The following is a 144,179-nucleotide window of genomic DNA, read 5'->3' as shown; positions in this document are numbered from 1 at the left end:
ATCAGTTTCACTACAAAAAAAACTTCCATGATGATACGTGTTTGTCGCACTAGGTCACGTTTTCTGTCATGCATGTACATCCATGACGATTTTATGACAGAATCAAGATAGTCATACATGTGTTGTTGTAGAAGTGTTTCATGACATTACCAAAATTATCATCACGAAAGTGTCCACTTCCATGACGATAAATCGCGCGTCATAGAAGTGCTTTCGTCAAGGTTGACCGACACGTGGCATCCACCGTAACGGGTCATCGTTAAGCTACCGGGTTCTGGTTTGGATCTGATAACCCGTTAATAGCTGGGATCAATGAGGATTTTCCACGTGTAAAATTATCATTAGCTATAGCAACCACGTGTCAGCGCCAGAAAAGGACAGATGTCAACCGCCCAATGGACAGGAGGCACCTATGATACATTGACACGTGGCAAGGCCCAATAGCAGCCCATTTAGGTTAAAAAGGCTGGCCCAGTGAAAATAGTGGGCTAGCCCATTAATGGCCTGCTTGCAGACGACCCCATTCGCAGTTAAGGCCCGTACGGCTATTGTCAAATTGGCCCATCAATGGCCCATTCTAAACTTGTCATCATCGCTACCCATGGTCACTTCTGGCCACTAAGTATTTGGGCCGAATTATGGCCCGGTGTGTTTCCGGCCTGTTAAAGGTCCTGCTTCATTTGGGCCCATTTATTGGCCATTGAAACTTTCATCCCATAAACGACCGTGAAGGATTTGGGTCATATTTGCCCATGTCTGACATTCGGCCTGTTAGAGGCCCACTATAGATTTGGGCCACTTCCAGCCTGTTGTGATTTTGAGCCTGTTAACTTTGGACGAAATCCATGGGCCATATGTGGCCCAACGTCACAAGCCCATTAACGGCCCACATAAAACTGATACTAATCAAGCCTGACCGAACTTCCGGCTTGTTAAAGGCTCGTGTAGTAGGTCGGCGCATTTACAGCCCATCTGAATTTCGGCCTGTGAACAATCCGCATTGTAAATTGGCCACCACGAGGTGAGATACATTTCGGCCTACTAATGACCAGTGGGTTATTTGGCACAATTAGGGCCCAATCTCACTTTCGGCCTATTAAAGGCCCATGTTATTTATGGGCTCGAGATATTTACACATGTTAACAACCTATTGTTACCGATGGCCCAAATTATGTTTAGGCCTGTTAAAGGCCCACTAGGGGCATAGGCCTACCAAAAAAATGAAAGCTTATGTTGATTTAGGCCTAGATGTTTTTAGTGGGCCACATGCAAATTACGGCCCATAATCATATTTAGCCCAATTGGAATGGGCCTAACGAATGTTGGCTCGTTGGGCTCCTACGAAGCTTTGGGCCGAATACATTACTAAGATAAACCTACACTATACAAAAATAGTGTCGTAATTTCTACAGCCTTTGGCAGCACGATACATGTTGTAATAGGTAGGTATGGTGGCTATTTTGAGGAAGATATAATAAGCCTTATGTGTGATAGAGTGTATCATATCACAGGGTTTGGATGCACCGGCGAAGTTTGCACCACGTCTCGAGGTGAGAAAGGGCAACGCACGGTACCGTAGAGGCTAGCAAATTGCGCAAAGGTAAGAGTGCGTATAATCCATGAACCCACATTAGTCATAAAGAACTCATATACTTATTGCAAAAGTTTATTAGCCCTCGAAGCAAAGTACTACTACGCATGCCCCTAGGGGGGAGGTTGGTAGGAGTTAACCATCGTGCACCCCGACCTCTACGCAAAGGAAGACAATCAATAATAAATCATGCTCCAACTTCATAGCATAACGGGAGACTATACATGCATGCTTCGGGAATCACAAGCCTTAACACAAATATTCCTACTAAACACAACCATTTACTAGTACCTCCCACATATTCCATCTCTATATTGCAAAACTATCGCAAGGAATCAAACATGTCATATTCGGTGAGCCATAAGTTTTATGAAGGATTTTATGACTAACCATGCAATTAACCAATTCCCGCCGACTCCCTAAATAGATATAAGTGAAGCGTGAGAGTTTAATTCTTTCTACAAAAGATAGTGCTCTAATAAATATAAGTGAAGCAAAAGAGCATTCAACAAATAACGGTTTTCTTTGTGAAGAGAAACATGCAATCCAAACTTCAAATGATATAAGTGAAGCACATGAAGCATTGTATAAAGACATACTCAAAAGATATAAGTGAAGTGCAATGAGCATTCTATAAATCAACCATGGACTATCTCATACCAGCATGGTGCATAAAAGAAAAATGAAAACTAAACACAAAAGATGCTCCAAGATTTACACATATCACATGAACGAAACAAAGATGAAAACATACCGATACTTGTTGAAGAAAGATGGGATGCCTTCCGGGGCATCCCCAAGCTTAGACGCTTGAGTCTCCTTGAATATTTACTTGGGGTGCCTTGGTCATCCCCAAGCTTGAACTCTTGCCTCTCCGCCTTCTCCTCATATCGAGACCTCCTTGATCCTTGATCACTTCATCCACACAAAACTTAACAGAAAACTCGGCAAGATCCGTTAGTATAATAATGCAAATCACTACTATAAGTATTTTTGCAAACCCATTCATATTTTTTGCATTGTAGCTAATGTATTATAACTTCTCCATGGCTTATACCACCGATAGAATCGATAGTTTCATCAAAACAAGCAAAGCAATGCATCAAAAACAGAATCTATCTTAAATAAGACAGTCTGTAGTAATCTGAACATTCAACATACTTCTGTAACTCCAAAAATTCTGAAAAATTAGGACAAGATAAATAATTTGTATAGAAATACTGTGTAAAATTTCAGAAACTTTTTACGTTCTAGTAAAAATGAAAAATCACGCACAATAGCCAAAGCTTCTATTTTTACACCGCACATACCAACAAGCAATCTAATCATCCTAAAGGCAAACCTTGGCACATTATTTTTATAATACAATGGATTTGTACAAGGGGATAATTATTTTTTTGAAATTTTTTTGTAATTCAAGATTCACAAAGTTTCCATGGGCATGAACAAAGTTCAAGGCTAGCTCCCACTTTAAAAATACTCGTCTTTCTCACTTTCACTTTTCTTTTTGTGAAGTTTTAGGTTCCTCTCATGTGTAACCCTATGGACAGCTCTTTTGTGTCTCAATTTTGGCGTCTACTTAATGTTCGTGATGATTTCTGAGCCTTGGTTAAATTTTTAGTTGGCACTTGTGCGCCAGTTAGATTCTGCCTGGACTGGTGCGTTGGGGATGGTCTCCTCGTGGTTTCCTTTCCTATTCTTTTTTCTTTTGTTTCGTCCCCCTCTGCTTCCATCGCGGATCTCGCGGCCAGAGTTTGGACCTTGGCTTTTGCCATGTCCTCTCACTTGTAGATTTGGAGGACTGGCATCGTCTTGCTGCTCTCCTCTCGGAGTTCTCAGAGGCTTAGGATGTGGTCTCTTGGCCCCATCCGCCTCTGTCCGTTTTTTCTATTAAGTCTTGTTATCGTGTTTTGTCTGGTGGTCCGGTTGTCTCTAAGTTCAAGCCCATTTGGGAGGCTAGGGTGCCACCAAAAATAAGATTTCCATGTGTCATGCTATCTACTGCAGATCAGATTAAGAAGAGGCACGACCTTGGATCGGAGTTCTGTGCCTTTCTGTGGTTGCCTTGATGATACTAATCACATTTGTTCTGGTGCCCCCTATCGGTGTCAAAACCGGCGGATCTCGGGTAGGGGGTCCTGAACTATGCGTCTAAGGTCTATTGTAATAGGAGACAAGGGACACGATGTTTACCCAGGTTCGGGCCCTCTCTATGGAGGTAATACCCTACTTCCTGCTCGATTGATCTTGATGAATATGAGTATTACAAGAGTTGATCTACCACGACATCGTAATGGCTAAACCCTAGAGGTCTAGCTTGTATGGTTATGGTAATGATTATCCCTCCGGACTAAGTCCTCCGGTTTATATAGACACCGGGAGGATCTAGGGTTACACAGGGCCGGTTACAAAGAAAGGAATCTACATATTTGGTCGCCAAGCTTGCCTTCCACGCCAAGGAGAGTCCCATCCGGACACGGGTGCAGTCTTTGGTCTTCGTGTTCTTCACAGCCCATCAGTCCAGCCCATGGCTAATAGGTCGGATGCCCGAGGACCCCTTAGTCCAGGACTCCCTCAGTAGCCCCTGAACCTGGCTTCAATGACAAGGTATCCGGCGCGTAGATCTGTCTTCGGCATTGCAAGGCGAGTTCCTCCTTCCGAACTCCAAGATAGTCTTCAGACGTATTGAACGTGTCCGGACCTGTAACACACACACACACACCACACACAACCACAGAGAGAATATAATATTCCACGAGTCCAATCCGCTGACAACTTTTTACAACATGACATCACTTCTGCCCGGTCATAATTACGAACCGTTTTTCGTCTGCCGCTCCATGTTTCAAGTCGTGTTTGCCATTGGCACGTCTTGTCGAAGCAAAGATCGTGTCCCCTTATTGCGGGATTCTCATCAATACGGGTATGGGTAACCCAACCGTGCCATTCACACAGCCCTTGGGAATAGGCGAGTTTTAAGGTGAGTGGGGAGGCGTTCAATATTCACTGCCTTTATAAGGAGATAAGAATCCCCTTTCTTCACCCACGCCTTCTCTTCCTCTCTATCCTTCCATTCTCGAGCTCTAGCGCCCAAGTTCTCATCTTTTTCCCACTCGAGCAAGCACTCAACCATGTCCGGATCTGGAGGTCAAGGCAGGTGGATGGCCTCCTCTGTCAAGGAGAAGGACATTACTGAGCTTCGGTCGGCCGGGTACCTGGCGAAGGAAATCGCCCACCGTCTTCCAGCCCAGGGGCAAGTCGTCCCCACACCGAAGCCCAATGAGAGGGTGGTATTCATCCCCCATTTCCTTCGTGGGCTAGGGTTTCCACTCCACCCTTTCATTCACGGGTTGATGTTCTATTATGGGCTAGACTTCCATGATCTATCCCCGAACTCTTTCCTCAACATCTCGGCGTTCATCATCGTGTGTGAGGCCTTCCTCTGCATCCATCCCACTTCAGGCTGTGGCTCAAGGTCTTCAACGTGAAGCCGAAGGTGGTGGATGGTCAGCACGCGGAGTGCGGGGGCTCCATGGTGAGCAAGCTGACCAATGTCTCCTGGCCAAAAGGTACTTTCATAGAGACTGTCAAGGAATGGCAAAAACAGTGGTTCTACATCACAGAACCCCACGGCGCCACCTGGGCCGCGGCTACCGAATTCAACTCCGGCGTTCCCATACGACTCACCTCCTGGGTTGAGAAGAGCCCGAACTGGTGTTCGCCAGATGAGCTAATAGCGCTACAGACGTGTGTTCAAAGCATGGTGGACAAAGATATCAAGCTTGTCAATGTAATCCAGGTGATGCTAGTTCACCGGATTCTCCCGTGCCAAAGCCGAAGCCGCCCTTTATGGGAGTTCAATCCGCAGAAGCACCATACCCTGAAGAGGCTCTTCGAAACCACTCATGAAGACGCCTGGAAGTTGCTCTTCAAGAGCAACGAGACACCGTCGGCCACAGATTCGGACCGCGGGCACGACATCAACCACCTCGCCAGCGAGGTATGTTATTTTCAATGCATCCCCTACTTGCTTGTTTCAAGGATGATATCTGAGTTTTTATTATCATTGCTTCTTCAGGAGTGGATGGAGAGGGCGAAGCAGATCCAGTGTCCGGCTCCGCTGCCTGAAGAACCAGTCATCCCGCGTTTAGCAAAGATGCTGGTGCCAGCGCCCTATAAGGCACCGGAGAAGAAGGCCACAGGGAAGGCCAAGGGGGTCCGGAGTGGCCCCCGCCACAAGGGCGCTTCGGACACGACGTCCGAAGACAAGACCGGCTCCTCCGTCGCCGAAGACGACGACGATGAGGAGGAGGAGGAGAGCGATTCTCCCCCTGATGGGGAAGGAAGAGGAGGGCGGCCTCCACAATTCTGGAGGTGGAGGCGCCCAAGAAGGGGAAAGGCCCTCTCGTGGGCAGCTCTGCATGGGACGTTGGCAGCAGTCCGGAGCGACGCCCCCGCACTAAGCCTCGGGTTGCATCGTAACCGCTAAGACTCATACATGCCCATAAATCTAGCCTCACCTCTTTGTTGTATTGACATGATTAGTTATGCTATTGCAGTCCGGCCCATGACAGCTACCAGCGATCCTCGTCACGAGGATCGTTGGATTCGAAAGCAATGGCCAGCGATTCACGGCCGACCGCTTACTCTCCCAAGGCCAAGGGAGACGACGAGGTGCTATCCCAAAGGACCTTCCCGGGCTAGGGAAAGGTTCAGGAGACCGTCATGGTGGCGCCGGAGGGCGACACCTCGGCCGCCGGACTCATGGGGGACACACCCCCATGGAGGCCATGCTCAGTTCGGCCCTCATCCGAACATGGATCCGGAGACCCATACGGCTCCAGAATCCGACATGCAGCCTCCTTCCAGAGAGGGGGGCGTGCCTGTCCCATCGGTGACCTCTGTCCATCCAAAGGCACCGGATAATCTACTGGAAGCGCTACAAGGCACTTCCATTGTGGAAGAACATCGTATCCTTATGGGTGCGGTGATTGAGAAGGTTCGGTTCGTTAAGAGCGGATTGACCGAAGCCTGCAGCAGCCTGCTGACAGGTTTTGAGGTAAGCGACGCAAAGGGAAAATCCCGATATATAGGGAGACAGTAGCCCCTGAGACACTATCCGGTGTTCAGAAAGAAAAGCCGGACAAAGGATCAATTAAATTTCACAAGGAACTAACTAAATGCGTCTTATGTGAATAAGCATGCGTCGTTGCTGGCCGCGACCTCACACACTGCCAAAGTCTCCAGACTAAAGCAGAGACTGGAGCGGGCCGAAGAGGAGCTTGGCCAAGCGAGGAAGCAGCTGGAAGACCAGCAAGGTATGTAGTGACTCGCTATATATTCGGAAAGAATAAATGACGTATACTGACCGTAATGTCATGATATGTGTAGGATCGATGACCGAGGTCGAGGCCCTTAAAAAGGCCCTGGCCGAAGCCGAGGGGAAAGCTGTCAAGGAGCAGGCCACTCGTAAGAAGCTTAAGGCCAGGCTGAACGAGGTCCAACAAGAGCTCCTGGACGCGGTGAAGAAGTGTGAGGCCTTGGAAGGCGATGTTTTGGCTCGAGAGGCCGAACTCGCCATCGCTCGCCAAAGTGCGGAAGCGGCATGGGTTGAAGCCCATGGTGCCCTCCAGGAGATCCAGGAGGCCAAGAAGATCGCGGCGGGTAAGGCATTTAGTATGCAAAGCAAGTATGTGAAGAAGTATTTCCTACTAACGCAGATTCAGAGTTCTCCAGGGGCATTTGCAGATCTTCCGCGCAGTGTGTCCGACACTGCAGAGTTCTTCCGAGCCAAAGAAGGGAGGTCAACGGAGAAACTGTTCTGGTCGCAATACCTTGCGCCAGAACATCCAGTGCCCTTCACCGATCAGCTAAAACAGCTAGTCGAGCTGCATATGGTGGCCGAATTGGCCATGAAGGATTTGATAATCCGGCTGTGGCCTACCAAAGTTATACCCAGTAGCTACTTCGGACTCGTGAAGCAGCTGGTTGGTGCCTGCCCTCGGCTGGACATTGTCAAGAGGTCGGCCTGCATCGAGGGCGCGTGCATGGCCTTCGCCTGCGTCAAGGTGTGGTGGGCGAAGATGGATGCCGTCAAGCTTGTGACCAAGGGGCCACCTGAAGGCAAGGAGCACCGTACACCCGAGCGGTATTCTCGTATTGTAGCGACGCAGTGTTCGCAGGACATTATCTTTGACTGGATGTATTCAAGTTCCTTCTACCTTGTATGATAAAACAAAGTGGGTTTGTAATATAATGCTTGTTATGTTTTAAATTTTACCACTTGTGCGTCCGTGTTGTATGAAATCTGAGGGTTGGCCAGTCGTCGGCTTCTGCCCCCACGTAGGTAGTATGGAGGTGTTCGGGATGGAATCTAAACAATCTTGATCCAATTATATGGTCCTTGAAGGAGTTGTTTAGCACAACGAACCAAGCAATCAGACTATGCGGCTTTAACGCCCTCACTTAGCCATAGGAGTTCGACAATAAAAACATGGGCGCAACCCCTAGTATCCGAACCAGAGTGCTATAAGCGTCTGATCAGGAAGTACCGATCCTTCGCGTAACGTGGAAGAAATCTCCAATGATTTCAACCTCCGGAGAGCTGACCAGCTCTCGCCGCATCATGACAGTCAGTTTTCGGGTTTCTCTACTGAGGTTCTCCTTTGGATAAACCAAGGCACAATCGTAGTAGTTCTCCCTTTACTACCTTAGCCGATGTAGCAGAACGTAAGGTAGCAAGAACAAGAGCTGGGCAACCCAACTATTAACCAAAGACATGATTCGGAGCCAATGCATATAGTGCTAAATTCAGGGTGCCGAACTATACTATAAAAAGTGTTCAGACTTTTGTTGCCATAGTGTGGGGTGCTATGAAGCCCCTGGCAAAAATCAAACGTACCAAAGTGTATGGGTGCTACCTGATAGGGTTACCCACAGGGGAGAAGAAGAGAAAAAGATAAAAAAAATAAAGAAAATAGAAAGAGTGCAAAGGTGATAAGCTAGGGCCCTAAAGCTCCAGCCTCGAACTATCTTCATTGTAATTTGATTAATACGTCGAGGTGCATTGATACAAGTAGTGCGATAAGCAACATGCTATTTAACATGCCAAAAACCAAGGGAGAGCTGCATGTGGGTCCTGAAAAACAGGTAGAGTGATTGCTAACAAAACCACCTTGAAGATCCCCTGTATGTTTGCGTTTCTCGCCGTCTTGGTGTGTTTATCCTTCAAGAGGACTGGTTATTAGGCCATCAGATGGGGCCTGCGGGATTGAAACCTGAAAAGGAAACGAATAAAAGTGCAAGTATGTGTGTATCCGGTGTCGGTTGAGCCATACTGTGGATCACAAACTAGTTATGCCTCCGTCGATGCCCATGGAATTTTGAGTGCGTAGTTATGTACGCGTGGTGCGAATGCCGCTACTTGACCAGGACTGAGACGGAGGCCGAATTGCTAGTCTAGCTCCTGATGAGCCAAGCTGTCCTACTGCAGGGTAGTTCGGACCCTCTTGACGGTGTCCGCGGGCTCGGCAGCCGAATTAAGGTTCTGCTTGAGAAGGCTGCTCTGTACTTCTCCTGCTAAAGCAGCTGTGTGCTCTTCTGTATGGCGGGAGCATTCCGTATTTCCATTGACTGTTATGATGCCACGTGGACCGGGCATCTTGAGCTTGAGATAAGCATAGTGTGGCACTGCGTTGAATCGGGCGAATGCGGTCCGTCCAAGCAGTGCGTGATAGCCGCTACAAAAGGGGACTCTGTCGAAGATTAACTCCTCGCTTCAGAAATTGTCCGGAGATCCGAAGACAATCTCGAGCGTGATTGAGCCCATACAGCGGGCCTCTACACCTGGTATGACTCCTTTGAAGGTAGTCCTTGTGGGTTTGATCTGTGATGGATGAATGCCCATTTTGCACACTCTATCCTGATAGAGCAAGTTGAGGCTGCTACCACCGTCCATCAGGACTCGCGTCAGGTGGAACCCATGAATTATTGGGTCCAGGACCAATGTGGCTGAACCACCATGACAGATGCTGGTCGGATGATCCTGGCGATCAAAAGTGATCGGGCATGATGACCATGAATTAAATTTTGGGGCGACTGGCTCTATCGCTTAGACGTCCCTGAATGCGCGCTTGCGCTCCCTCTTGGGGATGTGGGTAGCATGTTCATCGTTTTTACCTGAGGGGGAAACTTCTTCTGTCCCCCTGTGTTCGACGGCTGGGGCTCCTCGCCGTCGCCTTCGCTTTGTGATTCCTTATCCTTGTTTTCGGCATTTAACTTGCCGGCCTGTTTAAAAACCCAGCTATCTCTATTGGTATGATTGGGTGGTTTGTCTGGGGTGCCATGAATCTGGCACGGACGATCCAGTATGCGGTCCAAGTTAGATGGGCCCGAATTGTTCTTTTGGAACGGCTTCTTCCGCTGACCAGACTTAGAGCCATTGAATTCGGCATTGACCGTCATATCCTCGGTGTTGTCATTGTTATTTCGACGCTTGTACCTATTGCGTCGAGACTTGTCATTGCTATTTTTAGCTTCAGGGGTGCCGGTGTCGCTTGCATTGTTTTTGTTACGGGCCAGCCAACTATCCTCGCCCGCGCAAAAGCGGGTCATGAGTGCCGTGAGGGCCGCCATGGACTTTGGCTTCTCTTGGCCGAGGTGGCGGGCAAGCCATTCGTCGCGGATGCTGTGTTTAAAGGCCGCTAGGGCTTCGGCATCCAGACGGTCGACTATCTGGTTCTTTTTAGTTAGGAACCTGGTCCAGAATTTCCTGGCAGACTCTCCCGACTGTTGAACTATATGGCTTAATTCATCAGTGTCCGGAGGTCGAACGTATGTACCTTGGAAGTTATCAAGGACGGCTTCTTCCAAGTCCTCCCAGCTGCCGATGGAGTTTTCGGGCAGGCTGTTCAACCAGTGCCGTGCTGGTCCTTTGAGTTTTAGCGGGAGGTATTTAATAGCATGAAGGTCATCGCCGCGGGCCATATGAATGTGGAGAATGAAGTCTTCGATCCATACCGCGGGGTCTGTGGTGCCATCATATGATTCTATATTCACGGGTTTAAACCCTTCTGGGAATTCATGTTCCTTGACTTCGTCGGTGAAGCAATGAGGGTGTGCGGCGCCTCTATATCGGGCCGTGTCGCGATGTAGCTCCGATGGAGTCCGTCTGTGGCTTTCGGCCCATGCATGACTAGGTTTGTCACGTCTGAATAGATGGCTGTCGTCGTGTGTCGGGGTACGTCCTCGCGATCCGTAGATCGATCTGGTATGTCCTGCTTTATTGTTCAGGTCATGTCGAAGGTCATATGTATGACCGTGAGCTGATTTACCTCTGCCTTTGCGATGAGGCGGGGCGGGCTGGTGTTCGGCTTGAGTTGCTGCTTTGTCCCGGCCATGTGGTGGTCGGTCAGCCGCATTGCGCAATGGTGGTATGTGTTCCGGCGCCCCGTCGTCGAACTAAGGTAGTAACTTGCGCTTCGGGTAGCTTTTGGCCGGGTGCTTGAGGCCGTATTCTTCGGCTGCTAGGACGTCAGTCCATTTATCGTTGAGCAGATCTTGGTCATCTTGAAGCTGCTACTACTTCTTTTTCAGGCTCCTTGCAGTGGCTATTAGCTGGCGTTTGAAGCGCTCCTGCTCAAGAGGTTCCTGAGGCACAATGAAATCTTCGGTGCCGAGGCTCGCCACATCCTCGGAGAGCGGAAGATAATTACTGTCCTCTGATTCCTCATGCATGTCCTGTTTACCAGGGCTAACCTACCCATCTTCCCGTTCATCCTGTTCGGTAGCTGCGTCAGCGGGGTCTTCGTTGTCTTCGGCACCTTCCGGAGTGTTATCTTCTCCTGTGCCGGTGTTGCTATCTTTACTGCGGTGTGACTTAGAGCGGCGCCGCTGGCGCCGACATTTCGATTGTATCTCAGGAGGTTTATCCTCAACTAGATCTTCTTTGTCATCGTCGCTGTTCTCCTTTGGTGCATCCACCATGTATACATCGTACGAGGAAGTGGCCGTCCAGCGTCCGGTGAACAGCAGGTCCTGGGCCTCTTCTTCTCCGGCATCGTCGTCCATACCGTCGATGTCGTTGGAGCCGTAATCGTGCATGTCAGTTAAGTCTTCGACAGTGGCTATGAAGTGGGTGGCGGGCGGGAAGCAAAATTCCCTGTCCTCAGCTTCTAGTTCGAACCGGATGTAGTTTGGTTGTGAATCCCCAGCTAAGGATAGATTTTTAATGAGTTCAGCACATCGCCCAAAGGTGAGTGTCGGAAGATGTCCATGGCGCTGAATTCAGCGATCGTTGACCGATCATGCTCGACATGCGCGGACACACATAGTTCGGAACTTATAACCGGAAACAAGTCCGAGGTTCTGGTGACATATGCATTACCGGAAGTTAGGTCTGTGTGCGGCTCCAACGCCGTGGAGTCTTGTAACATCCCAATTTTCAATTCGGAATGTTATACATAGGTCATCCATGCATATCATATTTTATTGCATTTCGTGTTGCGATCCTCGAAATCCTAAGCAACTCAAGGACCCACGGAGAGAGTTGGGGATTTCACGTTTTTTCATATTTGAATTTTTTTCAAATATCGAAACAAGGATCAATTGGTTTTAATTATTTTTCCTCTCTGACAATATTTCATATTAAAATATATGAGAGGAGATAATACTTCTCCAAAATGAATGAAATATTGGAAGAAAAATACTAAAATCAAATAAATAATTTTATTTGAATTAGAAAAAATATGCATTTTTCAAATTGCATTTTAGGGCCAAGAAAATGTTTAGTTTGTTCTAAATATTCTAGTTAGACGGTGAAAATTTGTTTTGGTATTTTTAGTTATTTTATTTTATTTTCTAGGATTTTTCTGGCGAAATCAGTTTAAAAAAAGGTTTGCTTTAGACCGACTGGCCCGAAAGCCTAGCCGGCCCACTCTGCCGCCGCCGTCGCCTTTGTCCCCGAGCCGGACTCCTCGAGGGAATCCGAGCCGCCACCGACGCTACCCCGTCGCCCCACCCCCAAGCCGCCACCTTCCCCCCCCTTTAAAAGCCGACCCGGGGCCCCCTGGAGCCCTAAGCCGGAGCCGCCGTCGCCTGCCTCGCCTCGCCGCCACCTCCCGAGCGCCGCCGCCGCTGCCCGCGCCTCCCCGCGCCACTCCGCCGCCGCCCGCGCACGGCACGCCGCCCTACCTCGCCTCGCCGGAGCCGCCGTCGTTCCCGATCCACTCTGAGCCACCGGTTTTTTTGGTTTTAGGTAAAAAACCTCGGTTTTAAAAAAAAACTAGATGTGTTTTTTTATTTTATCGGTTCAGTTTTTCTTGGTTTAGTTGTTTAGCGGACGTTCGTTCGTATGTTCATTCGTTAGCCTGTTTGTCTCGTTTTGTTTTCCATGGTTTTCCGCGATTATTTTTTATCATGATTTCTACCCCGATCTTCGTTTTAGTTTATCTTTTCGCTCGTTTATCCAAATCAGGTGAAACAAGCGCCTAGATCTTCGTCTGGAAGCCCTCTTTCTGTTTAACCAACTTGAACAAGATTTTGTACTGTAAATTTTGACTTCAGTCCAGATTAGTAGACGGATCTTGTTTCTTTCGTGGTTTGAGTTTTGTTGCTCCGTTTCATTTGATTCTTTTTGCAAACCGGAGTTCTTCAGTTGAACTTTCTGTTTAGATCTTCTTATTTGAGTTTTTACCCGTGCATCTTTGCTTGATTGCTTATGTATGATATTGTTTGTTTGCGATAGAATTCCCGGAGTGCGAAGCATGCTACTATGAGTCTTTAGGATTTGCAGATCGCCAGCAAGGCAAGTAACACATTGACCATACTCTTTTCATACCCAGCTTTTATGCATTAGTCACAATCTTCAAACACTGCATGATTAGGATGTGATTAACTTGTGGGTACTGGGAAGTAGATGATGAGGTAGAACCTATTACCTGTTTTATTATGAAACCCTTGGGAGTTACTTCTACGTTATGCTTATATTGCCATGCTATGCTCATAGACGTGGTTTGGGTTTGAGTGTATCCATGACAGATGTGAGTTGTTAATTAATGGTTCAACTTAAGGTGGAAACTTTAATACACATTTGGGTGGATTGCTTGTGGGCACCTGGAGAATCCATTGTTGTCCTAGGATATCCCGGAGTACCCGTGTGATCATCCTACTGTCCGCCACCCAGGCTCAAAGGGATCATAAGATTATTCATGCTAGAAACTTCCGTGTGCAGCCACAAGACAATATGGGCTCTGGCATAGTTGAGTATGTTGTGTGACCTCTTTCAGTGGTAGGCTAGTAGATGTAGAGGGAAACTAGGTGTAACTGTCTACCCAGAGTAAAGAGTTAATGCTTCTGAAAGACTGTGTCTCGGTCATCCGTTTCTCAAACACCGTGTAGTGCAAGAAATCCAATGGAGGAGATCGAGTCTTGTGGGGAAAAGTGCGCAAACCTCTGCAGTGTACAAACTAATCATGGTTAGCCATGTCCCCGGTTATGGACATCTTGAGTATATGGTACTTGAATTATTTGGTTTGATCTCATCACTCTAAATTAATTTGTTGGGATGCTAATGACTACTTTAATTGGGATTGAGTTGGAGGAACCTTCTCAATGATGTTTCAACCACCATGATAGTTAAATAAAATTTATTCCTTTGTTGTAGGGAAAAACTGGCTTTTTGCAAAACATTATAACCATAGAGCCTCCACCAGCCATATATGCATGTAGTGATAGCATTTATCTGTTCATTGCTCTACTGTGTTATATTGCTAGCATATTCCATGTGCTGGCCCATTATGGGCTGCAACATATCATGTTGCGGACTTTTCAGACGAGGAGTAAGGTGCGCTAGGTCGTTGTCATGCACTCAGCTATGCCATTGGAGTTGATGGACTCACTCTATCTTCCAAGCCTTCCGTTGTTATATTATTTTAGATGGCCTTAAGCCATATTTAGTATATTAAGTTCTCTCTTGAGACATTCGATGTAATAAGTGTGTGATTGCTACTCTGTTATAAATCCATTCAAGTACTGTGTGTGTCAGCATACCGATCCAGGGATGACACTGAAGCACAGAGACTTGACCGGCTGAGGTCAGGTCGCTACAAGATGGTATCAGAGCCCACGCTAAATGTAGGACATGACCACTAAGATGAGCCATAGGTCACTCCTCTATACTCATTTCTGACTCCTCTCCATTTTCTACTCTTTAGGATGGCGGACTCAAGGAACAAGTTTACACAACCGGATGAAGGCACACCCTTTGGACGACACTTGAAAGAAATCACTAAGTACCTGAACATCAGAATACCAAGCTTCACCGGGACCTACACCGCCACATTACCAGAAGAGGAGCGTTGGATGATTCGAGTTCATGTTCCAGGAAGGACATTCACGCCAGTCACTGAGCCCATAGAGTTTTCCTTTGATGCACCCACTTGGAGTCTAGGCAAGAGAATGGCAGCCCACATTGCTATGGGACGAATTGGAGAAGTCTACAAATAGGAGCTGAAGGACACTATCTACCAGATATATGGGCGGTGAGATGAGCAATGGGAGATGATCAGCACCAAGAAGGACAGGTCCATTGCAGCTTTCATCCAAGAGTTAAACCAACACATCCGTCGACAGGAGAACCAGATGTGCGCAAGTATGATAGAAGAAGGCGACGACCAGGAACATGGAGCTAGAAGAGGAACTCAAGTCTACGTGCGATGGATATGAGGAGGAAATCGCAATACTAGTGGAGATGAATGACGACCTGACAAGGAAGCTTAGAGTATTCATGGGAGACCCCGCGCCAGGAGGAGAAGACGACGAACCCAAGGAAATTTGTTCTGAAGACTACATCATCATCGACGACACTGACTCCGACCCTGATGGTAGTGATGATGATTATGAAGACGAAGCTAGAGCGGATATCATGGAGTCTTCCACCGATCAAAATTTCTAGATGACCACCATATGATTAGTAGTATTTCCCCATGTATATAGTAGTAGCCGAGCACTTTTGTCACGATAGTTCTAGACCGATTGTATGCCCTTGCTTGAATTGATTTGGTGTGATATGATTGTGTTTGTCTCATGTGCATATGGGTAGTGCTTTCTCACTAGACCTCATTCTATTCTAATCTCTCCCCTCTAAACCCATCAGATGCCTCCGAGACGTGATACCGTATTTGTCTTCCCACCGGAGATCACTCAGTTGATCCAGCAGTAGAATGCCTTGATGCAGATATTAGTCTAGAACCAAGGCAACAACAACAACAACCCTCCACCACCACCTCCAGTTGACAACTTAGCCCGTTTATGAGGTTGCAGCCGCCGATGTTTTCTAGTAGCACCGAGCCAATAGTTGCGGATGACTGGACACAGGATTGGAAGGGAGTTGACCACCGCAGGTTGCATAGATGCTGAGAAGGTGCATTTTGCCGCACATCAATTGGATGGACCCGTAGCCACATGGAGGGAGAATTACATGACCACTTTCCCTATAGCCAATGTCACTTGGGATCAGTTTCAGCAAGCTTTTCGCACAACCCATGTCTCAAGTGGAGCTATGAGCATGAAGAAGCGTGAGTTTCGCAACTTGCGCCAGGGAAATCGTACTGTGGCTTAGTACGTAGATGAGTTTAGTAAGCTATCTCGCTATGCCCCAGATGATGTGGCCACAGATGCCGCGAAGCAGGAGAAGTTTATGGAAGGGCTTAATGATGAGATGAGCATGCAGTTGATGGTGGCAACATTTAACAACTACCAAGATCTGGTAGACAATGCTCTTATGATTGAAGGGAAGCAGCAGCTGATAGAGAGCCGCAAAAGGAAGTATAGATAAGGGAAGTACAATTCTGGAGCTCAGTAGAAGCCCCGCTTCACCCCAAACTCGGGAGGATTTACCCATAACCATGGAGGCCATACCCACAATGGAGGAAGTTCGCATAACCACAGTGGCCCCAAGAATGGGAACGGGAATGGAGCAGGCAGCAATCAGAACTGCTCTAATCCAGCCACACCGGCCAAGAAGGACCTAAGTCACATTACTTGTTTCAAGTGCAGGAAGATTGGACACTATGCCACTGAGTGCCCTGAAGTGAAGAATGGGAATGGCAATGGAAGCTCTGGGAAGAAGCCCAACCCTTTCAACATGAGACAAATGAACCACATGAACGTGGAGGAGGTTGAAGAGTAGCCTGATGAAGTTGTCGGTAAGTTTTTGGTTAAGTCATTTACCGCTCTTGTTCTATTTGATACTGGTGCATCACATTCATACATTTCAAGGGGATTCATGGATAAATATAAGTTTCCCACTAAAATACTTAGGACACCTATGTTAGTAAGCTCACCAGGAGCGGAGTATATGGCAAGTCAAGGATGTTTTCAGATGCCATTGACCATTGTAAGCCATGTTTTCCCCTCAGACCTGATAATTTTGGAGTCACAAGGATTGGATGTGATACTAGGAATGGATTGGCTATCGATGTATGGGGGAAACATCGATTGCGCCAGTAAGTTTATTTTTCTCACCACCCCGGAGGGAAAAAGGATCAGGTACGTATCCAGGCATGCGCCCAGGAGGACCCAAGTAAATTCTCTCTTGGCAGTTGTTCAAGAAGAAATGCTTGTAGTGAAGGATTACCCAGATGTATTTCTAGAGGAGCTACCAGGCATGCCGCCAGATCGAGACATCGAGTTTCTAATAGAACTGTTGCCAGGCACGGGACCGATATCGAAGAGACCGTACTGGATGCCTGCAAATGATCTGGAAGAGATCAAGAAGCAGATTAAGGAGTTATTGGAGAAAGGTTACATTCGACGAAGTTCATCCCCATGGGGAGCCCCAGTGCTCTTGGTTGATAAGAAGGATGGATCCTTAAGAATGGTTGTTGATTATCGAGCCCTGAATGAGGTGACCATCAAGAACAAGTACCCACTGCCGATGATCAATGATTTGTTTGACCAGCTACAAGGAGCTAAAGTGTTTTCGAAGATCGACCTGGGATCAGGATACCACCAGCTGAAGATCCGGGAAAAGGATATACCTAAGACAGCTTTCACCACACGGTACGGGCTATATGAGTATACGGTTATGTCATTTGGACTGACTAACGCCCCTGCTTATTTCATGAGTATGATGAATAAGGTGTTCATGGAATTCTTGGATAAGTTTGTCGTGGTGTTCGTTGATAATATATTGGTGTACTCGAAGAATGAAGAAGAACACAAGGAGCATTTATGTTTGGTTCTTGAGAAACTCAGGGAACATCAGCTATATACCAAGTTCAGCAAATGTGAGTTTTGGCTGAAGGAAGTTGGATTTCTTGGACATGTTATATCAGGAGAAGGTATAGCAGTGGATCCTACCAAGGTTCAGTCAGTCACTGAGTGGTTGGCACCCACCTCAGTTGGAGAGATCCGCAGTTTTCTTGGACTCGCGGGATACTATCGGAGATTCATTGAGAATTTTTCCAAGATTGTGAAGCTTATGACGGCATTGTAGAAGAAGGATACCAAGTTCCATTGGACTGAAGAATGTGAAGCAAGTTTCCAGGAGTTGAAGAAACGCTTGGTTACATCCCCAATGCTAATTTTGCCGGATATATGCAAGGATTTCCAAGTGTATTGCGACGCATCTCGTTTAGGACTTGGAGGAGTACTTATGCAAGACGGAAGAGTTGTTTCATATGCCTCAAGTCAGCTTTGATCACATGAGTTGAATTACCAATGCATGATTTGGAGTTAGCAGCCGTAGTGCATGCGCTCAAGACCTGGAGACATTTTCTCATTGGAAACCGTTGTGATGTGTACACGGATCATAAGAGTTTGAAGTACATTTTCACACAGAAGGAGCTGAATCTCAGGCAGAGGAGACGGTTGGAACTCATAAAGGATTATGATATGAAGTTGCACTATCATCCAGGAAAGGCCAATGTCATAGTAGACGCTTTGAGCCGGAAGAGTTATGCCAATACGCTCGTGAGCGGATGTAGGATCGAAAGTATGTCTAGAGGGGGGGTGATTAGACTACTTGACCAAATAAAAACTTAACCTTTTCCCAATTTTAGTTCTTGGCAGATTTTAGCTAATGTAGGACAAGTCAAGCAATCATCACACGATTCAAGCAAGCATGCAAAGAGTATATTGGCAGCGGAAAGTAAAGCATGCAACTTGCAAGAATATGTAAAGGGAAGGGTTTGGAGAATTCAAACGCAATTGGAGACACAGATGTTTTTCCCGTGGTTCGGATAGGTGGTGCTATCCTACATCCACGTTGATGGATACTTCAACCCACAAAGGGTAACGGTTGCGAGAGTCCACACAGGGCTCCACCCACGAAGGGTAACGGTTGCGCGAGTCCACACAGGGCTCCACCCACGAAGGGTCCACGAAGAAGAAACCGCCCACAAAGGGTCCACGAAGAAGCAACCTTGTCTAACCCACCATGGCCATCGCCCACACAGGACTTGCCTCACTAGCGGTAGATCTTCACAAAGTAGGCGATCTCCTTGCCCTTACAAACTTCTTGGTTCAACTCCACAATCTTGTCGGAGGCTCCCAAGTGACACCTAGCCAATCTAGGAGACACCACTCTCCAAGAAGTAACAAATGGTGTGTAGGTAATGAACTCCTTGCTCTTGTGCTTCAAATGATAGTCTCCCCAACACTCAACTCTCTCTCATAGGATTTGGATTTTGTGGAAAGAAGATTTGAGTGGAAAGCAACTTGGAGAGGCAAGAGATCAAGATTCATATGGTAGGAATGGAATATCTTGGTCTCAACACATGAGTAGGTGGTTCTCTCTCAGAACATATGAGTTGGAATGGTGTGTGTGTTCTGATGGCTCTCTCCACGAATGAAGAGGAGGTGGAGGGGTATATATAGCCTCCACACAAAATCCAACCGTTACACTCAGTTTTCCAATCTCGGTGGGACCGAATCAACAAACTCGGTCGGACCGAAATTGTAAACCTAGTGACCGTTAGAGATTTTCGGTGGGACTGACATGCAACTCGGTAGGACCGATATGGTTAGGGTTTGGGCATAACGTAATCTCGGTGAGACCGATTACACAAACTCGGTGAGACCGAATTTGGTAATTAGCTAACCAGAGAGTTGGTCAGGCAAACTCGGTGGGACCGATTTGCTCTTTCGGTGAGACCGAAAAGTTACAAAGGGGAAACACTGAATTTACATTGCAATCTCGGTGGGACCGATTCGCTCTTTCGGTGAGACCGAAAAGTTACGAAAGGGAAACAGAGAGTTTGCAATCCCATCTCAGTGAGACCGAGATCCCTATCGGTAGAACCGAATTGCTAGGGTTTGGCAGTGGCTAATGACAAGTGAAACTCGGTGGCGCCGGATAGGAAGAATCGGTAGGACCGAGTTTGGCTTAGGGTTTAGGTCAAATGTGGATATGGGAAAGTAGTTGAGGGTTTTTGGAGCATATCACTAAGCACATGAAGCAAGAGGCTCATTAAGCAACACCTCATCCCTCCTTGATAGTATTGGCTTTTCCTAAAGACTCAATGTGATCTTGGATCACTAAAATATAAAATGAAGAGTCTTGAGTTTTTGAGCTTGAGCCAATCCTTTTCCTTAGCATTTTGAGGGTTCCACTTTCACATCCATGCCATGCCAATCATTGAGCTTTCCTGAAATAATCATCTTGGAATAGCATTAGCTCAATGAGCTATATGTTGTTATGAATTACCAAAACCACCTAGGGATAGTTGCACTTTCAATCTCCCCCTTTTTGGTAATTGATGACAACATATAGATCAAAGCTTCGACAAATGATAATAAGCATGAAATATATCGTCGCTTTGAGAAGTATGTGATAAGTAAGAGCTCCCCCTAAATTTGTGCATATTTAAAATTTGCTTTGGACTGCAAATGCACAAGGAGTTAGAGTCATGGGTTACTCTTCCATGTCACATACATCTTGGTGGAGCGCTTAAAATGATAAGAATGAAATACATGCACTCATCACCAAGAATAGTGAGAGATCACATAAGATAGATAAGATAATAGCATTAAGCAAGCATTAAGTGTAGCTTATGATCAAACACATGATCATCAATGTCTCACAAATAATGACGTAGTATCTCAAGCACTCAAAAGTAAACAAGTTTGAAAAACCACCAAATAAAGCAAGAGAGAAAAGCAACACTCTCTCTCTCGAAGCCTATGATCTATACATTTTTCTCCCCCTTTGGCAACAAGTTACCAAAAAGTTCCTAGAAAATGCATAGTACTAGATCGACGCTCAGGCTTGATCTTCTGGTGGTGGTGGAGTCCGGATCACTCCAAGGATGAAGGCTTCTGTAGACGCTGAAGTAGACGCTAGAGTTGGAGCTGAAGTAGATGCTGGAGCTGGTGGAACTGAGGCTGTAGCTGGTGCTGAGGTGGTGGCTCTTGTGTCAGCAACTGGCACGGCAGACGACCTCGGACCTCGTGGCACTCTGGCAAAGGCATGAGTGGTAGTCCTGCCTCTCCTCTCCTGCATATCATCTTGGAGCTGCTCCACTGCAGTCTGAATCTCTGTCACCTTGACATCCAAGTCATAGAACTTTTGTTCCATGATTCTCTCTAGGCTTGCCTGGTTTTGAGTTAGGGTGGCTAGTCCTTTCTCAATCCGCAGGGTGGATGCAATCAGGTAACCAAGCTGCTCTTGTTTAGTCTTCAAGAAATACTCAGATGTCCTCTTGAGTTGGCATCTTGGCAGCTTTCTCCTTCCTTGCCTTCTCCTTCTTTGCGTATGCTTGGGCAGATGATGGCTCGTTCTCAGTCATGACAACTTGATTGTCCTCAAAGTCTGGACGGATGGGCAGGTGTTCCTTGTCCAATAAATATATGCCCATGCCCATCTTGGAGTTAATGAGCTCCTGGATCTGAGGGGCATATCCGCAACTCCTCTTCTGATCTGCTGCAGTCCTTTTGATAGTTTCCACTATGAGGCTCATCACCTTGAACTTCTGAGGCACATCAAATACATGAAGCAAATTTATTGCGTGGCCTCTGATCATCTTGTGATCTCCAGACTTGGGCAGTAGGGTGTGCCTTAGTATCCAATTGATCGTAGGCAGACCTGACAGAAGATAATGCACTGAGCCAAACTTGAAAGTATCAAGTGCTTCATTTGGGATCTCCTTGTACATATTGGACATAGAGTTATGGTCCATCTTCTTCTTGGCATAAATGTCCAAATCATCATCATGCTCCTCTGGGGCATTAATGATATGTGCCCACTCAGCAACTGTGGATTGGTACCTTGTACCCTCAGACATCCATGTGATCCTCCCATCTGAATAAAAGTGAGCTGTGGAGTAGAACTGCATGATGAGTTCCTCGTTCCACTTTGTGAGCTTCTGCCCAACAAAGTCCTCTACTCCACACGCCTTGAAGCTGTCCTGAACTCCTGGGTAGTACTCTTCGTTGTCCTTATTGTATTGCCAATCAACCCATCGCATATCACAGACAATGGGCTTCTTATCTAGCAGCACTGTCTCGTAAAAATCCTGCTGCTCCTTGGTGTGAAACCTGTAGTCAACTGCTGTCCTTCTCCTTGAAGCATACGGGTCTGCTTCTCTCCACTTCCTCAGCCCTGAATCTCTCCTGAGCTTCATATCCTCAGCCACAGGATGAGCATCGTTGTGGTCTGGGATCTTGGGCTTGAGCTTTCTAAGAACTTGCTCTTCATCCTCTTCTTCAGCAACAGTCTCAGGCACTGGGGCCTTGTTCTTCTCAGCTGCAGGAATGCTCCTTGTATTCCTCTTTGGCTTTGGCTTTGGAGCTGGCTTGGCCTTGGAAGCAGCTCCCCCTGATTTTATGGCATCTCCCATTAGCTTGGGTGCCTTGGGTGCTGGTGCAGCTACCTCTTCTTCTTCCTCCTCATCTTCCATGATGGAAGCTTTGCCAAGCACTCTAGCCACAGTCTTCTTCACCCTTTCCTTTCTTTTCTTGCCCTCAGCTGCAACTGGCTCTATGGGCTTCTCGGTTGACATTCTGGCCTTTGACATTGGCTGCCTGCCTACTGGCCTTTTGATCTTCAGCCCTGGCTTTGTCCCCTGAGCTGGCTCAACTCTCTTGGAGGTTGCTTCCTCTTCTGCCACATAATCCTCATCTTCTGAATCTGAGGTTCTCTTCTTTCTCTGTCTTGTGGCAGCTTTAGGCAGATTGCTAGGAGTGCTTCTGCTGCCATCATCTGAGGAACTTGAGGGACTAGTGCCCTCACTCATGTGCACCTGCTGCTCTGACATGTTCTGGCTGTCACTTTGATCAGACATGCTGCAAACTCTGACTGCTGACCCTGTGAATAGTTTATAGATGAGGTAGAATAGATGAGCATCACAAAATGCAGAGATTTTTGCAAAAAGAATGATTCAAAAACTTAGTTTTAGTTTCCCACTGAAATCATCTCGGATCTACCGATTTTCAAACTCGGTGATACCGAAGCAGTTTTGGAACCTAAACTAGTGAACTCGGTAGGACCGAGTCACAGTTCGGTGGCACCGAGACTGCTAGGGTTTCACAGAGTTCCAAAATCGGTCACACCGATAAGTAATTCTCGGTCATACCAAGTCTCACTTGTGCAATGGCATAAGCCAAATCGGTGGGACCGAGTTTTTCAACTCGGTGGGTCCGAGATGGTTTCGGCGGAAACCTAACCCTAAAATTTTCGAATCAAAGCTAATCTACGGGCGTATTGACTGGATAGGAGTGTTTCAATCGTGGCAAGAATCATGAAGAACACAATGTGCTAGGAATCGGATGGGGAATAGCACTGTGATCGAGTCCATACCCTAGTTCGGCGAAGACTCGCTACGGCGGCAACGGCGGGGCAGAATTCCCGTTGACGGCGACGGAGACCAGCGACTGGAGGCAGCTGGCGGCGAGAAGACGATCCGGAGACCACGTTGGCAGAGCAGGCTATCGCGCGGGCGAAGGGGTTCGAAGAAATTTCCAAATTTTGCCCGTGACTATATATAGCCTGACCCTGTCGGTGTGACCGAGTGGAACAACTCGGTGGCACCGAGATTCATAACTGCGGGCAGTTACTGAAACTCGGTGGGACTGAAATGTTCAAATCGGTTGCACCGAGATCGAAAACCTAGATCAACTTAATGATCTCGGTAGGACCGAAAGTGGGGTATCGGTCAGACCGAGAATCATAAAGAGGTTTTGGAAGTTTAAGTCTATGACGAATCGGGGACTCCGAGCGCTCCTCACACAGAGTGGTTCGAATCTGACTTGATCAAATCTTGTGATGCAGCATGAATAGAGTTTGAGACGAGAAAAGCATAGATAGCTAGAGGAGGTACTTAGGCATTCTTGTCCATCCACTTGGCAAAAGAAAATAAAACCAAACAATCAAAACAACAAGTGGATGTCCTCGAATGAGTAAAATATGCAACCAGCATGCTCACACAATAAGATGGCAAATGAAATATGTGGCAAGGCATGCACAACCAATTCTAGCATCTATCAAGCAATTTGCGATGACAAGGTCATCTATATATGAGTATATTGACTTAGGAGTCAAGTGAGAGCACTTGATCATAGGTCATACTCATCGTTTAAGCTCAAGTGGGGTTACCACTTTTACATAAAGCATTGTTGTGTTCACATCTTTAGAGTTGCTTTAGCTCAAGTCTTAGAGTAAAGCTCCCCCTAGATGTGATATCCCCCCCTAAGAGGTATGAACTAACCTTGGGTTTTGTCGATGATGACTTCATGTAGATGTTGAAGATGTGGACGCTCAATGTTGATGTAGATCACTTGGAGCTATCCATTTGAGTGAATTGCACTTTCAATACCTACATGGGTTAGTCCCACAAGGAAGAAACAAGGATATCCATAGACATAGAGTGATGCACACACAAGATGATGTCCATGAAAACTTTTAGGTTACCTTGTCCCTTGTCTTACCAACAAGAGGGTTTGTGACTCCTTGAACTAGTGCAAGATGTGGAAGTTGATTGCACTTGTTCTTGCCAAAATAATAAGAGTGAAGTATGTTGGCGGAGTCACCCTCAAGAACTCTCTAGTTCTTCTTCTTTTGGATCCACACCATCTTGATGGGAATCCTTGGAGTTGTAGTCGTACTTGATGAAGTGGAACTTGAAGTAGTCTTGGGAATCCACTTGACTAAGGTCTTAGGAGCTTCTTCAAATGCATCAATTTCCTCTTGAAGCTTGTCCTTGCCTTTTTGCTTGTAGTCTTGTGGTGGAAGATCATCTTGAGCTTGTGTCCCCTTGAAAGAAGTATCATACTTCTCTTGTTGAGGAACAAACTTTGTCTTGGGGTATTGATCTTCTTCCCACTCAACTCCATTGGCATTGAACTTTCGTTCAAAACCAACACCTTGATTCTTCCGGTGCATTCCTTGCTTGCGCACAATTTCCTCGAATTGCTTACTCCCGGCAAGGCTTTTGTACACTCCTTTCTCTATAATTCCCTTTAATAAATTGTTTTCTTGCTCAAGTGTAACTTGGCTAAGAGAATCATTAGTGAAATCAAGAGAACTACTAGAAGGAACAATATTGGATTTAGCATGATCATTGTTACTACTAGAGGAAGAATCTTTCTTGTTCTTGTTACTAGACTTGACTTGAGGCATGTAAGTAGATAAGAGTAAACGCTTGGCAATGTAAGAAGAACTTTTCTTATGGAGATCATCATTGATTGCTTTTAAGAACTCATGCTCTTGCTCAAGATTGAGCTTCTCAAAGCGTAATTTCTCATGAGCTCTTAAAAGTTCTCGATGATCTTCGAAGATGGTTTCATGAGCTAACTTAAGAGTATTTAGTTCTTTAGTTAGGGCCTCAATCTTCTCCTTATCATTGTCATTCGTTTTATCTTGATTAGCATGTTTAATTGACATTTCATCATAGTATTCATCACTAGAGTTGTCAATAAGCAAATCATCACCTAACAAGTCATCTTCATCACTATTGAAATCAACATACTCGGGGTGTGTTACCTTAGGACCTTTGGCCATGAAGCATCTTCCAATTCCTTCATTTGGTGAGTCAAATATGTCATAGGAGTTGGTTGACACAAGTGCTAGACCGGCAACACCTTCATCTTGAGTATCTTCGGAGTCGGAGTGATAACTTCTCTCGGAGTGGCTGTCGGAGTCGGAGCCGGATACCCATTCACCAACATGAGCTTGATGTCTTCGTCTTGTGTAGCTCCTTGATGATTTTTCCTTCCTTTCCGAATCCTTGCTTCTCCGTGAGTATCTTCGTTCATAACGATCATCTCTACTCCTCCTCTCTCTTGGTGGTGATTCTTTGTTTCTTCTTTTTGGAGAATCTTCTCTTCTCTTGTAGGGAGCCGTACACTCATTGGAATAGTGTCCGGGTCTTCCACAACTGTAGCAGTTTCGCTCTCGACTAGAAGATCTTTTGTCATTGTAGGACCTTGACTTGAAGCTTCTATCTTTGCTTCTACTCTTGTAGAACTTGTTGAAGTTCTTCACCATTAAGCTCAATTCTTCATTGAAGTCTTGTTTCTCACTTGATGATGTGGGGGCTTCACATGAGGCTTTATAGGCACCACTTGATTTGTTGTGAAGTTCCTCTTTATCCTTAAGTGACATCTCATGAGCAACAATTCTTCCAATCACCTCCGTTGGCTTGAGATCTTTGTAATGGGGCATCATTTGGATCAATGTGCATACGGTATCATATTTTCCATCCAAGGCTCTTAGAATCTTCTTGATGATGAATCTTTTGGTCATCTCTTCACTTCCTAAGCCGGCAATCTCATTTGTGATGAGAGCAAGCCTAGAGTACATTTCAGCGACACCTTCACCATCCTTCATCTTGAACTTGTCAAGTTGACTTTGAAGCACATCCAACTTGGATTCCTTGACGGAGTCGGTACCTTCGTGCATATCAATCAAAGTGTCCCAAATTTCCTTCGCATTCTCAAGACGGCTGATTTTGTTGAATTCTTCGGGGCACAATCCGTTGAAGAGAATATCACAAGCTTGAGCATTGTATTGCAACATCTTCAACTCATCCGCGGTAGCTTCACGGTTTGGTTCTCTCCCATCGAAGAAGTCACCTTGCAAACCAACACACACAATAGCCCAAACGGCCGGGTTATGTCCAAGAATATGCATTTTCATTTTATGCTTCCAACTAGCAAAATTAGTACCATCAAAGTAGGGACCTCTACGGTGGTAATTTCCCTCGCTAGACGCCATACTCTCCTAGGTTGTGAAACCAAGGCTATGACCACCAAAGCTATGGAGATCAAAGCAAATGGAGACCAAAGCTCTGATACCACTTGTAGGATCGAAAGTATGTCTAGAGGGGGGTGATTAGACTACTTGACCAAATAAAAACTTAACCTTTTCCCAATTTTAGTTCTTGGCAGATTTTAGCTAATGTAGGACAAGTCAAGCAATCATCACACGATTCAAGCAAGCATGCAAAGAGTATATTGGCAGCGGAAAGTAAAGCATGCAACTTGCAAGAATATGTAAAGGGAAGGGTTTGGAGAATTCAAACGCAATTGGAGACACAGATGTTTTTCCCGTGGTTTGGATAGGTGGTGCTATCCTACATCCACGTTGATGGAGACTTCAACCCACAAAGGGTAACGGTTGCGAGAGTCCACACAGGGCTCCACCCACGAAGGTTAACGGTTGCACGAGTCCACACAGGGCTCCACCCACGAAGGGTCCATGAAGAAGCAACCACCCACAAAGGGTCCACGAAGAAGCAACCTTGTCTAACCCACCATGGCCATCTCCCACACAGGACTTGCCTCACTAGTGGTAGATCTTCACGAAGTAGGCGATCTCCTTGCCCTTATAAACTTCTTGGTTCAACTCCACAATCTTGTCGGAGGCTCCCAAGTGACACCTAGCCAATCTAGGAGACACCACTCTCCAAGAAGTAACAAATGGTGTGTAGGTAATGAACTCCTTGCTCTTGTGCTTCAAATGATAGTCTCCCCAACACTCAACTCTCTCTCATAGGAATTGGATTTAGTGGAAAGAAGATTTGAGTGGAAAGCAACTTGGGAAGGCTTAGAGATCAAGATTCATATGGTAGGAATGGAATATCTTGGTCTCAACACATGAGTAGGTGGTTCTCTCTCAGAACATATGAGTTGGAATGGTGTGTGTGTTCTGATGGCTCTCTCCACGAATGAAGAGGAGGTGGAGGGGTATATATAGCCTCCACACAAAATCCAACCGTTACACAGTTTTCCAATCTCGGTGGGACCGGATCAATAAACTCGGTCGGACCGAAAATGTAAACCTAGTGACCGTTAGAGATTTTTGGTGGGACTGACATGCAACTCGGTAGGACCGATATGGTTAGGGTTTGGGCATAACGTAATCTCGGTGAGACCGATTACACAAACTCGGTGAGACCAAATTTGGTAATTAGCTAACCAGAGAGTTGGTCAGGCAAACTCGGTGGGACCGATTTGCTCTTTCGGTGAGACCGAAAAGTTACAAAGGGGAAACACTGAATTTACGTTGCAATCTCGGTGGGACCGATTCGCTCTTTCGGTGAGGCTGAAAAGTTACGAAAGGGAAACAGAGAGTTTGCAATCCCATCTCGGTGAGACCGAGATCCCTATCGGTAGAACCGAATTGCTAGGGTTTGGCAGTGGCTAATGACAAGTGAAACTCGGTGGCGCCGGATAGGAAGAATCGGTAGGACCGAGTTTGGCTTAGGGTTTAGGTCAAATGTGGATATGGGAAAGTAGTTGAGGGTTTTTGGAGCATATCACTAAGCACATGAAGCAAGAGGCTCATTAAGCAACACCTCATCCCTCCTTGATAGTATTGGCTTTTCCTAAAGACTCAATGTGATCTTGGATCACTAAAATATAAAATGAAGAGTCTTGAGTTTTTGAGCTTGAGCCAATCCTTTTCCTTAGCATTTTGAGGGTTCCACTTTCACATCCATGCCATGCCAATCATTGAGCTTTCCTGAAATAATCATCTTGGAATAGCATTAGCTCAATGAGCTATATGTTGTTATGAATTACCAAAACCACCTAGGGATAGTTGCACTTTCAGCGGAGGATTACCAAAGGAGTTGGCCGAAGATCTCGGGGAGCTTCATTTGGAGATAGTTCCTAGTGGTTTTGTTGCAGCATTAGAGGTTCAGTGAACATTATTGGGAAATATTCGAGAAGCTCAGAAGGATGACAAAGAAATTGCCGAGATAAAGGATAAGATGAGTGAAGGAAAAGCCAAAGGTTTTCGTGAGGATGAGCACAACACCTTGTGGTTTGAGGACCATGTATATGTGCCCAATAATGCCAAGATCAGGAAGTTGATACTATAGGAAGCTCATGACTCGCCATACTCGATACACCCTGGAAACACCAAGATGTATTTAGATTTGAAGGAGCGTTTCTGGTGGACTGGAATGGAGAAGGATATTACCGAGTACGTAGCCGTATGTGATGTATATCAGAGAGTGAAGGCAGAACATCAGAAGCCAGCAGGATTACTGCAGCCTATGCCGATACCCGAATGGAAGTGGGACAAGCTTGGCATGGATTTTATCACCGGATTACCCAGGACCCGATCGGGATATGATTCTATCTGGGTAGTAGTGGATCGCTTGACCAAAGTAGCTCACTTTATCCCAGTGAAAACCACTTATACAAGCGCAAAGTTGGCCAAGATATATATGACCAGGATCGTATGTCTGCACGGAGTTCTTATGACCATCGTATGTGATAGAGGAACACAATTTACTTCAAAGTTTTGGCACCAGCTCCACCAGACTTTGGGTACCAGGCTGGAGTTCAGTACAACATTTCATCCGCAGACAGATAGACAGACTGAGAGAATCAATCAGATTCTGGAGGACATGTTGAGAGCTTGTGCGCTTGATTATGGATCTAGTTGGGATGACAATTTGCCCTACGTGGAGTTCTCATACAACAATAGCTACCAAGCTAGTTTGAAGATGGCACTTTTCAAAGCTTTGTATGGAAGGAGGTGCAGAACACCGTTGATGTGGGATGAAGTCGGAGACCGTCAGTTGTTTGGACCGGATTTGATTAAAGAGTCAGAAGAGAAGGTTAAGCTGATTTGAGACAGACTAAAGGTAGCTCAGTCTAGACAGAAGAGCTATGCAGACTCAAAATGCAAGGAGGTAGTCTATGAAATCGGAGATAGAGCATATCTACGAGTGTCACCTCTGCGAGGAGTTAAACGTTTTGGAGTTAAGGGAAAGTTAGCCCCGAGATTTGTAGGTCCATACCGTGTTTTGGAACACATGGGAGAAGTAGCCTACAAGTTGGAGTTACCCGAAGGGCTGTCAGGAGTTCATGATGTGTTTCACATTTTCCAGTTGAAAAAGTGCCATGCAAAGATGGCCGATATTCCTCTGAGAGATACAGTGCCCCTGGAAGCAATTCAGTTGGATAGTGATTTGACCTATGAGGAGAAACTTGTCAAAATTCTCGAGTTTGCCAGTCGAGTTACTCGCAGCAAAGTTACCAAGTTTTGCAAAGTTCAGTGGAGCCACCATACCGAGGATGAAGCCACCTGGGAGCGAGAGGATGATCTACGCAAAGACCACCCACACTTATTTTCTAGCCAACCCGAATCTCGAGGACGAGATTCAACTTAAGGGGGGTAGGTTTGTAACATCCCAAATTTTCAATTTGGAATGTTATACATAGGTCATCCATGCATATCATATTTTATTGCATTTCGTGTTGTGATCCTCGAAATCCTAAGCAATTCAAGGACCCACGAGAGAGTTGGGGATTTCACGTTTTTCATATTTGATTTTTTTTCAAATATCAAAACAAGGATCAATTGGTTTTAATTATTTTTCCTCTCCGAAAATATTTCATATTAAAATATATGGGAGGAGATAATATGACTTCTCCAAAATAAATGAAATATTGGAAGAAAAATACTAAAATCAAATAAATAATTTTATTTGAAATTTATTGCCATTTTATTTGAATTAGAAAAAATATGCATTTTTCCAATTGCATTTTAGGGCCAAGAAAATGTTCACTTTGTTCTAAATATTCTATTTAGATAGTGGAAATTTGTTTTGGTATTTTTTTTATTTTATTTTCTAGGATTTTTCTAGTGAAATCAGTTTAAAAAAAGGTTTTGCTTCGGACCGACTGGGCCGAAAGCCCAGCCGGCCCACTCCGCCGCCGTCGTCGCCTTCGTCCCCAAGCCGAAATCCTTGAGGGAGTCCGAGCCGCCACCGCCACCCCCGTCGCCCTTCCCCCAAGCCGCCACCTTCCCCCCCTTTAAAATCCGCCCCGGGCCCCCGGAGCCCCAAGCCGCCTCCCGAGCGCCACCGCCGCTGCAGCTCGCTGCTGCCCGCGCTGCCCTGCGCCGCTCCACTGCCGCCTGCGCGCCGCCATGCCCCACCCTGCCTCGCCTCGTCGGAGCCGCCGCCATTCCCCATCCACACCGAGCCGCCGTTTTTTCGGTTTTAGGTAAAAAAACCCTAGTTTTTTTAAAACCCTAGATGCGTTTTTTTATTTTATCGGTTCGGTTTTTCTCAGTTTAGTTGTTTAGCAGACGTTCGTCTATACGTTCATTTTAACGAACGCTGTTCGTCAGCTAGCCACAGACAGTGAACGTTCATTCATTAGCCTGTTCATCTCGTTTTATTTTCTAGGGTTTTTCCACGATTATTTTCGATCGCGATTTCTGCCTTGATCTTCGTTTTAGTTTATCTTTTCGCTCGTTTATCCAAATCAGGTGAAACAAGCACCTAGATCTTCGTCTTGAAGCCCTCTTTATGTTTAACCAACTTGAACAAGATTTTGGTACTGTAAAATTTGACTTTAGTCCAGATTAGTAAACGGATCTTGTTTCTTTCGTGGTTTGAGTTTCGTTGCTCCGTTTCATTTGATTCTTTTTGAAAACCGGATTTCTTCAATTGAACGTTCTGGTTAGATCTTCTTATTTGACTTTTTACCCGTGCATCTTTGCTTGATTGCTTATGTATGCTATTGTTTGTTTGCGATAGAATTCTCGGAGTGTGAAGCATGCTACTACGAGTCTTTAGGATTTGTAGATTGTCAGCAAGGCAAGTAACACATTGATCATACTCTTTTCATACCCAATTTTTATGCATTAGTTACAATCCTCAAACACTGCATGATTAGGATGTGATTAACTTGTGGGTACTGGGAAGTAGATGATGAGGTAGAACCTATTACCTGTTTTATTACCAAACCCTTGGGAGTTACTTCTACGTTATGCTTATATTGCCATGCTATGCTCATAGACGTGGTTTGGGTTTGAGTGTATCCATGACAGATGTGAGTTGTTAATTAATGGTTCAACTTAAGGTGGCAACTTTAATACACATCTGGGTGGATTGCTTGTGGGCACCTAGAGAATCCAGTGTTGTCCTAGGATATCCCGGAGTACCTGTGTGATCATCCTATGGTCCGCCACCCAGGCTCAAAGGGATCATAAGATTATTCATGCTAGAAACTTCCGTGTGCAGCCACAAGCCATTATGGGCTCTGGCATAGTTGAGTATGTTGTGTGACCTCTTTCAGTGGTAGGCTAGCAGATGTAGAGGGAAACTAGGTGTAACTGTCTACCTAGAGTAAAGAGTTAATGCTTCTGAAAGACTATGTCTCGGTCGTCCGTTTCTCAAACACCGTGTAGTGCGAGAAATCCAACGGAGGAGATCGAGTCTTGTGGGGAAAAGTGCGCAAACCTCTAAAGTGTACAAACTAATCATGGTTAGCCGTGTCCCCGGTTATGGACATCTTGAGTATCTGGTACTTGAATTATTTGGTTTGATCTCATCACATTAAATTAATTTGTTCGGATGTTAATGACTACTTTAATTGGGATTGAGTTGGAGGAACCTTCTCAATGATGTTTCAACCACCATGATAGTTAAATAAAATTTATTCCTTTGTTGTAGGGAAAAACTGGCTTTTCGCAAAACATTATAACCATAGAGCCTCCACCAGCCATATATGCATGTAGTGATAGCATTTATCTGTTCATTGCTCTATGGTGTTATATTGCTAGCATATTCCATGTGCTGAACCATTACGGGCTACAACATATCATGTTGCAGACTTTTCAGGCGAGCAGTAAGGTGCGCTAGGTCGTTGTCATGCACTCATCTATGCCGTTGGAGTTGATGGACTCACTTTATCTTCCAAGCCTTCTGCTATTATCTTATTTTAGATGGCCTTAAGCCGTATTTATTGTATTAAGTTCTCTCTTGAGACATTCAATGTAATAAGTGTGTGATTGCTACTATGTTATAAATCCATTCAAGTACTGTGTGTGTCAGCATTACCAATGCAGGGATGACACTGAAGCACATAGACTTGACCGTCTGAGGTCGGGTCTCTACAAGTCTGCGACTTCCGTGGTGGGGTTGAGCTTCCTGTCCTCGGATGGCGTGACCTGCTCTGGATCTAAGGCCAGAGCGGCTACAGGTGCAATTTCCTGGGTATGGCCCGATGATAGATCTAAGTCATGTTCATCGAGGCGTCGGGGAGCGATTATCGTGGTATCGAATCCGTCGAAGATGAAGTCTCCGCGGATGTCCGCGACGTAGTTCAAGCTCCCGAATCTAACCTAACGGCCAGGGGTGTAGCTGTCGATCTGCTCCAGATGGCCAAGCGAGTTGGCCTGCAGTGCGAAGCCGCCGAACACGAAGATCTGTTCGGGGAGGAAGACCTCCCCTTGGACAGCGTCGTTGTGGATGATTGAAGGAGCCACCAAACCTTTTGAGGACGGCACAGTGGAACTCTCAATGAAAGCACCAATGTCGGTGTCAAAACCGGCGGATCTCGGGTAGGGGGTCCCGAACTGTGCGTCTAAGGTCGATGGTAACAGGAGACAGGGGACACGATGTTTATCCAGGTTCGGGCCCTCTCTATGGAGGTAATACCCAACTTCCTGCTTGATTGATCTTGATGAATATGAGTATTACAAGAGTTGATCTACCACGAGATCGTAATGGCTGAACCCTAGAGGTCTAGCTTGTATTGCTATGGTAATGATTATCCCTCCGTACTAAGTTCTCCGGTTTTTATAGACACCGGGAGGATCTAGAATTACACAAGGCCGGTTACAAAGAAAGGAATCTACATATTTGGTCGCCAAGCTTGCCTTCCACGCTAAGGAGAGTCCCATCCGGACACAGGTGCAGTCTTCGCTCTTCGTGTTCTTCACAGCCCATCAGTCCGGCCCATGGCTAATAGGCCGGACGCCCGAGGACCCCTTAGTCCAGGACTCCCTCACCCCCTGGCCCAGTTGTTTTGGAGCTGTCTTAGGGATTGGTTGGATGTGTCATGGGCTCCTTCTAACTTTGTTGGTCTAAGGGCGCTAGTGTCCCCCCTGTCTGGGCAGTTCAGGAGGTTGTTTTGGTTTGGCTTCTCTGCCATGTGTTGGACCCTGTGGACGATCAAAAATAAGTTTACAATCGAACAAGTGTTCCCTAATAAGGCGGATGTGTGTTTTCAAACTTTCAATCTTTTTGCAGTAGTGGAAATATCTGATTAAAGAGGGCAATAAGGCGGCCGTGGAGCTCCTCATCTCCCGTGTGCGTACTTCGACGATAACCATCTTGGGTGGAGATCGAGCTAGGTTGCAGTAGTTGGTGCTCCTCGTCGAATTCTAGTTGTGCCTCTTTTGGGGTTCTTGTGTGCTAGCCAGCGTGCCATGTTGCCAGTTGTGGCCGATTAAAACTTCTTTGTTGATGTCATGTCTGATGTGCTACCGATCTGTCTGTGCTACTTGGCTGCCTGGTGTCTTTATTAATTTAAAGTCGGGTTGCGGCCTTTTCTCTAAAACGTAGGTCGGCGGGGGCACTGATGAGAGGCGGTCTAGAGCGAGCAAGCCACCAGCGTGGGGAGTTGGCAGTGTGGTGTGGTCTCACGGGAGAATCCGTATGGCGCGGTCCATAGGAAGACACGGGGAGACACCACGATGTCGTCTGAGCAATCTCTCCCGCGCCGCCCCTCATAGCCATTGCAGGAGGTAGAGATGTGAGGGTGGGCGGCGGGCTAACCCTAGGGCGCGGCGGGGTCGGGACTCAGGGTAGTGCATGTGTTGCTTGAGGTAGAGAGAGGGGTGGGTGGGCTGCTCCTTAGGTTTGTGAAAAAAATTTGTCATAGGTGAAAATAAATCGATGAGGGAAGCGAGAAAAATCGATGGGGGAGAGGAGGGGGAGTCAATCAGTGGCCAGAGAGCTAGATGTACCATCTCCAACTCCCCTTTAATAGTAGAGATTTCAGGATTTGTTTCCTTAAAAAATTGAATGTTCATTATGCTCTATAATTTTGATACTATTCCATAACAAATTAAGTGGGTACATAATGATTTACATGTTGTTTTTCTTAAAATTTGTTATTTGTTTCCTAAAAATATGCAATTTGTTTCCTAAAGTAAATTGCATTAATGGGAGAGATCAGTTGATTTGGGTAAGTTAGGAAACTTAGATCCATGATCTTTTGCAAGTTAAGAAAGTGTCGGTTCGTGATACGTATCCAACGTATCTATAATTTTTTATTGTTCCATGCTATTATATTATCTGTTTTGGATGTTTAATGGGCTTTAATATACCTTTTGATATTTTTTTGGGACTAACCTACTAACCAAAGGCCCAATGCAAATTGTTGTTTTTTTGCCTATTTCAGTGTTTCGCAGAAAAGGAATATCAAACGGAATGAAACCTTCGGGGGAGTTATTTTTGGAACAAAACATGATCCAGGAGACTTGGAGTGGACGTCAAGAAAGAAGCGAGGAGTCCACGAGGCAGGAGGGCGCGCCCAGGGGGCCATGCGCGCCCCCACCCTCGTGGCCCCCTCGCAGCTCCACCGACGTACTTCTTCCTCCTATATATACCCATATACCCCGAAAACATCCAGGAGCACCACGAAAACCTATTTCCACCATTGCAACCTTCTGTACCCATGAGATCCCATCTTGGGGCCTTTTCCGGCGCTCCGCCGGAGGCGGAATCGATCACGGAGGGTTTCTACATCAACACCGTAGCCTCTCTGATGATGTGTGAGTAGTTTACCACAGACCTTCGGGTCCATAGTTATTAGCTAGATGGTTCTTCTCTCTCTTTGGATCTCAATACAATGTTCTCCTCGATTCTCTTGGAGATCTATTCGATGTAATTCTTTTTGCGGTGTGTTTGTCGAGATCCGATGAATTGTGGGTTTATGATCAAGATTATCTATGAACAATATTTGATTCTTCACTGAATTGTTTTATGCATGATTTAATATCTTTGTAAGTCTCTTTGAATTACCAGTTTGGTTTGGCCTACTAGATTGATCTTTCTTGCAATGGGAGAAGTTCTTAGCTTTGGGTTCAATCTTGCGGTGTCCTTTCCCAGTGACAGCAGGGGCAGCAAGGCACGTATTGTATTCCATCGAGGATAAAAATATGGGGTTTATATCATATTGCTTGAGTTTATCCCTCTACATCTTGTCATCTTGCCTAATGTGTTACTCTGTTCTTATGAATTTAGTACCCTAGATGCATGCTAGATAGCGGTCGATGTGTGGAGTAATAGTAGTAGGTGTAGAATCGTTTCGGTCTACTTGTCACGGACGTGATGCCTATATACATGATCATGCCTAGATATTCTCATAACTATGCACTTTTCTATCAATTGCTCTACAGTAATTTGTTCACCCACCATAGAATTTGCTATCTTGAGAGAAGCCACTAGTGAAACCTATGGCCCCCGGGTCTATCGTCCATCATATTATTTTTCCTATCAACTTGCTATTTCTATTTTGCAATCTTTATTTTCCAATCTGTACAACAAAAATACCAAAAATATTTATCTTATTATCTCTATCAGATCTCACTTTCCTAAGTGACCATGAAGGGTTTGACAACCCCTTTATCGCATTGGTTGTGAGGTTCTTGTTGGTTTGTGCAGGTACGAGGGACTTGCGTGTAGTCTCCTACTGGATTGATACCTTGGTTCTCAAAAACTGAGGGAAATACTTACGCTACTTTGCTGCATCACCCTTTCCTCTTCAAAGGAAAACCAACACATTCTCAAGAGGTAGCAAGAAGTATTTCTGGTGCCGTTGCCGGGGAGGTTGCACCAAGTCAAGTCAAGATTTGATCTCCTAGCAACTAGCCATTTCTGGCGCCGTTGCCATTGAGATCTACATACAAGTCAAGACATACCAAGTACCCATCACAAACTCTTATCCCTCGCATTACATTATTTGCCATTTGCCTCTCGTTTTCCTCTCCACCACTTCACCCTTTCCGTTTTATTTGCCCTGATCTCGTCCCGAGATCTAGGATGGCACCGGAGGGAAAACGAAAGAGGAAGAGAAGAGGTAAAACTAAATTGCTTCTTTGACAAATGAGTGAAACCAAAGAACCTTGCGAGGTTGAACAAATAGAAAGGAAAAAAGAATACAACAAAGATGAACAAAGTTGACAGCACTCCGTTAGAAAAGAGAAACAAGGAAGAACAAATTCGGACAGCACTCCGGTTGAAAAGAGATACAAGATTCGATAAGGCGAAAAGTACTTGAGTAGAGGATACAACACTCCGGATAAAAGGATAAGCACGAAAAGAACACGATCCTCACAACTTGAGATGATGAGAGAAGAGAGAAACATCCCAATGCCTCCGAAAGAAAGAATAGAAGATAGCCCATTGGAATAAAAGAATGTAGAAGAAAATGCTAACTTCTTCCACCAATGAGCTTGGAGAGCACCCTTCCAAGAAGGTTATAACGGAATTGTTGGAAAACCAACAATGAAACGAATAAGATTGTAGTGGGCTTATGGAGAACATCCCAAAACTATGAGGTGAAATTCCGTCATTAACGGAAACAATGGATTTGGATTGATATGAACAAGGAGACGAGAAACTTATTTCACCGGGAGGATAAATGAAGAACTTGGGTCATTTATGAGCACCATAAATAGAAACAATCCTTAGGGAAAGCTTTAGGTGAAATATAACCCAAGATAATTCCAATGAAGAGATTGATGGGTTGCAAAGGATCTCATGAACGAATTGAAAATGATGGGTGAGGGAGTCCGGGATTAGGGGGTCTCCGGACAGCCGGACTCTATCCTTTGGCCGGACTATTGGACTATGAAGATACAAGATTGAAGACTTCGTCTAGTGTCCGGATGGGACTCTACTTGGCGTGGAAGGCAAGCTAGGCAATACGGATATGGATATCTCCTCCTTTGTAACCGACCTTGTGTAACCCTAACCCTCTCCGGTGTCTATATAAACCGGAGGGTTTTAGTCTGTAGGACAACATACAATCATACCATAGGCTAGCTTCTAGGGTTTAGCCTCTCCGATCTCGTGGTAGATCAACTCTTGTAATACTCATATCATCAAGAATAAATCAAGCAGGACGTAGGGTTTTACCTCAATCAAGAGGGCCCGAACCTGGTAAAACATCATGTCCCCTGCCTCCTGTTACCATCCGCCTTAGACGCACAGTTCGGGACCCCCTACCCAAGATCCGCCGGTTTTGACACCGACATTGGTTCTTTCATTGGGAGTTCCTCTGTGTCGTCGCCGTTAGGCTTGATGGCTCCTACGATCATCGATAGCGATGCAGTCCAGGGTGAGACTTTTCTCCCCGGACAGATCTTTGTGTTCGGGGGCTTCGCACTGCGGGCCAACTCACTTGGCCATCTGGAGCAGATCGAAATTTACACCCCTGGCTACCAGGTCAGGTTTGGAAGCTTAAACTACACAGCCGATATCCGCGGAGACTTGATCTTCGACGGATTCGAACCTATGCCTTGTGCGTCACACGGTCATGATGAGTACGATTTAGCTCTACCATCGGACAGTGTTCAGGAGATCGCACCGGCAGCCGCTCCGACCCTCAATTCGTAGCCAGTTGCGCCGTCCATGGACGGGTGGATGGACCCCGCCACGGAGGCCTTATCCTCAGCGGCGATCGAGCCGAACATCGACGTTATCATGCACGAGAGCCGTGTTGTCAAACTGTCGGATCCTTCTCCGGCCACGGACTCCGAACCGCCTGCGCCCGTTCCTAGCGAATCCGATTGGGCGCCGATCATTGAGTTTACCTCCGCGGATATTTTTCAGCACTCGCCCTTTGGCGACATACTAAACTCATTAAGGTCTCTCTCCTTGTCAGAAGGATCCTGGCCGAACTATGTCCAGCGGGATTGGGATGCGGATGACGAAGAAATTCGCTGCCCAAGCACCACCCACTTAGTAGCCACTGTCGACGATTTAACTGACATGCTCGACTTCGACTCCGGAAACATCGACGGTATGAACGACGATGCAGGAGACGAACAGGAACCACTGCCCACAAGGCACCAGACGCCCACTTCATCACATGACGTATACATGGTGGACACACCAAAAGAAAATGACAACGAGGAATGGAAGGACGCAATGAAGGGTTGTCCCCTCTAGAAGCAGTCAAAGCGGCGGCGTAAGCGCCGCCCCAAATCCCGCCTCGGCAGAAACAACGATCATATAGACCCAGCGTTAGAGCAGGGTGAACAATCGCCGGACCATGGAACACGGAGAATCAAACGAAACAACCCGACTCTGTCAAAGATAATAATCCGGACGACATCACATCGGACAGACACCCAGGGCAACAGAATGCCCATCAAAGGCTTGTCGCCACCGCGAGGAGTCTAAAAAAGCAGATGCAAAGGCTCAAGGCTGTGCAAGACACACTCAGAATCAGATGGAGTAAAGTACTCAACACAGCGGCGAAGTACGGCGGTAACCGCCACACCAAGAGCTACCCGAAGCGGAAGTTGCTACCTGAATTTGATGAGGAGGCCTTAGATCCCCCGCAACCAAAAATTAAAATGGCCATCTGGCCGGATAGACAACCTCAGGGCCAACATAGAGCGGCGAACAACGTCGCACATGAGCCGATACGCGATCCACGCGAGGGCTCGCATCAAAAGGACGGCGCAACCAGATCCATTTATGGACCACGCAAGCGCGCTCCGGCATATGATGCAACACAAAAACATCTGAACACCACGATACACCCAGATACAGGGGTGCCGCACACCCCCTATGTTTCACCGATGAGGTGCTGGACCATGAATTTCCAGAGGGATTCAAACCCGTAAACATAGAGGCATACGACGGAACAACAGACCCTGGGGTCTGGATTGAGGACTATATCCTCCATATCCATATGGCTCGAGGAGATGATCTCCACGCCATCAAGTACTTACCCCTCAAGCTCAAAGGGCCAGCTCGGCACTGGCTTAAAAGCCTCCCCGAAAGCTCCATTGGAAGCCGGGAAGAGCTCGAAGACGCTTTTCGGGCAAATTTTCAAGGGACTTATGTCCGACCTCCGGATGCGGACGATTTGAGTATATAACTCAACAGCCCGGAGAGTCAGCCCGAAAGCTTTGGAATAGGTTTCTTACTAAAAAGAACCAAATAGTTGACTGTCCGGACGCCGAAGCCTTGGCAGCCTTTAAGCACAGCGTCCGAGACGAATGGCTTGCCAGACACCTCGGCCAAGAAAAGCCGAGAACAATGGCATCATTAACAAGCCTCATGACCCGCTTTTGCGCGGGTGAGGACAGCTGGCTAGCCCGATGCAGCACCAGCGACCCAAGTACATCCGAAGTTAGAGATGGAAACGGGAAATCACGACGCAGCAAAAATAATAAGCGCCATAATAAAGAAGACAACCGAAGAGCACGGTAGTAAACGCCGGATTCAGCAGCTCCCGGCCATGTCAGCAAAAGCCGCCCTCTAAAGGCGCCAGAGATGAACTGTCTAGCTTAAACAAAATTCTGGACCAAATATGTCAGATCCATAGCACCCCCGATAAACCTGCAAATCATACCCACAGAGAATGTTGGGTCTTCAAGCAGTCTGGCAAGTTCAACGCCGAACATAAGGGGCAGGATACACCAAGCTAAGACGAGGATAAGCCTCGCCAGCAAAACACTGGGGAACAGAAGAAATTTCCACCAAAAGTCAAAACAGTAAACGTATTACACGTGATAAAGGGGAGAAGCAAAGTGGCACTCCCAGATAAACATGCCCAAGGGCCTATCACCGCAGAGCTCTGCCACTGGCCGTCTCAACCAATCACCTTCGACCATCAGGATTACTCAGCAAGTATCCGGAGCGCAGGATGGGCTGCCTTGGTATTAGATCCAATAATTGACGGATACCACTTCACACGAGTCTTGATGGATGGCGGCAGCAGCTTAAACCTGATATATCAGGACACAATCCGCAAAATGGGGATAGACCCAACGAAAATTTTCCACAACAATACTACCTTTAGAGGAGTAACGCCAGGCCCAGGGGCTCATTGCACGGGCTCCCTGCTACTAGAGGTTATATTCGGCTTCCCTGACAACTTCCGTAGCGAAAATTTAACCTTCCACATTGTTCCGTTCCAAAGTGGCTATCAAGCACTACTTGGACGCAAAGCTTTCGCTCGCTTTAACGCAATACCGCATTACGCTTCCCTCACGCTTAAGATGCCCGGTCCACGTGGCATCATTACAGTACATGGAAATATTGAGCGATCCCTGCGCGCCGAAGAGAGCAGCCGCACACTAAAACGGCCTCACCAACTAAAGCATTCGATAGGTCGTCAAGACCACGGACACGGCTAGATGAGTCCGGCGCAGCTATATGTAATTCATACAGGTTTGATGACCACACCCTATTACAAAGACAAGGGGCTCAATGCGCGCAGACAAGTGGCAATTTTTACTCATCTTGAACTGTACATGGTTTCTTTAAAACCTACCTTTTTGCACGACAACTTTTCACCTAAGTTCCTCTCTTTTACAGATGACCATCGTGCTACACCCGTCCAGGATACGGCACAACGGAGACATAGGCGCAGACGTGCAGCAGGGACCCGTTCAAAGGATTCTTTTTATATTAAGACCCTGCGTCAACCTTTTTTATTGTCTCTTGTTGATACACATCCCTCGGATTCTCAGTACAATTGAGAAGGATGCTGACGTCTTGGCATGTGGCCACGCCAGAACAATGCACGTGCCTGGACACCAGGGGCTTCTTACAAAGGGCACTGTTTAGGCCCGGTTTACACCATAACGACCGAATACCTTAGGGAGTGTTCGGTGTCTCGAGTTTGTCCTTATATGCATCAGCTCCGAATCATGTCTTTGGTCAAATGTTGGGTTTGCCCGGCTCTTGTGTTTTACTGCCTTACGTTCCGCTCTATCGGCTAAGGCGGCACCAGGAGAACTACTGCGATTGTGCCCTGGTTCATCCGGACGAGCACCTCAGTAGAGAAAGCTGAAAACTGATTGTCATGATATAGCGCGAGACTGGTCAACCACTCGGTGACCTATCAGAATCTTAGAATTCCTCCGCCTTAACGAAGGGTCGTTTCCCGGCCGGGCATGTATGCACCTCGAATTCGGGCAAGTGCGGAGCCACCAGTGGCTATATAGTAGCCCCACTGTCAAACTCCTATGGCTAAGTGAAAGTGTTAAAGCATTATAGTCCGGTTGCCTAGTTCACTGTGCTATCACCTCCTTATTAGGACCAAGACATTGGATTAAGTGTGAATACGCGTCTTCTGCGAACACCCCCGCATTGTATGTGTGGGGGCTGAAGCCGATGACTGCAATCTTTCAGGTTATATGCATGTATACATAAACGGCCGCACAGGAGGCATCACAATACTTTCAGGCACAAGTATAAATACATCCTTGCTAAATTCAATAAAACATGGTTTTACAATGGGAATACATGTCACTCAAACATAATATTATTCGAGCACTGAGCCTCTATCAAACGAGCACCCTCAAGAACCTCTTCAAAATAGTGCTCGGCAGCCACTCGGCCTATGGCCGAACCCTACGCCGCAATAGTGGTAGCATCCATCTCCGCCCAGTATGCATTGACACGGGCAAGGGCCATCCGCGAGCCTTCTATGCATGCCGACCTCTTCATCGCATTGATGCACGGCACCACACCAAGAAACTGCTGCACTAAGCTGAAATAGCTGTTCGGCTTCGGCTTTTCCGGCCACAGATGATCTACGACGGACCTCATGGCGAGTCCGGACAATCTATTGAGTTCGGCCCATTCGGCAAGCTGATCAGTTAGTGGAAGTGGACGCTCTGGAACGTTAAACTGCGACCAGAATAACTTGTCCACTTCACGAATTGTTTGATCTCAGAAGTATTCGACCGCAACGACAGCACTCACCGTCAAATCCAGATATGCATCTGCCGAACTCCATAGCCAATCTAGAGGGGCATACCGCGGATCTCCGAACTTCCTCCACAGCAAAAAGGGCTTCCCAACCACAATATCACCGGCTTCACGCAACTCTTCCGTCTTCACCCTCATGGCAGAGCGGGTGTCTTTGGCCGCCATCGTGGCCTTTTCGAGGTCAGTCGCCTTCGCTCGGTTTTGTTCTTCAATTGGCAACGGTCGGCAGTGTCTTTTAACTTTACGGCCATCTTGGCCATCTTCTCTTTGCTCTCGCAATGCGCGGCCTTCTCGGCTCTTAACTCTTCGGCCGCCTTCACAGCAGCCGCATTACTACTCCTTGCTTGTTCTTTGGCTCGGGCAAGTTCCGCCGGAAGGGTCTCCACGGTGGCGGCTCCATCTGCAGTAAACACATATTAAAGATACTGGCATCACGCCGCTCTTACTATGTGACATTCACCAGAAAATATCACTTACCATGTGCCTCGTCAAGCCTCTTGTTAACAAGCTCAATGTCGGCATCCGCCGCATCCAGTTGCCGCTTTAGTTTGGCAAACTCATGAGTCCGGCTAGCCACCAGAGCTTCCACTATCTGCACATCAAAGAGGAATGGTTATTACCTAGGACTACGATCCTCTACTTGCCGCCATTCTCGGTGACAACCAGAGTCTCAGAGGCTACTATCTACACAGGGCACACCTAAAAATGTGCGGTACTATTACAAAGGTTTGTCATTTTACGTACCTCAAAGCCTGTTAGTAGACTCATAAAGGCGTCATGCAACCCACTTTCAGCGTACGAAATCCTTTCCATCACCGTACTCATCAACGTACGGTGTTCTTCTGAGATGGTCGCTCGCTTCAGCAGATCCCTCAGTGCGTCCGACCGCATACCAGACGGCGCCGGACTCCTTTGTGTGCCCTCTTCAAGAGCCGGATGCTGGGGACTTTGGGCGACTATAGGATTATTTTTTGGCCTCACCAGATCCGGAGAGTCCCTCCGCGATGACACTTCAAGGTCACCCGCTTCTTGAGCGGGGGAGTCCGGGGGAGGCGTTTCGCTCTCCATCATCTCCGGAAGAAGGTCCCCTAAAGACGAGCTCAGCTGAGAAGGGCTAAGATCCGAACTGCAAGATAAACGCTTTGGTTATTTTTCCTCGGAAATAAGGTAGAATATCTTTACTATTAAGTATTTTTTGATCACTTACGGCTCGTTAGAGGGCTGATCCCCGCGCGGACTTTGTGCGGCAAGAGCACCCCCCAAGGCAGGACCCTCTGTTGGAGACTTCTTCTCCCGTTTGGAAGCCTTGGTTTCCGGATCCTCAGAGGCAGTCCTCTTCCTTCCGCGGAGCGAGAGATGGTCAAAATCTTCCCCTTGGTTATCCTCCTTCATGGAGGCGCTCATTCCCTCGGTTGGAATTGGTAGCGATGGGGGCCCGCTTTCGCCCTCATTATTCCCCCCTTTATCTTCCTTTGAGGGCTCTAGGCAAGGTGCTAGTTCGAGCATCTTTTCTAGTACCGGATTGTCCAAACCCTCAAGAAGGGGGGCCGAACATTGAATCATCTTCGCCTTTGTTAGCCAGTCCTGGTCAAAGATCGATTTCTCAGAATGACGTCATGGTAAATGAAAGATGGTGTGTTCGGCTAGAGGATTACTTACTTGGTCGGCGGTGCGGTTGCTGCTCAGGCCCACATCCTCAGTAGTATCCGGACACTCTATTTGAGGTCCCAAGAATGATTTATACATCTCCTCGTGCGTCAGTCCGAGGAAATTCTGAATAGCGCGCGGTCCATCTGGGTTGAATTCCCACAAGCGGAGGGGCCGGCGTTTGCATGGCTGGACTCGACGAACCAGCATGACTTGCACTACCATAACCAAACTAAAATCTCCCTCGAAGAGATCTCGGATGCGGCTCTGCAATATGGGCACATCCTTGGCTGGACCCCAGCTCAGCCTCCTGTTGATCCATGACATCAGTTGTGGTGGAGGGCCGGAGCGAAAGGCGGGGGAAGCCACCCACTTGGCACTTCTGGGAGCGGTGATGTAGAACCACTCCCGTTGCCATAATCCGGACACCTCTGGAAAGGACCCTTTTAGCCACGGAGCTCCTGCAATCAGGCTTATCAATGCGCCTCCGCACACATACTGCCCTTCGACCGTCTTCGGCTTCACATCAAAGGTCTTGAGCCACGGGCCGAAGTGAGGGGTAATGCGGAGGAAGGCCTCACATACGACAATAAATACTGATATATGGAGAAAGGAATACGGGGCTAGATCGTGGAAATCAAGCCCGTAATAGAATATCAAACCCCTTACGAAGGGATCCAGAGTGAGGCCTAGTCCTCGGAGGAAGTGGGAGATGAACACGGCGTCTTCGTTGGGTTCAGGAGTAGGGACGACCTGCCCTCGGGCGGGCAGCCGATGTGAGATTTCGGCGGTCAGGTATCTTGCCTCCCTCAATTTCTTGATATCCTCTTCCGTGACGGAGGAGGGCATCCACTGGCCCTGGAGGCTGGATCCGGACATGATTGAAGATCCGAAGCACCTGACCTAGGCTTTGGGTGTTAGAACTCGAGGCGGGGGAAGGATTCGATTGAGCATGGGAGGAAAAAAGTAAAAGCCTTGTCCCTTTATAAAGAGGGTGAATATCAAGCGTCCTCCCCGTAGCCGTTTGGGACTTGCCTAAAATCTAGGAGTCCTAGGCACGGTTGGGTTACCCACGCCCGTATTGATGAGAATCCCGTAATATGGGGAACACGATCTCTGCTTTGACAAGACGTGTCAAGAAACTGCCTCACGTTATGTGCGGGGCTAGAAAAACGGTTCGAATAATCGCCGAGCCATGGCATGATGTCATGTTGCCTAAACGTGTCAGTAGATTAGATTCGTGGAAATGTTATTCTCTCTACGGTGGTATGTGGAACTTATTTTGCAGGGTCAGACACTATCCTTTATTTGAACTCTTCTATGGTATATCCGAAGAAGGAACCCGCCTTGCAATGCCGAAGACAACACTGCGCGCCGGACTCGTCGTCATTGAAGCCTGGTTCAGGGGCTACTGAGGGAGTCAGGGATTAGGGGGTCTCCGGACAGCCGGACTCTATCCTTTGGCTGGACTATTGGACTATGAAGATACAAGATTGAAGACTTCGTCTAGTGTCCGGATGGGACTCTACTTGGCGTGGAAGGCAAGCTAGGCAATACGGATAAGGATATCTCCTCCTTTGTAACCGACCTTGTGTAACCCTAACCCTCTCCGGTGTCTATATAAACCAGAGGGTTTTAGTCCGTAGGACAACATACAATCATAGCGTAGGCTAGCTTCTAGGGTTTAGCCTCTCCGATCTCGTGGTAGATCAACTCTTGTAATACTCATATCATCAAGAATAAATCAAGCAGGACGTAGGGTTTTACCTCCATCAAGAGGGCCCGAACCTGGGTAAAACATCGTGTCCCCTACCTCCTGTTACCATCCGCCTTAGACGCACAGTTCGGGACCCCCTACCCGAGATCCGCCGGTTTTGACACCGACAATGGGTTTACAATATGTCATCCCGGACAACTTGTGAATCATGAAACACCAAGCAATTGTCAAAAATGACGTAACACCACCTCAAAGATAAGGTAGAACGAATTGCACTTCGGAATGCAAGATGAAGAATACATGAGCTCCTCTGAAAAGAATCTCGATGAACGCTTCGAGAAGGAATTAAATCCTTGATGAGCCACCATGAAGAAACTCTCGAAGAACTCCGGTAATAAAAGAATGGTCAAACAAAAGGAAAGCTGAAAGAACTCCGGTAATAAAAGGATGATGAAAAGAAAGAGAAGTTGAAAACACAAGGTGAAGCCTTGCGAAGATTTAGATGGAGCTTCGCGATGAGATAATGCGGGAAAAAAATTTGGAACTCCGGAAAAGAAAGATGAACAAATGAGATCAAGAATTTTGATGAACCTCCGGACTAAGGAATTAATCACTTGGATGAAACAAGAATAAGAATTACCTTATGCTCATCCTTCACCAATTAAATTGATGACAAACAATGGATTTGGCATACTACTCATTCTCGTAGAAAGGATTAAGATACATATAGCACAAACTTGATAAGGTCTTCAATGAACCACCGGTAGGATTGGAAGGAACGAATGAATTGATACAATAACAAAGGAAGAGAAATCTTGAACGAACCACCATAAGAATTAAAAAAGAACGTAGCTCAGGCACAATACACCGGGAAGAATTGGAAAAACGAATGAAGATACTTGAAGGAATTTAGATACATGAGAACGAAGAGATCACGAGCTGGTTAGATAATACTTTAATGAAGCACCGATAAGATTTGTAGAACGAGAGCTGAAGGCTGGAATGAATAAATCTTCTGAAATCATAGCCTTCGGAGAATCAAACTGACAAAGGTTCCTGAAATGCTCCGGATGGTTGAATAGAATTCTCACAATGGAAAACAATTATGAGAGGATGGCATCAAGGTTAAACCATGAATCTTGAAGAGAATGGGGCAAGATTTAAGAGAAACTCTTCTTCGGTCTTCAAATCAGAGAGTGACGACAAAAACACCATCAAGAATTGTTGATGCACTCTGGGATGAAGAATGGAAAGGTTGAACCAACGATGAAAACAATGTGAAAGATCTTGGAGAAGGCATTTGACTGATGATAATTCATTCTTATGTCAAACTTTGAAAGATTTGAGAATAGCTCCGGTAAAATTAGAAGAGTCAGGTAGGATCCTGGGAAAAGGCCTATGGGTTATGGGCCCACTCAAAAGATACACCATTGAACAATTTAAAAGAGAGATTGTGCCGGTTGAATTAAATGGCTTGAATGAGATAACAACCTCGAAATAGGTTGAACGGATCTTGAATGAGAATACGAGCCTTCTGAGATATATTCGGCACTCCGAAACAATGAATAGCGAGAAGTGAATGATAAGGGGTGCACTGGTATGAGAAAACATTTGAAACGAGGACATGATATGATCGACAAAGCTTGAATTGAAATCCACCAGAGAAGAAAAAGAATGATGAATGATGATCTTGAAACTCCGTTAGCATCTTCCTGAGAATCACCGGATAAGAACATTGTCGGAAAAGAATGGAGAGACTTCTCATCAATAAGATGATACTTGATTAAGAAATCTGAGTCCTTGAAGGAAAAGGGTGGGAGGGCGGGAAAACAAAGACAACTTGGGACGGATGAAACCAACACCGTTGAGAAGAACTGATAAATGATCTTGCGGATGTTGAAATGATCGGATCCGCTTGAAGAGAAACACGCTGGTTGAAAAGGATTGACACAACAATCTCGATTATCAAGAAGGATTAGTGTTCACATAGAAATGTGAGAACACCGCTTAGGAAAGGTATGGAATCAACACTTGAGATTGAAGCAACTCGAATACCACAATCAAAACAAAACAAAGGATTGGCTTGCAGAATAAGGCGGAAACAAACATATGATAGACCCCATATCGTATCATGTGTCTGTTGGAAGGATATCCTACGATATACTTGAATTCCCACTTATAAACTCCTGAAACTTTCTGGTTATGCAATCAGGTGTTGGGGATACAGGGGAAGCATAATATCTCACCCAAAACTAACAAATCCTACATCGAGATGTATCCATCCTTCAACACATAACCAAGAAACCTTCGGAAATCATTTACCTCAACCTTCGAAAAGCATCCGTTATACGAGTTATGGAAATACTCCCAAACTCCCGCCCCAGTACTGGGTGGCGTCGAGGTTATCTCACCAACAACTGCATAAAAGAGATTTTCGATGTCGGCGAACTCAGGTATTTTAGAACTGCAAAGATAAAATTGTGACGACAACACCTCGAAGCTCAACTCCCCGGGACACTACCACAACTCCTAAATGTCAGGAGGCACCAAGAACAATGTTCTCGTCACAAAACCATCGGAACGATTCCAAGATACCCGCATGATCCTAAAAAAAATTCGTGAAATTTGAGAAGAGAAGAGTCAACACTCTACGTCAGGAGGCCTCACCAGAGCGACGAAGGGACTGAGGAGTAAAAAGAATCCTACTCTCCTATATATATATATAATCCTAATACTCAAAACATTCTGTTCTAGACTCAACAACATCAGCGATTCGATCAAGCAGGGGGCTCCTAAGTCGGGTACGGCTCTGATTACCAACTTGTAACACCCATGATGCGGCTATATCTCCCACGTGTCGGAGCACGACTTAGAGGCATAACCACATAGTAGGCATGTCGCAAGAGGGGTAATCTTTACACATCCCATGTACTGAATAAGAAAGGGATAAAGAGTTGGCTTACAATCGCCACTTCACACAATACATAAATATAGCATTACATCATCCAGAATACAATCAAGGTCTGACTATGGAACCAAAATAAAGAAAGACCACCCCTATTGCTAGATCCCTGATCGCCCCAACTGGGCTCCACTACTGATCAAAAGGAAACGAAACATAACAACGATCAAGATCTTCATCGAGCTCCCACCTGAGCTCGGTTGCGCCACCTGCACTGGTATCATCGGCACCTGCAACTGTTTGGAAGTATCTGTGAGCCAGGAGGACTCAGCAATCTCACACCCGTGAGATCAAGATATTTAAGCTTATGGGTAGGAAAGGGGTAATGAGGTGGAGCTGCAGCAAGCACGAAGCATATATGGTGGCTAAACTTACGCAAATAAGAGCAAGAAGAGAAGCAAAGCAACGGTCGTGGACTAGAAGTGATCAAGAAGTGATCCTGACTCTACTTATGTTCAAGCATAACCCAAGAACCATGTTCACTTCCCGGACTCTGCCGGAAAGAGACCATCATGGCTACACACGCGGTTGACGCATTTTAATTAAGTTAAGTGTCAAGTTCTCTACAACCGGACATTAACAAATTCTCATCTGCCCATAACCGTGGGCACGACTTTCGAAAGTTCAAAACCCTGCAGGGGTGTCGCAACTTAGCCCATCAAAAGCTCTCACGGTTAATGAAGGATATTCCTTCTCCCAGGAAGACCCGATCAGACTCGGAATCCCGGTTACAAGACATTTCGACAATGGTAAAACAAGACAAGCAAAGCCACCCGCATGTGCCGACAAATCCCGATAGGAGCTGCACATATCTCGTTCTCAGGGCACACAGGATGAGCAAGACGTCGGGTTGGCATAGACCCTGGTTGCCCAGGGGGCGCCAGACATCGCTCAGGTTGGACCAACACTTAGAGAAGCACTGGCCCGAGGGGGGCTTAAAAATAAAGATGACCCTCGGGAGCGCGACTCCCAAGGGAAATGTAGGTGGTGGTGAGGCAAATGGTAAAACCAAGGTTGGGCCTTGCTGGAGGAGTTTTATTCAAAGCGAACTCTCAAGGGGTCCCCATAACAGCCAACCGTGTTAGGAACGCAAAATCAAGGAACATAACACCGGTATGACGGAAACTAGGGCGGCAAGAGTGGAACAAAACACCAGGCATAAGGCCGAGCCTTCCACCCTTTACCAAGTATATAGATGCATTAATTAAACAATATATATATATAGTGATATCCCAACAATATCCATGTTCCAAACACATGGAACAAACTTCATCTTCACCTGCAACTAACAATGCTATAAGAGGGGCTGAGCAAAAGCGGTAACATAGCCAAACAACGGTTTGCTAGGAAAGGTGGGTTAGAGGCTTGACATGGCAATATGGGAGGCATGATATAGTAAGTGGTAGGTATCGCGGCATAGCAATAGAGCGAGCAACTAGCAAGCAGAGATAGAAGTGATTTCGAGGGTATGGTCATCTTGCCTGAGATCCTGCAAGGAAGAAGAACGAGTCCATGAAGAAGACAAATAGGTGGAGTCGAATGGATCCTCACAAACACGACGTTATCAGAACTAACCCGAAGTAGCAACACCGGAAAGAAGCAAACAACATGGTAAACAACCATCACATAAGCATGACATGATGCACAACCAAGTATGATGCATGTCCGGTTTAATGATACATGGCATGGCAAAGTGCACAAACAACTACAAATTAAGTGGAGCTCAATATGCAACGAGATGCATATTGACAAAACACCACATCCTTTTATTTAGTTCGCTCTTGGTTATGTACTCATCAATAGTAAATGTTGTTACACATTGCAAGGGGTGAAGCATATGAAAACTACACGGTTAGGCAAGTTTAAATGAGGCCGGAACAACAAACAACAAGTTCGGAAACTCCTCACGTGCATATTTTTTAGGTTTGGTACTGTTCTGCCCCAAACCATATTTTAGAGTTTTTAAACATGCAAAGCAATGCCACCATGTTAAACTAGGCAAAATTCTACCCCATTTACATATAAAGTTTATTACAAACCGAGTTACGGTTAGTTAGTTATGAGTTAAAGCATTTTAGCATGGCAATAGGCAAATTATATACAATCAGCAATTTAAGCATTTTAAACATGGATGAAAGTTGCAAATTATTAACCTACACAAAATTCTAAGGAAGTTTCTTATATACAGTTTTTACAAGTGATGCTTAGTTGGTGAGTTAGGATATGCATGAAACTTAGGGGGTTTTCTATAAAACAGGCGTCTCCGGATAATTACTAAAATCGCTGGAGAGGGGAAAAAACATAACGGGTTGAAAACTTGGATTGACTGGCCTGCTTACCCCGGGCTGAGGCCCAGTTCGCTGGAGAGGCCAAGGCAGGCCGGCGGATCTGGCGCTGGGCCTTGACGAGGCAAGAGGACGGTCAACGCGAGCGCTCGGGCAGCGCAGCTCGATGCAGAAGAGTCGTCGCTCGTCTCCCTCACTCGAACAGAAGGAGGCGGCGCTGGGGACACGCGGCAGGGCCAGCAGGCGCGGGACTTGGAGCTCGGGGAGGATCCGGGCGGCGGTGGCTTGCAGCCAGGGCGGAAGGTGAGGCGGAGGAGCGGAAACAGCGAAGAGGAGGCCAGTTCGGGGTGAAGCAGTCAATGGCGCGGGGCGGTTGCAGTGGTTGTAACTGCCGCTCGTTGCAGAGGAGAAGCTGCGCGATGGGGGACTTGCAGCGGCGGAGGCCATGACGGTGAGGTCGCCGGGGCCCTGGGCTGTGGAGGTCGTTCCCGGCGGCGGGCTTGACGGATCGAGGCAAGAGAAGGCCCTGGGCGGCCATGGCGGAGCTCCTGTTGACAAGCAGAGAAAACAAGTTGAGAGAACGAGGAAGGGAGAGGTAGAAGGAAGGGAAGGGCGGCGTTGTACTCCTCTGCTGGCTATGGTGAGTTGCGGCTTGCTCGGGGACAAAAGGACGGGCGCCACGCTCGGAGTTGCTGGCGCTGCTAAACGTCGGGAGGACGGAGAGGATAGCGCAAGGCAGCGATGGAGCATCTGGGCACGGGGAAGTGGCCTGGTGGTGCGGTGGTTGGTGGCTGGCCTCGGGAGGAGCTCGTGTTGAACCGGCGGGTGGCGCTACGGCAGGGTGGAGTTGGATTGGTGGGTGGCTGTGAGATGCGGTTGGATGAAGGCGAGGAGGTGGTTGGCCCAATGGGGAAAACGAGGAAGGAGGTTGGTCGGGTGGCTTGATCGAGTGGATCGGGCAAGATCCCGAGGAACAAGGAAGAGTGGGTGGCGGCGGCGGGGAGGATTTGATGGATGGATGGGACAGGGCTAGGGTTACACCATATATATAGCTAGGGATTAGGGTAGGGCTATCTCGTCCCTACGATTATGATCGGACGACCAAGAAAATATATGTTAGGAAGTCCAATTAACAAAACGGAGATGTTTTGTAGATGTTTGGGGATGATCCGGACCCAACGGTGACGACTCCCCGGGTCGGGTTCGGGACAACTTCCGGACGCGCGCGAGGGGTTTGATGCACTGTGCGAAGAGGGTTTTCGGACCGTGCGATCGCATCGGACGGCTCCAGACGCGAAGACGGGTAGGTGGATGGACTAGGTGGGCTGTGGCGAGGCTGAGAGGAGAGAAGAGAGAGAGAGAGATGGCCCGGCAAGACTTTCGAAGACCGAAAACGTCCGACGTTTGACCGGCTATATTGCCACTATAGTTTAACGGTTGGGCTATCAAACGGACTCTGAATGCGATGAAACTTGGCAGGCGGTCTACTGACAACATAACAACACCGCACACCAACTTTCAACCTATTCCGAGAATATTTTTTGGCCACTTATAAAATATATTTCGGACGTGCCGCGGGCGCGTGCAAGTGTGCTGGTCTCAGAACGGACAACGGAAGGAACTGAGAGACCAGGACAGATGCAAGTTTTGAAAACATGATGATGCAATGCACATGATGACATGGCAAGATGCAACACACAAGAGAATGACAAGGAAACAACAGCCAATAACTGGAAGACACCTGGCGCGTTGGTCTCGGGGCGTCACAGATTCATAATCAAGTGATTCCAAAAGCCCATTAGCATGGATTTTCTTAATGCGCTTTACACCAATATGACCTAAACGGCAGTGCCACAAATAAGTTGCATTATCATTATTAACTTTGCATCTTTTGGCTTTAATATTATGAATATGTGTATCACTACGATTGAGATTCAATAAACCATTCACCTTGGTTGTATGACCATTGAAAGGTTTATTCATGTAAACAGAACAAAAATTATTCACTCACTTTAAATGAATAACTGTATTGCAATAAACATGATCAAATCATATTCATGCTTAACGCAAACACCAAATAACATTTATTTAGGTTCAACACTAATCTCAAAAGTATAGGGACTGTGCGATGATGATCATATCAATCTTGGAACCACTTCCAACACACATCGTCACTTCACCCTTAACTAGTCTCTGTTCATTCTGCAACTCCCGTTTCGAGTTACTAATCTTAGCAACTGAACTAGTATCAAATGCTGAGGGGTTGCTATAAACACCAGTAAAGTACACATCAATAACATGTATATCAAATATACCTTTATTCACTTTGCCATCCTTCTTATCCGCCAAATACTTGGGGCAGTTTTGCTTCCAGTGACCAGTCCCTTTGCAGTATAAGCACTTAGTCTCAGGCTTAGGTCTAGACTTGGGCTTCTTCACTTGAGCAGTAACTTGCTTGCCGTTTTGTTGAATTTTCCCTTCTTCCCTTTGCCCTTTTCTTGAAACTAGTGGTCTTGTCAACCATCAACACTTGATGTTTTTCTTGATTTCTACCTTCGTCGATTTCAGCATCACGAAGAGCTTGGGAATCGTTTTCGTTATCCCTTGCATATTATAGCTCATCACGAAGTTCTAGTAAATTGGTGATAGTGACTAGAGAACTCTATCAATCACTATCTTATCTGGAAGATTAACTCCCACTTGATTCAAGTGATTGTAGTACTCAGACATTCTGAGCACATGCTCACTAGCTGAGCTATTCTCCTCCATCTTGTAGGCAAAGTACTGTCAGAGGTCTCATACCTGTCGACACGGGCATGAGTATGAAATACCAATTTCAACTCTTAGAACATCTTATATGTTCCATGGCGTTCAAAACGTTTTTGAAGTCCCGGTTCTAAGCCGTAAAGCATGGTGCACTAAATTATTAAGTAGTCATCATACCGAGCGTTTTCAAACGTTCATAACGTGTGCATCTGTTCCTGCAATAGGCCTGTCACCTAGCGGGGCATCAAGGACATAATTCTTCTGTGCAGCAATGAGGATAATCCTCAGATCCCGGATCCAATCCGCATCATTGCTACTAACATCTTTCAACTTTATTTTCTCTAGGAACATATCAAAAATAAATGGGGAGCTACATCGCAAGCTATTGATCTACAACATAGATATGCAAATACTATCAAGACTAAGTTCATGATAAATTGAAGTTCAATTAATCATATTACTTAAGAACTCCCACTTAGATAGACATCCCTCTAGTCATCTAAATGATCACGTGATCCAAATCAACTAAACCATGTCCGATCATCACGTGAGATGGAGTAGTTTTCAATGGTGAACATCACTGTTGATCATATCTACTATATGATTCACGCTCGACCTTTCAGTTCTCAGTGTTCCGAGGCCATATCTGCATATGCTAGGCTCGCCTAGTTTAACCTGAGTATTCTGCGTGTGCAAAACTGGCTTGCACCCGTTGTATGTGAACGTAGAGCTTATCACACCCGATCATCACGTGGTGTCTCGGCACGACGAACTATAGTAATGGTGCATACTTAGGGAGAACACTTATACCTTGAAATTTAGTGAGAGATCATCTTATAATGCTACCGTTGAACTAAGCAAAATAAGATGCATAAGGATAAACATCAGATGCAATCAATATAAGTGATATGATATGGCCATCATCATCTTGTGCCTGTGATCTCCATCTCCAAAACACCGTCATGATCACCATCATCACCGGCTTGACACCTTGATCTCCACCAAAGCATCGTTGTCGTCACGCCAACTATTGCCTCCACGACTATCGCAACCGCTTAGTGATAAAGTAAAACAATTACATGGCGATTGCATTTCATACAATAAAGCGACAACCATATGGCTCCTGCCAGTTGCCGATAACTGTGTTACAAAACATGATCACCTCATACAATAAAATTTAGCATCATGTCTTGACCATATCACATCACAACATGCCCTGCAAAAACAAGTTAGACGTCCTCTACTTTGTTGTTGCAAGTTTTATGTGGTTGCTACGGGCTGAGCAAGAACCGTTCTTACCTACGCATCAAAATACCACAACGCGGTATAGTGATTGCTTTTTGATCTTCAGAAAGAACCCTGTTCATTGAATCCAATTCAACTAAAGCTAGAGAAATAGACACCCACTAGCCACCTGTGTGCAAAGCACGTCGGTAGAACCAGTCTCGCGTAAGCGTACGCGTAATGTTGGTCTGGGCTGCTTCATCCAACAATGCCGCTGAATAAGAATCAACTAGTGACGGCAAGCAATATGTATATACCCACGCCCACAACTCCTTTGTGTTCTACATGTGCATATGACATCTACGCATAAACCTAGCTCGGAGGCCACTATTGGGGAACACAGTAATTTCAAAATTTTCCTACGCACACGCAAGATCATGGTGATGCATAGCAACGAGAGGGGAGAGTATCGCCCATGTACCCTCGTAGACCGTAAGCGGAAGCGTTCTGACAATGCGGTTGATGTAGTCGTACGTCTTCACGATCGACCGATCCTAGTACCGAACTTACGGCACCTCCGTGATCTGCACACGTTCAGCTCGGTGACGTCCCATGAACTCACGATCTAGTAGAGCTTCGAGGGAGAGTTCCGTCAGCACGAGGTGTGATGACGGTGTTGATGAAGCTACCGATGCAGGGCTTCGCCTAAGCACCGCTATGATATGACCGGGGTGGATTATGGTGGAGGGGGGTACTGCACACGGCTAAAAGATCAATGATCAACTTGTGTGTCTATGGGGTGTCCCCTGGCCACGTATATAAAGGAGTTGAGGAGGGGGAGAGGCCGGCCCTCCTAGGCGCCCCCCAAGGGGAGTCCTACTCCCACCGGGAGTAGGATTCCCCCCTTCCATGTAGTAGGAGTAGGAGAGAAGGAAAGGGAAAATATAAGAGAAGGAAGGAGGGGGCGCCGCCCCTCCCCCTAGTCCAATTCGGACTAAGCCTTGGGGGGCGTGCAGCCTCCCCTCTCTCTTTCCCCTAAAGCCCAATAAGGCCCATATACTCCCCGGCGAATTTCCGTAACTCACCGGTACTCCAAAAAAATACCCGAATCACTCGGAACCTTTCCGATGACCAAATATAGTCATCCAATATATCGATCTTTACATCTTGACCATTTTGAGACTCCTCCTCATGTCCCCGATCGCATCCGAGACTCCAAACTACCTCCGGTACATCAAAAAACATAAACTCATATTACCGATCGTCACCGAACGTTAAGCGTGTGGACCCTACGGGTTCGAGAACTATGTAGACATGACCGAGACTCGTCTCCGGTCAATAACCAATAGCGGAACCTGGATGCTCATATTGGATCCTACATATTCTACGAAGATCTTTATCGGTCAAACAGCATAATAACATACGTTGTTCCCTTTGTCATTGGTATGTTACTTGCCCGAGATTTGTTCGTCGGTATCTCAATACCTAGTTCAATCTCATTACCGGCAAGTCTCTTTACTCGTTCTGTAATACATCATCCCGCAACTGACTCATTAGTTGCATTGCTTGCAAGGCTTAAAGTGATGTGCATTACCGAGAAGGCCCAGAGATACCCCTCCAACAATCGGAGTGACAAATCCTAATCTTGATCTATGCCAACTCAACAAGTACCATCGGAGACACCTGTAGAGCACCTTTATAATCACCCAGTTACATTGTGACATTTGGTAGCACACAAAGTGTTCCTCCGGTATTCGGGAGTGGCATAATCTCATAGTCATAGGAACATGTATAAGTCATGAAGAAAGCAATAGCAATATACTAAACGATCGAATGCTAAGCTAACGGAATGGGTCAAGTCAATCACATCATTCTCTAATGATGTGATCCCGTTAATCAAATGACAACTCATATCTAGGCTAGGAAACTTAACCATCTTTGATTCAACGAGCTAGTCAAGTAGAGGCATACTAGTGACACTCTGTTTGTCTATATATTCACACATGTACTAAGTTTCCGGTTAATACAATTCTAGCATGAATAATAAACATTTATCATGATATAAGGAAATATAAATAACAACTTTATTATTGCCTCTAGGGTATATTTCCTTCAGAAGCTATTGGAGGAAAGAAGAGGAAGGAGAGAGTGAGGAAGACTATTTCAAGATTCATTGGCAAACCATCTATGATGAGAGACTCTAATGAAGAGGAGGAGGAGGCAGAGCCAGTTGCACCACCTCCAAAGACTCAAAAGCTCATGGGGGATGCCATAAAGTCTGGGGCTGCTCCATCTAAGCCCAAGTCAGCCCCTAAGCCTCCAACTCCAGCTGAAGCTCCAAAACCTTCTGCACCCAAGAGACCCACAAGAAACATCCCTGCTGCTGAGAAGAACAAGGCCCCAGTGCCTGAAGCTCAAGAGGATGAGGAGCAGCAAGTGCTTAGAAAGTTGAAGCCAAAGATTCCTGATCATAGTGATGATCATCATGTTGCTAAAAACATGAAGGAGAGAAAGGATGCTGGTCTGAGACTCTGGAGACAGACAGATCCTTATGCCACCAGGAGAAGGACTGTTGTAGATTATCGTTTCCACACCAAGAAACAGCAGCACTTCTATGAGACAGTCTTACTAGACAAGAAGCCTATTGTCAGTGACATGAGATGGGTTCACTGGACATATATCGATGATAATGAGGACTACTTTCCAGGTGTGCATGAGAGCTTCAGGATGAATGAAGTTGACAAGTTTGTTGGTCAGAAGTTGACCAAGTTCAATGATAAAATGATTATCCAATTCTACACCACTGCTCATTTCTATCCAGATGGCAAGATTGTCTGGATGATTAAAGGAACCAGATATCAATCTACTATTTCTGAATGGGCCAAGTTGATCAATGCATGCCCCCAAGGAAGATGAAAATGACACAGATGTATATGCCAAGCCAAGGAAGGATCACAACTCTATGGTAAATATGTACAAGACCATTACAGATGATGCCTTGGAGACTCACAAGCTTGGGTCCATATACTATCTGCTATCAGGTTTGACCACCATAAACACCATTCTGAGGCACACTCTGTTGCCCAAGTCAGGAGATCATAGGATGATCCGTGGTCACTCCATCAACTTGCTCCATATGTTTGATGTGCCATAGAAGTTCAAAGTGATGACTTTGATTGTTGAGATAGTGAAGAGAACTGCAGCTGATCAGAAGAGATCATGTGGATATGCCCCTCATATACAGATGTTGATCAACTCCAAGATGGGAATAGGGACATATCTTCTTGATAAAGAGCATCTTCCCCTGAGTCCATGATTTGAGGACAATGAGATTGTCATGGATGCTTCTCATCCAACATGTGCTGAAGCCCGGGAGAGAGAGAGAGGGGAGAGAGAGAGAGAGAAGGCTGCAAAAGCAACAAAGGCAGCTAGTGCACCAGACGCTTCACAAGTGATGCTCAAGACCAAGCAAGATCAACTCAGTTATCTGCTTGAGGCTACTGTGAGGATTGAGAAGGGCTTGGCCACCCTGACTCAGAATCAAGAGAGTCTTGAGAGGATCATTGAGAATAAATTCCATGATCTAGATGTGAAGGTTACAGAGATCGAGACTACTGTGGAGAAGCTCCAGGAAGAACTTGAGAACAGGAGTGACAGACCTACCACAAACACTTTTTAGAGAGTGCCAAGTGCACAAAGGCCTGCAGTTGTGCCAGTTGTTAATGACACCAGGACTACACTTTCAGCACATGTAGCAACTGGCACTATTGTTCCTCCAGTTTCACTCCTCCATCTCTTCAGACATCCTCAGAAACATTTGCAGATGTTGTCCTTTCCACACCATCTACGCACACCGAAGCAACCAGCCAGAAGACCCCTTCAGGAGCTCCCGGAGATCGTGCCTAGAGTGCCGCACAGCACTATGAATTTTCAAGCTTTTTGGTAACTTGTTGCCAAAGGGGGAGAAAGTGTATAGATCATTAGGCTTCGAGCGAGAGAGAGAGAGAGAGAGATAACATGTTTTGCCTTTTGTTGCCTCTCTTGCTACTTTGATCATTTGCTTTGTTCGTTTGCTCGTTTGATTCCTATCCTACAATATTTGTGCTTGTTTGTGAGATACTCTTGTGATCATGTGTTTGATCATACTATACTTTAATGTGTGCTTGCATGATGCTATGTATAATACTTGTGTATGATCAATCATGTTTATCCTTGGTGATGAGTTCATGTTCTTTATATCTTATCATTTTGAGCGCTCCACCAAGATGTATGTGACATGGAAGAGTGCTCATGATCCTAATCGATTGTGCATTTCCATTCAAAAGAAATTTTTAAATAATGCACAAATTTAGGGGGAGCTCTTGCTTATCACATACTTCTCAAAGCGATGATGTATTTCATTCATATTATCATTTGTCGAGGCTTTGATCTATATGTTGTCATCAATTACCAAAAGGTGGGAGATTGAAAGCTCAACTAATCCCCGGGTGGTTTTGGTAGTTCATAACAACATATAGCTCATTGAACTAATATTCATCCAAGTTAAATATTTCAGAAAGTTCAATGATTGGCATGGCATGGACTAGAGATGTGGACACCTCAAAATGCTAAGGACAAAGATTGGCAAAAGCTCAAGACTCTTCTTTTTCATTTTAGTGGTCCAAGATCACATTGAGTCCATAGGAAAGCCAATACTATTAAAAGGGGATGAGGTGTTGCTTAATGGTCTACTTGCTCAAAGTGATTAGTGATATTGCTCCAAAAACCCTCAGCCACTTTCTCATTTCCACATATGTCCAAAACTCAAAGTCAAACTCGGCCCCACCGATTTGATCTATCCAGCGCCACCGAGTTCATTTGACCTAGCCACTACCACAAACCCTAGACAATTTGGTCTTACCGATACGGATCTCGGTCTCACCGAGATGGCCTTGCAAACTCTCTATTACCTGTTGTAATTATTTCGGTCTCACTGAAATGTGCAATCGGTCCCACCGAGTTTGCTTGACCAACTCTCTGTTTGCTCATTACTAAAATCGATCTCACTCAGTTCATGCACTCGGTCTCACCGAGATGAGGTTTTGCCCTAACCCTAGCACATCGGTCCCACCGAGTTGATCATGTCAGTCCCATCGAGTTGATCATGTCAGTCCCATCGAGATTCCTAACGTTCACATTTTAAACTAAATTGGTCTCGCCGAGTTCTTCTATTCGGTCTGACCGAGTTGGGTTAATTGTGTGTAACGGTTGGATTTTGTGTGGAGGCTATAAATACCCCTCCACCCCTTCTCCATCAGAGAGAGAGAGAGAGCCATTAGAACGTTCCTAAACTTCCACTACTCATTTTCCGAGAGAGAACCACCTACTCATATGTTGAGACCAAGACATTCCAATCCAACCACAAGAATCTTGATCTCTAGCCTTCCCCAAGTTGCTTTCCACTCAAATCATCTTTCCACCATAGCCAAATATGTGTGAGAGAGTTGAGTGTGGGGGAGACCATCATTTGAAGCACAAGAGCAAGGACTTCATCATCATCACACCATCTATTACCTTTTGGAGAGTGGTGTCTCCTAGATTGGTTAGGTGTCACTTGGGAGCCTCCGACAAGATTGTGGAGTTGAACCAAGGAGTTTGCAAGGGCAAGGAGATCGCCTACTTCGTGAAGATCTACTCGAGTGAGGCAAGTCCTTCGTGGGCGATGGCCATGGTGGGATAGACAAGGTTGCTTCTTTGTGGACCCTTCGTGGGTGGAGCCCTCCGTGGACTCGCGCAACCGTTACCCTTCGTGGGTTGAAGTCTCCATCAACGTGGACGTACGATATCATCACCTATCGGAACCATGCTAGAAATCTCCGTGTCTACATTGTGTTTGCCTTCTCCAAACCCTTGCCTTTACCTTCATATGCAATGTTTTACATTCCGCTACTACACTCTTGGAATTGCATGTGTAGGTTGATTTCTTGACTTGTGCTAAGTTGCTAAAATCTGCCAAGACTTAAAATTGGGAAAAATCTAGATTTTTATTTGGTCAAGTAGTCTAATCACCCACCCTCTAGACCTACTTTTGATCCTACACCCTTTCAAACCGAAGCTTCTCGCAACCCTCGTGGTTCCGGTAGGGAAACATGCCCCTCTTGTGGATGAAACAATAATCGATGCCTCTTCTTGCCTTGAACTTTGTTTTCTATATGAAACATATAATAACATGAGTGTCGTGTTGAAATTTGAAACCGTTCAGGGTTCGTTTGGCCATTTTATATATTTATTGAGTTTTCTAGTCATTTAATGTTGTCCATAATTCAAATTTGAACTACAATCACATGCTCCAGTGAAGCAAAATGGGTGGAAAACCGTACATGTGTCATTGGGTGCATGTTTAGGTCTCATTGAAGGAATGGGAATGAATTACAAACTTCTTGTCATCCTGAAACATAGAGAATCTTGGTTTTTAAATCCCAGTAAATCAAAAACTTGCCCAAAAAACATGAAACTTAGCATGGTTTCATGACATGGCACATATATGCCGTGGTAAAATAAATCGTCCAGTTTGAGACAAGGTGCACACATTAATAGCCAACAAAGTTCTTTTGAAACAAATATCTAACACGTTAATATAGCAAACGGTTGTATTATATGAACCGTATGTTCCCGTAACCATTTAAGTGCGGTCACGCGTCCCTCTTTTCTTATGGGATAGTACTACCTCCGTCCTCGTTCATTGGTCATCTTTGTATTTCATGCCAAAATTTAACCATACTCGGTGGCGTGCGTGTAGCTGTTTGCTTAGATAGGACGAGCGTGAGAAGTCTGTCGTGCAGGCTCAACGGGATGCGTGCGAGTAGTCTGCCGCGCAGGCTCGACGGGGCACGTGCATCTTGTCCACCTCACAGGATCGACGGGACACGTGCGAGTAGCAAGGCCGCCCATGCTCACTGCGAAGCTTGACCTCCATCCACCAGCCGGCTACCTCGCTCACAACTTCTCCATTAATGGCGGCCGAGCCGCTGTTTAACATGTGGTTAATTAAAGCTCCTAGACGGAGGGTTTTGTTTCTAATCCCATGGCCCCGCTCAGCGTTAGCATTTGCTTTGTTCATGTTTTCAACTCGTATTCCGGCCTAATTTAAAATTCCACATAGGGCAACGGATAATACAACGACAAATAAAATGGCAACGGATAATACGACGACAATTTACAATGGCGTGGATAATAATTGTCTTACATATTCCGAATAATTCAAAATGCCACATGCGGCAAAGCCCGGAATACACGGGGTCAAGAGAAGAAGGAAATCACAGACAACGATTTGGGTCACTACTGTCCCTACTTCTCCATGGATCGCCGGGCGACGACATCCTCCAGCTCCTTCAATTCCTCACGACTTTGCTTGAAAGCAGCCACAGATTCCTCCACCTCCTGCTCGCGCTCGATCCGGAGCTTCCTCAAGTCACCCATCAGTTGTTCGACGACCGTTGTCAGCGTCATCCCTGAGGCACTGGTCTACTCATGCAGCATCTTCCAGCCGGTGGCCTCCTCCTCCTTCTCGGCGAGCACCTTGAGGAGCTTTGCATTGTCACCCATGAGTTGCTCGACGAGGCAGGTTGCCTTATCAACTGAGGCATCGCTGATCTCGAGTAGCTTCATCAAGTCGTCGACCAGCTCCTGTTGCTTAATGAGGCCAGCGAAAATGTCGTCGTTGCTGGCCCGGGACTTCAGCAATGCCAGCTCGTCGTGATCGCCGACACGGCGAGCACGCTTGTGAGAGCCCTTGCGTGCTAGTGAGAGCTCGATCGAGGGCTCCGCAGCGCGCCGGGACATCTCTGCTGCGGCTGCCGCATGGCGGCGGGACCTCTCTAGTGCTTCTGCGGCCTTGGTCTTTTTTCCCTGGTCATATGTCCACCCGAAACTCCTCCTACCGGTCATGGCGGAACGACTTGACATGAAAGACCGGGTTGTGGGTGATGAGGAGAGGAACTATGAAGTAATTTTCGAGTGGGTAGTTTTTATAGCCCGGTGCTAAGTGTGAACACATATTTGTTTGATCGGTGTGAACAGATTTGCAATTACTTATTGCATTGTAATCTGCAATGTGACGAGAAACAAGGTCAAAATTTATTGATGGTTTTGGGCCTACAAATCCCGTTTCTGTTGTTCTCTCTCATCGGAAACAGTTCTTATGGATCAACCATATGCCACACATCGGAAGGCCGAAACGCTCCCGGATGGCGTACGTGCCCCCGCATTCTCAAATGTATGTGTATGTGTTGGCCCACTATCACGCACGGTCAATATATCACCATCATGTCTGGTGGATGCGTCGTCGCGCCTCCCACTGGGTGTCAGAAGGTTGACCACATGGTTGCTCGCCATTGAGGCGGCCGCGGCACGCTCTGCTCGCGTCTGTCCATGCGTTTTGCTCGCCATTGAGGCGGCTGCGGCCCGCTCCGCTCTGGTGTCCCTACGCGTGCTCTGCTTGCCGTTGAGGCAAATTTCCAATGTCAACGGTTAATAATTGTCTTACATATTCAAGATAATTTAAAATGCCACATGCGACAATGCCCAAAACACTCACGACCTACATATGCATGCAATTATAATAAAATATAGGCTAAAAGGCTAAGCCGGCGGCCTTCCGACGACGGTCTTCTCGGACTCCATGATCAACATAACACCCTTCCGGCCGTTCATTCCAAGTGTCTCGACCCGCCTCCGCCTACGGAGCTACTAGCATTGGGAGGCTCTTGGGGCTACTGGGCCTCTTCCAGAAGAGCTTGCCAGCATGCAATCGCGCGCATGACATCTCTGTGCAACCGCTCCATTTCCATGTCTCTGGCCTGGTAGAAAATTTTGTGGATCACCTGCATCCTCAAGATACCACATTGGTGATGTTCTACTTCATCGGGAACGTCAAATCCGCCAAGAATGCGCTCGAGCCTGGCCACCACATCATCGAGATCAAGGTCGACACGGCCGTCACCGGCAATGATGAAGCCACAGGTTGGCTGTGTCTTGACTGAATCGCAGAGGTCCTCTGCCCATTCCTTGTGGGGCATCAGGCTCTCGATGAGCACAGGTGACGGCGGCTCTTCGGGTGGGTCGTCGATCATGCACCGAGTAGCTCTAGATCTTTTGCACGGTGGATGGCAAACAACTCATCACACTTCCTCTGCAATATGCCGATTGTGCGCCCAAGGACTGTCACGCCGATATCGCTGCCGATGGGCCATGGTGCCTGCACCGGCCGATGAAGCTCTTGCTCCCGACCTGCTCTGGCTCATTCTCCACACCGAAGATGTAACATGGGTAGGAGTCAACGTCGAAGCTTTGGTCATTACCTGGCATGCTTGGAATAGCTAATGGTAGATGGGTGAGGACTAGATCTGCGTAGAGTGTTGCGACGGTGCATTGCCGCCTAGGTTATATGTAGCAAGCCATTAGCTGGTGGCGGGAAACCAATGAGGAAAGAGGCGTGGATTTTACAATTCACCCATATGGAGCACAGGAAGCATTCGCTGGAGCGCGGGAAGACTAAGTGGATCACACACACAACCCGAATACCGTATGCGGTGCCACGTGTTATTTATCACACACGTGTTAACATAAGGAAACGTATGTGTAACTTACTAATCGTCGCACACGAGTACTCACAGGCGCATCGTGTGCGATACTCCTAGCCACCGCAAGCAACTAGTTTACATTTTTCAAAGTTTTTTGTACAAACAGAATCACACACGAACTAACTGTAGTAACTATCTGTGTTATAATTTCTCATCGCAAATAGTTCATCCAAATGGGCTGTCTGTCGCGTATCACACACATCTTGTTTACACAAATCGTTTGTGTTCTTTTGGCTCATCGCAAACAGTTCATCTATGTGAACTGTATGCCGCATATCACACACATCTTGTCAAGTTGAACCATTTCTGTTATGTTCCCTAATCGAAAATAGTCCATCCGAGTAAACCGTATGTCATATGTCACACACACCTTGATCTGGATGATTATTTCTATTGCATTCCCTAATAGCAAACAGTTCATCGGAGCGAACTGTATGCCGTATATCGCACACATATTGATACGGCTGCCCGTTTCTGTTGTTTTGTCTAATCGCAAATAGTTCGTATGGATCAACCGTATGCACCACATCGCACACGTAACTAAAATCTGAACCGTGTTTGATATCTTCGCCATCTCAAACGTTTTGCATAATATTTGACGATTTTTTTACATCTCCATTTGCGATTAATGCATCGCACACAATTTCGTCAAAGGGTCTATGATCGTAGTATCACGTTAGCAGCATCCTGCAGTAGTGTAATGTACTTTGCTGGGACTTTGTGTTTCTTCAGGGCCCACCACTTGACATTCCGTGATATCTTATCGTAGGCCTTGTCTAAGTCAATGAACACCATATGCAGGTCCTTCTTTTGCTCCCTACTAGAAGAATGCCCGTGTGTTGCAACAAGATATAAATATTCTATTACGTTAGCTTGTGATTTACCTGTCAATAATAATGCGATTGTGTAAATAAATGTTCACCAAATTCTGACTGTGAATTACCTTATATTTTGATTAGAAGTTTGGTAAGTAAATTAAAGTGGAATTAAGGTTCAAAAGGTAAGTAAATTAAGGTGATTGATGAAGGAAATATGCCCTAGTGGCAATATTAAAGTTGTTATTTATATTTCCTTATATCATGATAAATGTTTATTATTCATGATAGAATTGTATTAACTGGAAACTTGATACATGTGTGAATACATAGACAAAACATAGTGTCCCTAGTATGCCTCTACTTGACTAGCTCGTTAATCAAAGATGGTTAAGTTTCCTGAACATAGACATGTGTTGTCATTTGATGAACGGGATTACATCATTAGAGAATGATGTGATGGACAAGACCCATCCGTCAGGTTAGCATAATGATCGTTAAGTTTTATTGCTATTGCTTTCTTCATGACTTATACACATTCCTTTGACTATGAGATTATGAAACTCCCAAATACCGGAGGAACACCCTGTGTGCTATCAAACGTCACAACGTAACTGGGTGATTATAAAGATGCTCTACAGGTGTCTCCGAAGGTGTTTGTTGAGTTGGCATAGATCAAGATTAGGATCTGTCACTCCGAGTATCGGAGAGGTATCTCTGGGCCCTCTCGGTAATGCACATCACGATAGGCCTTGGAAGTAATGCAACTAATGAGTTAGTTGTGAAATGATGCATTATAGAACGAGTAAAGAGACTTGCCGGTAATGAGACTAAACTAGGTATGAAGATACCGGCGATCGAATCTCGGGCAAGTAACATACCGATGACAAAGGGAACAACATATACCGTTATGTGGTTTGATCGATAAAGATCTTCGTAGAATATGTAGGAACGAATATGACCATCCAGGTTCCGCTGTTGGTTATTGACCGGAGATGTGTCTCAGTCATGTCTACATAGTTCTTGAACCCGTAGGGTCCGCACGCTTAACGTTCGATGACGATTTGCATTATGAGTTATGTGTTTTGGTGACTGAAGATTGTTCGTATTCCCGGATGAGATCACGAACATGATGAGGAGTCTCCAAGTGGTCGAGAGGTAAAGATTTTTGTATTGGACGATGGTATACGTGTTGGGGAACGTAGTAATTTCAAAAAAAATCCTACGCACACGCAAGATCATGGTGATGCATAGCAACGAGAGGGAAGAGTGTTCTCCACGTACCCTCGTAGACCGTTAAGCGGAAGGGTTATGACAACGCGGTTGATGTAGTCGTACGTCTTCACGATCGACCGATCCTCAGTACCGAACGTATGGCACCTCCGCATTCAGCACACGTTCAGCTCGGTGACGTCCCACGAACTCACAATCCAGTGGACCTGGAGGGAGAGTTTCGTTAGCACGATGGCATGGTGATGATGTTGATGAAGCTACCATCGCAGGGCTTTTGCCTAAGCACCACTACAGTATGACCGAGGTGGATTATGGTGAAGGGGGGGCACCGCACATGGATGGGAGAGATCAATGATCAACTTGTGTGTCTTTGGGGTGCCCCTGCCCCCGTATATAAAGGAGCTAGGCGGGAGGCAGCCGGCCAGGAGGGGGCGCGCCAAGGGAGGAGTCCTACTCCCACCGAGAGTAGGACTCCTCCCATCCTAGTAGGAGTAGGAGAAGGGGAAAGGGAAGGAGAGAGGAGGAAGGAAAGGGGGGCGCCGCCCCCCCTCCTTGTCCAATTCGGACTAGATGGGGAGGGGGGCACGGCCTGCCCTGGCCGCCCCTCCTCTTCTCCACTAAGGCCCAATAGGCCCATTACATCCCCCCGGGGGTTCCGGTAATCCCCCGGTACTCCGGTATATGTCTTAAACCTCCCGAAACACTTCCGGTGTCGAACATAGTCATCCAATATATCGATCTTTACGTCTCGATCATTTCGGGACTCCTCGTCATGTCCGTGATCATATTCGAGACACCAAACTACCTTCAGTACATCAAAACACAAAAACTCATAATACCGACCGTCACAGAACATTAAGCGTGTGGACCCTACGGGTTCGAGAACTATGTAGACATGACCGAGACACGTTTCTGGTCAATAACCAATAGCGGAACCTGGATGCTCATATTGGTTCCTACATATTCTATGAAGATCTTTATCGGTCAAAAACGCATAACAACATACGTTGTTCCCTTTGTCATCGTTATGTTACTTGCTCGAGATTCGATCGTCGGTATCTCAATACCTAGCTCAATCTCGTTACCAGCAAGTCTCATTACTCGTTCCGTAGTGCATCATCCCATAACTAAATCATTAGTCACATTGCTTGCAAGGCTTATAGTGATGTGCATTACCGAGAGGGCCCAGAGATACCTCTCCGACAATCGGAGTAACAAATCCTATTCTTGATCTATGCCAACTCAACAAGTACCATCAGAGACACCTGTAGAGCACCTTTATAATCACCCGGTTACGTTGTGATGTTTGGTAGCACACAAAGTGTTCCTCCGGTAATCGGGAGTTGCATAATCTCATAGTCATAGGAACATGTACAAGTCATGAAGAAAGCAATAGCAGTAAACTAAAACGATCAAGTGCTAAACTAACAAAATGAGTCAAGTCAATCACATCACTCTACTAATGATGTGATCCCATTAATCAAATGACAACTCATGTCTATGGCTAGGAAACTCAACCATCTTTGATCAACGAGCTAGTCAAGTAGAGGCATACTAGTGGGAAGCGACTTTATGGTGGACGACGGCCTCGGACGACTTTATCCTGTCCGTTCCACAAGACCTCGTGATTCTCACCTGTCAGTTTGTTGTCCCCTCGATTTGTTTTCTAGGAATAGGTTCTAGGGTCCGTAGGCGTATATGGCCGGAACAACTGCTAGGTTGTTTCAACCAACTGTGCGTAGGGACACACATGGTGCGTGAGAGAAGGAGCAGCAGGGCAGGCGTTCGAAAAATTGACTTGATCTGACGATGACGATGCACTCCGTAGGTTGATGGGTGGTGGGCCAGATTACAACAGCTTTTGGCACGCCCAAACGTGACTAAGGTCCTGTTTGGTTCCAAATAAGTCACCAACTTATAAGTTGAAAAGTGAAAAAAGTGACTTATTTTGCCAAACAGACCCGACTTATAAGTCACCCCAACTTATAAGCCATAAGTTGCTCCACCCCAACTTAAAACTTATAAGTCACCTCCTTTTGCATGGGTCCCACCACCTTTACATAAAAAACAAGGTGAGAAGATGTGATCAGGTGACTTATAAGTCAGGTGACAACCAAACAGACGTGACTTATAAGTCACTGGTTTTAAGTCACCTGACTTATAAGTCAGATGACTTATTGGAACCAAACAGACCCTAAAGACACACTGCCTCTATAGCCTGCACAGTGTGCATCTGCAGGTGACACTGTGTTAATCTTGCAGAGGTAATACATGTTTAGCAGATTAGTTTGGGGATCCCTAATCAAATCTGTTGAGTTAGTTCATTTGGCCGGATAAAACAGATGTGTAAAATGTAAAAATAACTAGAATACTCTAAAATACCAGGAAACTATTAATTATAGTTTATGGGCTTCATAATGTAAGAGATTTTTTTAACTTTAATTCTTCATATCTCCCTCGAGCCAAGAGATTTGCATGAAGTACATAATGTAGTGCATATAAGTTCTTCAAAAAAGCCAACTTTACAAAATTTGATCAAGTTTGTATAGAAAACTATTTATCTACAATATCAAATATATAAAATATGAAATTATATCTTATGATGAATCTAATAATATATGTTTGGTATTTTATATCAAAGTAGTGAGATTTGACTTTTCAAAAAACCTATATGCACTATATTATGAAACGAAGAGAGTATATGACAAAATGTACTCCTAAGTAATCATGAACAAATATTGTTGTTGATAGCCAAAAACTGCAATATTTGGCAATCAAATTTGCAGTCTTTAATTTTTGGGAGGATAAGCTCTGACAAAAAAATGGAACATATGGCGCCGAACTAACAGAGAAAATTTGAGTTTCATTACGATGGGTAGGAACGTGTGGATAAAAATAAAGAATACCCATAAGAGTTTTTTATTGAGGCTAGCATGATTTGTTGACGTAAAATCTATGGATTATATTGCTAGTATATAAAATAATCCAATTGTTGGCCAAATTAATAAATTGGTCTAAGCAACCTTAGCCTTTTAAACATGTTTAATAAATTGCTCTAACCAAGCATGCGGTTGATAACATAATCTCTGTACAACACACTGGCTCCTTTTCTAAAAAAATGCAGCACACTGGCTCCATGGCCTTAAATGCCTGTTTATATTAATATTCTATGCGCTAACCTGTGAGGGGTGGTCATCGGCCCACATGCATGTCTGACTACTCCGCGTGCAGATTGCTGCTAGAATGTACCTGGAACAGCGCCAAGAGTCGTTCTGGCACCTAGATTCTGTCCAACAGGCTAGCGCTGGCTGCCGGCATACAAGAGGTTCCAAGCGTGTACCAGGGGACAGCCCGCGTAAATACCGGGACATATCTGGCCAGTGTGGAAAACGAACGGCGAGGATACAGTTCCACCGTTAGGCATTTTCGCATACTAATGAAACTATATTTGTCTATGTATTCACATATGTATTATGTTTCCGGTTAATACAATTCTAATATGAATAATAAACATTTATCGTGATATGAGAAAATAAATAATAACTTTATTATTGCCTCTAGGGCATATTTCCTTCAATACGGACACCGGAATAGTTCCGAAATGTTTTGGGTATTTTTCGAAGTACCAACAAATTATCGGAACCCCTCGGGGAAGTAATGGGCCTACATGGGCCATATGGGGAGAGAGAGGGGAGCCCCCCATGGGATTCCGAATTGACAAGGGGAGGGGGTGCGCCCCCCTTTTCTTCTCCCTCTCCCTCTCCTTCCCTTTTCCCCTCCGAAAGAAAGGAAAGGGGGCCGACTAGGATTGCGAGTCCTAGTCCGTCCCCCCCCCCTCGCTCCATGGCGCGCCCCCTGTTGCCGGCCTCCTCTCTCTCCTCCTTCATATACGGGGGCAGGGGGCACCCCAAAGCACAACGGTTGTTTCTTAGCCGTGTGTGGTGCCCCCCTCCACAGTTTACTCCTCCGGTCATATTGTAGTAGTGCTTAGGCGAAGCCCTGTGCGGATCACATCACCATCACCGCCACCATGCTGTCGTGCTGACGAAACTCTCCCTCGACACTTTGCTGGATCAAGAGTTCGAGAGACGTCATCAAGCTGAACGTGTGTTGAACTCGAAGGTGTTGTACGTTCGGTACTAGATCGGTTGGATCGCGAAGACGTTCGACTACATCAACCGCGTTAACCTAACGCTTCTGCTTTTGGTCCACAAGGGTACATGGACACACTCTCCCCCTCTCGTTGCTATGCATCTCCTAGATAGATCTTGCGTGATCGTCGGAATTTTTTTGAAATTGCATGGTACGTTCTCAACAACTGATTATCATATACATGGAAGGTTGAATGAAGGGGTTGTGGAAAGAAAGGTGAAATGGTAACCTTACGTTCTTTTTAAGTTTTTTTAGGGGAACGTTTTTTTAGTAGAGATATCTATCCATGAGTTGTCGTACCAAAAAAATGGCGCCCACGCAGCCGCTCCCATGGGCTGGCCCAACAACGTGCTGGTAGCTCCCGCAATCACGCAGTCGCTCGCTCGCTCAGTCGCCTAACAAACGAATTTGCTCGCTAGGTCAACGGTTGGCCGATCAACCATATTTTTGAAAAAAAGAAGGAAAAATCATGAATTCAAAAATGTTCATTGAATTTGAGAAAAAGTTTATTGATTTTGGAAAAAAATCATTAATTTTGAAAAAAAGTTCATCAATTTTTTTTAAAAAGTACACAAAATTTAATAAAGTTCATTGAATTTGGAAAAAATTCATCTAATTTGAAAAAAATCTCAAATGTTAAAAAAACTAATCAATTTTGGGAAAAGGTCATCGATATTGAAAAAATTTGTGCATTTTGAAAAAGAAAAGAAAAGGAAAATAAAAAATATTTTTGTTCAAAAAAGAAATATAAATATAAAATAAAATCGGTCCAGAAAAAACAAAATCAAACAAATAAAAAGAAATATAAAAATAGAAACAAAAAGGAAAAAGGATGAAAGAAAATAAACTGAAAAGGAGAAAATAAACAAAATGAAATCCGGTCCAGAAAAAAATCCACAATGAACAAAAAGAAAAAACTAGCTGGAGAAAATATAAAAGGAAAATACATTATCAAAACGTGTGGTCTATCTAGTTGGTTAGTGCGAGTTGCAATTATGGTGGAGGTCGCGAGTCTAAATCTCTCCCGCGCAACATTTTTATATATTAAACCAGAAAAAAGTGGAAGTGAATCGGGCCGACCAGGGGAGGGGTGTGCGCTAATTTGCCAAATGGCCTATGAACGGCGGCTGAAGCGCTAAATAGGAAATCTCCCTCTCATCGTCGCGCTGCCCGAGCACCGGGAGCAACTAATGAAAGAGTACTCCTTCGGTAGCTCCTGCAAGAGTCATCTCGGGTGGGCTAAGAGCGCGCTACTCTCAGCTGCCGTCACGTGTCGCACTCTGCGTGCTCTCTTCAAATTTCGTTTATTTTTATTTTTTCACACACATTTTTGGCCTTTTGGTTTTCCTTAGGTTTTAGAAAAAAATGATTTTTTTCATGAATAAACTCGTTTTTTTCCTTTCACAAGAGGTATAGATTTACTTCTCATTGTGGCACACCTGTGCCTCTTGGATTTGCTTCCGTAAGAGACACAACTAAACGCGTTTTTCCTTACGCGAGAGGCACATTCGTGCTTCTTGAAAAAAACATGGTTTTCCTTTTGTGAGAGGCACGGGTTTGCTTCCGCGGAAACAAAAAACGGTATTTTTTTCCTCGAAAACGAAAAAAATGTGTTTTCCTTTTTTTCCTGCGAGAGACATAGATTTACGCTTCCGTGAGAGGCACATTCGTTCCTCTTTCTGAAAGGGAAAAAAATATATGCTCCCGGCTCAACTTATTTGTCTGTTTTTTTCGTGAAAACCTATCAACATGGAATCTACTTTTGAAGATCTCGGCACGAGGAATTCAACGGTGAAAACGGTTCGAGATTTGAAGGCACGGTTTAAGAGATAAAGCGTTTTCAATAAAGGAATCTACGAAAAAGGAAAAACTCCTAGATTGTAACAAGTAGCGCACATGCACTAGGCCATTTATCGCAACCTTGAAAGGTGGGAGTGACCTTTGTAGAGCATCTCTAGCAGACCCCATATTACGCCGACCCGCAAAAGGCGTTTACAGTTCGCTGAAAAATGTCTTTGCTGGCCGATGCGGCGGCCGTAGAGTCAGACCCCGCAAACGAGCCCGTATAAAAGGATATTCGCCGAAGATGCTCTTTTACGGGTCGGCTAGCCGGGATCTGCTTGGGCACCACTGCGTCGATCCGCAAACCGAAAACCCTCAATAAGCGATGACAGCAATTCTGACAAATTAGTTCAAATTCAAACGATAAAACATAGTTCGCGCGCTCATAAAATCATAGTTTTCTTGGACAAACGCGAAAAGACTTGCAAAAGTGACGACCACGTCTTGATCATCTTGTCGCTCTTCGCTCCGCACCACCTCCATCGAGGTCATCGCCACCCTCGAATCCATCGCCAGCACTTGTTCCGACTCCGGCGCAGAAATCACTGGCGGACGCACTGAACGGGTCAGCGATATTGGTTCCAAATCCCGATGAGAAAACATCGCCCGCACTGTAACACGCACCGGCCGACGCAAGCATCCTCCTCTTCAAGATGTCCCTCCTTGCCATGTCATGCCACTCGTTGGTGATGCCGTCCATGTCATTGCGGTTCTTTGTCATGATCCTATTCTCTTCGGCAAGAAGCTTGGACATGGCTTTGTTCTCAACGGCATGTTCCCTTCTCTCCTCAACGGCCGCCTTGCGCAACCCCTCGTCCTTGAGCAATTTCCACTTCTCTTGCTTCTCCCGTGCCCTTCTCTCGGCCAACTCTTCCTTTGTCTCCAAAGTCTTCGCTAACATCAACTCATTTGATTGGACCATGGCATTGGTGTTCAACAAGTTCACGAACTCAGCTCTCACTGCTGCAGGATGCTGCTAACGCGACACTACGATCAGAGATCCTTCGAGAAATTGTGTGTGATGCAATAATCACAAAAGGTGCTGTATGAAAACCGTCAGAAATGTCTAAAATGTTTGCAATGACGGATGCATCAAATACGGTTCAGGTTTTAGTTGTGTGTGAGATGAAGGGCATACAGTTAAGTTCAATTAACTGTTTGCGATGAGGAGGAATAAAAGAAACGGGCAGCCAGATGAAGGCGTGTACGATACACAGCATACGGTTCACTCGGATGAACTGTTTGTGATTAGGCAACACAAAAGAAACGGTTAGCCAGATCAAGGTGTGTGCGATATACAGCATGCGGTTCACTCGGATGAACTGTTTGCGTTGAGACATGAGAACAGAAACGGTTCAACTTAACAAGATGTGTGTGATACGCGACAAACAGGTCTGTAATCAGAAATGTGCGTGAAGACCGATAATAACACGGACGGTTGCTGCTAATAAGACGTGTGTTGTGTGATGGGATTGCATACAGAACAACAACATATATATATATATAGACACACACACTTACACACACACTTATAAGGACATGCTTGCATAACCAAATTAAACATCCACTTACATAGGTGGCTACTACAACCATGGCATTTGCACACTCCAAAGTAAACTATTACATGCATAATTACATAGGTGGCTACTACACACATGACATTTCCACACACACCAATAAAGTAAAGTATATATTACATGCATGATTAACTAGCATAAACGATCATCTGATCATCATCTACTTCTTGTGACGCTTGCTCCGCTTGTGGCTCGATTCGAGCTCGTCAATTTGGGTAACAAGGCACTTCCTCATGTCAATGATCCTCCTGTGCATCTCGTAGCATGTGTATACGCTCTTGGCCGCGAACCTGAGGTGAGGTTCATCCAGTTGCCGCATCCAGGCCTTGTGCCAGGATACATGACTTGTTCTCTGGGCATCCTGCTTCATCTTTTCGTAGTAGGGGTCGATGATGGCCGAGGCGAGTTCGACCAGGGAGTCCTGCTTCGTGCTGCCCCAGACCCTGTAGTGGTCACGGATTTCGACATGGTTCTTGCAGGACAAGCCTGTAACACTTAGAGCTTTTACATCGTCTTTGGTATCCACCGTGGCGAACTTGTAGTCGGTGCTATTGACAAACCCGTTGAAACAGTCACAAGGCTCCATGGCCATGCAGTACTGGTAGATGAGGACATGATGGCGCAAGCACAACTGGGCGACGGCAACCTTCTGATCTATGCCGGGACGATCAGCGGTGTACTGGAGGTCGATGCCGACCACCTTGTACTTGTCTCCAGCAAGCAACTGCTCAACGCTATTGATGTAGTCATCCACCACGGCCGGGTCGATGGTGTACACCACCGAGAGATCCCTCGCGTGGGTCTCCACTGTATGCTCTCCGAACTCCATTGGAGTGCCGCCGGACATCCCCTCTCTATGTGTCATCGTGGGTGTGCTTGTTGTGTTGTGGGGCGCGATCGAAAGGTTGAAGAGACTAAGGTTATAATGGCCGCGGGAATTTAAGGGGAAGCCGGACGGCCAGGAATATCGGCAGGCCCTGATGGCCGTTCTAATTTGCAGCGCGTAACTCCATCGTGCCGCACGTAACTGCATCGTGTGGCAACGCGCGCGGCACAGCCGCATGCATATGGGGCCCCCGATGTGATCGTGCGCACGCCCAACCGATGGCAGAGCGCGCGCGGAGGGACGCGAGCAGAGCGCTCCGCGGTCTCCTCAAGGAAAGGTTGTCCATAAGACGAGCGCGCTGACGGATGCGAGCAGAGCGCGCCAACGGACGCGACAGAGCGTGCCGCGGCGCCTAATGGTGAGGACAGCGCGCTGCGGTGCCTAACGGCGAGGAAAGCTTGCCGAGGGACTCAAACAAAGGATGGCACAGTGATACGTGACAAATAAGACAAACTGTGCGAGTGATGTCGGAGACATCAAGCACGAATCAGATTAGAGTTGCGTGTGCGATAAGGTGGCAGACAGTTGATCCATCAGAGCTGTTTGTGATGGAATAAACCGTGTGTGTTGCGGGCAAACGCTTGCTGGTGTATAACCTTAAATTTAACCAAAAAGTATTAATGCATGTTACAAAAAATGTATAGCCGGAAACTATGTTCAAATACGACTCCAACGATATAATCTATGGCGACATGCATTCGTATCTTACTAGTTAAATCCTACTTATAAACCAGGACAGGGGTATAGTAGGTAATTAAATGGCAAACGTTTTTTTATTAATTGTATGTGTATGTGTCCTCTTGTCCTCCTCTTGCACGTCTTGTCACCCCGTTGCCGCAGATGGCTTACAACGCAAGCTTGTGCATCGCACGGGGGCGTTCTTTCGGCCAAATGGTGGCGCCAATGAATCGTCGGTGAGCCCATTCCCACGCAACCTCACAGGTTCTCGCACAAGCTTCCCGCCCGACTCGGTGAAATCCCCCCAAATCCCAATGCTTGCCGGCCTGCTATAAAAACCCTCATGGCCGGCGAGTCATGCGTCACATTTTCCCCTCCCTCCCTGTAGCTTATCTTGTCTGCTTCTCCCACAATCACCAATGGCACCGGTCTGTCATCGTCGCTCAGCCACTCCGCCGTCATCAGAGGACAGCTCCAGTTGGGAGGCTACACCGCGGCGGCGGCGCAGTCCCCGGTGTAGTGTAGTGCGCGTGGCGTCCCTCCTGGGTGTGCGCGGAACACCCACCACATGCTCCGCCGCCGCTGCCCGTCGGCAGCTGTTGGCGGCCGCCGTTACCGCCACACCACCGTCAAAAGCCAGGGACATCTCCCGCTCCGCCGCCACGGCCCGAAGGCGGGAGGTGGCCGTCGTGGCCCCCACCCCACTGTCGGCCACCATGGCCATCACCCGCTTCGCCACCGCGGCCCGAAGGCGGGAGGTGGTGGTCATGGCCGCCACCCCATCGTCGGCCACCATGGTCGCTAGCCCACCGTCGACCGCCGGGATCATCACTCGCTCCGTCACTGCCGCCTGAAGGAGGGAGGCGGAGGTGGAGGCCCGCACGTGCGTCAGTGATCTTGCGCACTACATCGAGTTCCTGCAGGAGGAGGAGGAGCGCCTCATCGAGCACGCAAAGAGCCTTACCGCAGCCGTGGCCGCAGCACATGCCGACGCAGAGGCGATGAATCAGGAGATCTACGAGCAGTCCGGCCGCTTCGAGAGGGATTGTCTGGAGCGGCAGTGGGTGTTTGAGCTGGCGAGCGTCGCTGAACATGGAGCAGCGGCAGGCGCCGTATTGCATTTGTCCAGCTCGTCGGTAGGCTCCTCCTCCTCTGCCTCTTACTGAGCGCGCTCGGCAGACAAGAGGCTGCCGGAAGTAGCACAAAGCCCCTCCGTGGTAGTAGTAGTATTTAGGGGCTATTTTGTTCAGTTCATCTGACTATAGATGTGTGGTCAAACTGTACAACATACTTAAAATTAGCTAGTATATATAGTTGAACTAGCTATTTCAGTATGTGGTTGTGACGCCCCCGATTCAATCGTACACTAATCATACACGCAAAACGTGTACGGTCAAGAACATGGACTCACGGGAAGATATCACAACACAACTCTACAAATAAAATAAGTCATACCGGCATCATATTACAAGCCAGGGGCCTCGAGGGCTCGAATACAAGAGCTCGATCGTAGACGAGTCAGCGGAAGCAACAATATCTGAGTACAGACATAAGTTAAACAAGTTGCCATAAGATGGCTAGCACAAACTGGGATACAGATCGGAAGAGGCGCGGGCCTCCTGCCTGGGATCCTCCTAAACTACTCCTGGTCGTCAGCAATAGCCTGCATGTTGTAGTAGGCACCTTCGGTGTAGTAGGAGTCATCGTCGGTGGCGTCTGGGTCCTGGACTCCAACATCTGGTCGCAACAACCAGGTATAGAAAGGGGGAAAAGGGGGGAGCAAAGCAACCGTGAGTACTCATCCAAAGTACTCGCAAGAAAGGAGCTACACTACACATGCATTGGTATCAATGAAAAGGGTAGTATATGTGGACTAAACTACAGAATGCCAGAATAAGAGGGGGATAGCTAGTCCTACCGAAGACTATGCTTCTGGCAGCCTCCATCTTGAAGCAGTAGAAGAGAGTAGATGGTAAGTTAACCAAGTATCATCGCATAGCATAATCCTACCCGGCGATCCTCCCCTTGCCGCCCTGTGAGAGAGCGATCACCATGTTGTATCTGGTATTTGAAAGGGTGTGTTTTATTAAGTGTCCGGTTCTAGTTGTCATAAGGTCAATGTACAACTTCGGGTCGTCCTTTTACCGAGGGACACGGCTATTCGAATAGATCAACTTCCCTGCAGGGGTGCACCACATTTCCCAACACGCAAGATCCCCTTTGGCCGGACACACTTTCCTGAGTCATGCCCGGCCTCGGAAGATCAACATGTCGCAGCCCTACCTAGGCACAATAGAGAGGTCCGCACACCGGTCTAAATCCTAAGCGCGCAGGGGTCTGGGCCCATCGCCCGTTGCACACATGCACGTTGCATACGCGGCCGGTGAGTAGACCTAGCAACCTCCATTACAAAGGAAGTTGCGTTACGCGGTCCAACCTGGCGCGCGCTACTCAGTCGCTGATGTCAAGAAGGCTTCGGCTGATACCACGACGTCGAGTGCCCATAAGTGTTCCTGCGTAGTTGGTTAGTGCGTATAGGCTAGTGGCCAGACTCAGATCAAATACCAAGATCTCGTTAAGCATGTTATTTTGAAGTAACCGCGGACGGTGACCAAGGCCAGGCCCACCTCTCTCCTAGATGGTCTCAACTGCCATGTCGCTCCGCCACAAAGTAACAGTTGGGGGCCATCGGGAACCCAGGCCCACCACTACCTGGATGGGACCACCTGTCCTTTCAGCCCCCACACACTACAAAAAAATACACTTCCATGATGATACGTGTTTGTCACAGTAGGTCGCTTTTTTGTCATGCATGTACATCCATGACAAATTTTTGACAGAATCAAGATAGTCATACCTGTTGTCGGTGTCAAAACCGCCGGATCTCGGGTAGGGGGTCCCGAACTGTGCGTCTAGGCCGTATGGTAACAGGAGACAGGGGACACTTTGTTTTACCCAGGTTCGGGCCCTCTCGATGGAGGTAATACCCTACTCCTGCTTGATTAATATTGATGATATGGGTAGTACAAGAGTAGATCTACCACAAGATCAAGGAGGCTAAACCCTAGAAGCTAGCCTATGGTATGATTGTTGTGTATGGAGTTGATTGCCTATGGACTACAACCCTCCGGTTTATATAGACACCGGATAGGGTTAGGGTTACACAGAGTCGGTTACAATGGTAGGAGATCTTGAATATCCGCATCGCCAAGCTTACCTTCCACGCCAAGGAAAGTCCCATCCGGACACGGGACGAAGTCTTCAATCTTGTATCTTCATAGTCCAGGAGTCCGGCCGAAGGCATAGTCCGGCTACCCGAACGCCCCCTAATCCAGGACTCCCTCACCTGTGCTGTCGTAGAAGTGTTCCATGATATTACCAAAATTATCATCACGGAAATGTCCACTTCCATGACGATAAATCGCGCGTCACAGAAGTGCTTTCGTCAAGGGTGACCGACACGTGGCATCCACCGTAACGGAACGCTGTTAAGCTATCGGGTCGGGTTTTGGATCCGATAACGCGTTAACAGCCCCGACCAATGGGGATTTTCCACGTGTAAAATCATCATTGGCTAGAGGAAACACGTGTCGCCTCATCATCGGGACAGACGTCATCCACTCAGTGGACAGAAGGCGCCTATGATACGTCGACACGTGGCACGGCCCAACAAGTTTAAATGGGCCGGCCCAACTAAAGGCGCATAAGATTTTGCAGACCATAATGGGCCGGCCCAGCTAAAGGCCCACGAGATTTTGCGGACCATAATGGGCTGGCCCAGCTAAAGGCCCATAAGATTTCACGGTCCATAATGGGTCGGCCCAGGTAAAGGCCCACAAGATTTTCGTGTGCCATAATAGGCCACCCAGGTAAAGGCCCACAAAATTCTTGCGGATCATAATGGGCCGGCCCAGCTAAAGGCCCACGAGATTTCACCGACATTAATGGGCCGACCCAGCTGTAGGCCCATAAGATTTTGAGGACCCTAGTAGGCTGGCCTGTTAACTGGCTGCCATGTTTTGGGCCAAATGCCGGCCCATATTTGATCCGGTCTATTAATGGCCTACCACGCTCCGGGCCTAATAGTGGCCCATATGAGATCCGGCCCATTAAAAGCCTACCACGTTCTAGGCCAAATCACGGCCTAGATCAGGTCCGGCCCTTTAAGAGGTTTTGGGCCTAATTATGGCCCATATCCAATTTGGCTCGTCAACTGGACACTATGCTTTTGGGCCCACTTGCTAAAGGCCCACTTAGTAATTCGGCCTGATATTAGTTTTGGCCTGTTAAGGGTCCGTTTAACATTTCGGTCCTATATTAATTTCAGCCTGTTAAAAGCCCGTCATATAGTTGGGCCTAACTACGGCCCGGTTTGCATCCGGCCTGCTCGCAGCCGATATCTGATTGGGCCAAACAAGGACCGAGAAAATTTTTCGGCCTGTTAAAAGCCCGTGATTTGATTCGCACAATCATGGGCCGGGGTTCATTTTGGGCTGCTGCCGGCCCGTGAGCTGATCGGCACGTTTCAGGCCCAACCTACATCATGATTGCATGACGGCCCGATTATGTACCGTAATTTTACGGTTTGGTCAGTTTACTGCGAAGACAGGATATATATACAGTAAAATAACTGCAGCATCGTGAATGATAAAAAACCTATACTATACAATAAAGAAATTACGGCATATTACATCCACTGGGCATCAAAGTTCGCCACTATGATAATAAAGCACAAGCAGACAGCAGATTACATACACTGGGCATCAAAGATCGCCACTAGTGCAAATAAACATGCCGACAAAATAATATACAAAACCGATAGCACTTCAATAGAGTTCAAGAAAGGTTAGCCCTACTGGGGAGCTGTAGCGCAAGCAGCTGAGCAAGATGATGAGACTGCGCTTGTTCAACACTTATATCTTCCTCACTCTAAAAGATAAACAAGTAGACAGATGACAGGTTTTGCACATAAAAGTATCAGTGCTGACAATTCATCACATTTCTTACTGACGAATAAAGTGACACAGTTTAAATTTGCACTAACACAATATGGTATTGTTCAGGTCAAGACATGGCAGGAAATGACATTGTGAAGGAGTTGGCAGCTTCACGACACCACTGGATTATAGATCAAGAACTCGTAAGTATCAATGGTTAGTGTACTGTCAATTTATACCATTTCAGATTGGCAAATAAAGAGACAGTTTAAATAATAGTAGAATGATATGACATTGTTCATAGTTAAGACATTGCAGAATATGACATTGTGCTGTAGTGGGTAGGTTCACCACACCACTGGATTACAGATGAAGAACAGAAGCATACATGCAGTGCAAAAGATGATCACTTGCTCTGTATAGTTTAATTTACATGGTATGAAGAAGGAACTTGGTTGTACAACTGAAAACTTAAATTGAGAAATGACGAACTTTTGTTTATGAACTACATATAATAAACTTTAAACAAGCAATTTGATGCAAACACCAAAAATAAACAGTTGTTGCAGTCATGCCTAACCAAATATATACAACAAAGTTTGAAGGCTTGAGATGGACAAACTTACATTATTGGTGAAGACAGGCTCTATAAAGGCCTTGTCCATGCTGATGGGGGGGGGCAATTCAAGAAGTTTACCACAAAATCTTCTTCAAAAGCATTGCCTTTATTCTACATTTTGTTAAGAGTAAATATAGATGTGATAATATATGAAAAAATGGAGAATATTTAAGATAAGATGAAGAGTGATGCTACATAACCAAGTAGCTATAAATGTAAGTGCAGCGATACAGGAAAAAGGTACAGCCAAGAGCAATGCACAGCTAAACATCTTCAGTACCAACCTTATGGTAAGAGTAAATATAGATCTGATGTGTAGAAAATGGAGGGCAAAGGAAAATAAGCTGCAGAGTGATGGTACATGAACAAGTACCTGTCATTATAAGTACACTGATAAAGGATAGCATGTACTTACAAGAACAATGCAGTGCTAAAAATAAACATTGGCATTGGATATATTCTACACTAATGTAACCATTCATAGAGATCAGATAATTTGGAGCGCACACTTGATAAGCAGGCTATCATGCATACTGTTGTCACATAATGAACCAGGTATGTATGCAAGTACAGTGATACATGACAATAGGTACTAACAAGAGCAAAGCAGCGGGCAGCATATTTGCGATATCCTGTCGTTCTTGTCAAATCAGAATTCTTCTTTGAGTAGATTTCCTGCAAAAAAGATCCGTAAGGCACATGCGGAAAAGTAGAAGTTCAAATTGTCATGTGATTTCATAGACAGTACCTCATCCTAGGAACAAGACCAGTGCATAACAAGGTTTTTCCATTCAATGTCTTCTAAATTTAGCACAGGAGACTTCACCGGAAATTCGTTTATAGACTTGCCAGCAAAGTGTGATTTCCTCAGGTAACACCGATACTGCTGCAATGCTTCCTTGAAAAGCACAAGCAAGCTTTGCTCGTCATGACTATCTAGATTGACCCTCGCCTAGTTACAACAATGTAATGTAAATCATTGATGTGTTCAATCAGCAGAAAACAGGAAAATAATAACCATGAATAATAGCACTTACACGTAAGTTGGACAGGAAGATGTGAAAATGGTGTTTGTCTTCACAATAATCTTCCCATGATGGGAATATATGCACGTAGTCCCTAACAACATTGAAAGCATTGTCTTTTAAACTGGGAATAAATGGAATGGGGTTCCAATCTGCAGGAATTGGCCGTCTCTGCAGTTGGGATAGGTCTTCGGCCGGTGGACTTGTTGTACTTTTTGTTGGAGTGGGATTTTTCTGTGGTACAGCTGGTGCTATGGCAAATGAAATCGGTATACCTTTTGCTGGAGTGCAGGTCCTGTGTGGTGGGGCTAGTGGTGTGGCCAGTGAAGTATGCATACAGTCTACTGGAGTCGGTCCTACATTTTGTGTCACTGGTTGTACAACCAATATAAGTGGGGTGCTGTCTGATTTCTCCGGCACCACCACGTTTTTAAGGACTTTGCTGGTGCTCCTTCAGGTTCGGCAATCACCCTCTTCCTTTTTGATGTCTGATGCACAAGAACAACATTTGAGTAGAAAAACATGGTATGATGACAGATGGAATATGTATTGATAATGGATGGGCATGGCATCTCGACATATATGATGAGTAAACTAAGCACATGGCAGTGCAACAAAGTAGAAGAAATGCAAGACAACATATGCAAGATATGCGCAATCAATAAAACCTTGCCAAATTAGAACAGGCACCTTGATGGGTGAGCAGGACAGGCCATCTGCCTTTGACTCCTCGAGGTTAGAATAGTCATTAGGATGATATTCTGAACAAGAATCAACAGGTGGGGAGCGTACGAGTTCCATTGCTTCCATAATGGCACTCAATGCCTTGCTGCCAATTTTGTAAGTCATTGCAGTGTTCCACAATATTCTTCTGATGCGCGGATTCTGATATTCACTGTAATTGCGTATAATATCTGAGAACCATGAAAACATAAATGGTTGTGAGATTATCTTTGTAATGCAGATGATATTCTAATATAGGGCGCCCCTGTAAACACTTGTGTGTTATCCCTGGATTCTGATGAGAGAGCTCATGTGTGCTATAATATGGTGTGTGCATTTATATAATCTGGCACAAGTACAAAAGAATAGGCTCCAGAAGTAAGGATAGCTAGCAGATGATAGGTTCATAATATACTGTATAGCGAGTTTATTGCCAAACCATGATAACAAGAGCACACAACAACTAGGCAGATCATAGTGTACATAACAGGTGTACACCATAACCAGGATATATAAATCGGGAAAGTGGAACTGGCTGGAAATTACGGTGTTGTATTGTCGCTAGTAATTGAAAGCCTATCGATCACGTACAGGCCAGCTCTATCAGCTGTTGACTGCAGATGTCCCTACTCCCCTTCCTGCCAAGGAACATACTGTGCTTCCCATACAGAACACCGCACGAGCCGCCGGCCGAACCACCGGCCCCACCGCCTGTGTTCCTCCGCCACCCCCACCCCCGCCCCACCCGCGTCGAGTTTTCTTCGTTCGACAAGGGCCCACCACCTCCCCCCACAACCACCATCCCCACCCGAGCCCCTTCGATCGCACCGGCGAACTCCGGCGAGCTCTGAAAAATCGACTGACCCAATTTTGAAATTTAGTCTACTGTGATTTAACTAGTGTGGAATATAAAAGGGGAAAACCATAAGTATTGCGAGTATGGTGTTGAGCGTGCCATGGCGGATCTGAAGGTGCAAACCGGACAAAGGCAACTTCGCAACCAAGACAAGAAATCAGAGTAAAGCAGTGGCGATCTATTTTCTTGCTGCGATAAATAAGTTAAGCAGATACGAAAGAGTACCGCCTCTGGTGCGGCGCCGTGTATGCATCTGCGGAGAATTTGACGGTGTTGCGGTAGCGATGGCTGTCGGCGGCGTGGAAGCAGATCTAGGAGGGTAGACGGTGGCGGCGGGGTGCGGTGGACGAGACGGTCGTAGGAGTGGCGCCGGCAAGGTGGACGACGGCGGGGATGAAGCGAGAGGATGGGATGCAAGGATCCCGGTCCGAAGCCGTGGATGAAAGAGGTCGATCTCTTGTAATGGACGGCAACGTAGGGGTATCAGCTCCGGCATGGTGGAGGAGGACGGCGGTGGATGGGGTGGCGGACGGAGGAGGGTGGGGTGGAGAGGGTGTTTTGGCGCCCACTGAGTACGAATGGGGAAAAGGGAGGTAGAGAGGAAGGGGGGAACCATGTATTTAGGGCGCGCTTGTCTCAAATGCGAGGAAATTTACAAACTTAGCCCCCGTTTCAAATTTCTACTACATCACAACAACACTAGTCGGTTGGGGATAGGACGGTAATCTCGCATACACCGAATATTTGCCGACAAGAGTTTGTTTTTGGCGCCCACCGTGTATGAATATGAATCGGGGAGGGAGTCGATTTTGGCCGAGGACACACTGTGTTTTGGCGCCCACCATGTATGAATCCGGGTGAGAGGCGGTTACGTCACGTTTGGGTGAAATTACAAACCTACCCCTATCGAAACCTATAGAAATCCAGCATATAGGCTTTGCGTGGCAGGGATAGGCAGTAGTGATTTCCATCTCGCAGATTTTGGTTTCGGGCGGTTACTGCGACTTTCCCCGCTTTCTTCAAATTTTGTAGAGTGCACGTTTACCGTGCCAACTCAATTCGAATCCCATTTGTATTCTATTTTTTTTCGGGCGGGATCCATTTTGAATTGGAATTACATTCTATATACATCATTTTTTTATATATACTTTCAAAAGCACAACAAAGAATTATGCTCCTTTATATGTATAATATGATTTACAAATACAACGATATCGAAATCTTAAGGTTGAATTCGAATTTTTTTAACCAAATTATGTTCTACTAAAATGTATGGATCAGTAATATCTACATATTAAATAACATAGATGTGCATGAATTCATATGAGTATGCATGTTTGATAGATCAATTTTGGTTCGAGTATGGATTACATGTATCATCATCTCGAATTCAAATATTTGAATCCCTTTTTTGTTCACTCCTTTCACGCCCATCTCTCTCGCATGCATGCTCCTTCAGGTAGCTATCACTCTCTTTTCTCCAGCTCACCCGCACGCTCACTTCATGTTGCTCCTATCCTCGCAAACATGGTCTCTCAACGTCTCCCTTGAGAAGTGTCACACTCTCCCTATCATTATAAATTACACGGTTTTCATTATCTCTCACATCTCTACTATTCTCTGGTATCACTCGGTACCTAAGCTTTCTTTTTCACCGCCAAACACACAGTCTCCACTCGTCTTTCACTTTGTCTTTCTCTCTATGGGATTCTCTCACACACCCTATATGTCTCTACATATGACTCATACCACTAAAATTACTCTCTGTATCTCTCCTGTAGACACAACATTTGTTGCGGTCTCCTTTTCGTCTCCATCCCAGACTAACATTATTCATTTGTTTACCGATCAGACAACCCCGACTACCGTCTCCTCTCTCTCTCTCATAGACACACACGCACAACTCCTGCTTCCACTCCCCTTCCCGACTACCGTCTCTCTCTCACACACAAAACTCTCGCTTTCGCACCCCGACTCATACACAAACATTTATCGACTAGCTAGCCTCTAGATAGGTTTATACACCCACACACTCGTGCTTCCACCTTCGCATACATGTCTCTCTCCCGCTCATTGTATCTATGTAGATTTGTCTTCCCTTCTTGAGACACGCCCTCTCGATCGTGCACACACACACTATCGCCTCATTTTAAGCTAATACCTATCGCACACACACTCCTTGTGTCTTTGTCACACATGCACTCCGTCCTCCTCCACTCGCCCTCTCTCTCACACACACATGGGCTTTTTGCAACAACTAGCAAGATGCCCATGCGTTGCACGGAACATCAAGATGCATTTGTATGAGTAGTTTATCTTGTGGGGGGAAAGGATGAACGAGGGAAGGCCTTATTTGCAAATGTGGAGAGGGGTGTGGGTATCTTTTTTGCAAAATTGCCATAGTTTCCTTCCTATCCGTCAGATATAGATCGGATGGCCTATATTGCAGGATGGCAGGCACACGATCATCACCGACAATGCTTATTATAAGAGTAGGGATAAAAAATAGAGTTGGTGATGATGGTGGGCCTGCCATCCTGCAATGTAGGTCGTCTGATTTATATCTAACGGATAGGAAGGAAAATATGGCAATTTATCCGCACTCTTCACCACATTTGCAGATAAGGCCTTCCCTCGTTCATCCTTTTCTCCCACAAGATCTTGATGTTCCGTGCAACGCACAGGCATCTTGCTAGTAAGAGTAGAAATTAGACATATACCACTTCTCGAATCTTGAAACCAACGACATTCCTCCCTTATCTCATCAAAACCGCCAAAGGAATATATTTTGAGTGAAACATAACATATTTTTAGTGATATAAGTATTTCAAAGCTAGACTTTTTTTCTATCAAATCGGTGAATATGTATTAATCCAGTGGCGGAGACAGGCCTGGGGCAGCTAGGGCTATAGCCCCAGGCCTAGAAACAACTTCCTTTGTAATTTCTTCATGCAAAGCATAGAAAATCATAGAAGTTTATCACTCAACATAGCACAGCCCCAGGCGTAGTCTGCATCTAGCTCCGCCACTGTATTAATCTACTTTGATCGTGTGGCAACGCATTGGCACATTGCTAGTAGTTATTATAATTTTTTGGACACCAGACAAACGGTGGAGTACATATACGAAGAGAAGAGGCGCACGCACGCAGTCGTCCTCTCGTTGTCTCGCACACATGAGCGCTACGTAAAGGCGACGTTAACAAATAAACCCTAAAACCCTAGGGGCACGATTGCTGCATTCGCGGGTACCGGGTACGTGGTGGAGCACCTTTGTAGGAATAGTCATCTCGTGTGATAATTTGATCCGTAGGAGTTGATGGTCGGGACCACAGGTGAACGACTTGGAGCGCGGTGGCTCGCCAGTTGCCATAGATCGAGTAGCCACGTTTAAAATATCGTTTTTTAGCGGGGTTAAGAGTTCCGATTTTCAATGGCATGTTATAAGTAGTAAGTAGTTTTTAGAACGATTGGTTTAGATGTTGGTTTTCTTTAATGAAAATCGGAAGGGGAAACCCTTCTTTGATTAAAAAAACTACTACTTCCATTCTGGTTTACTAGTCCCCATCGTACTTTGGGTCAAAGTTTGTCCACAAACTTTACTTGTAAAATGTGAATGGAAAACGAGATTTTGTTATACCCAAACAAAAAAGGACTGGAGGGAGTGATTGCTTTGACACGGACGCGGCCTCTCATAGCGCAGGCATTGAACCGGCGCGCCGGCCAAGAGGGCCGCACTCGCTGCATGCCCGGCTGAGGACGCCTCCTCGCCGCGTGCAATTAGCTTAAGACTGCCCCGCCCGCCTTCATTGAATCCGCGCGTGTGCCGGCAACACGTCCTTCCGCGAGCCGGCAGGCATTTTAGAACACAAAAAATGACTAAAATATAATTAATTTATGCATGGTCTTGACTTGTTGTGCTCGCACTCGTAGCAGGAACTAGTAGAGGATTTTCTTTATTTATAAATCTCCTCACATTTTTTTGGCTTTGAAGTGAATCATGGTTGTGGACATTATGTATGAATGTGTAGATATCTGTGAACATGAGTTTGATGTGGAAGTTGAACTTGGAATGTCGGGCTTGCGCATGAACTATACCATGTCCAATGCTTCGCCTTTTATTGTTTGGAAAGTAATTGTTGTTATTACATGACACGAAAAAAACATTTTGTGCCACATCAGTAGATGCACGGACATCACAACAGGCATGCTGACTGCATAAACATTTGAACCTAGCTATTATGAAGGAAATTTTGTATTGACAACAGTTTTAGATAGCAGGGACGCCTAGCCTGCTCTGCCTCTTCTAGCTTATTTCTGGCTTCTTCCATCTCTTCTTTGGCTTGGGTGAAGAGAGCATCTGATTGCTCTTTTCGCTTCTTCAGGAACTCAGCTACATTCTCAAGGGCTGCTGCACGCTTTCTTTCAGCCTTTAGTAATGCCACGAGGACACGAACAGCTGACGACTCCACCTGGCTTGTGTGTAATCCAACATCATCTGGGAATTTGCACCTTGTGTCTAATCCAGCATCATTAGGAAACTGGCACCTTGTGTGTAATCCAGCCTCATTTTGGAAACATGATCTCGAGGTTGACCATAACAGAACTGCATCCTGACATGAAGTTACTTCTTTTTTAGATCAATACTCAGAGCAACCTAGATCCATTTAGTAGAAGCCAGATAAACAGAACTTGGAGAAGTGAATTCAAAAGGAAAAAAATAAATAAAAACATACTACAAGGTGAGAACACCCACTTCCTACATCAAGCTAAAAACGAAAGCATTAGGACGATTAAGACTCTTCTTATTACACATCGAAGAACACCACGCTTAAGAGAAACAGAAACTACAACATATACACATTGAAGAATACGAGGCTACACGAAAGTAATTGAAAGGGTGTTACTTACCAAAGCTCGTTTTACAGGTTCGGTGCAGCTCCTCTTTAACTTGCCACGCTCCTTGAAGATGTCCCGAATATCCCGTGTTTGGTCTTCATTGCTCCTCTGCATGTTCGCACTCGTGGTTTTAAAATCTCAACATGGCAAGAAAAATATACTACTAGCAATACTCGCACATCTTGTGGGCAACATTAAAGCACTTGTCTGCCATGTTAGAGCATCTCCAACAAGATAAACTACTCATACAAATGCATCTTGATGCGTGCAACGCATGGGCATTTTGCTAGTTCTAAAAACATTTCCATCATTTGCCACACTACTGGTTGCAGATGAAAAACCCACCCAAGCATAGCGCGATACAGGAGTGACGCACAATTACAAGCCGATATTCTGTTGGACAATGGAGGCTATAACCAATTACTTTTACGAGAACAATAGCACCCAGGAACTTTGAAGGGTAGGTATGAACAAAATTGGAATTGCACATGTACTGCTAAGTGATTCAATACACACATTACCAATCGAGGAGGAGAACGATGGTCGCGGTGGCCTCTGTGAGTCATGGTCGGCAATGGGAGTCAGTTCATGTCCACGACGGTGGTACTTCTGCGCTTGGCGTCGGCTTCCGGGAAGCAGATCCGAGACCGTGGAAGACGATGCCGGGGAAGAGGCTCCATGTACGATGACGACGGTGGACTGGCTCTAGTGCGGCGTATGAGGTCATCGATGAGGCAGATGCGCTGCGGTGGACGAGTGCGCCGATGTAAAGGGGAGGAGCACAAAGGCTACGGTGCCGCGGAGAAGTCTATTTTGTGGTGGGGACAGAAATTGGGGAGTATTCAGGTGTACTACTCTGGGTGCCGGGGTGGGGTTGGCTGGGTAGGGTGAACCTGAAGTTACGAAAACAGCCCCCTACCAAGCGTCATCCGTAGGCCTGTTCCGAAGGCTATGATGGTAACTTCCCACTGCTCGAATCAGGGTTGCGGGAGATTTTCCCGCCGACCTCAAAATTTTGTGACACTGGACTCCCTGTGTGGCGTGTTGAGTGATTCGGCTAAGCAACTAGCGAGTAGTAGTAAACTCTGCATATTAGGTTTGACCAAAGTCAAACTTCCTAAAGTTTGACCAAGTTTATAGAAAAATATAAACATTTACCATAACAAATATGTATGATGTGAAAGTACATTCAATAATGAATCTAATTGTATTTATTTGTTATTGTATATGTTAATATTTTTTGTTATAAGCTTTCTGAGAGTTTACAAAACTTGACTTTGACCAATGCTAATACGCGGACTTAAATAAAAACGGAGGGAGTACACATTTGTTTTCTTAGTTTGTAGTGAACTAATCATTTGTTGAAATTGTGAAATAAATACATTAGGCTATTGACTTCGAATGTAATGGTCTATACAATTCAATAGTTACAATCATTGTCGAATCCCAAGATGTATACAAGGTCTATAGTACTTCACAACATGCTCAAACTCACATAATCCCAGTCAAATGAGAATCTAAATGCATTTCATAGTTATTACTTTGTAGGATGCAACAAGAACAACCATAACTCTACATCAGCCATTATAGAAGCAACATTTTGACATATCCCAATGTGTGAATGAAACATGCAGAGAGAGCTTTTGAAGATGGAGTAGATAGGGCAGGAAAGATTGTATGTATGTGGACGAGAGAGTAGGAGACAAACCTAACGAGACGGAGAGAGAGAGAGAGATAGAGAGAGAAAGAGAGAGGAAGAAGTTAGGTCTGTGAGAAAGATGCATACATGTAATATACATGAGATGTGTGTGCATCTGGATTCTGTATACGTGGAAGGAGAAGAGACAACATGTTTGATGAGAGAGCAGGAAAAACATGGACGAGAGGGGAAGGATCTCGTGGGTTGAGGGATTGACAATTTTGTGCGGGGGAGAGAGGGATTGGTAATTTTGTGCAAGAGAGAGAGAGGGTGGGGGAGGAGTCAGTCAGTCGTCGTCACATCACCCTGCTTCGAAATGACCCCGCATTCTCTAGTGCGGTGTGGCACCGTCTTCGATCTGCTCGTTGCCCTCTTTGAAGATTGAGGTGTTGTGCATGTTGGGGTGCAAAGAAGCACAAGCAAGAGTGGTCACCGTATAACCTTGGATGGGGATGAATTGTGTGCTCGGGGGAGTGTGTGTGTGTGTGTGTTGTGCTGCGTGTGTGTGTGTCATATATTGAGAGAAAACAAACCTAAGGAGAGAAATGGGTATTCACGAAGATATTGTGCGGGCCTTGAGGTGGGCAGGGGCCGGGTGAGGGTGTCAAAATGTGCGTGTTGATGCATGTGTTGCATGCGACCGTGCGAGGGACGGACGAATCGAGAGAGATGGTTGTTGTGTTACGGATGCTCCTCTCTCTGTCTCTCTCTCTCCCTCTCTCTCTCTCACACACACACAAGTAAACTAGAAGACCGTTCTCTCATGTATACACAACGTATCGGCATCTGTCTATGTCTCACTCATGCACGATCATTTGCACATTCACACCTATCTATGTCTGTATCACACGCACACCGTCTCCACATTGCCCTTCCGCCAAAACACACATATGGACACATAAACACGTTCTCTCTTAGTCACACACACAAAATCAGTATTAAAAAAAACTAGGGTGCACCTAAAGCGTCCAAATCCAAATAAACACGAACTGGAGCTAAATTCAAATATATGGAAATATTGCAGCGTCAAGCACTTTCATAGGAAAAAAAGTTGAGTAATATTCGAGGATTGTTTTCACACACACAAAAAGGTTCGGTGGATGTCCTTCGAGCGCGACACGGTGACGCACCGTTCGATCAACCGCGCGGCCGCGGTTCACGCGCTTGCACATGATTTCGTATCATGGCCGTGGTACTAAGGCTGGTCACAATGGGCAAGAACATAAGCTAGTAACTAATAAAAGCGCTGCCTAAGTCTAATGTTTACGTGTACTAGTACGGTTTTATTTTAAGTTTGACCAACCTTATATATAAAACTAAAGTAAGCTCCCACACGTGCACTCATCAATATGCCGCCGCCGCCGTTGCGCATGCCGGCGCCCTCCTGCTCCGGCCGATAATTTCTCGCCCATCACCGCCGTGTCGCTGCCATCCCTGTGCCATGAAGCCGAAGGCTCGCCCACTCATGTCGTCTGCAGTCCCTCCTCGCGATGCCGCCGTGCTGCCAAGCACGCGAGCAGCTGGTGGAGCCGCATCTATGCACGCAGCGTACAAAGAGGAGGACAAGCGCGTGCTCCAGCACGACGGCGAGGAGGAACTAGCGTGTCATTGTCGTCTCCGCCCGCGCGGAGGAGGCGCACATGGTGGTTGTCGCGGCGGAAGCCGGTCGCGCGCGCGTCGAGCCCGCAAACCGGGTGCGGACGCGGAATCTACCTTCGAGACCTTGAATGCCACGTGGATCCTGCAATCTGAATGAGCAATTTGGGTTAGTCGACTCATGTGAGCCGTTTGATGCAACATGGATGGCTAGAAGGGCTTCTTCCACCTCTTCTGCCATCTTCTTCCTTCGCTCCGTCGAACTCCTTTCACAAATCGACTGACCCAAATTATACTACTAGTACGAACGTATTAAGTACAATAGGAACACGAAGATACGAGTAGTAGTACCAACTGCAAGAAGAATAGTAGTAAGACATAGTACTAGTACTACTGTACGTACTAAAGAGTTCAAATAACGAGAAAGAACGTAAACATAGTTCTGCTGGGGCCTCAGCACAACACACCCTTAAAAATAAACTAAAAAGCAACTAGTCCGCTTGACACTGCAGTAGAACCAGCATGAGCGACGGCACTGGCACCTACTTGGAGTCCGAGTCCACGTCCTCGACTTCGTCCTCGTCCCTCTTCCTCTTCGCCAACGCTTCTTTGCTTGAACCGGACACTGGGCTCTGCTTCTTCATCCAACCCGTGTAGATATTTAAACAAAGGTAGGCATCCATTGCTGCGTACAGGATGCGGTCTTCATCTAATGTCTTCGACTCCCATGCATGATGAAACTTGTGATGAGGTTTCTTCAGTTTAGCGTACGAAGGATCAATCATGGCTGCTGCCAGGGTCAGCAATGAAGGTTGAGAGGAGGACACCAGACTTTCCTTCTGGAGATCGAAGGGCTGGCCTACAACGAGACCTATCCGACGCAGGACGTCACTGTCGTTCTTAAAGCCTACAGTAACGAATTTCACTCTTTTGTCCTTGAGGAAGTTCTTAAAATCCTGGCACTCAACGTCGGCATGGCATATGTGGTAGACCAAGCAAACATTATGTACGCAAACCTGGATCATGGCGGGCTTCTTCCTCTCTTCGTCCATTAGATCCTTCTCTCGTCCCAGGACTGTGGTGTACTCAACATCTAGCCCAGCGACCCACTCATCGTTGAACTATTGAACATGCGTAGGAAGCGAGCAAGCCATGCTTTCACTGTCTCGGATCCATGTGTGTAGATGACAATGAACTGATCGTCGGTGATGGCTCTAACCTGGTACTTAGCGGCGACCATGGAGATTTGGGAGGCCATGGATTTTGGAGGAGGGTTAGGAGAAGTTGAACTGTTGTACCCCGCAAAAAAAACTGGGAGCGAACTAATGTGAAAGGACGGGACGACTAGGAGCAAACTGTTGTAAGGTAGAAGACGGGGACGAGTAGGGCGTGCGAATGGTGTGGGTTTGCTGGCTTGCCCGTTGGATAAACGACTGCAAGCCCCCAAAGAGTTCTCGAGAACTATGCGGGACCCACTAGATGTCATGTCTACTAGACCCATATCGTAGGCCTGACGGTATAGCTTCTGCCTGTTCGCACGCCATGCCGGCGTGTGGATGTAACTTCACTTAATTCCGTCAAACGTCGCGCCTCCCACAACCTTCGCCTCTCTCGCGCGGTCGCGCCCTTTGAGACTTCGAACGGCTATAAATGAGCAATTTTTTTGCCTTTTTTAGACAAGCAATTTTTTTGCCTACTCCGCATGCATGATACTCCCTCTGGTCCTTTTTACTCCCGTCAACCGTTTGCAAAGTGTTTGACCAAATTTATACTTTTTTTGAACACCACCTTATATTAATTAACCAACCACACCAGTACACTCATTCGATACAATATTCACCACACAGGGCGGTACGTTATTTACAAGAATACCATCTAATCTATTCTCAAAGCTATACTTAGCGATTAAGTGTGCCACCTTATTGGCCGAATGGCTAATCTTTGACAATTGAAGATTGTTGATCAACTTCGAGATGCTCAACGCTTTCATCTTCAGGTCACGCATAGCAGACCTGTCAACGCTTTGACAGGCATCAACGAAATCCCACGACCAAATTTATACTAAAAATATCAATATCTACAATACTCCCAAAACACTTAGGCGCGGTGCATTAACTTCTACCTCGTTTCTTGTTTCTTGACATATCAACCAATAGGAGATGTGGGTGTGCATGCTTTTAATGACTCGAGACTACCAAACACGACATGCAGTGGTTAGTTCATTGCATGCAATGCTATTAATTAGCAAATAAACATTAAGATCTCTCGTTTTCCCCTCTTACTTCGTCACAGTGCACAATCTAAGATGACTTGCTCACCTAGACGGAGGGAGTACTGATTATAATGAGTATAAGAACTATGTTTTATAATGAGTGTAAAAATATTGATTTGACATTGTGAATGTTGACACATTGTGGAATAGTTTTTGAAGTCTGCAAAAGTACTCAACTAGTGATGTCGTTCTCCACAAAAAAATGTGTTTACCAATGCATGCATGAACACTAGTTACTCTAACCCCCCTCTCTTCTTTAATTCTTTGCCACATCAGCATGTTTGCTATTCCCCTGTGCATGATACCAGCTAAGGTACCACCATTATGGCCAGCCTTAATCATCGCATGCAATAATTTAGTGCACCTTGAAATATGAACATGTGTGGGGCGTGTTTGTTTTTAATGACTTGAGACTATACCTAGCCCGGCATGCAAGATGACTTATTATGCACCGTTCCCCATACCTGCAGGAAGCCCGTTCGTCTCCAAATCTTTTCCTATCCATGTGTGGAAACAATATGCCTGCCAAACTCTCCTTCTCCCTCCGGCGGTCCCACCACTCCACCCCGTGTGAAAAAACCTGCATGCATGACTCTCCTCCCCCACGCTCGTCCAATCCGTTGTGACCAGCAATATTTCCACCCCTTCGCTCCCCCGTAATTTACTCCAACAAATATGCCCACGTAGCTGTTACTTAACTGCATGTGCATTCGGTCACTGACATATGGGCCCAACAAGAGTCTGGCCCACATGTCAGTGATGCCACTGGACCGGCAGTTAAGTCAGTGCAGCTCAGGCCATATCTTACGTAGGTGTGCCATTGCTCGCTATAAATACTACGCCTGCCACGACATCGCTATATCCTCCCCCTCCCTCTCACGTCGACCACCATGGCATCGCCCCTCCCAAGCCCTAGGAGCCCCTCGCTGCACCGCGTAGACGATCACGCGCCGCCGTTCCGTTCCTCGCTGCACTACGCGGATGATCACGCGTCGCCGTTCCGTTCCTTGCCGCCACTAGTCGAGGAGGACGCGTCGGTGTTCCGCTCCTCGCCGCTATGCGACGCGTCGCCGATCCGTTCCTCACCACCACTAGTCAAGGAGGACGCATCGGCGTTCTGCTCCTCACCGCGACGCGACGCGACGCGTAGCCGTTCTGTTCCTCGCCGCCACTAGTCGAGGAGGACGCGTCGGCGTTCCGCTCCTAACCGCGACGCGTCGAGGTGGACGCATCGGTGTTCCCAATCTCGCCAGCACGCGCGTCGGAGGACGCGTCGGCTCCCCGCTACGAGGAGAACACCGCGCCACCCGCCGAGCCCCCCAGCCTTAAAGAGCTTTGGAAGGAAATGGATGTTGCCTTGTGGGAGGCTTTGCCTCCAGCAGAGCACGCCAAAATAGAGATGGAGAAGAAGGCCGAGGAAGAGAAGCGCACCGCGGAACAAGCTGCCTGGGAGGCCTATGTCGCGTCCGAGAGAGTCAGGCAATTGGCTCTTTGGCAGAAGGCTTGTGCGAGGGCCGTGAGGGTGGTGGAGGATGCCCGTGCCAACGCCCTAAGTGCAGTCTGGCCCAAGCGCCTCATCTACGCTTGGCGGTATGTGGACCGGGTGCACGCTTCCAGCGAGGAGGAGTACCTGTTGGCGCCGGATCACCACACCGGTGAGATCGCGCTCGCCCGCCGGCAAGCCGCCAATCAGCACCTCGCGAGTTGCGAAGCTGAGGAAGAGGCATTGTGTCGGCGCGCTGGGAAACGGCCACGCACCAGGGCCCTCGTGGCGCACCGCAAGCGCTCCTGCGAGTGCCGTGGCTTTTAGGAGGAGTATAACTTTTGTTTCGTAAGGCGATCTCATTAGTTTTGGGACGCAAATGATAAATCCCGAACGTTCAGGAATTTTTAGCGTCCTTAATTAAGTATGTAAAAGGGAAAGTTTGGAAACCTTGTGTATTCATACGCCTTTTGCAAGTAAGTGCATATAGCACAAACTTTACTATATACTATCGCACTACACGTCTCTCTCGATATATGCTTGCAGACTGTGCTACTCCCTCTGTCCAGGTCAATAAGTCATCTTCGTTTGTGCACCGTGACCAAGAAGGAGGGAAGACTTATACACCTAGACGGAGGGAGTACTACTATTACTTATGTACGTGCAAATGCATGTTTTAACATTACGACGCGGTTTTTGTAAAAGTAGAAAAACAACACTAGTCAAGCTTGTGAAACGATTCAATGCAAAACAAATGCAAAAATGCTCGTTTGATTGTTTACTTTTAGCTTCCTTCTCTGTGGTTATTTCTCTGTCGTACTTTGTACGGAGTATCTCACTGGTTGGAAAGGCATGCAAATTCCCAAACCGCTTCCTACACCCTGTATCTCACTGGTTGTCGGCATTGACGTTGTCGCCCATGTCGTCGAGGATGAGGTTTCCGAGGTCGGGGAAGAAGTCGTCGTTCGCGAAGTCGTCGCGGCCAGCAGTCGCGCGAGTGCGCTCCCCAAAAACCCGATCACCCCTCTCCCGTACAGGATCACGAGAGGCGGGGTTCCGGAGGCCTGCTGTCCCTTCTCCTAGTGCACACCAAAAGGAGGGATGGAGAAGACTTGCTTGGCGGTGCAATGATCTGGAACGGTGGTGAGAAACTATATAGTGTGGGCCGGGTAGGTTGTGGGAGTATAGCTCTGTCCTCGGCTCGTCTCAATCCCGCAACCCGCGGCGCATCGTGATGAGGCGTGGCATGGCGTGGAGAGCGAGGAGGAGGAGCGCACGTGTAGGTCTCCTCTTCTCATGCTCATATAAGTGGTAGAAGAGCTCACCTTATAAAGGCCTACTAGCAAAATTCCAACATCGACCAGGCCGTCCATGAAACGGGAGTGGCTGTCGTTGCGCCAGTTGAATATATGAGCAAGTTACTACGATATTTAATCCAAATAAGCACAAAATAAATCATGACGGCTATAACAGAGATGAAACTAATCATGTGGACTAGCATAGTAGTAGGATACAGAGTAGAAACATGAATTCTACCACAATTTCGAATAGGAAGGACAGAAACACATACGGTGCAACGGGAGCAGCACCATTGGCGTTGAAGTTGTCGCCCATGTCCAAACACCACGTAGACACGGTCTTTGAGCATGGTTCGTAGTCGTTCCATGCTCGAGCATTGAAGTTTGTAACTATTTTAGATTAGAATATACTACTCCTCCGGTGCTAGTAGTAGAGCAGAGTCCTACTCTACTACTCTACTCAAGCAAGTTAGGGCATAGCATTGTAGGGAGTACCAGTACTGTGATCACTCAAGCAAGTTGTCTGGCATCGACATGACCCTCCGCTGCTGGTATGTGTCTCGTAAGTCAAGCGGCGTGCTGTAGTCATCATCACTTGTCCACTTCCCGCAGCACATATTCGCTTCTCCATCTTTGTCCGCACATAATCTCGTCCAATCTTCCATCCCCGCTAAGGCGCCTCCCCCCCTCGTCCGAAACCCAAGCACTAACAATGGCAGAACCGAGCAGCATCCGCTGAAAGAGTGGCTGGAATTTGCTCCCCACAGAGGTAATCAAGCTCATTGTTTCGCGTGTGGACAATCTCAGTACCATGCCGCTCGCCGCGTGCTCGTCGGGGCTGTACCGTTTACTCAAAGCCCTCAGGCCGGAGCTTTTTAAGCCATCTCCTTGCTTGCTGATGCCTCCTGATCTTCAGAAATGGCATGTCACGCAGCATAACGATCGTAGGGTGGCAAGCATCAACCCCCTTGACTGCGATCTGATCCCCGTCAGCCTCAACTACGTTAGCGATTGTACTGGGTCGGCATGAACACGTCTTGGATGGTGCTCGTCGACGGTCGCGGCAGCTGGATGCTCGTGGAGGTCTACACCCGGCGATTGATCCCCCTTCCTTCGATTAACACTTCACTGCTTTGGCATCGCGGCCCAGAATACTCAGAATCTTACAGTAGCCAACATGATACCAAGTTTGATTTGCTCAAGGTTGTAATCTGCCAAGTGCCCACAAGATCTGCGAATTATAAAGACTCCAGGCTAGTTGCGTTCTTCAACCGCGGTCTCGCCTATCTGACAGGTCACTGCGGTAAGTGGATAAATCTGCACGTCCATCGCAGGATCATACATCCTCGATGGTTCTCTGATGCCATTGAACACAAGGGCTTCATTTACGCCGTCGACTCCTTCTATGGCTGGACGTATTGCTGGCCTACTCCAGTCATCGCTACGAACGACTGTTACAGCAGTATGTTACTTTCCTATGATATCATGATGGCTTTCTTATATTACTGTCAACATTTGCTGAAAAAATATTCATGCTCATAACATGTTGTTCTTAAGATTGACTAAACCAAGAGCCCTTTTTTATTTGACTCCAACTTGATATGATGTTGTAGGCCGCCTGGTGTCCCTACCCTTCCTAATCCCAGAACCTTTCAAAGAAAAGCAGCATGGCAGTTGGAGGTGGTTCCTGGCTCGATCAGACAACGGCGAAATATTGATGATCGTTCGCACGTACCGGACGTGTTGTTTCGCGGAATACAATCACAGTCACTGCAAGGTCTTTGAGCAGGATCCCAGCTTCTCTGGGCCTTCAGGAATTTTTGACTGGAGGCTGGTAAGTAGCCTTGGTACACGCTCTCTGTTTGTCGGACTGAATTATCCGATTAACCAGGAGATAACCGACGACAAGGATCATGATGGCAGCGCGGTTTCATTCATCAGGCAAAACTGTGTGTACACAACGTACCATGCGTCTCTGCATGCACCATACCCTGATATGTGCCGCCACGCTCTGCAGCCCAAAGTAGGAGAGAGGGTCGCAAGTATCACACTTTGACCTGCTGGCTGGAGTTTCCCCCGTCAGGCACCCATCTGGTTCAAGCCGTCAGCCAATCTCCACAGCTTAATAAATAGTAACGTCTAACTGAGCCAGTTAGTTAGATGCGTACACTTGGTGTAGTAGGATCTTTATTTAGTTTGATGCATACACTTGTTCTTTTTTGGTAGCCCTTTTGTAATGATGGCTGATGTTTGGTTTGGAAGAGAGAGCTGCGTCTTCACTCTTCTGGCCTGCTTACTGCTTCTGTTGCACCCCCAGCCCTGGTTGCTGCTGCTGCTGTTTTCAATGTACAATCAGTAGTATATTTCGTCTGTTGGTTGAATAAATGTGTTGTTAGAACGACAAACACAATGTTTTGGAAGTCGTTGCACGGTTCGATCCTTTAGTGCCCCGTACCATACGTAGCGCATACTATTTATTGTACGGAACACATTTTTTTGAAACTCGGAACACATTTTCCACTTGTTGATAACATGCAGCCCACTGATGAAGGCCCAATAGAGAAGCCCATAATTAACTGGAAGGGAGGCTCTCACATGAATCTGGCCCAGGTACATGCTCATGGTCCCCTAAACATAAATAAGTAAATAAATAAATAAAGCTAAATGCTCATGCACCAGTTATTTGGGAAAATAGGTAGCCCAGTATTTCTTTTTGAAGAATACCCAAGCTAGGCCTATTTGTTTTCTCCGAATTACTGGGCTGCAAATCTTTCAAGACAAGGAGGGATGCATTCCGGCCTGGCTTAAGAGTATGGTCAATGTCTGTTAAAAGTAATATCAAAAGGGGTTGAAAATTCCAAAAAAATTATAGCAAATGGGATATTAGTTTCTTTTTTTGTTTTTGTTCTTCACTGATATCTTATACGTATTTCATTGGATTTAACATGACATAGTACTAATTTATTTTTAAATTTGTTTTAGTATGGCTATTAATTTTTGGATTAAGAATATTTCGTTCCCCAGCAAAAAATTGTGAATTTTCAAAATTTCCCACATATTTAGTTAATTTTTTACCCTGGTACTGACCAGAAAATGGCGAGCAATTCTAAAAAATGGAAAACAGGCTGCAATAAATTCCATATGAATTAGAAAATGAGTAAAAATTATAAAAATAATAGCAAATGGGCTGTACACGCCACAGATTTCGAGGTTGACTTGTTTACGCAAGGCTTTGTCACTGAACACACGATTCTAGCAGCAGTTAGTGTTTGATGTCCATCCAACGGCCGACATGCTTCTTCAATCTTTGATCTTCCTGCTCCAGCCGCCTAAACTAGCACCGGTGGGACTGCCTGCTCCCTCCTCTTGTGGCCCGCTGTGATGACGCGCAGGCTTCCCCGGCCCACCCTACTCCCTCCGCTGGCCTGGCCGCACGCAATCAACTGCCTCCTTATTATGCGAAAAAAATTATTCCTCCCACTGACATCTGGGGCGCACCGGTTGGGAGGCTGACCTGTGGTCCTACTAAGTTGACGTGTACGCAGGGCTTGTTAACTTAGTCAACAAATGATTCTAGCAGCAGTAACCGTTGGATTTGAATCGAACGGTCCTGCTGCTTCGCTGCTCTTCTTGCACCAACTGCCCAAACCAGCGCCGGGGAGACTGCCTGCTCCTGCCTCCAATGGCCGGCTGTGCTGCCGATGAGGCCTCATTGCCCCTACTACTCCCACCGCTAGCCAGGCCATGCGGCGACGGCAGCCTCACACCGCAGCCGAACTAGTGAACCCTCGTACTCCTCTCCGCGTGGGCATCCATAGCCGCGTCTTCCCCGGCTCTGCGTCGTCCCCTTCCTAGGCCTCGCCGTCGTCCACCGCCTTGGTGCTCTCGGCACGGCATGATCAACGTGGTCAACGACATTCCATCGGAAGAGTACTGTACATGGAGAGGCTGACAGCTGGGTCCACGGCCACAACCTAGTTTTTTTGTGATTTGCCAAGTAAGTCGCTTTGTCAGGCCTGTTGGGCTGCAAATCTTTCAAGACGACGAGAGCTTTCATTCGGCTGGCCGAGAAAATGGCCCATCAGTAATGAGAAATGGGTTGTACATTTGTAAAACACATCAAACCGGCAATTAGTTTCAAATATCTTTTTTTCATTTCGAGATTTGAAATTACATTAATTTCTATGCTTGGAGAATTTGTTGGATTTTATATTGATATACATTTATTTTTAAAATCAGTTTGAATGTGAGTCGAAACTTCGGGATTAAAAACAGTTCGGACCGCACCGAAATATGCAAAATTTCGTATAATTTTTTAACCGTGGCCACAATATGGGCTGTAATGCTAACAAAAAGAATATGGGCTCCAAAAAAACCTTAATAATTAGCAAATGGGTTGTAAATTATTAGAAATAATGGCAGATGGGTTGTATGCTATTTTCCACAGATTTGAGCCTTTCCTAAAAAAAGGTTGACGCACAAGCAGTGACTGTTGGATGGCCATCCAACGGTCGTCGTGCTTCTTCAATCTCTGCTCTTCCTGCTCCAGCCGCTCAAACAAGCGCCGGCGGGACTTCCTGCTCCCTCCTCCCCGTGGCCAGCTCTGCTGCCGCGCAGGCCTCACCGCCCCACCATACTCCCATCGCTGGCCTAGCCATCCCTCTACTCACCCACACCTGCTGTTATTCTCCGGCGACGGCAGACGAACCAGTAAACCCTCGTACAGTCGTACTCCCCTCCGTGTGGGACACAACTGTCGAGTCTTCCCTGCCTCCATGTCGTTCCCTTCCTAGGCCTCGCCGTCGTCCACCGCCCTGGTGCTCTCGGTGCAGCCTGGTCAACGTGGTCAATGAACGACATGCATCTGAAGTGGACTTTACGTGGAGAGGCCGACAGCTGGGTCCACGGCCGCACGCAAGGAAATGCCTCCTTATTATGTGCAAAATAATGATTCCTCCACCTGACATCAGGGACCCACCGAAAGGGCCTCTGTATTTCACGAAAAAAATGTTACCGCCGCTGACAGCTCGGACCCACCAGCTATATCTTCGCACGCAAGGAAGTGCCTCCTTATTACGCACAAAAAATGAATACTCCCCCTGTTAGCTAGGACCCAGCATAGTGGCAGGCTGACCTGTGGGCCTACTAAGTTGACGGGGACGGAGGGCTTTGTCAACTTAGTCAATATGCACGATTCTAGCTCCAGTGACCGTACGATGTCCATCCAACGGCCGTAGTGCTTCTTCAACCTCTGGTCTTCTTGCTCCAGCCGCCCAAACCAGCGCTGGTCGTGCCTCGTGCTACTGCCTCCTGTGGCCGGCTGCGACGCGGCGGAGGCCTCACCGCCCCCTACTACTCCCACCGCTGGCCAGGCCATCCCTCTACTCACCCACACCCCTTGTTATTCTGCGGCGACGGCAGCCTCACACCGCAGCGAACCAGTGAACCCTCATACTCCTCTACGCGTGGGCATCCACTGCCGCGTCTTCCCCGGCTCCACGTCGTCCCCTTCCTAGGCCTCGCCGTCGTCCACCGCCCTTGTGCTCTCGGCGCGGCATGGTCAACGTGGTCAAGGAACGACTTCCATCATACGTGGACTGTATGTGGAGAGGATGACAGCTGGGTCCATGGCCGCAGCAAGGAAGTGCCTCCTTATTACGTGCAAAATAATTATTCCTCCACCTGACAGCGGGACCCACCGGACGGGCCACCGTATTTCGCCCCCCTGACTGCTGGGACCCACCAGCTACATCTTCGCACGCAAGGAAGTGCCTGACAGTCGGGACCCACCTGGTCGAAGCGTACGTTGCGTTCTCATTCTGGTCGCGAACGTGTACGTACATATATACTGGTTGATGTAGAGGCGCACACGTGTCGTAGTAGAGGCGGCCAGGGTGCAAGAAAGAAAATATGGCCACGTATGTGTACATACGGGCGGGGTCTCGAACCCTACTCGCGCATACGTACGGCCGGGGCTCGTGTACATGGCTGGGTCGGAACGGAGAAACAGCATCGTCATCGTGTTCATGGGGAGGCAACGAAATGCGTCATGATCATGGGGAGGCACCGGAATGCATCGTGTTCATGCGGAGGCAACGGAACGCGTGGGAGCCAACCGGCTGGGTCGGAACGGAATGCGTGGTCGTGTTCATCGGGAGGGCTTGGACAGAACAGGCGAAGGAAACGAGGCCTGGTGTACCGCAAAACGGAGGAAACGGCCTTGTGTTCGACCGGCCACATTCAAAACGGGATCCTGTTCATCGGGAGGGGTCTGGCGTACCGCAAAACGGAGGAAACGGACCTCCTACGGTCGAAACGGGGTCCTGTTGATTGGGAGGGGTGTGGCGTACCGCAAAATGGACGAAACAGACTTGTGTTGGAGCGCTACGGTCGAAACGGGGGTCCTGTTCATCGGGAGGGCTGTGGCATACCGCAAAACGGGACTCCACGGGATACTGTTCATCTCCACCATCGACCCCCTCCAGCCTCCACGAGCTACTGTTCATGCACCGTCGACCTCCTCCAGCCACCACCTGCGACTGTTCATCCACGGGCTCCTGTTCATCCAGCCTCCACCGCGCGCTACTCCACCGGCTACTGTTCAACCAGCCCTCTCCACGGGCTCCTATTCAACCACCCCTCCACGGGCTACTGTTCATCCTGCCCTCCACCGTCTACTGTTCATCCTGCCCTCCACGGGGTGGTCCTGTTCATCCAGCCCCACCGGCTCGATCGATCGGGGTCCTGTTCATCCAGAGGCAACACCACGGGGTCCTGTTCATCCACCCCCACCGGGACTGTTCATCCGAACCCCCTGCAACGCTCACTGTTCATCCAGAGGCAGCATCAATCGGCTTCAGTTAGCAGCAGTAGCGAAGGAATCGCTCGATCAGGTTCAGTTAACAGCCATCGATCGATCGCTCGGGTTCAGTAACGCGTAGCCTGCAGTGCAATCGCTCGGGTTCAGTTAGAGCCCAATGCCTCGCTCGGGTTCAGTTAGAGCCAACGCCTCGCACACACGCGCATACGTGTACGAGAGAAGCGCGCATCGCTCGGCCCCCGACCTCCCACCGTAATCGGGAACTCCCTGAATTTTTCCTCCCCCTCGCTTCTACCATAGTTTTTTCCATCATGGACGGCCCAAAGAATGTCATGCAGCTGCGTCTCCGGTCCGCCCAGGACGAAAAGCCCATTTTCTGTCATGATTCTTTGTCATAGAAGTAGGAGCCCACCACATCTATGATGATACCGGGTTTTGTCACAATTATTGTCATAGAAGTGTCATATGTATGACAGAAAAAAATTCGTTCGGCCCAAAATGTCACGGATGTGTCTTTTTTTGTAGTGACATCAAAATCACATGCGGATACTCTACAAGCTGACCAGACTTTAGTCCCCACCTGTATAGTATGTAGGTATGCATGTATGTATATACCTGATACTTTCATTTTGCATCATGCTTTTATATCGACATTTATTGCATTATGGGCTGTTATTACACATTATGTCACAATACTTATGCCTATTCTCTCTTATTTTACAAGGTTTACATAAAGAGGGAGAATGCTGGCAGCTGGGATTCTGGGCTAGAAAAGGAGCAAATATTAGAGACCTATTCTGCACAGCTCCAAAAGTCCTGAAACTTCACGGAAGTCATTTTCAGAATATATAAAAAATACTGAGCACAAGAAGTACCAGAGGGGGGCCACTCACCAGCCACGAGGGTGGGGGCGCGCCCTACCCCCCGGGCACGCCCCTTGCCTCGTGGGCCCCCTGGTGGCCCTCCGATGCCCATCTTCTGCTATATGGAGTCTTTCATTGAGGAAAAAAAATCATAAGCAAGCTTTCGAGACGAGACTCCGCCGCCACGAGACGAAACCTTGGCGGTACCAATCTAGGGCTCCGGCGGAGCTGTTCTGCCGGGGATACTTCCCTCCAGGAGGGGGAAATCATCGCCATCGTCATCACCAACGATCCTCTCATCAGGAGGGGGTCAATCTCCATCAACATCTTCACCAGCACCATCTCCTCTCAAACCCTAGTTCATCTCTTGTATCCAATTCTTGTCTCTAAGTCTGGGATTGGTACCTATGGGTTGCCAGTAGTGTTGATTACTCCTTGTAGTTGATGCTAGTTGGTTTACTTGGTGGAAGATTATATGTTTAGATCATATATGCACATTAATACCCCTCTGATTATGAACATGAATATGCTTTGTGAGTAGTTACGTTTGTTCCTGAGGACATGGGAGAAGTCTTGCTATCAGTAGTCATGTGAATTTGGTATTCGTTCGATATTTTGATGAGATGTATGTTGTCTCTCCTCTAGTGGTGTTATGTGAACGTCGACTGCATGACACTTCACCATTATTTGGGCCTAGAGTAAGGCATTGGGAAGTAATAAGTAGATGATGGGTTGCTAGAGTGACAGAAGCTTAAACCCTAGTTTATGCGTTGCTTCGTAAGGGGATGATTTGGATCCATATGTTTCATGCTATGGTTAGGTTTACCTTAATACTTTTGTTGTAGTTGTTGGGGAACGTAGTAATTTCAAAAAATCTCCTACTCACACGCAAGATCATGGTGATGCACAACAATGAGAGGGGAGAGTGTGTCCACGTACCCTCGTAGACCGAAAGCGGAAGCGTTAGCACAACGCGGTTGATGTAGTCGTACGTCTTCACGATCCGACCGATCAAGTACCGAACGCACGGCACCTCCGAGTTCTGCACACGTTCAACTCGATGACGTCTCTCGAACTCCGATCCAGTCGAGCTTTGAGGGAGAGTTCCGTCAGCACGACGGCGTGGTGACGATGTGGATGTTCTACTGTCGCAGGGCTTCGCCTAAGCACCGCTACAATATTATCGAGGAGGACTATGGTGGAGAGGGGCACCGCACGTGGCTAAAAGATCCAAGAGATCAATTGTTGTGTCTATGGGGTGCCCCTCTCCTCCGTATATAAAGGAGGTGAGGAGAGGGCCGGCCAAGGAGAGGAGGCGCGCCCAAGGGGGGAGTCCTACTCCCACCGGGAGTAGGACTCCTCCTTTTCCTTTTTGGAGAGAGAGAGGGAAGGAAGAGGAAGGAGGGAGGAAGGAAAGGGGGGCCGCCCCCCTCCCAATTCGGATTGGGCTTGGGGGGCGCGCCCTCTCCCTTGCTCCTTTCCCCTCCTTTCCACTAAAGCCCATTAAGGCCCATATACCTCCCGGGGGTTCCGATAACCTCCCGGTGCTCTGGTATTATCCCGATCTCACTCGGAACCATTCCGGTATCCAAATATAGTCGTCCAATATATCGATCTTTATGTCTCAAACATTTCGAGACTCCTCGTCATGTCCGTGATCACATCCGGGACTCCGAACTACCTTCGGTACATCAAAAACCATAAACTCATAATATAACCGTCATCAAACTTTAAGCGTGCGGACCCTACGGGTTCGAGAACTATGTAGACATGACCGAGACACGTCTCCAGTCAATAACCAATAGCAGAACCTGGATGATCATATTGGCTCCTACATATTCTATGAAGATCTTTATCGGTCAAACCGTATAACAACATACGTTGTTTCCTTTTGTCATCGGTATGTTACTTGCCCGAGATTCGATCGTCAGTATCTCAATACCTAGTTCAATCTCGTTACCGGCAAGTCTCTTTACTCATTCCGTAACACATCATCCCGCAACTAACTCATTAGTTGCAATGCTTGCAAGGCTTAAGTGATGTGTATTACCGAGTGGGCCCAGAGATACCTCTCCGACAATCGGAGTGACAAATCCTAATCTCGAAAAACGCCAACCCAACAAGTACCTTCGGAGACACCTGTAGAGCACCTTTATAATCACCCAGTTACATTGTGACGTTTGGTAGCACACAAAGTGTTCCTCCGGTAAACGGGAGTTGCATAATCTCATAGTCATAGGAACATGTATAAGTCATGAAGAAAGCAATAGCAACAAACTAAACGATCAAGTGCTAAGCTAACGGAATGGGTCAAGTCAATCACATCATTCTCCTAATGATGTGATCTCGTTAATCAAATGACAACTCTTTGTCTATGGCTAGGAAACATAACCATCTTTGATTAACGAGCTAGTCAAGTAGAGGCATACTAGTGACGCTCTGTTTGTCTATGTATTCACACATGTACCATGTTTCCGGTTAATACAATTCTAGCATGAATAATAAACATTTATCATGATATAAGGAAATAAATAATAACTTTATTATTGCCTCTAGGGAATATTTCCTTCAGTCTCCCACTTGCACTAGAGTCAATAATCTAGATTACACAGTAATGATTCTAACACCCGTGGAGCCTTGGTGTTGATCATGTTTTGCTCGTGGAAGAGGCTTAGTCAACGGGTCTGCAACATTCAGATTCGTATGTATCTTGCAAATCTCTATGTCTCCCACTTGGACTTGATCCCAGATGGAGTTGAAGCGTCTCTTGATGTGCTTGGTTCCCTTGTGAAATCTGGATTCTTTTGCCAAAGCAATTGCACCAGTATTGTCACAAAAGATTTTCATTGGACCCGATGCACTAGGTATGACACCTAGATCGGATATGAACTCCTTCATCCAGACTCCTTCATTTGCTGCTTCCGAAGCAACTATGTACTCCGCTTCACATGTAGATCCCGCTACGACACTTTGTTTAGAACTACACCAACTGACAGCTCCATCGTTTAATAAAAACACGTATCCGGTTTGCGATTTAGAATCGTCCGGATCAGTGCCAAATCTTGCATCGACGTAACCATTTACGATGAGCTCTTTGTCACCTCCATAAACGAGAAACATATCATTTGTCCTTTTCAGGTATTTCAAGATGTTTTTGACCGCTGTCCAGTGATCCACTCCTGGATTACTTTGATACCTCCCTTCTAAACTAATAGCAAGGCACGCATGAGGTCTGGTACACATCATTGCATACATGATAGAGCCTATGGCTGAAGCATAGGGAACATCTTTCAATTTCTCTCTATCTTTTGAAGTGGTCGGGCATTGAGTCTTACTCAACTTCACACCTTGTAACATAGGCAAGAACCCTTTCTTTGCTTGATCCATTTTGAACTTCTTCAAAACTTTGTCAAGGTATGTGCTTTGTGGAAGTCCAATTAAGCGTCTCGATTTATCTCTATAGATCTTGATGCCCAATATATAAGCAGCTTCACCGAGGTCTTTCATTCCAAAACTCTTATTCAAATATCCTTTTATGCTATCCAAAAATTCTATATCATTTCCAATCAATAATATGTCATCCACATATAATATCAGAAATGCTACAGAGCTCCCACTCACTTTCTTGTAAATAGAGGCTTCTCCAAAAGTCTGTATAAAACCATATGCTTTGATCACACTATTAAAACGTTTATTCCAACTCCGAGAGGCTTGAACCAGTCCATAAATGGATCGTTGGAGCTTGCACACATTGTTAGCTCCCTTTGGATCGACAAAACCTTCCGGTTGCATCATATACAACTCTTCTTCCAGAAATCCATTCAGGAATGCAGTTTTGACATCCATTTGCCAAATTTCATAATCATAAAATGCGGCAATTGCTAACATGATTCAGACAGACTTAATGTGACGCCCCCGATTTGACCGTACACTAATCATACACGCAAACATGTACGATCAAGATCAGGGACTCACGGAAAGATATCACAACACAACTCTACAAATAAAATAAGTCATACAAGCATCATATTACAAGCCAGGGGCCTCGAGGGCTCGAATACAAGGGCTCGATCATAGACGAGTCAGCGGAAGCAACAACATCTGAGTACACACATAAGTAAACAAGTTCGCCTTAAGAAGGCTAGCACAAACTGGGATATAGATCGAAAGAGGCGTAGGCCTCCTGCCTGGGATCCTCCTAAACTATTCCTGGTCGTCGTCAGCGGGCTGTACGTAGTAGTAGGCACCTCCCGAGTAGTAGTAGTCGTCATCGACACTGGCGTCTGGCTCCTGGGATCCATCGTCTGGTCGCAGCAATCGAGTAAAGAAAAGGGGGGAAAGGGGGAAAAGAGGGAGAAAAGCAACCGTGAGTACTCATCCAAAGTACTCGCAAGCAAGGAGCTACACTACATATGCATGGGTATATGTGTAAAGGGGCATATCGGTGGACTGAACTGCAGAATGCCAGAATAAGAGGGGGATAACTAATCTTGTCAAAGACTACGCTTCTAGTAGCCTCCGTCTTGCAGCATGTAGAAGAGAGTAGACTAAAGTCCTCCAAGTAGCATCGCATAGCATAATCCTACCCAATGATCCTCCCCTCGTTGCCCTATGAGAGAGCGATCACTGGTTGTATCTGGCACTTGGAAGGGTGTCTTTTATTAAGTATCCGGTTCTAGTTGTCATAAGGTCAAGGTACAACTTCAAGTCATCATGTTACCGAAGATCACGGCTATTCGAATAGATTAACTTCCCTGCAGGGGTGCACCACATTTCCCAACACGCTCAATCCCCTTTGTCCGGACACATTTTTCTGGGTCATGCCCGGCCTCGGAAGATCAACACGTCGTAGCCCTACCTAGGCAAAACAGAGAGGTCAGCACGCCGGTCTAAATCCTATGGCGCAGGGGTCTGGGCCCATTGCCCATTGCACACCTGCATGTTACGAGGGCGGCTGGAAGCAGACCTAGCCTAGTAGGCGTTCTAGTCCAATCCGGCGCGCGCCGCTCAGTCGCTGACGTCACGAAGGCTTCGGCTGATACCACGATGTTGAGTGCCCATAACTGTCCCCGCGTAGATGGTTAGTGCGTATAGGCCAGTGGCCAGACTCAGAACAAATACCAAGATCTCATTAAATGTGTTATCTTGAAATAACCGCGAACGCCGACCAGGGCCGGGCCCACCTCTCTCCTAGGTGGTCTCAACCTGCCCTATCGCTTCACCACAAAGATCCACACAGAGGGCTGTCGGGAAAGTATGTCCTTCCAGCCCCCAATTCGTGAATCAACCGCGGGTACTCCTACGAGCCGACCCGTCTTTAGTCACCACAAGTATCATATATATGCATATAAGTATATACCTGGGACCACCTCCCGAGTGATCACGGCCCGATAGTATAGCATGGCAGATGAACAAGAATGTAGGGCCACTGTTGGCAAGCTAGCATCCTATACTAAGCACTTAGGATTGCAGGTACGGTATCAACAGCTGTAGCAACAATGACAGGCTATGCATCAGAATATGATTAACGGAAAGCAGTAACAAGCTACACTACTCTAATGCAAGCAGTAGGGAGAAGAGTAGGCGATATCTGGTGATCAAGGGGGGGCTTGCCTGGTTGCTCTGGCAAGAGAGAGGGGTCGTCAACACCGTAGTCGTACTAGGTAGCAGCGGCGTCAGTGTCGGTGTCTAGCGAGAGAAGAGGGGGAAGAAACAATAAATATTAAGCAAACAGATTCATAGTGATGCATGACATGACAAAGCGTGATGCTAGGTGTGCCCTAACGCGGTATGAGGTGGTACCGGTGAAGGGGGGAAACATCCGGGAAAATATCCCCGGTGTTTCGCGTTTTCGGACAGATGAACCGGAGGGGGAAAGTTTCGAGTTCTCTAAGCTAGGGGTGCGTGGCGGACGAACGGGCTGCGTATCCGGATTCGTCTCGTCGTTCTGAGCAACTTTCATGTACAAAGTTTTTTCATCCGAGCTACGGTTTATTTTATATTAATTTTAAAAGGATTAAATCATTTTTATGATTTATTTAATTATTTTAATGCAACATTATCCAGAATAGTGTTTGCTGACATCATCATGACGTCAGCAGTTGACCTGGTCAACCTGACAGGTGGGTCCCGTTCGTCATTGACACATTTAATTAGCAGGTTAATTAAACAGGGTCAATTAGTTTAATTAGTGGTTAGGTTAATCTAATCAGGATTAATTAGTTTATTTAATTCTTTAATTAATTAATTAATTAAGATTAATTAAGTTAATTAATTAATTAATTTTTTTAATCTTTTTTTGTTAAAACGTTCTGGGCGTGGGGCCCCCTAGTCAGTGGCTCCCGGGGAGCCTTTGCGGGTGAGCGGGCAGCGGGCGACGGGCGCCTGGGCATGGGCGAACCCGCCTGGCGTCGGGGGAGCCCGCCCAGGAGGTTGTGGCCGCCGCGACGGTCGCCGGCTGTGGGTGCCGAACCCGGGCGGCGCGGGGCGGCACCGCGGGCAGAGGCTGAGCGGCGGAGGGCGCAACGGGGCGCGGAGACGAAGCAGGGACGGCCGCGACGGCTCGGCGATGGTGGCGGGGTGGCGAGCAGCAGGCAGAAGGAGCCAGGGCGCGGGCGGCGACGAGCGGCTTAGGTGCGGGCGAGGCAGGGCGGTAGGCGCGAGCGGGGAGGCTCAGCGGGGGTGGACGCGGCGATGGCCATGAGTGGCTGAGCGGGAGCGAAGCAAAGGGAGCGCGAGCGATGGTGGGGACTGCGGGCGCGCGAGCCGGTGGCCAGGCGCGAGCAAAGGCACGCGGGCGCGGCCAGCGTGCGTTGAGCGGAGGGTCGCGACGGGCGTGGCGCGTGCAAGGGGTTGCGGGCATGCGCAGGCCGCAGAGGGCGCGAGGCCAGCACCGGGCACGCGCGGACAGGGGACGGCGCGGGAGCTCGGGCACGGGGCGGTTCGGCAGCCTACGGTAGGAGGAAGAAGAAGGGGTGAGGAGGGGCTCACTACGCGGCGGTAGGGATAGGCAGCGTGCTCGTGGAGGTGTCGGGGAGGCGTCGGCGACCGAGGAAGAAGACGGGATCGATCTCGGAGCTTGGCGGCGTCCCAGCTTGAGCTCGATGGTGCAGACGAAGTAGGTGAGCACGATGGTTCTCCTGGACAGCAACTCGGGCGTCGGGGCGCGGTGGCGTGGTAGAGGAGGGGCGACGGGCGGCGGCGCCAGGGACGATCGGGTCGGGGCAGTTTGCCCCGATCCAGAAACGGGGTGGAGTGGGGGAGCGAGCGAGTGGGGGGGAGTGGGGGCGATAGGCTAGGGTTTTTGTCGGTGGGGGGGGGGGTTTATGGAGGGGTTAGGTGGGCCGGCCTGGTTGGATGGCCAGCTAGGCTGAGGCCCAGCGGGCGCGCGCGGGGGGGGGGGGTCCCCTTTTTTAACAGTTTTACTTTCCTTTTCTTTTTATTTAGTTTCAGTTTTGTTTTATTTTTCTAAAGCAAAAATAGTTTCATAAAATAAGAAACTTGCACCTAAAACTGAATTATAAATCAAGCTACTACCACATTAAGTTTGGCATCAAATTAAAATAGTTTGTAATTTATACCGTTTTAAAAAGGCATTTAAATTATTATGATAAACATTGGTTTATTACATTGGGGCAATTAAACACCTTATAAAAATGTTGGTCCACTATGATAATTATTCAAGGATTGTTTGCAACACTTTGAACATTTTTGTTTTAATATTTAAAAACTTGTGATGTTTGCCTTAACTCAAATTTGAATTTGAATCGTTTTGAACTAACGTGAGATTAAGAACAGTAACCGCGATGATGTGGCATGATTAACAGGGAATTACTGTAGCTTAAATATCCGGGCGTCACAATTCTCCTCCACTACAAGAAATCTCGTCCCGAGATTTAGGAGCGGGAGTAAGGGGGAAGGGATCTGGTTACGTAATTCTAACGATTCTTCTCGGACATAGTTGCTCTTCTCGAAGAGGTCGATCCATTGCATTGATGTCTTCATTTCTCCGCTTCAGGTCATCATGATGAAGTTGTCGTCCTTTCTTCGGGAACTCCATCGTACTTACGAAAGGATAGAGGGTGGGTATTCAGAGAGAACGGACCTCTGCAAGGTTGACTATCTGGTCGATAACATCGGGGAAGGTGGCCAAAAGTACTCCCGAATTGAAACTTAAGAAAATATCGAGAGCAAAGTAAGGGGGTATTCATGGGAAGTTTCGAGCGGGCAGGAAATCGTTCGATGCGTGAAACAGGGCATGACAGGGGTTCAAAGCAATGGGAATAAGTATTGTGTTTGATATCAGAATTGATGATCTCTCAGACGGTGGCTCGTGAATTACATACGAGGCCACACGCGAGGAATAACTTCGGGAACAGGGGGTGTCCAGGAGAGTCAGGTTTCGATCCCATGGAACTGTGGGTTATGGGCCCACCATGTGGTTGAAAGTAGGAAGGGGGCCGACATCTTGCATGATCACGATAGTAAGGCGTGTCAGGGGGTAGCCTGTCAGTTGTGTCGACAACAACATCGATACCAAGGGCGATGGACGAAGAGAACCATTTTCCTGCTCGTTGATCGAGGCGGGCCAATAGGCAAGGTTCTCGTCCATCGGTGGCTACCGAAATGTCATCAACAATAGTAACAGGGTCTTACTGACCGCGTGGTACAACAAGGTGCTTACCTAAGCAGGGAATTATCGCTACTCAGTTAAATCGGATTACAAGAAGGTTAAACAAAACAATGGAAAGAGAAAAAAATGTGTTTAAACACATATTTCAGGGGTATATCCTTCCCAAGGACAAACAGAGCATGATATCCATGACAGGATATAATGTAGAAAACTCTTTAGGTAAGGGGAGAGAAATTTCATGACATTACCCGTACAGCGGTGTTTGGATAATTGAGCAGGAAACATTTAGCTTTGGTCTTCAAATGTTCTTGTTGAAAAACGGAGTACCACACACATACTTTGAGACAGCATTGACATGGTCACTAGGTAAAGATCAAACTTTGGATACAAAAAGGATCCATCAGGAACAACTTATAGAATAAGTCTTACAATTTCCTCATGGACGAATGGCTAACCTTGTAAAAGGATACTATAGCAATAGGTCCTCCGACCAGGTGTGCTAGGCATGACATCATCTTACCAGGTCATATAAAGACCAATGTTATAATTCTTGGATATATTTTCCAACCATCATATCTGACCGAGATTCAGATCTGATTAGTGTCTGGATACCTCAGACTCAGGATGCCTAAGAAGAAAGGTGCAACACAAATTGTCGAGATGACATTGTAAGATTCTCGGTAATTGGACTATGGAAGCAAGTTCCAAAACAGGAGTTCATCATTAAATCAGGGAGAGGTGAGGAGGTGACTGATTGACTCAGTGACAATCCATTGACATTTCCAAAAAGGATGGATTTCCACAACTATGTGAACAAGGAGATAACATTAGCCAGATCAAATGACTTAATGATGTATGCTGGAGGAAAACATACACAATTAAACATGGGTTGAAAGGTGCACTCGAAATATGGGTTGGGTTGCACGCCCAACGTCAGAATGGAGATTGAGCAACCAACACACTAAATTGGAATTATTGTCCAATAACTTTGAAGCAATAGGGTTGCTAGAGATATTACATTTGCACAGTAGAGTTCACTCAACACGGGGACCAAAAAAATGGTGGTGATGGTGAGAAGCATCACTGTATCACAAATTCTTAAGAGGTGGTGTAATTCTCACAACATTGATGAAATAAGAGATGGTAATGTTTCGAGTAAAGAAGAACAACTGCTGGATGGCAGGGAACTCAAGGTATAACACAAAACATGAACAAGTTTGTGTTGGAGGGAAGACAATAAAGTGACCGATGATAACACAACTCATCAAGGGCAAGGATGTATTTCTCATCGTGAATTCGATTGATATCCTGGAAGAGCTCAGAATGTTGATGGTGACCATGACAAATTTTGTCGAGAGGCTCCATGAAGAAGCCATCGAACAATGGCTACATCAAGCAACAGGACTACTGCAGAGAAAGATTATTGGAACCACAGATACGACACCAACTCGGAATCAAGCTTGCTGTTCGAGGTGAAACGATAAGACAAGGAAGATCGACGTCAGCTTAGCTCATCGTCGAAAGTGGTGCTCCGGAAATAAAGACCAGGTCGCACAGTTAAAACCAGCATGATACTGATATAGCCGATCAGGCTAGAAATGACGTGATCGAGTACAAACTCGTAAGTAAATAAGATTACTAATAGTTGTTTAATCACGGTGCGGACTCGATTCACTTACCGATGTCCTTGAGTGTTTAATAACTGAAGGCCCGTGAAAAATTGGAATCAGTGAGAATGTAGCACTTGATGAAGAACTCGTAAGAAGTTATGAAGTTCCATGATAATCTCGAGATACCAGGGGGGTAATACTCGACGACAGATCAAAGTAGAGGTTGGACTAGGGTAATGCTCTGCAGAAGACAAGTGCTTAAACTTTCCCGAGAAATGGGATCAAAAAAGAACATGGTCGGAACCACGATTGCAGAAGGCCAGATCCCAGATATAAGATGAACTTCTACCAAGGGAATAATTAATTAAAGAGAAGCTTTAATGATAAGATCTACATCATGTCCATGGGCATGAACACAAAGTTCAAGGTTGACTCCCACTTCTTCAATGCATAACCTTTCATTCATTGCTCTAGTTAAAAATGATTTCAGTGTCAAAACCTACCTGGTGAATTACCAGAGGAGTATGACCCGTGAAAACTTTCGGGTTCACACAGATTAAGGAAGACATAGGTTCAACCCATTGGGGCTTCTTAGAACATATACCATGAACTTCAGGAGTAAATAACACAAGCTCTGACAAAAGTAGAGTATACAATTTACCAAGGGCATTATGTATCAGGTAAAGAACTCACAAGAATTTTGGTTGTGAAGGACATTGTCGGATAATAACCCGGCAATGGGTATGGCGGTCCACAACGAGGCTGATGTGAGTATCCGTACTCAATCAAAGGAAGAGGGAATGCCAATGCATCGGATTATAGAAACAACTGACTAATTCAAAGCTTAATGCAAAGAAATTTTATGATTTCCAAATCAAGGGATCAGAAGCAATTGTTCTGATCAAAAATGAATAGGTTCAATAGACTTAGAAGCACAAACGATCAAGGCATTGATTGGTCAAGAACCAGCTCATATCCAAGTGACGTCTGAGCCGGAAGGATGAATCTTAGGATTCGACTGAGGAATGCGAGCATCCTCAACATATTGAATCAACAGACTTAAAATGATAAAGACAAGGGAGGCCAATAAGATTACGAAACTTATGGGATTAACCATAATTCAAGCAAGCGAGAATTTCAAGAGCAATAGGCTGCTCGGGATTTTTGGAAGATCGAATGATATTTTGAAGTCTTTGGTGAAACACATGAACACCAGGGAATGAGCGGATACTCGATAAGTGCGAGAATTATCCGTAGGGGTATTCAGGTGACAAAGAATAGCAAGATAGTAAGCTCAAAGGATTCTCGGAACAATAGATAGAATTTAGAGGTATCTTGTAATAACAAGATCAACCCGGAAACATTGTATGAATGGCGCGTATACGTGCTTATCCATAGGGGTTTATCGATGGAAGGGCATTGCATAAGTGACCATAAAGTTTTGAGAGAACATCGGAGAGTATCTTTGGGTCCTTATGGTGCAGCAGACGATCATCTATAACAAGGGGCTCTCCGGGAGAAAGTTGTTACGGGAACCTAATGTTAGAGTTTAGCAGATTCATTTAACCCGAATATAAGAGAGATCAGAGTCCCAGAGTATAGGTCGAGGAATAAAAGATCCTAATATCACCCAATGGCGACGTGTGCCCGTAAGACACACAGCCATGTTAGTAAACGTTTTGCAATGTCTAGACTCGACTTCGGCCAAGGAGTGTGGAAAGGGGATTCCTACAGGCAGTCGACTCTGATACCAACTTGTGACGCCCCCGATTTGACCGTAAACTAATCATACACACAAACATGTGCGATCAAGATCAGGGACTCACAGGAAGATATCACAACACAGCTCTACAAATAAAATAAGTCATACAAGTATCATATTACAAGCCAGGGGCCTCAAGGGCTCGAATACAAGGGCTCGATCATAGACGAGTCAGCGGAAGCAACAACATCTGAGTACAGACATAAGTAAACAAGTTCGCCTTAAGAAGGCTAGCACAAACTGGGATACAGATCGAAAGAGACGCATGCCTCCTGCCTGGGATCCTCCTAAACTACTCCTGGTCGTCGTCAGCAGGCTGTACGTAGTAGTAGGCACCTCCCGAGTAGTAGTAGTCGTCAAAGACAGTGGCGTCTAGCTCCTGGGCTCCATCGTCTGGTCGCAGCAATCGAGTAGAGAAAAGGGGGGAAAGGGGGGAAGGGGGAAAAGAGGGAGAAAAGCAACCGTGAGTACTCATCCAAAGTACTCGCAAGCAAGGAGCTACACTACATATGCATGGGTATATGTGTAAAGGGGCATATCGGTGGACTGAACTGCAGAATGCCAGAATAAGAGGGGGGTAGCTAATCCTGTCGAAGACTACACTTCTGTCCGCCTTCGTCTTGCAGCATGTAGAAGAGAGTAGACTGAAGTCCTCCAAGTAGCATCGCATAGCATAATCCTACCAGATGATCCTCCCCTCGTCGCCCTGAGAGAGAGCGATCACCAGTTGTATCTGGCACTTGGAAGGGTGTGTTTTATTAAGTATTCGGTTCTAGTTGTCATAAGGTCAAGGTACAACTCCAAGTCGTCCTGTTACCGAAGATCATGACTATTCGAATAGATTACCTTCCCTGCAGGGGTGCACCACATTTCCCAACACGCTCGATCCCCTTTGTCCGGACACACTTTTCTAGGTCATGCCCGGCCTCGGAAGATCAAAACGTCGTAGCCCTACCTAGGCACAACAGAGAGGTCAGCACACCGGTCTAAATCCTATGGCGCAGGGGTCTGGGCCCATCGCCCATTGCACACCTGCACGTTGTGAGGGCGGTCGGAAGCAGACCTAGCCTAGCAGGTGTTCCAGTCCAATCCAGCGCGCGCCGCTCAGTCGCTCATGTCACGAAGGCTTCGGCAGATACCACAACGTCGAGTGCCCATAACTGTCCCCGCGTAGATGGTTAGTGCGTATAGGCCAGTTGCCAAACTCAAATCAAATACCAATATCTCATTAAACGTGTTATCTTGAAATAACCGCGAACGCCGCCACAAAGATCCACACAGAGGGCTGTCGGGAAAGTATGTCCTTCGAGCCCCCAATTCGTTAATCAACCGCGGGTACTCCTATGAGCCGACCCATCTTTGGTCACCACAAGTATCATATATATGCATATAAGTATATACCCGGGACCACTGTAACGCCTTGAGACCGATGTGCCAGGTGTCGTCCAGTTATTCGCTGTTGTTGCCTTGTCATTGCTTGCATGTCATGCATTTCATATCATGTCATCATGTGCATTTCATTGCATACATGTTCGTCTCATGCATCCGAGCATTTCCCCGTTGTCCGATTTGTAATCCGGCGCTCCTATGTCATCCGGTGTCCCTTTCTACCTCTTTTCATGTGCGGGTGTTAAACATTTCCGGATTGGACCGAGACTTGTCATGCGGCCTTGGTTTACTACCGTTAGACCGCCTGTCAAGTTTCGTGCCATTTGGACTTCGTTTGATACTCCAACGGTTAACCGAGGGACCGAAAAGGCCTCGTGCGTGTTGCAGCCCAACACCCTTCCAATTTGGCCCAAAACCCACCAAAACCTCTCCCATCGTCTAGAGTGTTCGATCACGATCACGTGGCCGAAAACCACATCTCATTTGGACTTTCCTAGCTCCCTCTACCTCTATAAATAGACCCCTTCATTTTCATTTTCGGATCTTTTCCCCGAAACCCTAGATCTTCCTCCTCCGCGCGCCGGACATGTCCACCCCGCCGCCAGACATGTCCGCCGGACGCATCACTCCGGTGAATGAGGCGTCGCCACGTCACCCCTTCGCCGCCGTGAGCCAATCAGATCGCGCCACCTCACCCGCGCCGCGCCCTCTCTCTCCGCAGCGCGCCGCCGTGGCCCTGCGGGCCCGAGGCCGGCCCGCCCCGGGCGCGACCGGGCCCAAACGCGTCGAGCCGCCGCTCGGCCGTGCCCGCGCCTTGTTCCTCCGTCCGCCGCCGCCATTTTCTCGTCGGCACCGCCCCTGGCCGTCCTCCGCCGGCCGCCTTCATCGTTGCTCCGCTGGAGTTCCTCCCGCCGGCGACCCCGCGCAGCTCGAGGCCGACCTCCTGTCACCGGATCCCGCGGCAAGCTCCGTCGCTCCCCGCCGCCACTCCGGCCACCGATGGCTGCTTCCTTCGCCGCCATGCGCCTCCCGCCGGCGAGCTCGCCCCTGAAAGTGCGTTATATCCACTAGAGGGGGGTGAATACGCGATTTTTATGAAATTCTTCACTGAGGAATTTGCCGGTGAGGAAATTCCTTAACGAAGAACTACTAGCAGCGGAATAAGTACTCAAAGGTAAACATAACAGAATACAAGCACAGTCATCATGATGAAATGAAGACAGGCACAGAGTACAGGAAGCATAATCACAGGATAACACAGGATGAAGACAAACAGACTGAAGAAATTGAACTGAGGAAATTGAGAAAGTCTTCAGTCAAAGTCTTCAAACACAGATATGAACAAACACACAGCACAGTTATGAGGAAATGAAAGAGTTGAGGAACTTGAACCAGTAAGCTCGGTGAAGAAAATGACTTGGTAGACCAGTTCCAACTGTTGTCTCAGTTGTACGTCTGGTTGGAGCGACTAAGTATTTAAACTCGAGGACACACAGTCTCGGACACCCAGTCAAGGACACTTAGTCCAAGAGACCCAGTCCTCACCGTATTCTCCTTGAACTAAGGTCACACAGACCTCGTCCAATCACTCGTGGTAAGTCTTCAGGCGACTTCCAAACCTTCACAAACTTGGTTACTCGGCGATCCACAATTCCTCTTGGATGCTCTAGACCATGACGCCTAACCGTCTGGAAGAAGCACAGTCTTCAAAGGTAACAAGCGTCGGATCCACTCAGGATCAATCTCTTCAGTGATGCTCAATCACTTGGGGTTTGTAGGTGTTTGGGTTTGGGGTTTTTGGTTTTTCCTCACTTGATGATTTTCGCTCAAAGTCCTCGGAGGATGGGTTGCTCTCAAATGACAAGTGTCAGTTTCTCTCGGGGCAGCCAACCAGCTAGTGGTTGTAGGGGCGGCTATTTATAGCCTAGGGAGCAGCCCGACATGATAAGACATAAATGCCCTTCAATGATATGACCGTTAGGTGGATAGATATTTTGGGACAGCTGGCGCATAGCACAGCAACGGTCGGAATTTTGAGTACTAAAATCCTCAGGGCTATCATGTTCCTCACTGTGTAGGCAATCCGCACTGGCAAATTCCTAACTCCTCAGTCAGGACAAATTCCTCAGAGACCAGAAGAACTTCGTCTCTATCACTAAAGAAATTGACTGAACTGTATGAGATTTCCAATGGCTTCACTCGAAGGGATTGGTAGGTGTAGGATTTTGAGTTGAGCACCACATGGAAATTTTTCCTTAGTATTTCCTTGACCCCCTTTAACAGTACGGTGTTTCCTATGACTCAAGAAAGAGAAAAACAAAACTATGAACACGAAATTCTTCAAGCTTCATATTTCTCGCATGAATATCAAGTCTTCACGGACACACCAATTTCTTCACTTTCAAAGTCTTCATGAAAGTCTTCAGAAATACCAAAATCTTCAGCCGAAGATATGCATTTTTAGGGGTCGACTTTTCCTGTAAATATCAAACTCCTCATAGACTTATAGACCAGTGTACACTCACACACGCATTAGTCCCTTAACCTATAAGTCTTCAATACACCAAAATCACTAAGGGGCACTAGATTCACTTACAATCTCCCCCTTTTTGGTGATTGATGACAATATAGGTTAAGTTTTCAACGTGGATAAACATATGAAGTGTGAATACTGATATTGAGGAATTTGATTGCAAGATATAGAAGAACTCCCCCTGAAGATGTGCATAGTGAGGAATTTGCTTTTGAAGCAATGCACACTTGAAGAGTTGAATCATGGAGATCTCCCCCTATATCTTGTAATTCATACACGCATTTAACATATAATATGAAGAATTTTAAATGCATGATGAAATATGGTGCCTGATGAAATTCAGCATGCGTGCAATAATATTAACAAGGAATAAGCATGCAGAATAGTGCATCAAGAGTATCAGAGCACAGTGCATCAAAAGTATCAGAGCACCATCGAGTTTAAGATTACAACTCGATCCAATAAAGTTTCATAAGAACGAGAGTTGTAACTTAGCAAAAAAACGCCGATATAGTAGACCCGCTTGAAGACTAACTCATATTTCTCCCCTTTGTCATCGAATGACCAAAAGGATCGAAAATGAGGACTAACGCCCCTGAAGATAATCATGTTGATGAAGGAGCGCCAACGTTGTTGGGGTCGTTGGTTGATGTAGGGCCTGCCGCAGTGTCGTCCAAATTTTCATGTTCATCAGTGTCGCACGATGAAGAATATGAGCTGGCCACCCGAGAAGGAACCTTGACCTTCTTGAATTTCTTCGGTGGAGGTGCAGACCAGTCAAAATCTTCATTAAGACCCATGTTCTTCAGATCTTCTTCACCATACAGATGTGACAGGATTGCCCAGGTGCGACCGAAGACTTCATGGAGGTAGTAGTGGTTTTTGATCACTGCATTGTGTGTGGCAGTCATGTTGTGAAGAAGTGAACCAAACTGACGCTTAACCCATTTGTGATTTCGATCCACCTTCTGGTGAAGACTAAGCAGAAGTTCACGGTCAGTCATCACGCATGGAGCAGTGGCTTAAGGAGTGGACTTGGGTGCATTGGCAGAGTCATGTGTGGCAGAGTCATCATTGGTGGAATAAGATGCAGCTTTGCGAAACTGACCATCCAATGGACGAATGCCTTCATCAATTACAGCTGGTGCCTTGCCCTTTCCATCAACTGAGGAATATGTTTGCTTGAGGACTTCAATTGGGGGCAAGTAGCTGAGATGATTCTAGAAATCAGCTTTGTAGTTGAGTGAAGACCTTGTCCTGAGGAATCTCATGATCCAAGGTGCATAAGGCTTCAGCTCAAACGGAGACAGTGCAACATTGGCCATAGTCCTCATGAAGAAATCGGGTTAATTGATAGGAATGCCATGAACGATGTTGAATACCAGATTCTTCATGATGCCGACAATTTCCTCATCAGATGAGTCATGGCCTTTGATAGGACTGATTGTCCTTGTAAGAATACGATAGACAGTTCTGGGCACGTACAACAATTCCTTCACAAGGAATTTGGTTCTTGGTGCTTGACCTAGCTTCAAAGGTTTCATCAGCACCTGCATGTAATGATGTGTGAGCTCAGGTTCACTGTAGATGCAGCGAGCTTCTTCAAGGGGAGGACTGAGTGGTAGAGCATGAAGCAATTCAGAGGCTGGTGCAGTGTAGTGAGTGTTTTCAGACATCCAGTCCAGCACCCATGAATTCACATCTTCAGCATCTCCGGTGATGTGCAGCATTGCATAGAATTGAAGAATTAGTTCTTCATTCCAATCGCAGATGTCAGAGCAAAAGTTGAGCAGCCCAGCATCGTGGAGAACACTGAGGACTGGTGCGAAGCACGACAGAGATTCCATATCCACGTGAGGAATATGCTCATGGTAGAAAATCTTCTCCTTGTTGAACAACACCGAGGAATAGAAATTGGCTTGACTAGCAGTCCAGAAACGCCTCTTCCTAATGCGAGCAGAGTCATATGGGTTGTAATCTTCAAAGAATACGTGCTCGCCGAAGAAATCATCCGCCTTGAACTTTTGCTTGCGTGAGAATGGGTCCTTTGGCTTCGGCAGAGGAGTGTTAGTGAGTTGCATCACGACCTCAGGAATCTCAATCGCAGGTTCTTCAGGCTGAGGAATTTCTGGTTCCTCCTCAGCGGCAGTCTGTGTCATTGGTTGTTCAGCAGCAGCAGTTTCTTCAGCGCTAGTGGCTAGAATTTCCTCATGGACAGATGTTGTGGGATGAGTTTCTTCAGAGCCCATGTGAACAGTTTGTGTGGGGGACTGAGGAATTTGTTGTACAGGGGTGAACATTGGAGAGTTTGGATGCCGACTTTCCCAGAATTCATCACTTATTACGGGTGTGGAGCAGCCAATGTCCACATCTTCATCTTCCATTTCTTCAACGCCAGCCTCTTCAGCTGTGAATTGAGGCATAGGCGAGGAGATGATAGGTGTTGAAGGGATCACATCCACTTCAATTTCTTCATCCAACGGTTCATACGAAGCAGTAGAATGAGTTGCTTCATCAGATCCGCTGGGGATCACATATTCTTTATCAAAAGGAACAAGGTCCTTTGATGGCCTGGTTGAGATGGGAACAACATCAATCGGATGTGCAAATGAACTTGTCATAGGCTTCATTTTCTTCGGAGCTGAAGAATCTGAAGCAGCTGATGCTTTCCTTTTCTTCACTGCAGCACGCTTTGCAGCCTTGGTCTTTTTCACATCCGATGCAGATGGAAGGATTGGAGTTGAAGTTGGTGCAGGAGCAGCTGAGGAATCTGGTTGATTTTCTTTAGGCAAAACTGATGCAGTTGCCCTGAGTTCTTCAGTTTCTTCAGGCACACCACTAGTGGGTGCCCTGGCAATTTCTTCAGCGGCTGGAATGCAGTCATCAGCCCTAGAACTCACATTATCTTCAGCAGCCTGATTGTCATCAGCGGTGCTAGCATTTTCTTCAGTAGGCTGAGCAGATGCTTCAGCCTGAGGAATTTCCTATTGCGTTGGGGCTGCAACATTGGAAGTGAAGTTATCTGCAAGTTTCACAAAACGAACCTTGGCTCCAAGCCAATCAGCGCGATATGCTTCAAAGTCATCACTGAGTTTCTTAATCTCAGTCTGAGTAGTGACAAGTTCTTCAGTTGTCATAGAGACAACATTTTTCTTCAGATAGCGCTCTTTCTCGTACTGCGCTTTCTTGATCTGCCTGGCCTTCTCAAATTTCCACTTTTCTTCTTGAATGAAGTGGGTCAGCATGTGACTCTGGCCAGGAGTCAGCTTGAAGTCAGGCAAGGGAGTGTTGGGGTCCTTGTGCCAATCATCAATGTAGTCAAGGATCAGCTTGGGATCCAAAAGCAGTGGCACCTCTGATCCTTTGGCTCTAGCGGCCCTGACTTGCCTGTCTCTGATGATTTCTGCAAGTTCATCATCATCAGCTTCGTCTTCATCAGACGGCACTTGGAAAGCGACTTGCTTCTTTTGAGGACTTGGGTGTGGACCTTGTCCAGCAGTGGCCTTTGTCTTGAGCGGCGAGGGGCCAGCTAAGGAACTTGGTGCAGCTGAGGAACTAGCTGAGACACCTGAGGAAATGGAGATGCCGGCAGTCCTTTGGCACGAAGCGAGATGCACATGTGCTGAGGATTTGGTCGGAACAGCTGAAGGCTTTGGCGGAGGAGCTGAGGACTTTGGAGGAATGGGAGCAGCATGAGGAATTGGCCGTGAGGGCATTGCTGAGGAAGCACTTGGCTTGCGTGCAGGCTTCTTTGACATAGCCTTCTTTGGCTTGACAGCAAGGACCTCAGCAGAGGCAGCAGCAGCAGCAGAGTCTTCATAGAATTTCCTCACTGCTTCTTTGGCTTGCTTACCAACTTGCCTTGGCGCTTGGCCCATTCATCAGGATAGTCCTCACCTCGCTTCAGGCTGGTGGGATCATCAATTTGGCCAGGTGCCAGTGGTGCTCTTGGGCATGGAGGATTGAGTGTGAATTCCTTCATATACTTAGGAGTGACATATCTGTACTCCCTCCATTCTCTTGCCCATCTCCTCTCTATCTTCTGAATGCGTACTTTGCGCTCATTCTTGGTTTCTCAGTAGGTGTGCAGTACCCAGCATATATGTCATCAGGGATTTCAAACGCTGTATTTACCTCAGGCCTCTTTCCTCCCTTCTGTGGCCTTTTACCATCAGCCATTTTCTTCAGTTGAGGAATTTGAACAATTGAATTCTCTGAAGAAGTATGCAACTTTTCTTCGAGGAACGCTGCAAATGAGTTAAGTTGATGAGAACCTAGTGATTCAGCAGCTGACATGTGTACCTGTGAACAGAGTATAGTTGCGAGGAATTTGGAGAGGTCATATGCGTTCTCAGAAGGTTTTTCAAAATGAACAAGTTTGAGGAATTTGACCAGATGAGTCTTGAAGATTTTCACTAAGCGTTCTTTGTCTTAGGTTCCAGAGTTGTATAGATCGAAGATCCACACAATTGAGGAATCTTGAAGAAAAATGATACTTAGAGAAACGAATCAAGAACAGATGACTTTGTGAGGTGTTCAGTGTATGAAGATATGAAGAAAAACACTTTTGAAGATTTTGTAGATAATCATTCGAATCAACGAGGGTAGTAAAAGTAACTTTTATTTACCCTAGACGAAGAACACGACGAACTGGAGTGAGGAGATGTGAAGTTCGTCTGTGCAGATCTTCCACACCCTAACTTGGAGGAGGAAGACAACTACGGCGGCGGCGGAGTGAAGATGTCCGCGGTCGGCGCGAGGACGTCGGCGACGAGGTCGAGGGAGTGAAGCTCTTCCTCACCGGCGGCGATGAAGTAGCGGCGGCGCTAGGGTTTGAGAAGCTCGAGCTGGAGAGAGAGGTCGAGCGGAGTAAAAGAAGTGAGGAAGGGAAGGAGGGGTATTTATAGCCACGGTGAAAAACTGCTCGCCCGAAGAAATTGGACGAACGTGCCCCTGACCCTTCTCATTCGCATGACATGTGTCACCCACGTAGTGAGAGGTGGAGATTGTGTTAGATCGTTGGTGAGTGGATAAGTGTATCGTGGGATGCGGAACGGTTTGAGCGGCAAAATCGAAAATTTCGATAAGATAGGTTTTAAAGTTCTGTTCGCAATTTCTTCAGCTGACAAGGACACAGTGAAGATTTTGAACGAGTTTCAAATAGAACGCACATGAAGAATTTGTGAACAGATTGGTTTGAGTATAGCATAGAGTGGAAGGGTCTGATCACATTCACTTAGCAGAAAACCAACTTGAAGAAACAACAATAAATGAATGCTATAGAGGACATAAACTCATATATATATATAGCCAATGAAGAAAAATGACGGAACCAGTGAAGACTATGCAAAGTTGAAGAATATGAATAATTTGAGGAATTCCAACTTTTGGTGGTGGCGTGACCCACCGTATAAGAATGATGATTTCAGATACCGCGTACAATTATCGTAGGGTTCTGAGAATCAAATTCTTCGTTAATTTCTTCACACTAAGAGTGTTATTCTTCATTGATTGAAGAAAAATGTTTCTTCATGTGTTGCAAATCTAAGTCATCAATTTTGCATAAGTGTTAGGATGAGTGTCCTTTTCAAAGAACATTCGAAGATTCTAGGATATTTAGCTCACACCGCAACTTGCTAAATCTCCTCTCATCCAAGGGCTTTGTGAAGATATCGGCTAGCTGTTCTTCAGTCTTCACATGCTCAATGGAAATGTCACCCTTCAACACATGTTGACGCCGTAGTCCTTGAGAGTTTGCTTCATCCATAGCAATTGGGCACAACAAGAACCAGCGGCAATGTACTCAGTTTCAGCAGTAGATAGTGATACGCAGTTCTGTTTCTTCAAGGACCAACAGACCAAAGATCGTCCGAGGAAATGACATGTACCAGATGTTGACTTGCAATCCACACGATCACCAGCATAGTCAGAGTCAGAATATCCAACAAGATCAAAAGCCGAGCCCTTGGGGTACCATAATCCAAGTGTTGGTGTGTGAGCTAGATATCGAAGAATATGCTTCACAGCCTTATGGTGTGATTCCTTCGGTGCATCTTGAAATCGGGCACACATGCAAACACTAAGCATTATATCTGGCCTAGATGCACATAAGTATAATAAGGAACCTATCATCGAGCGATATACCTTATGATCGAAGTCAATACCATTTTCATCAGTGCATAGATGGCCATTTGTGGGCATAGGAATTTTGACGCCTTTGCAATCTTGCATGCCGAATTTCCTCAGTACATCCTTGAGGTATTTCTCCTGAGATATGAATATGCCATTGTGTTGTTGACGAATTTGAAGACCTAAGAAGAATTTCAACTCTCCCATCCTAGACATTTGATATTCTTCACTCATCATATAGGCAAATTCATCACTATAACGTTGGTCAGTACAGCCAAAGATAATATCATCAACATATACTTGGCACACAAACAATTCACCATCATAAGATTTAGTGAAAAGAGTAGGGTCGAGTGAACCGGGTTTGAAGCCTTTATTCATGAAGAGTTCCTTCAAAGTATCATACCAAGCCCGTGGGGCCTGCTTGAGGCCATAGAGGGCCTTGTTGAGTCTGAAGACTTTGTCAGGATTCTTTGGATCTTCAAAACCTGGGGGTTGAGCAACATATACTTCTTCCTCAAGCTTACCATTGAGGAATGCACTTTTCACATCCATTTGATATAGAGTGATATCATGATGGTTAGCATAAGCAAGTAATATGCGAATAGCCTCAAGTCTAGCAACAGGTGCAAAAGTTTCATCGAAATCAATTCCTTCAACCTGTGTGTAGCCTTGAGCTACAAGCCGTGCCTTATTCCTCACCACAAGGCCATTTTCATCTTGCTTGTTGCGGTAGATCCACTTTGTGCCGATGATATTGTGCTTGCGAGGATCTGGACGTTTGACCAGTTCCCAGACATTGTTAAGCTCAAACTGATGTAATTCCTCTTGCATGGCCTGAATCCACTCAGGCTCTAGAAATGCTTCATCTACCTTAGTGGGCTCTGTAATAGAGACAAAAGCATACTACCCACAAAAGTTAGACAAATGTGAAGCTTTTGAGCGTGTGAGAGGACCTGGAGCTTTGATGTCATTGATGATCTTTTCAACTTGCACTTCTTTTGCAATGCGAGGATGAGCTGGTTGTCGTTGAAGAATTTGATCAGCGTTTTCTTCAGCATTTTCTTCAGGTGCATTAGCTCGACGTTCTTCATGTTCTGGAATGAATTCTTCAGCAGATTCTTCAGTAGGAATGACATCCTCAGTAGCCTTGAACTTGATAGTTTCCTCAGGTGTTGGTTCATCTATCACAGTAGGTAGGTGCTCTCTTTGCGAGCCATTAGTTTCATCGAACCGCACATCTACAATTTCAACAACTTTGTGAAGAACGTTGTTGAAGGCTCTGTAGGTGTGCGAGTCCTTTCCGTAACCAAGCATAAAACCTTCATGTGCTTTCGGTGCAAATTTTGAGTTGTGATGAGGATCTCTAATCCAACATTTAGCACCGAAGACTTTGAAATAACTTACATTGGGTTTCTTATCAGTGAGGAGTTCATAGGCAGTCTTTTTGAAGAATTTGTGAAGATATACTCTGTTGATGATGTGGCACGCAGTATCAATTGCCTCAGTCCAGAAACGACGAGGCGTTTTGTATTCATCAAGCATAGTGCGAGCCATCTTAGCAAGAGTCCTGTTCTTGTGCTCCACGATGCCGTTCTGCTGAGGAGTGTAAGGAGAAAATAACTCATGAGTGATACCAAGTTCATCAAGATAGTCATCGAGACTAGAATTCTTGAACTCAGTGCCATTGTCACTTCTGATGTGCTTGATCTTCACACCAAAGTTGGTTTAAGCCCTCGAGGAAAATTGTTTGAAGACTTCCTGCACTTCATGTTTGTAAGTAACAAGGTGTACCCATGTGTAACGAGAATAATCATCAACAATAACGAAGCCATATTGAGATGCTTCATTTGAGATAGCAGAATAATGATTAGGACCAAAGAGATCCATGTGAAGCAATTCAAATGGGCGAGTGGTGGTCATGATAGTCTTCGTTGGATGCTTGGCCTTGGTCATCTTCCCAGCTTCACAGGCTCCGCATAGGTGATCCTTGAGGAATTTGACATTCTAGATGCCAATGACATGCTTCTTCTTCGCAAGCATGTGCAAATTCCTCATGCCTGCATGACCAAGTCGTCGATGCCAGAGCCAACCTTCTGAAGCTTTTGCAAGTAAGCACACGGCTGGTTGTGGTCCTGTAGAGAAATCAACAATATACAGGTCTCCTCTCCTAAAGCCTTCGAAGACTTTGGAATTGTCAGCTTCCATAACCACAACACAACGGTACTTGCCAAAGACAACAACCATATCAAGATCAAAAAGCATTGAGACAGACATAAGGTTGTATCCTAAGGACTCAACAAGCATGACTTTGTCCATGTGTTGATCCTTCGTAATCGCAACCTTACCTAGACCCAATACCTGACTTTTGCCTTTGTCAGCAAAGATGATATGCTTCAGATGCGACAGAGATAATGGAGCATCCATCAATAGATTCTTGTCACCGGTCATGTGGTTTGTACATCCACTATCGAGGACCCACTCAGTGGCTTTGGGTTGATCATCCTGCAGATGAATTAGTGCAGCTTACAAACTCATATACTTCATCAGTGAAGAATATGACATCAATTCATCAGATCAATTTCATCAAGTAAAAGAACTGATAAAGCAATATGAGGACATGAGAAATGAAAGTTCATTTCTTCATGATTAGCCTGCATCCTATCAGGCATGCCCAGGTCTCCAGCAAATTCTTCAGACAATTACGTGTGTCTGGAGACCTGACCCTGCAGAAGAGATTAGTTCTTTTTCTTCACCACCCACATCTGAAGGGGTGGCAAAGAGTTCATCATTCTGAGAGCTCCATACGAGAAGGATGGCATAGAAGCCAATCCATTTCTTTCACATAAGATGGGTTAGAGTAAGTGTCGGGGATATACCCCGTGGCGTAAACCGGCCGGAAGTATAAACCGGCCGGACTGGATGACTCACTGGTAACCCGCCCGGAGCTTGGCGGTTCACCGGCTACCCGCCCGGTCTTGGCGGTTCATTAGTAACCCGGCGGGCGGGTCAGATGGATGACGAGGCCCATGGCCCAGAAGGCCGGTTCATACTATGGTGGGCCGGTTTAAGAGGAAAGGCATGAGGAATATTTACCTTACAAGGAGTTAAGACCAGGGCTTGTATCCGGTTTGTATTAGAGATAGACTAGTCCTAATCCTAATAGGACTCCACATGTAAACCGCCCCTTCAACATATATAAGGAGGGGCAGGGCTCCCCAAAGAGGGGGGCAAGAAGAAACAATATCTAGGGCTAGACACAAAGAGGAGAGCCGGTTTACGGCGACTCCCTCGTGATGATAATGAGACCTAGCCTCAAACAACATGTAGGGCTATTACCGGATGATGTTTCCCGGGGACCCGAAGCTGTCTAAATCCTTGTCTTGCGTGATGATCCGCCCTGCGTCTCTCGTCCCACTCAACCCCTCTCAAGCTACCACATAGATACGTTGGCCTCGCGACTAAGTCCTGACACTAAGGACATCTGCCGTGACAATTCCACGACAGTTGGTGCCCACCGTGGGGCCTGCGCACGGTGGTGTTGAGCTCTTGGAGGGATCTCTCCTAGGGATCGAGAAGCTTGCAAATTCGTCAGATGAGGAAGAGCCGACAAATTTGTTGTTTTGTGATCGGGAGCATGATTAAGATTGGATCCAGTGTATACAAGTTTGAGATCAAGGGAAATTAGGGTTGTGTTTGCGCACCCGCCGCCGCGAGCTGTGATACATCGAGACCAAGAGAAAATCGATCTTCGTTTCTGCACCTATGCATCAAATCGCCGGGTCACCAATAGCACAAATGCACACGCGTAATCACCCGGGCGCTCGTACGTATGGCCGTATACGTGTGTATCAAGACCCGAATCATATCAGTACATGCTGTTGCTGCTGCTATTACAAACATGGAGTGAAGATCGAAGGAAAATACTACTTCGAGTAGTAGTTCACATGATCAAATCTCAAATTTGACTAGTACGAATCCTAGTACGGTTCTGATTCTTTATCCTATCTATGGATGGAAGCCGGCGGCCGGTTGCAAATTGTTTAATCCGATCTGATATTAAAAAAAAGGGGGGCATGAGCCCACGACCTGCAGGACTCGGATCGGGGATGGCAAACTGACAACGACCTGGATGAGCACGGAGACACGGGGATCGACGCGGACTCTACGGCCCCGCTGTTTCGCCTCTGCTGGTGGGCTCCGCCCATGCCGGTGTGCCTCCGAGCCGCCTCCACTAGGCCTCCTCCAGGCCGTCGGCGCGCCAAGTAGACGCCGCCGTTTTGCTCCATCTCCATGGAGCCACCTGCAAGCCGCCGTTGCCGCATCTCATTCCTGCTCCGAGCCATCCGCTATTGAGCCGCCCTGCTGCCGCTGTTACTGAAGTTGTAAGTCGCCGGCTTGAGCAGCCGTCGTCCAAAGGCCTTTGCCGGCTCAGCCTCGGCGGCGAACCGCCACCCTTGCCCACTTCGCACCTGCTTCGAGTCGCGTCGTTTTCTTCTCTACTGAGTGGCCCCGTCTTCAAATCATATTAAGCCGGCCACGCTGCGCTAGAATCACTGAGCCGCTACCCCTGCTGCCGTGCGTTGAGCCGGCGTTGTCGGTGTGGTCAACGGCTGCGACACACGCTGCCGTCTCCTTTACGCAGAGTACACCCGAAGGCATACCGCAAAGCATTCATGCTGCAAGTGCGTTACTACTGGTATTACCTATACGTGGAGATCAAGGGCCACTGTCGTGTCTTCATTATATCAAGACAAAGAAAAAGAAAGAGACCAAGGTGGAGAGGTCACGTGGAGCTGCGTCCGGCATTATTCAGAATCAACATCCACGTTCATCTGACACAATATATCAGGTGCTATTTTTTCTATCTAATTTTAGTACATATTGTTTTCATCAAAGAACAATTACTTTGATTTGATATGTAGGACAATTGTTCACTGCAAAGACATCTCCGGCACCGCGGGCCTGACCCTCGCCGCGAGCCGCCGTCGCTCTCACCCTGCGGCCTTAAGTCGCCCTGCCTCTGAGCCGTGATGCCTCAGGCTACAAGTCGCCGGCTTGAGCAGCCGTCTGCCCCCAGGTCGACTCGCGTCCATTTCAAGCTATTCAAGTCGCCGCCTCTCCCGTATCAAACGCGTTGCCGATGTAGTTGCTGAGCCGCCGCCATGGTGATGCCTCCGTTTCGCTGCTGTGTTGATCCGCCGGGGCCGCGTTGAGCCGCTTCTGCCGTGTTGAGCTGCCCGGGCTATATTGAGTCATCGGTCTGCCTGAGCCGCCTCTGTTGCGTTGAATGGATCATCCATCATCCGAACAACCAGGTGGTACCTATCTGTTTAAACTTTATTAGCATACATTGTTTTCTGTCAAAGAACAATTACTCTGGTTTGGAATGTTTTCTGATGCAGGACAATTGTTCACTACATCAAAACGACGTGGTTGACTCGCCTGTCCGCACGGTTTACCGCACCTGCGATTGACTCGCCCGTTCGCGCCGGTTTACAAATGCCCGCGGCCAACTCTTCGTCCGCGCCGGTTTACAATGCCCGCGGCCGGTTCATGCGTCCGCACCGGTTTAGAACACCAGTGCCGACTCTCCTCGTCCGCACAGGCTTACAACGCCGCGGCCGACTCATCTGTCTGTGCCACTTGTGATGCTACGGTCATCTTTGTCGTCCGCTCCCGCGGCCTGGTCCACATCAACATACCGGGCCGCACCTGTCTGCATGAGCTGTCTATTGGGTATGAGCAAGTCACAGCTTGGGTAGCCCGGTTTTCTTTCAAATTGGAGACAAATTATCATCAACCGCCGTTTGCACTGGATGGTTCAATGGGCAGGCGCACAAGTCGCCGCCACTACAGTTTTGATTAAACTCAAATCGCCAGTTGGAAGGAACAATTGGCCGAGTTGCTGACACGGCTCATATGGGATCATTTACAACCCGCCGCAGTCACCTCAACCTTCTATGGATTCACATCGTGCTATCAACGCCAATGATATACAAGTTATGTCGGTTTATATCACGGACAAATATGGAGAGCCTCAAGCCAACTCCTCGAGTCACCTTTGAGACTCGGGGGCTACGATGACATGACTCAGCGAATATTGCCAGTTTCAGCAAATTAAAAAACCCCAGGACGATGGAGGGAAGGATAACCCGGTCCCGGAGGCTACTGTTATATTGATGAAGGTTTAAAGGCCGTCAGAAAATTTCCGGTTTAGAAAGTATATGACAATTACAAAATCCCGGCTCAATGAAGAAGATCCGGGTCATCAGAAAGGATTCCGGTTTAAAATCCGGCTCAAGGGAAATCAGTCTGACTGAAGCTCTCAAATATCCGGTTTACAGTCCGGTTCAAGGGAAGTCTGTTCTCCCACAAAGCTCTGAAGCGCTCAAATCCGGTTTAACAATGTCCGGTTCAAAAAGGAATTAACTTCTCGCAAGTTCGGGTTTGAAGGCCGTCATAAAATTTTTCGGCTAAAAATGAAGATTCCGGTTTAAAATCCAGTTCAAGGGAAAGATGTCTCCCACAAAGCTTTGAAGCTCTCAATATCCGGTTCAAGATCCCGGTTCAAGAAGAATTTATCTCTTGCAAAAAGTTAAAAATTGCCAAAGAGGACCTGCTGCCATGATGCGTGGTTCAAACATGGGTATCCCGCCTTACTGGCCTGACATATTATTGATCACATAGGGGCTTCTGCTTCATAAAGCGGGGTCTCTGTTCTTTTACATCATGTGAGGTTACACGGAGTGGCTCTAAAGCGGCCTCCGGTTTACCCCTTGAGTTCGCTTTGCTAAAAGCATCGTGTTATATCACTTGGAGGATTGGTCGTGTCCGAACCAATACCATGCCTCTTGATAGGCGAGAGCCACCAGATCACTTGGGGACTTGGTCATGTCTGAACCAGTCATGCCTCTTGATCGGCCTGAGGCCACAGAATCACTTGGGGGCTTGGTCGAACCCGAACCATGACCACGCCATTTGGTCGGCGTAATGCCAAAGCATCACTTGGGGACTTGTGGTCACGTCTGAACCATAGTCACGCCTCTTGATCGGCCTAAGGCCACAGAATCACTTGGGGGCTTGGTCGAACCCGAACCATGACCACGCCATTTGGTCGGCATAATGCCAAAGCATCATTTGGGGACCTGGCTGACTCGAACCATAGCTACGCCTTTTTGGGGGCTTGGTCGTGTCCGACCATGGTAATGCCTCTTGATCGGCTCAAAGCCTCATTTGCAATGGTTTTTTTGCCTTTGCTTGAATTATGTTCTTCTTTGCTAAAGGCCTTTTACTTCTGTTGCGTTTTTAAACCAACATTGTTAATCCGGTTCGACTGTCAAATTACAAATTGGCGGAACACGGTCAAATCTTAATCCGGAGACTATCTGCCCGTTTTGATTTTATGTTACCATCTTATCATGGAGTAATCCGGTGTTCGTTAACCCGGCTTGACTTTCAAACTACAAGTTGTCAGTACATGACCAATTATAATCCGACGATTATTAACCCGGTCCGGTTCGACTACAAGTCGCCAGTATTATATATGGTTAATCCGGTGTATTTCACAACCCGGCACGGTTTTATCATAAACCGGCACAATATGGAAGGAGTTATCAGTACTCAAGATTGGGATTGTCACCCTTACTACAAAAAGTTGGTAAAACCAACAATGTGATTCAATGCCACAGGTATGATCTATTTCATATTTGATTATTCTTAAGTGCAGCCTTGGTTATAAACCCAGGTTATATGTTGGGCATTATGACCCGTCCGGCGGTAAACTGCCAGGACACTTTACACTTGTTGTATGCAGAAACAGGTTTGTTAAACCGGCCTGGCTCTGGACTATAAGTCGCCGGTATATATTTGGATTGCGCCATTGGAATTATGCGCTTATAAATCATTGGGTATATTATTCAAATAGCCAACATGGCTGGATTTTTATTATGGTTATCAATAACCAGTATTATGATTAAGGTTTTCAAAGTCGCTTTAGCGCAATGGCTATCATATTATCAACAGATATGATTTATTCTACAATTGAAGGAATAGTCCTGAGTTGCTGCAGGCTTACGACCCGGCACTTGGGGGCTACATTATTTCAGTTGAAATTACATCAAATACACAAGTCTCATGGCGCTGCAAGCATGCACCATGACACTTGGGGGCTAATGCAAAGTCATTTTTTTACTAGTCTTATTGAAGACCCGACTCATCATATTATAATGAGCCGGCCCTTGGGGGCTACCGATTGCTCCTGTCAACAATTCAAGGTACACAAGTTTTCGTCCATAATATTGAGGGATCCATTGCTCAGTTGGTAAAACACAAAGCTCTTAACCTTGTGGACGTGGGTTCAAGCCCTGCGATGGAAGCTACATTATAATATGTTATTTTCATTGAAGTATATATCAAGTCCCGGTTCAGTATTATCTTACTAAACCGACCCTTGGGGGCTACACGTTGCTATTCAAAGTTTATAAGATTATATTTACAAAGTCCCTGCTCATTATGGCATAATGACCCAACCCTTGGGGGCTACACTGATTGAAGTTTTTATAAGCAATTGCAAGTCCCAGGTTGCTGCAAGCATGACAACCCGGCACTTGGGGGCTACATATATGGAGTATTCAGTTTATATGATTGAGATGAATAAACCGGATTTCTTCAAGGTTGCAACACTGATTGGAGCAAGTCTTAAGTTATCACTATATTCTCTTCTTAAGACTTGGGGGCTACAGGTATTATGCATGTAAAGGAGGAACATCTTCAAAATTTTCAATTTTGAGCAGATCAGGAAGATCAATTGTGTGACCCGGCGTTGGTAACAATCATAACCCGGTGTCTATAAACGGTCATGACCCGGGATCATCAGTTCTTATAACCCGGCAATTTTGGCAATGATAAACCGGCAAGTTCTATATTTTCAAACCGGCTGATATCAGTTGAATATTTGAAGACCAATATTTTTGTCAAATCAAGAGCATTGAAGGCCGATTCAAATGGATTCTTTATTCTCAATATCTTCTGCAAAGCAAATTGAGTATGAAGCTGGCCTATTAAACCGGATTTTCTAGAAGAAGGAAATGACAAGGATGATCAGGTGCCGATTTACAAGAATTTTTAACCCGGAGCATAACCTGTCAAATTTGCTCTTAGTTTATGTTGCAGATCAGTTTAACATGGATAAATCCAAATTAAACTGGGGGCTAATGTTGGGGATATACCCCGTGGCGTAAACCGGCCGGAAGTATAAACCGGCCGGACTGGATGACTCACTGGTAACCCGCCCGGAGCTTGGCGGTTCACCGGCTACCCGCCCGGTCTTGGCGGTTCATTAGTAACCCGGCGGGCGGGTCAAATGGATGACGAGGCCCATGGCCCAGAAGGCCGGTTCATACTATGGTGGGCCGGTTTAAGAGGAAAGGCATGAGGAATATTTACCTTACAAGGAGTTAAGACCAGGGCTTGTATCCGGTTTGTATTAGAGATAGACTAGTCCTAATCCTAATAGGACTCCACATGTAAACCGCCCCTTCAACATATATAAGGAGGGGCAGGGCTCCCCAAAGAGGGGGGGGGGGGGGCAAGAAGAAACAATATCTAGGGCTAGACACAAAGAGGAGAGCCGGTTTACGGCGACTCCCTCGTGATGATAATGAGACCTAGCCTCAAACAGCATGTAGGGCTATTACCGGATGATGTTTCCTGGGGCCCGAAGCTGTCTAAATCCTTGTCTTGCATGATGATCCGCCCTGCGTCTCTTGTCCCACTCAACCCCTCTCAAGCTACCACATAGATGCGTTGGCCTCGCGACTAAGTCCTGACACTAAGGACATCTGCCGTGACAATTCCACGACAGTAAGCATATGAGTAAGCAGAGAAATTCTTCGAGGACTTATGGACATAATGATTTGAAGAATAATGCACATATCCATAATCCTTAGATCTTCCCTGCGAAACAGACGGGTTAGCATGATGATGTTCATATGAGGAATTTGATCCATATGAGGAATTTGGTCCGTATGAGGAATTTGATCTGGGGTTCTTATTCTTCACAGGTGGCATCATGATGACATTCACCTGAAGATTTTTAAGGCATCTTTTGGGAACCCAGATTTTCTTCATAGGGGAGTCGTTCCTGCAGTTAGTGCCAATATATCTAGTAAATACTTCACCATTCTGATTTTTGAATAGCTTATAGTTGGAGTCAATTGACTCATCATCAGAATGAGGAGATTCACATGCAAATACAGATAAGTTAGATGGATCAACTGGAGGTCCCTTTGCAGCAACCCATGTAGTTTTGGGGTACTGCTCAGGCTTCCAATATGTACCATCAGCATTGAGTTTCCTCTCAAAGGCGATACCCTTTTTCCTAGGGTTCCTGTTGAGGATCTGCTTTTTAAGCACATCACAAAGAGCCTGATGCCCTTTAAGGCTTTTGTACATGCCTGTCATGTACAATTCCTTTAGCCCTGCATTGTCAGTGATACTAGCAATGTCCTCAGATGAGGAATTAGTGATAGCAGAGGCATGTGAAGAATTTGAAACATTAGCAGCATTTGAACATTCAGGTGAAGAATTAGCAGATTCACGTTCAATGCACTTCAAGCATGATGGAACAAATTCTTCCTGAGAAGCGCTGATTTGTTGAGCAAGTAATGAATCGCGCTCCTTCTGAAGATCTTCATAACTCACTCTTAGCTACTCAAGGTTTTGCTTTCTTTGAAGAAATTCATAAGAAAGCTTCTCATGATCCGATAAGAGAGTGTTATGTTGATCTTGAAGGGTGTCATACTTAGTATGAAGTCTTTGAAGACTTTCAGCCAAAGCTTTTGACTGATCCATTTCCTCACCCAACATATCATCGCTCTTGTTTAGCATATAGTGAGCTTTTTCCAAAGCTCTTTGTTGTTTAGTAGCAAGGGAAGCAAGTTTGACATAGCTGGGTCCAAATTCATCACCAGATTCATCATCACTGGACTCGGATAGGTAGTATTCAGTTACCTCAGCATCTTTTGCCATAAGGCATGATGCAGAAGATGATGATTCTGGTTCGAATGTCATCGTTTTGAGAGATTCCTTGAAGTCCTCAAACCAAGGATCATGACAAGTTCGATGACCTTCATAGACCTCAGAGAGACGGTCCCAGATGAGCTTCGCATGATCGAGATGCATGATATTCCTGAACTGATTTTGTGACAGGCTGGAGCAGATGACATCCTTCGCCGTGAGGTTGAGAAGAGTATACTTGCGAATGTCATCAGCATCCGCCATCTTGCACAGATCAGTCAGGCCAATCTCAATGATGGTCCACAACTCACTGTTCATCGCCATGAGGCGTTTCTTCATCATGGCCTTCCACTTGGGATACTCGTGACCGTCAAAGATGGGGCATGTCACCTTCGTCATACCCGCGGTCGACATAACTAAAACTCCAGGCGGTTAAACCAAAATCACACAGAACAAGGGAGTACCTTGCTCTGATACCAATTGAAAGTGCGTTATATCGATTAGAGGGTGGGTGAATAGGCGATTTTTATGAAATTCTTCACTGAGGAATTTGCCGGTGAAGAAATTCCTTAGCGAAGAACTACTAGCAGCGGAATAAGTACTCAAAGGTAAACATAACAGAATACAAGCATAGTCATCATGATGAAATGAAGACAGGCACAGAGTATAGGAAGCGTAATCATAGGATAACACAGGATGAAGACAAACATACTGAAGAAATTGAACTGAGGAAATTGAGAAAGTCTTCAGTCAAAGTCTTCAAACACAGATATGAACAAACACACAACACAGTTATGAGGAAATGAAAGAGTTGAGGAAATAGAACCAGTAAGCTCAGTGAAGACAATGATTTGGTAGACCAGTTCCAACTGATGTCTCAGTTGTACGTATGGTTGGAGCGGCTGAGTATTTAAACTCGAGGACACACAGTCCCGGACACCCAGTCAAGGACACTTAGTCCAAGACACCCAGTCCTCACCGTATTCTCCTTGAACTAAGGTCACATAGACCTCGTCCAATCACTCGTGGTAAGTCTTCAGGCGACTTCCAAACCTTCACAAACTTGGTCACTCGGTGATCCACAATTCCTCTTGGATGCTCTAGACCATGACGCCTAACCGTCTGGAAGAAGCACAGTCTTCAAAGGTAACAAGCGTCGGATCCACTCAGGATCAATCTCTTCAGTGATGCTCAATCACTTGGGGTTTGTAGGTGTTTGGGTTTGGGGTTTTTGGTTTTTCCTCACTTGATGATTTTCGCTCAAAGTCCTCGGAGGATGGGTTGCTCTCAAATGACAAGTGTCAGTTTCTCTCGGAGCAGCCAACCAGCTAGTGGTTGTAGGGGGCGGCTATTTATAGCCTAGGGAGCAGCCCGACATAATAAGACATAAATGCCCTTCAATGATATGACCGTTAGGTGGATAGATATTTTGGGACAGCTGGCGCATAGCACAGCAACGGTCGGAATTTTGAGTAGCAAAATCCTCAGGGCTATCATGTTCCTCAATGTGTAGGCAATCCGCACTGGTGAATTCCTAACTCCTCAGTCAGGACAAATTCCTCAGAGACCAGAAGAACTTCGTCTCTGTCACTGAAGAAATTGACCGAACTGTATGAGATTTCCAATGGCTTCACTCGAAGGGATTGGTAGGTGTAGGATTTTGAGTTGAGCACCACATGGAAATTTTTCCTTAGTATTTCCTCGACCCCCTTTAACAGTACGGTGTTTCCTATGACTCAAGAAAGAGAAAAACAAAACTATGAACACGAAAGTCTTCAAGCTTCATATTTCTCGCATGAATATCAAGTCTTCACGGACACACCAATTTCTTCACTTTCAAAGTCTTCATGAAAGTCTTCAGAAATACCAAAATCTTCAGTCGAAGATATTCATTTTTAGGGGTCGACTTTTCCTGTAAATATCAAACTCCTCATAGACTTATAGACCTGTGTACACTCACACACGCATTAGTCCCTTAACCTATAAGTCTTCAATACACCAAAATCACTAAGGGGCACTAGATGCACTTACAGCCCCGCCTGCCTCGCCTTCGCCGCCGCGCTTCGCCGCCAAAGCCCGCTCCGGCCGCCGCCATGTCGCCGGCAAGCGTGCCGCGCCGCCTGCTACCGCCTCTGCGCCGCCACGCGCCGCCCGCCACCTCCGTGCCGCCGCCGCGCTTGCTCGTCGCCGGCCACCCACCTCGTCGGAGTCCGCCCCGCAACCGGATCTGGCGGGTGGATGAGATCCACCCGTCCCCCGATCCAAACACGCGCCGTGGTTCCCGGATCCCTCCGTCCCGGGTCTTCTCCGTCCAGTTTGTCGCGAGGTTATATTTCTCCAAGTCCCCAGATTCCAGTATTATTTTGCATTTTTCATCATGTGGTAACTCATTATTCGTGGCTCCGTTTTGAGCCTGTATCATATCAAAATGTTCGTCTGGACGAGTACATCATTTCATATCATTGCATCATTTTCATTTAAGCTCATCTTGATGCCCGAAATGCTGTTGGAATCGGGCTATGTGGTGAATTTGTCAGATCTGTTTCAGCAAATGGCATTTTGTCATTTTTGCCATGATTCATGTGTGCATGATATGATCTTGAGCTCTACATGTGTTTTGTTATATGCCGTGCCATCTTTACAGGAGTGCTTGCCATGTATTTTTGTGATATTTGTGGTGACTAGCACAAGCCTGCAAAGTAGTGTAATGCTGATTTCAGGGACTTCGAATTTCACAAAGTCCTTGTCCTGTTTTTGTCGTTATGCCATATGTTCATGTTGTTTCCTAGTGATCCGTGCCTCTTTTGAGGATGATCAGTAAGGATGATTTATTAACCTTGTGGTTCTCTATCAATCCATGTCTTTGTTTGCATTTATGGAGCAGCCTAGCTTGAGTCAATAGAGCTCTACTTTTGCTATATCGTGAATCCTGGCAGATTGTTGACATGTTTAGCGATTTTGCCGAGGATGTTGCTATTGATCCGTGCATGCTATGTTGTTGTTCTTGCCATGTCTAGCTTCTATGCCATGTATTCTTGATGGGTGTATGCTTAGTTTGTCATACCATGCTCTGTAGTGAGTGCATCGAGCTCGTAAACATGCCTACTTGTTAACTGATTTGCATGTTCCAGTTTTTCTCTAAGTCTGAGATCTGTTTATGTTTTTGCCATGTTCACATGCTTGCAATTGTATTTTCTGATCCCTTTTTGCTCAAGGCCACTAAGGGACTTTTGTTAAGTGCTTTTAGTAGCTTCATGCCATGCCTTGCCTTGCCATGTTAAGTTCCTGTAGCATATAGTTTTCATGCTCCAAAGTATGCTTCCTGATGATAAATTCCAGACTTGTGTTAATTTCACTAAGTCTGAAACCTATTATCATTTGCTCTTTTGCCATGCTTGTTTGAGCCTGTTAATGGATGAATTAGCCGTAGCTCAGTGTTCATCTTTTGTCAAGCATTATGAGTGAATCCCTGCCATGTATTTTGTTGTCATGTTTGAGTGCTGTAGCATATTTATCTTGATGCATTTAGATGACTACTTGCTGATTATCGCAGACCGGTGCCATATTTGTTTTGCTTGCCATTTCCAAACCGTGCATCCGATTCCGGTGATCTTTATATCGATCTCCACCGAAATCACCTCACCTTTCCAGTGGCACTCTTGGATTTCCAAGTTGAGTTCGTGTTCAATCATTCCTTTCCAAATCTTGCATATGCATCACATACCGCATCCCGCATATCATACCATGTTCATGTGTTGGTTGTTTACTTTGTTGTGTGCTTCTTCGGGTTGGTTCCGATAATGTCGCGTTTGTGAGGACCCGTTCGTCTACGTCCGTTTGTCTTCTTCATGGACTCGTTCTTCTTCCTTGCGGGATTTCAGGCAAGATGACCATACCCTCGAAATCACTTCTATCTTTGCTTGCTAGATGCTCGCTCTTTTGCTATGCCTATGCTGCGATACCTACCACTTGCTTATCATGCCTCCCATATTGTTGAGCCAAGCCTCTAACCCACCTTATCCTAGCAAACCGTTGTTTGGCTATGTTACCGCTTTGCTCTCCCCTCTTATAGCGTTGTTAGTTGCAGGTGAAGATTCAAGTTTGTTCCTTGTTGGAACATGGAGATGATGTTCCTTGTTGGAACATGTTTACTGGTTGGGATATCACAATATCTCTTATTTAATTAATGCATCTATATACTTGGTAAAGGGTGGAAGGCTCGGCCTTATGCCTGGTGTTTTGTTCCACTCTTACCGCCCTAGTTTCCGTCATATCGGTGTTATGTTCCCGGATTTTGCGTTTCTTACGCGCTTGGGTTATAATGGGAACCCCTTGACAGTTCGCCTTGAATAAAACTCCTCCAGCAATGCCCAACCTTGGTTTTACCATTTGCCTCACCACCACCTACTTTTCCCTTGGGAGTCGCTCTCTCGAGGGTCATCTTTATTTTAACCCCCCCGGGCCAGTGCTCCTCTGAGTGTTGGTCCGAACTGAGCTGCCTGCGTGGCCACCTTGAGGAAACTTGAGGGTGGGTTTTACTCGTAGCTAGTCTCATCTAAGTGTGCCCTGAGAACGAGATATGTGCAGCTCCTATCGGGATTTGTCGGCACATTCGGGCGGTGTTGCTGGACTTGTTTTACCATTGTCGAGGATGTCTTGTAACCGGGATTCCGAGTCTGATCGGGTCTTCCTGCTAGAAGGAATATCCTTCGTTGACCGTGAGAGCTTGTGATGGGCTAAGTTGGGACACCCCTACAGGGATTTGAACTTTCGAAAGCCATGCCCGCGGTTATTGGCAGATGGGAATTTGTCAATGTCCGGTTGTAGAAAACTTGAAGTTTAACTTAATTAAAATGCATCAACCGTGTGTGTAACCGTGATGGAACACTGTGTTGGAGTTATGCTTGACATAGGTTGTTCTAGGATCACTTCTTGATCATAGTTGTTCGACCGTGCTTTTGCCTTCTCTTCTTGCTTTCTTTTGCGAATAGGTTAGCCACCATATATGCTAGTCGCTTGCTGCAGCTCCACCTCATACCTTTACCTTACCCATAAGCTTAAATTGTCTTGTTCGCGAGGGTGTGAGATTGCTGAGTCCCTGTGGCTCACAGATACTTCCAAAACCAGCTTGCAGGTGCCGATGAGACCGTGTAGATAACGCAACCAAGCTCAAGGAGGAGCTCGATGAAGATCTTGTCCTTTGTGTTGTTTCGTTCTAGTTGATCAGTAGTGGAGCCCAGTTAGGGTCGATCGGGGATCTGTGTAGCATTTGGGGTAGTCTTGTTTTATTTTGGTTCCGTAGTCGGACCTTGATTGTATCTGGTTGATGTAATGCTTTAATCCATGTATTTGTGTGAAGTGGCGGTTGTAAGCCAACTATGTATCTTTTCCCTTATTGTATTACATGGGTTGTTTGCGAAGATTACCTCACTTGCGACATTGCTTTCAATGCGGTTATGCCTCTAAGTCGTGCTTAGACACGTGGGAGATATAGCCGCATCGAGGGTGTTACAGGTTGGTATCAGAGCCTTCCCCGACCTTAGGAGCCCACTGCTTGATCGAATCGCTGGCGTTATTGAGTCTAGAAATATTTTGAGTCATTTAGGAATTATATATATCAGAGAGTTAGGACTTCTTTTTACTCCTCAGTCCCTTCGTCGCTCTGGTGAGGCATCCTGACGTAGAGTTTTGACTCTTCTCTTCTCAAATTTCACTAAAAAAAATTTAGGATCATGCGGGTATCTTGGCATCGTTCCGATGGTTTTGTGACGAGAACATTGTTCTTGGTGCCTCCTGTCATTTAGG

Source organism: Triticum urartu, chromosome 1A, assembly GCF_056163025.1.
Source record: "Triticum urartu cultivar PI428250 chromosome 1A, HENAU_Tu73, whole genome shotgun sequence".
In the NCBI taxonomy this organism is placed as follows: Eukaryota; Viridiplantae; Streptophyta; class Magnoliopsida; order Poales; family Poaceae; genus Triticum; species Triticum urartu.
Note: the sequence above shows the minus strand (reverse complement) of the source record.